This window comes from Aulostomus chinensis, chromosome 19 (genome assembly GCF_037954235.1).
Source record: "Aulostomus chinensis isolate RoL2024-O1b breed Wild chromosome 19, RoL_Achi_v1.0, whole genome shotgun sequence".
Taxonomy (NCBI): domain Eukaryota; kingdom Metazoa; phylum Chordata; class Actinopteri; order Syngnathiformes; family Aulostomidae; genus Aulostomus; species Aulostomus chinensis.
Window position 1 is genome coordinate 10,340,322 of NC_141338.1, and position 124,507 is coordinate 10,464,828.

The following is a 124,507-nucleotide window of genomic DNA, read 5'->3' on the forward strand; positions in this document are numbered from 1 at the left end:
GTATTAAAAAAAAAAAAAAAAAAAAAAAGATCTCTAGGCAGGAAAATGTTTCACCACAGTGTGGACCACACTGTGCCAGGTGAGCACGTTTCTGGCCACGTTGGTCTCGTGACCGGACAGCGGTATCAGGTTGTTAATTACGCAACTGACAGTTGACTGCTACAGGCCTCGTGACTGCTGCGCACATAGATTTATTATCTTCTTGCTCCGGGGTGAAAAGCCAGCTCAACCGAGAGAGAGACTGTTGATGTCGTAGTGTTTTTAATGTAGGTTCTTTCCTGTCGAGTCAGGAATGTGTCCTTTGTACAACCAAGGAACAAGTAAACATACATTTGGGTATTGAGTGAATACTGTGAAAAGGAAATTATCCTCATGGTATGATCATGAATATTCTGTTTTCAGATGTAGTACTGGTAGAATTAGTGCAGTAAATTAATAAACCAATTATGGACATTTCTGATATATTGCGATTTGATGTATAAGCATCGAACTCTATTTTGACTGTTGAGTTTAGCACACAATGTGATTACTGAAGGGGGAACTCACAGAGATGAATAGTTTCACATATTTTATTGACAACCGAATTAGTCATGAAAATAAGTGGCAGACTAACAAGTGAACAGTTGATGCTTTTGTTATGATAAATAGATAGTCACTCGTGATTAGTGGTGCAATTATGATATATTAAATAAATTGAAGCAAGGGTCCACTTATTTATGATCAGAACAAGATGAACTCTTCTCTGCAGCATTTGTGCAGTACTGTTAAAAATTAAAATTTTGGGGGCGTTTTGCAGTTATGTATTTGCACAGGTTGATCCAGTTAATCGTGCAACTGTACACTGCAGCCAAAATTCACAGCTGTTAATTCCTTTTAGTCTGTCATTCGTGACGATACGCGGTGTTTTGTTGTCCTAAATACAACAAAATGGAGGAAAGAAGCAACTAACTGCAAATCTACATATAATTGTATAATTGTGAACATCATTTTAGATGGATTGACCGTGTAAATGACTGAGATGCTGTCCCAGTAGTTTAATCACATCAACATCCATTAACATCTGGGTTTTATTGGTGACAGGAAAGGGTGCATTCAGCATTAAGTCTCTCATCAAATGACTGCAATGTCATTTTTGTGCCGATCCAGTCCTCTTCAACGGACATCATAAACACACCAGTCACCTGCTCAGCATGACGCTGTGAAATCAGCAGCACCCCAGCTTCACCTTCTGTCTGCACAACCAAACATTTGAGTTTAAGAAACGCAGTCTGCTCCTAGCAGCCAATATTCTTGGATGGTTGCCTCCCACCGCATCCTGCTGTGTTGGTACACCACCCTTACAAAATGTCTGTTAACAGCTCTGCAAACACAGGTTCATTATTTTTGGAAACACTCAAACTCTGCAAAAAATATAATGGAACCAAATGTCCTCATAGGGTGGGAGTGCACACCTTTCAGACAGGAAATGAAGCTTGAGTTCACTGCTGCAGCTCAAGTGTATGGAATGGTGTTACACTGCTTCAGGTATTTTTTTATGTTGATTTAAATTTGGATTTAAATTTTTCCCAAGGAAACACTTGGGTTCTCAGTAATTTTATTACAGCAGTAAAAGACAGTAAGTAGTTGGCAGCACCGTGAACAATATACCGTCACAGCTTCACCTCAGAGGACCTGCAGCTGAAATTCTTCACCTTTTTTAGACTATCATAATTAAAAATGAAAAATCCAAGAATATTGCTAAGAAACACAAGGTCTCGAATGTGTTGTGGATGGTGATTGATTTATTTTTTTTTCTCCCCTCTGTCCCCCCAGCCTGTCCCTGCACTGTAGTAGTACCCGCGGCCCGGGGCCTCTGTGGTGCTCCTGATGCCCCTCTCCCACCCCTGAAGATCCCAGGTGGGCGAGGGAATGGCACACGGGATCATACTCCTTCAGCTCGGCCACTCTACTCAGTAAGTCCTCCCGTTTTTGCTGGTCTGCATTTCTATCACATCTGATTCAATTCAATGGGTTTTACAGTTAGTTTAGTATCATTATTTATTTATTTATTTATTTACTTTAAAACTTTCCAGGACCTTAAGTTGACTGTAACTGAGGAGCCAGCAAGCAATGGTCGCCCCGGGATACTCCACTTCCAAAGTCGCCCCACGGTTACCAAGACGATACAGTGGGATGCTGTCCTGAGCAGCAGCGCTCTCTATGTGGAAATACCTCTTGACCCGCTTCCTGAAGGCAGCAAGGAGAGGTGAGTGGCTCTGCCCTTCTGCAGTGTTCCAGGTTGGCTCCGTTCTGAAATCTCTGAATGAGTCAGAGATTTCAGAACGGAGGGGGAAAAAACCCACTATCTCAAGTCTGTAGGATATTTGAGATACTGCTAGCATGTCTGCAAGCTCAATGTTATTTTCCATCTTCTAACCTAATCTGACCTCTGTTCTCTCTCTGTCTCTCTAGTTTTGCGGCGCTCTTGGAATATGCTGAAGAACATCTGAAAGTTGTTAGCGTGTTTGTCTGCTTTTACAAGAACAGAGATGATCGTGGTATGTGCTAATAACCCTTTTTTCCGCCTACACACACACGCGCACACACACACGCTAAAAAATAATCATGTATTTTCTGACATGTTGTCGCTCTCTTCCAGCTAAACTAGTGCGTACATTCAGTTTCCTGGGCTTTGAGATTGTGAAACCGGGCCATGCCCTCGTCCCACCTCGACCCGATGTTCTCTTCATGGCCTACAACTTCGACAGGGACTCTTCTGATGAGGAGTAGCCCTCTGTACAAGCCCCTCCTCCCCCCTGCTTTTCTTCCCGTTGTCTGTTTGTCCAACCCATCCCAGCTTTCTCACATATATCTTTGGTGGTAGTTCTCTGTATGCAAATATTCACTTCCCCATGCCTTTTTTGTGTTAAAGGGAATTCTTAAGATGTGCATCTCCTGTTTTCCACCGTCTATCTTTGTGTGTTTTTATTATACAGATTGTTTGATTACTTGTTTAAAAAAAAAAAAAAGGAGGCAACTTATGTTTATTTTGGACTTGCTGTAATTGTAGTTCTGGTTTGACGTCTTTGTTTCATTTCATGATGGATTACGGTGGAGGATTCTTCATTTCTTGAATGTACAACAAAAAGGTCATCAGGTTTACACTCGGGTACTTCAGCTTTCTTTTGATTGGCCAGGAACTTAAAATTTGTCCTCTATTTCTCTCTGAATTGCAACTACATTTCAGCGGGACCAGTTATTTTGTAGCACTAACATCCTGTTAAAAAGTATTAGATATTTTTTGAAATGTTACTTTGGAGCAACAGCCAGAATAATTGGTACTCGATGGCTTCATTTAGACTAGAGCTGGGCTGGAAAGGGTGTACGCATGAGTGAGCGTATCAGTGCAAAGGAAAAGAGAATTTATGCTTCTTTCTGCCATGTACATCTGAAGTTGTTGTTTTTGGAAGGGGGGGGGGTGTGATGTTATGATTGGAATCATTTTTTGATTAGCATTCCTTTTAAACTTTTTTCCATGATAGTATTGGGTTTGTTCACCTGCATAGTGGTACCTGTTGTGCTTCTGTAATAATAAAATTTAAAAAAAAAAACATCATTCCTTCTGAGTAAACGCACATTTAATTAAATTGTTTTTCATCCTCCGCAGGTGCATTTTAAGGTCAGCCACCGCCTTTTTTAAATGTGATAACTCAGGCTAGTTCTTCTAATTTGGCTCAAACATCTACATGGACTGAAGGACGGAGTGATTAGATTCATAAATCCAGGTCGCCGTGACCTTGTGACTGATCAGTCCTGAGAACACCTGGAGGAATTTATTACATCTGGCCAGCACGTCCACTGTAGACCGGCGGAGGAGCTGATTAGATTCTACTGCTCAAGGTCACTGTGATGTCACTACCGTGTAACTCCAGACTCATTCTGACTGACAACTTCACACGTTGAAAAAGGCCACCTAAAAGAAGAGCGGGAACAATCCATTCGAAAGAATTGTGTCATTTTTGCTGGTTCCAGACTTGCGTATGAGGATACGTTGCTTTTATCATATGATAGAAGACTAACTTCCTGTTGGATGGAATTAAGATTTCTATTTTGGAGCCCCAGCGATGAATTACGAGCATGATGAGATTGATTGATGGTCCAAAAAAATGATAACTTGGTTGCAGCCTTATCTTAAGACAATTATGGTATCAAAGAACAGCCAGAAGGGACGTATTTTATCAAATCCTTTAAGGTCCATATTTGATATTACGTACACAAACCACAACTGGACTGGATGGAGGAGGCATACAACTGCAAGGCAGTAATTTCAGTTTCCTCTTCTCTAATTAAACCTCCTGAGCTGTTAATTGTTTCCAGTTTAAAGCCTGCCTGACCTGAGAGTACATCTATATGCTACTGTGCATCAACCAGAGTGGTGGGCATTTCTTTAACTGACATTTAGGGGTTAAATTTAGGGTTTTCATAAAATATTTCCTTGTTAGCAAACAGTACAGCACAGACTATGTCGTGCTGTCAAATAACTACTATCCTACAGGGTATATATGAGTAGTTTAGTCAGCACAAATGGAAGTAAAATCAGGTCAGTTACAAAAGAGCAGCAGGGGAGACATCCAGTGTCGTTTGTCTTCTTGACCACCAGGGGTCTCCACAAGCAAACGTGCATTCAACAGCTGACTTTATATTAATTTTACAGGATGTCAGGTTAAATGTATTGATCAAACCTCTTGAAAGTTAATGTCTCCATAAATTCTAGTAAAAATGATTGGCTGTACATATATGTAATGTTGGAGGAAGAGCCGTAAATGCTTTGGTACAATTTGTAAAAAAAGAAAAAAAAAGCCATTAAGATTAAAGACTGAGACTAAAGAGAGGGAAAAGCAGTTGATGAGAGTGAAAGCAGTTGAAAGAATGGTTCAGAACAGCTGTAATAGGAATCTAATGTCCACTTTTATGGAGGAAGCAAAATTTAAATTATGAAACTTTTTTTTTTTTTTTTAAACAAGCACATGAACCATATTATGGCCAATAAAAAGAATCATACTGGCTAATAGAGTTGAATTTTTGCATAACGTTTTATCAGCATGATTCTCAAAATTCATTACCTTGCGGGTTCTAACTGAATTTATCCAATAATTTAATGGTGCAGACAATAACATCACATTTTACACTTTGTGAAACAAATTGCGATGTCATGAACAACTGGTATCATGAGTCTTCTTGCTGGTTTCTTCAAAAGACGCCAACAAATTACTGATGGTTCTGAACTTTCTCAACTCAAACATACAACTTGAACAAGCAGGTGTAACTCAGGAGACAAAGAAAGAGAGAGTATTTTCTGGAATCCAAATATTTAATAGGTACATATCAAGTATTATGACATGTATAAAATTTCAGATCACAATATGAAGCAATGGAACTCCTCAGACTGGCTGCAAAAGTTTGAGGTCAGCACATAAAAAATGACTAATGATTAAAATGGAAGAAGGGAAGCAACTAAAACTACAGAAAAAAATGGCATACAGACATAGATAATAGTAAGCATTCTAGTCAAATTAAATGTGACATTTGTCTTTTTCGTCAATAGAGTGCAATATAAAAAAAAAAAACAACAGCACTGAAGCCAAGCGTCCACAAGACGTCTATAAAATTGTTAGTACTGTAGGTTCACGGAGGGCAGACAACAGTGGAGAGAGAGAGAGAGAGAGAGAGAGAGAGAGAGAGAGAGAGGGAGGGAGGAAGCAAACATCACAGCAGAGAAAGAAAGGAGGGCTATTAGCTTGCCAGTCGACGCAGGGAGAAAATCATTGAAGCAACAGCCGAAGTAAAGCACATCACAGTTAGCTTTAAAGACCATTTATAATTGCATGTTGTTGATTCAAAACAAAAAAAAACAAAAAAAACAAGGAAAAAAAAAATCCTGAATGATTGAACAGAAACAAGGACGTCACCACAAACAAACGAACAGCCCGCCAATGAAAGGGGACGAAAGTGGTGGAGACACGGCGGAGGTCAGACAGACGGCTTCATCTCTGATCTGAATGTCAGAGCAGTTAAGAAACCGCGTACATGTGTCTTTGTTTACAGGTGAACCACGGCTACATTTCCTGTGTTAAAACCATTCCCGGATACATCGTCTACGTCCAAGTTGGGATGAGTGAGTCTGCTCTCAGGGTGACCTCTCCCAGGATCAGTGCTGCTAGCTATGTGCTCTCCGTGGGACGTTTTGGTTTTGAGCTCCTGTTAAAACCTGCCAACCTTGCACATTTTTGGGTACCATGCTTGAGCGCTGGAAAGGACGCCAGCTGCTCATCACTACGAAATTAATTTTTACCTCTTGAAAATCTACATGTTTTGGTAGCTTAATATCTGAAATAGTACATGAATGATAGTAGAGCGCCGTGTGTCAGGGCAAACAAATACACGTGGTGAAGATAACCGTGAACAGACCGTGAAAATAAGTGCCATTCTGGAACCACAGCCAAAATTTTGTAGAATGGTGCAGAATTGAGTCCTAAAACCTAGAAACAAGTTTGGATTGTAGACGATGTAGTTGCCTTATCTCTAAGTTAATGGGATTTTGGTATTTTAATGACTTATAAAACTGGTGGCCAACTGAATCTACAGGGGTTGTAATGGACATTAAACATCACAGTAAACCGACGAAGCACAAGACTAGCCGTGCATAATGTTGGCTTTGTGCTGCTAGCGATTGCATTCATGCTTAAAAAATATCCCAAAAGTGGTGCTCATTTATAGAGATTACCTTACTGAACTAAACGTGTCTCGTTTATTTACCACAGTGCTTATTTTTGGAAATAATCCAAAATTACATTAGCTTTAGCTCCAGGGAACCTGTGGTGACGCTAACTTCCAGGATAGCCTACAAAAACAGGTCACCCCTGCAGCAGCCTCTGGGGGAGCAATGTAAAATCAAAGGCTTGTGACATAAATCTGCACACTCCAAACCAACAGGGGGCAGCATTACCAGAATAGATCATAAGAGCCAAGGAAATGCTAAATTCCTTTGCGTGGATCAGAAGGTGAAGCTCTAGGTTTACCATGGATGTATGATGTACCTGGATACAGGAAGAGCGTCGGCCACTGAAGCCAGTTTTACACGGTGCTCATAATTACAGGTACGGCCTCTCCACCCGTACACGATTGCTTACCATGAATTGACCAGTTTGGTCCAATATTAAATTGTTGTATCCCTTGTCGCGTTAAGGGAAGGCTAAACAGAAAGTTAGCAGTGAGCCAACAGAGTTCGCTTGTGCGCTTATTTGCTTTTTTCTCCTGTGTGGTTCTCAAGCATTTTCACTAGTGTTTCCTTCATACCCAGAAACTTCATGGAATCATTTTGTGCTTTATGCGTGATTCAACAGTGTTCCCTGCCTTCAACGCTGTATCCATTTCACCTTCACACATCCACGTGATTTCAAAGTCAGTGTGCATCCCGCCCCTCACCTACACTCACAAGCTGTAGTGACTGGGTGAATGAGATCGCAGATACAAGAGGCCAAAATTAGTTTCATCTGTAGGACCGCGCTACAGTGACTCTTTATCACGCCTTGAGGTACAAAGTGGTATTACAAGATGGGACGGACCGGCCCTAGCTGGTTTTCTGAGTTAAAAATAGCACCTTTAATGTGTCTGTGATGTTCTGATGCCAAACAGACTCAAACGGATTGATTCATCACTCAGCTAACGTGCTAATCCCTGTTCTCGTCTCGCTGCATAAAAACTGGTGTCACTGCATTTTTAAAACTCACTGATTGTGTGTCACATAAAAAAAAAAAAAAAAAAAAAAAACGGAAAAAAACCATCTTACAAGTGCTGCCTGGTTACACAGAAAACAGGTCCTTTAGGACATAATTCAAAAGTTATCTGGTCTAGATTCACAGTTACTGTCGGACACGCTCCCTGCTGAAGCATCCCAGAGTGACGTCCAACGACTGAAATGGCACACGAGCTGTTGAAAACCTCTCACTTTACTTGCAGTGTTCTTCTGTGTCTACACACCAAACTTTTTTAGCTTTGCCAAAAATAAAAGAAGTATATAGAATGATTATACTGAAGAATAAGCAACCCTTCTTACCAGGCATTAAATGCTAAACTTTTGGTAATTTTCTTTAAGTGCTACAGTGCGCTCACATCCTACAGGAGTCGAGACTGGTGACAATAATAAGTGAGTTTCTTCCTTACTTGCTTACAAACTTCCGAGAAGCGTCCCTAAGCTTTCACAGAACCACCATCGTTTCATGGCAAACTCTACTATCTGGATTTAATGAGATCGATATCTCACATCGCCTCACAGTGGAATATTCTGTTCACAGAAACAACTGCAAATCTCTCTGGAGTAGCAGATTAGAGTCCAAAAACTTTTGTTCATCACATGAGGAGCTAGTGGGACATGGGAATGATGGATCTGTTTTTATACTTTTACACTGCTGAGTGCCAAGGCAGTGTTTCTATCTACTTGTAGTGCCCTACTAAAATCTCAGTTTCTATGACTATGTACTGCCTTGTTTAAGTGATTAAAATCATTTGCAGCCTTTCAATCGTACCCGGCGTGCATGTGATGGGAGCCAGAGAACATCTAATAGAAATCACAATAGCAGATGAATATCTGCTGAGCATATGTTGCTAACCCTTCTTTGTGTGAAATCCTGCTTGATTTTGGTTGCCTGGTAACACGGCGACGACCACAGTGTGTCCTTTTCGAGCACCAATGAAAAGTGAGGCAGAGCAACACTGCATTTCAGGGTCGCAGCAAGTAACCCTTTCATTTTCATGATGTTACTAGCAAGTTTTTTTGGGGGGGGGGGGGCAAAGAGAAACAATATGTATTCATCTACAGTGGGATGACACTTGAGTCCTTTAAATCTGGGGGGGGCATTCATGGCTGCATAAATGTCTTAACATTTATGTTTCATAATAACATCCTAATTATAAGTGGAAAAGTGTTTGAGGTTTTCACAGCACCTATGGCACATTCAGTAGCGTCTGCTTCCTTATTAGTTTCTTTCTTGGAAATAGGAACAAAAAAAAAAAAATACCTTGGTAAGGTAACATGGTCCTGTCTGATATTTGACAAGAATATATATTGCATTTTTTATGTAAATTACATGATTTCCTCAGCAGAAATTACTTTTTAAAGCAGATGTCTAAGGATGGTAGCGTCCCTCTGCTCGACAGCCTCATGTCTTTGGTATGTTTATAAGCTTCAAAAATGAATAAATGCCCTTTAGTTTGACTTCACATAAAATCTAAAGAGAGACTTGTGCCTGTTGATGACTGCTGCGTTCACAAAGTATATACAGTTGTTCCTCTGTTGGGGCCCAGAAATCCCCCCCTTTGACGCTCCAAACAAACGGGACACAGAAAAGCCAATTCCTGCTAATGCGCTCCACTCGTGAGACATTTGCTATTCTCATTAGCTGAAGGCATGAACACGGCATTCCTCCAAGCGACACAAGCAGGACGCTAGCGAGTTGTTCCTGATTGACTTTCCAAACGACTCTGCTGCAAATGTCATTGATAAAGTGCTTCAAATGCATGAACGTTGTGTGCTTCTATTTCATCTATAAAGACAAGTTCATTCTTGATTTTACTTTCTGACACTTCTGAGGGAGCCCACATACGAGGTGGGCCATCTGCCAGTCTGCTGAGCCTAAAATGTGTTAACCGAGCACCGGCTGGAGCAGCGAGCAGTTCAACATGGTTCAAAAAATGCATACAGGTTGGCAGGAATCTAACGGTTGATTTTGTGAACCTGTGCTGTGAGTAAATTTATGGAATCTGTGGGTGAAAATCAAAAGGAGTAGCTTGAATCTCGAGATGCGAGTCAGGGCTTCTTCAGGGTGAGACAGGTGTGGGTTTCTATTGTGCATTTGTGTGCATTCAAAGGGAAGTTTGTCGGGGAGTTTAAAAAATAAAATAAAATAATGTCCTTGGTTGAAATTCAGGCTGGTGAGTTTTATGGAGACAGTCCAAGTTCAACAGATGAGGTCAGGCCCTACTGAGGTTGTTTGTGTATGAATGATTGTATACATAAATGGCTGTATATGCAATATACATTTTGCCCGTGGGTAAGTACAGTATATTTTTGTGTGTGTGTGTGTGTGTGTGTGTGTCTGTCTGTCTGTGTGTCTGTGTCTGTGTATGTGTGTGCGCAATGCGTTTTAAAGTGGAGCTTTTTTTTTTTTTTTTTAAGGGAATATGTGGGTGCGCAGTATGGATGCTTATGTGCGTGTATGTGTCATACATAGAAATGGAATTTTGATCTCATCGGCCCTTGCTGTAGCCGGGAAAGAACTGATCAAGCAGCATCTGGAGCGTCTTGTTCTGGGTCATGACGTAGTCCTTGCCCAAGTCGTGACGGCAGGCTGGGCAGGTGTACACCTTGGCTCGAAATGACCGCTGGAGACAAGTCTGCGGAGGGAGGATGTTGGGAGAAGTTCATGCGCATGCAAGAGCAGTGTGGTTTTAATTAGACTCCAAAGGAGAGGGGCAGACCTTGCAAACGTTGTGTGAGCAGACGGTGGTGATGGGTTGGAAGGCCAGCTCCTGGCAGCACACACACATGAAGATCTGCTCCATTTTGCTCAGGAAGTTCTGACAGAAACACACAGGCAATTAAAGCAGAACGCAACTCCTTCGTCATTTCATCACAATTGAATCGTTTAACCTTCAAAAATATGACACAGATGTGCTTTTAACGTAAAATGTAGTCATTGTTGTTTCTCACAGGGTTGTTGGACACGTTTTGAAATCAAGTTTAACCCATTTTGACTCGAGACCGTTCGTCCTTTAGACGTGATGCGATATCCATGTCATTTATGCTGTTAATTGATTTAAAAAAAAAGAAAGTGTTTAATAACCAATAGCGAACAGTAAGTTATTTTACAGTAAAGCTAATAGGTTGAGGCCTTTTCTTTTTGGTTCCGTGCAATTTATCTGCGAGAGGCTGACAAATACAGATTTTCAAGGCTGTTGACAATTCCATCAAGCTTTTTTCAGAAAACTCAGGCTTTAGAAGCTTGTGAACAAAAACTTCCACAGGGTTTTCAGATCTAAATGGGTTAATGCCTTTAAAAAAAGGTTTCAAATCTGAAAATGTAATTTAGGATTTTTTTAAGGACCCACAGGAACCCTATTTTAACTTGTACATGCCAAGAGTATTTTATTTCACAGCTCTGCCAAACAGAAATCTGCAGTTTCACTATTTAATCAACGTTTGATGAGTTTTCCCATAAAGGTTTAATGTGAGAGATTCAATGTAGTTTGGCCTGAGGGTGAACGAGTGAGATGCCTACTGGTCCCTCTCCAAGATGCTCCATGGCTTCATCCCAGAGTTTCTTGTTGACTGTGTCCTCCTGGATCAGCTGCTGCTGCTGCTCTGACAGCTTGAAGGTTTCCTCTATCTTCAGCCGTTTAGATGGAGGCTCTGCTGCTGGTGACGATTCTGGTGAAGAAGCACAAATAAGCAGCTAAATGGAAATGGTAAATGGACTCAATTTATACAGCGCTTTTCTACCTTAGCGGCACTCAAAGTGCTTTACAGTGTCGTCTCATTCACCCATTCACACACACACTCACACACTGATGGTGGAGGCTACCATGCAAGGTGCCAACCTACTCATCAGGAGCAATTATGGGTTCAGTATCTTGCTCAAGGACACTTCGACATGGTCACCGGGATCGGGGATCGAACCAGCAACCCTTCGGTTGCCAGACGGCCACTCTACCCCTGAGCCATGCCGCCCTAGCTGACAGCTAAAATGAGGCTGTTAAATTAGCGTGGAGGGTTGACATGTTGCAGTTTTCAAGCTATCTTACAGGACGGGTCACTGATGTTCCCACCTGTTCTCTTCTCCCAACACCTCTAAAGACTGACCTGCTTTGAGCTGCATTTCTGAAGGCACCCACCACAATCCACGCTTGTCTTCTGATCTCCGTTACTTTGTGGCTCCTCCTCGTCCATGCTGGCCTGAGGCAGCTCATTCTCCTCTTCCTCGCTGTTCTCCTCTTTCTCCTTGATCTTGTGATGTTTCCGCGGCCTCCCCCTACCAGGATGGTGCTTACTCCGCCCGCCGCGACCAGGTCTAGCGATGGCCTCTTTCTTGGTTTTGTTAGCCATGGCTGCTAAGTAACCAGGTGGGTACTGTAGCCAGATGGTGAGAGGAAAATAACTCAGAGTAGCTTGCTTCAAGTACCGATCTACTTGATGCAAACGACGAGGAAATTGCAATGTTTCCACTATGTCACTGTAACTATCTATTCTATTTCAATATAGACATTTCAAGTATAGAGGCTTTAACTAGAATAAAATGCAACAAAAAACATCTGCCACCTTTAGAGGTCTCGTCTAGTCTCACCTGAACGGAAAGGCCCAGTTTCTGTATCCTGTCCAGTCCTTCAGGAGTCCACGGTGCTGGTTCCAGATCGTCTCGTCTCAGCAAGTACCGCCACACCAGATAACCACACTTCCCTATCTCTGGCCAGTATTTGACCACCTAAAATTACCCACAACAACATTCAAAGGAGGAAAAATGTCAAGTAAGAAGTCCTATTAGTCCTGCATATTCTAGGAGGTCAATAAAAGTACTGGTATTTATTCATTTTAAAATAAGAAGGTCTGGCCTAAAATAACGTTGGTCTGTACCTTGTAGATACCGTCGTAGCGGTTGCCCTCCTCTGGAGCATATTTGCTGATGCGTCGACCTTTGGAGCTGCGTACCACTCTTACCGGCTTTCCCGCTCGCCAGTTCCTGGACTCGGCTCCATCTTTGTCATTCAGAGGGGCATCACAGTTTAAGGCCAAAGCTCTGTAGGAGTCCAAGCAAAGAATTCAAGGAAAAAAATGTGGCAAAGAGCTGTAGCATCATTTTTGTGAAAGAAAATCTGTCGCTTTTATTTGGATTCATCACTGAGTTTCCTACCTGTTCATGTGGGTCAGGGTCTGATCAAAAGAGTGCTCTCCAATCCGTTTGTTTCCTGAGAGGTCACGACCCCCACTCCCTGTGTATGTGAACTCATCTCCCCGGTCCTAAAGTAGAGAAAAAAAACATCCTTTTCTCCTGATGAGATTCACTAACCTAAGTAACCTGTGAGAAGAACTCTTAATTTTATAATTCGTAAAAGTCTTGTAAAAAAATACAAATAACCCACCACTTCATCTTCAAATCCTCCAGCCAACACCAGCGAATAGGAGCCGTCGTTACTGCGCCCGTGGATTCCGCCGACATGTGGCCGGTGAACACCAGCCTCGCTCACCTGACGGAATAAAAGAGGAGGGAAACAGAAGAGAAATATTTTAGACAAAATCAAAAGATGAGTCAAATTAATTTGAGCAAACGTTTTGATCAGTAAGAGACACAACTTCTCCCTTTTCAGTTTCTACCAGGGCGCACGTGTGGTGGATACAGCTGACCTGAACTCTGAATTTCCATGTGGTTCCGACAGGAATACCAGGTATTGGTCCATAGTGGTTCGATGGAACAATTGTACACTCCTTGGTGCGCCCCACACAGGCCATACCCTGCAATTACACCAAGGAAGAAACAATAAACTGAGACCAGAGCAAAAAACTAACAAAAAAAAAAAACATCTAAATGTAAAAAAAAAAAAAGAAAATTAAAGGGACACTTCATCCAAAAATGATTTGTTGTTTATCAATTACTCACCGTTAACATCTCTTGAATTCATGTGGATTTTTTTTTCATCCCGCATGACTTCTTGGTGAATTTAGAATGTAGAAAATGTTCGCCACATCACTGTTGCTAAAAGCTAATGGAGACCCAATATTAACAACCGCAAAAGTAGACATAAAAAACTCTAACCTGCATCATTCTTTCTCCAGTCACATGCTAAATACTTCACAAGTACTTTGATTTGAGCTACTACATCATTAAACATTCCCAGAACCTGCAGCTAAAGTGTGCCATCTTAACTTAGTATCTTAACTTAGCTTGAGCATTCAGCTGAAATCCCGCCTCCCAGCGTAGTCACTGGCCAGGCTACACTGTCAGAAGTACGTTGTGCACCAACATTTGGCAGCTAAGCGTGGAGAGTTTGTAAGCGGACATTTGGTCTTGTTTTGCTATAAAAAAATAATGTAAATCTTCAGTCTCCATTAGCCTCCAACAACAAGTATATAGCTAGCATTTTTTATTTTATTTATTTTTGTTTAATTCTGCATCACCACGAAGACATCTAACAGTGGGTAACATCCACAAATGATCATTTTTGGGTGAAGTATCACTTAACTAGGTTGCAGCTGCGTTGTTCAAACATTATTATAGTTTCAGTAAGGATGAACATGAACTTTTAGGATGTGGCGAGGATATCAAAGTTAAAGCAACTTTTTGCAAATTCTTTTATTTTAAAGGTTATAAATAGCGATAAAGTGAGGTATAAAGGCTGTGTGACTCATAGTTGTTAAATGTGCCCCAACACACAAGCCGGGCTGTTTTCAATTAGTCCACAGAGAGAGCGAATGCTCTGCGAGAGAAAGCTATTTTCCATTGACAGTTCCAGGAAAGTGGCTAAATCATGGTAAATAGTATTGTTCACGTTACACCACGGAGCAGAGTGTCAGGGAGACAGTGAGCCCCGGATGGAACTGAGCCACACAGTATCTCAAAAATGTTGCCATTAAGACTCCGAGGAGATTTGGGAGAGAAATGTCCTAACAGTATGATTAAAACAGACGCTTTGTTAGAACAAATGGGAATACATGTCAGCTATCTCATTTTCTGCCTCAGCAGCTAAAAATTAGATAATTCTATTTTTTTACAAAGAAGTCCAAATACAATTTTCTGGTTTGTACTCTGTGAAACCATGTAATAGAAGAAGGTGGGCAAAGTGTTCAGATAGAGGGAAAAAAAGCTCGATAATCAATTATTTTGTGCTTCAGTATTGTTCTAATATAAACTTTTTTGGGGGGGAGGAAAAAAAAAAAAGTTCCATGGCTCAAACCTGCATTTTAATCACCTGTGTGGGTCTATCTCTGAAGTTGATATTAAGTGTTGCTGATGGATCAAAAATATCTGATCTCAAAGTAGAATTTGAGGAAAAAGCTGAAGTGTGTTGCAGCAACACTCCAGAGAATCGCACACAAAAGCTCAGACGGATAATTCACCACTAATATGTGATCCAGAACAAAACACACAATATTGAACACATACTGAAAATGATAAACAGAAGATTGAAGTTATTAGCAGTAAGTATATTAAATGCCTGTGGTACACAGATAACTGTAGGGTATTTTGTGGTTGTTGTTTTTTTTTTTTGCATATTCTATTCGCCCCAAATTATTTGATAAATGGATGGCTTACGAAAACCTTTGGTTTTTGAGGCCCGCGATAAAAAACGCTAACTTTGAAAACTACTGCCCAATTAAGTCATCGAAATCACAACATGGCCAATATTAATAAAAACGTGTCATAACATACCATTTGATACAGAGATGCTCCGGCCTGCAAATCATACTCTCAAGACGCAAGAGAACACGCTTGTTTGGTACAGACCAGATATTTTTTATTTTGTTTTGTTTTTTTCAGTGAAATTAAAATGCAAAAAAATTATCTACCTTTCCCACTAAAATCATGAAATATAATACAATATATCAAAAATAGCCTCAATGTTTAAAAAAAAGAAAAAGAAAAAAGAAAAAGAAGCATTTTTTTTTTTGCTATTTTAAATGGATTCATCCCAAAATCTAATAGATTCTTCCTCAGCCCAGACTATACCCCGACTCAACTTCGGCCTCCTAGTTTATACTAATACTGCTATCAAAGAGACAGACAGACAAACAGACAAACGGCACTGATCACATTACGTCCTTGGTGGAGGTAATACACAGGCAAACTTTGGGTTTCAACTTGAAAATGAAATAACGTTGGACTCTGAGGTATAAATTTTACAAAAATCATGAACACTTTGCACTCAATTAACCACTTGGTGCACTTATATCGTGTTGCAGAAACTGACAAAATTCCCTAGTGGATACATTTGAACATGCAGACCTCAATTTTGACATGAAGTTTGTTTTTTTTTTAAATATCCTGTATGTTAAATATTGTCAGTAATCGGGCTGTCACTTGTGAAAACTGATGGCAGGGAATGGCAGATCGGTCCACCACCTGAGCCTGCATGTGCCCAATTGAAGAGAATAAAACAGAAAACAATCTTGGAAAGGTAAAACACATTTGACACTCAAACTGCTTTTTCACATTCATTCACAAAGCCTTTCTTCCTTCCTTCCTTCCTTCCTTCCTTCCAGGCAATTTGAAAATGAACAACAGTCCTTCCCTCAAGCTTGCCGTTCACACTTACTTTCAAGCAGCTACCAGTCTGCCTGATGTGTGAGTGTATATTTTTGGGTGCCCTTGGCTTTCACCTTTCCCCAGTCTCTTTGACTCTCCGTTGTTGCCGAAGGCATCTTGGCCTTCTTCTTGCTGGCTTTGAGCTTCTCTCCTGCCTTGACAACCTCACTGGTGTCGTTCTTACAGGTGGGACAGTACCTGGCAGAACAAAAGGAAATAATTAGCCACTGAAGCAGAAAGAGTGTTTTCTTTTAACAACATAAATCCAGATATCTGTGAATCGGTGACATTAAAGGAGATCCATTAAAGCCCATATGCATTGCAAGCTTCAATAAAAATACAGCACACTGCTTAAATGAACGGGCCAACTTTTTGGGAAATACGTTCTGGGCCATCATTTTTAGAGCAACATAAGCACCTACACACCCTTCACTCCTGTCTGCATGTGTTTACATCGTCAAGACCCCCTCCCTATTACCGACCGCTGGTTTGCTTTGCAATGAATGCTAGCAGTGAGGCGCACCAGCAAACTGCCTCAAGAGTCACCAGATACACTTTTATCATAACCGGTCTTTGCCTGCTTAACACTCTAAGTGAAAATCCTAGTGAGAAAATACAAAATGTTGTTATTTTAGAGTCAGATATACACCCAGAGCTACTGTTCTGACTGGGCTCAGTGATTTGAAGCCCCATCATAATTTTGCATTTCAAAACAAAAACGTTTGTGGATGAACACCATAGTGTAATTGATGACTTTTTAAGATGGCTTTCTTTATTGCCCCACTGCAAGCATTACAGTTGCTAAGCTAACTAGCAGTCAGTTGTCCGGTGGGGAGTCTGGCACTCCGTAATGCACGCAGAGAGAGGGGAAGGGTCTCTATCTGTTCATCTGCTTGTTTGGCATTTCCCCTTCAAAAATCAACATGTCTGGTTAGCACCCAAAGCCACTGCATTAGATAAAGTCATTAAGTTACATTGATTTCATATCAATCACCACACAATCGCACCACTAATACACTTCAGCTCTGGTAATCCACCCTATTAAATTGATTGTGCCATATCAGATCTGTGGCTACTTGCTGAGCTACAGTCTTTCTCACCAGTCCTCGTCATCAGGGATGGTGGACAGAGGCGGGTTGAGGCAGTAGATGTGGAACGCCATGTTGCACTCGTCACAGAGCAGCTGCATGTGAGCGTCCTGCTTCCCGCCGCACACGCAGCAAGAGCAGAAGCGACATTCAGCGTCTGGGTCGGCCTTACAGTGCTTACACTCAGGCCCACTCTTCCCTGGATCAGAGAACAAGAAGGAAATATTTGCGCGTGCGCACGCACACGCGCACGCGCGCGCGCGCGCGCGCACACACACACACACACACACACACACACGTTAAGATCTTGTGTTTTGGTAGCAGGTTTTGCCGCTATCCTCAGTGTGGCTGTGGGAGTGTTTGTGTATCCTGCTGCATACGTTTAAATTGTCCATCTGCAGCTGAGAGTGCAGGAGCTCCTGGTTTCTCCACCTGGTAGATTTCATCCAAAAACTGAACCTTACAATCTCCAATTATATCTTCAGGACCCCTGAAGGGAGGGCAAGAGAGAAAATGAGGTGATCCCAGGGGGGGGGGAGAGAGCAAAAGATAAATAACAAAAGGAATGTACGGGGGGGATGTTTTCTGTGTTACATCTTGGCAAGCAGAACCTGGCCTCTCACCCAAACCCCCCTCCGTGAAGAAGAACCTCACCCCAGAAGAATCTTGACTCGAAGCTCTTTGTTGGTGCGAGAGGTTTGGTTGAGGGTCTGAATCTCCGCATCAAACCAGAAGCCCCTCTCCTCAGGGGTTTCTAGGTTGTAGTTGACCATCACATGCATGCCCACCAGTAACTGGTCCCAACGCAGCAGGGTCCTGGCGCGGGGCCGCACATCAACCGGCGGGATCTCTACCAAACCATTCTCTGGATAGCTGGGAGGGAGAAAAGGAGAACACTGTCACCACTCTTGCGGACAGATAACGTTGCCTGTTTGAACGATTTGACTAAAACTTAGGAGATGAACCGGATACATCACATCATGTATTTAAAACTATATCTAATACATTCTAGTAAAGCTGAACAACCTGCAAAATGTTACTTATTTGGGTTTTTAAGACAGTCCTAAAGTATAATTCATTTCCACGGATGCATGATAGTATCAGCATTCCATCCGTATCAGCATATATTGGTCATTTTTTTCAAATACATCACGATCAGTCCAATGGATGATATTCTTATCAGTACAAACACATCAAGATTCTTTAGGGCTCATTGTTTTGGTCTATGAAGAGGTAATGGGCTTTTCCAGATGTTTTGGAATTAAAAACAAAACCCTGACTTTTCCAAATTCAGCTTGTTCATGTGTTTTTCCAGTATGAAAACAGTATAGACTTGTAAATATCTGCTGTCAGACAAAATCAGTTGTTAAATATCAGCATATCGGGTATCAGCAATAATTCCAATATTCTGCATCCCTATGAATTTTTGATTGAAACGTAGCCTTTTTCAAAAGTCTTTTAATGTTGACATTTCATTGAAGCCCCAATGCCGGCCAAAGAACAGGCCCAAGTAAAAAAAAAAAAAAAAACATGTATTCCCCCCCCCAAAAAAATCAAGTTTCAAACTTAATGTCTGTTTTCGTCATTACATATCTCCATACACCTTTGAGGTTTTTAGATGGTGGACAGGGGTCCAGTTCTCTATAATGGTGAGTGTTTGTATGGGAAGCCACTGGCACTTTCTGTATTATTCAAAATGTCGCTCCCCTACAAGTGTCTTCTTGTTGGAGTGGATTTACTTAGGTTAATTGTTCTGGTTTCCTGGTTGCCAGTTATTGTTTGGCTGTGAGGATCAAGTCTGACTCCAAAAGAAATTGACAGCTGGCTTGTTTGCCAACAGCTAGATTTAAGCTTACAGTGGAACCATGTGTTGGCACGGAAATTAACCTGCACACCAGCCTGCAGACTCAGGTCCGCTCACACAGTGGGAGGTGAAGGGGAAGTGGAGAGTTGTGTGCATGAGTGAGCAGTGCATGTTTGCATTTTGGGGAGAATGTGTGGGGGTGGGGTTGAGCCTCAACTGGATACTGTCTCAGATCATCTGCACTAATGGAGAACCAGCAACAGCCCATGGGGCTCAGCTTAAATGCTGACTTTAATACCCCACAATTTAAGAAATCCTTGTAGACTTTGCATCCTTATTGAGGCTACGCAACATATTTTAAGCCACAGACGTCACAAAGGTACAAACTGTAATTTCCCATTCTCAGTTCCCAACACGCGCAGGTTATTCAGACCCAAGTAAAAGATGCTAATAAAAGCTGATGGATCCTGTTCCCAATACAAGGAGAAAGGAGGTGCGCCTTCCCATTTGTTTGTTTTTTTTCTTGGTGCATCACGTTCTGAATCATGAATGCAGTCACTGCACCAGAAACAAGTGAGACACAATGTCAAAACAACACCACAGAGTAGGATCTCGGGCTTGTAAACAAGCTTTGGTAGTTTTAGTAAAAGCAGCATGAAGGACAGTGACGGTGTTTCTGTTTTCAAACTCGAATGTAGATGGATTGAATTTTTGGCTGAAATGGGGAAAAAAAGTGGCGGAAGTTGCAAGCGAGTTTTCATTTTCTCCCTGTGTATTGTTAATAGAGGCATTTCGACTACTTTTCGTATGTTGGTCTGAGATCAGCCGTCGTGGAAGCCGGCTGCAAATAACTGTGTTCACCCTGGTTTACCCATGTGTACTGATCTGGGACTGTATGCTAAAAGTGGATGTTAGCAGGGTTTTTTTGGTGTGTGTGTGTGTGTGTGTGTGTGTGTGAATGGGACATATGATTCGTAGAAGAAAAGGCCGGGACCCATTGCATTTCCCACAGATTTTCTTGTTTAGCCCAGGGATTACTACAATTTGGAGGAGGGTGTTGGCTGAATACACAACATATGTACATGTGAACAACAATCATAGGAAGTGAGTATCACCCTTGGAGCTGGAGGTGTATAAACATTGTTATATCACCCAAGAATGAACATGGCAATCAATATTACTGTGGAATTCTATGCTCTGGAAAATGTAAAAAAAAGAAAGAAGAAGACAGAACTCATAATCTCTCTACAGCCCCATGTTAGGGGGGTTGTGTGTGTGTGTGTGTGTGTGTGTGTGTGTGTGTGTGTGTGTGTGTGTGTGTGTGTGTGTGTGTGTGTGTGTAAGTGTGTGTGTGTGTCAGTGGTGGTGGTGGCGTAGCCAAATACTCAGAAACCAACCTGTACACTCAACTCTGGAAGACTTTAGCTATTAACTTCAGTCTGGCTGTATTTTAGCACGATTTCAAAATGTGGTACTCACAGATAACTATCATGCTAATTGAAAATGTAACTGTATTACTAAGCGTCTGGGAATCCTGCAGTGGTTATCGTTAAAACTTGTAATCATCCTTCAAGCACGATGGGACACAGCATGAACAGACAGGAAGCAAAAAAGAATGGACCACACAAGCTCTGTACTGTTGACAATGAACCACACACATCAAGTAACAGCTATGGTTACAGAAATGCATGACAAAATGAGTAATAATGCAAGCTTACACAGCCAGATGTGATATAAAACTGTTAATTGCATTCTATAGAGGTGGATATTTAGGAACAGACACTTTGACCTACTAAGAACAGTAGGATAAAAAGTACCGGAAGTCCTTTAATAAGGCAACAGAATCACTTAATGGGTGCACTATCATGTTGATGCTCAAACATGGCAGACCTTATCAGTTTAATTGGTGCTATGCTTTGTAATGTAATATGTTCATTATGAGGAAACTTCAAGATTGTTTTTCCTGCATCTACAAATCCTACTTTATAAAATAGTTACTTGTATTCCTTAGCTGTCATTCATTCGGGTGCACAATTTGCAGAGGACCGCAAACTTAAAAGAGTTAAATCCTAGCTAGTCTAGGGGTGACCAGCCGAGAACATTTCTTTGAATAACTCCTAAAAAACACCCCAACGCATATCTGCTCAGATCAGCGAACAACTACAAGAACAGAAAGCAGCTCTAGTCTGTATTTGTTGGATCATTTTGCCCATCAACCCCCACTGCCAAACCCGCCAAGTGGTGCAGCCTGTGGTTGATGGGTGGAGGCTGGATGCTGCTTACAAGTTCATTCATTCAGTTCATTCAAGGTTGTGGTGTATCAATGCCAGATCCTTCTTCTTGCTTGACCTGACTAAGCTAAGTTTTGCAGGTCTGAATAGAAAAATATCAGCAACATTGTTAAATCTCCACACTGCACCACATCCACCTATGCAGTGGCCAGGCCCAAAGCCGTCTATTAGGAGTAAAATGAAACTTTCCCTGGAGGTTTGGGTAGAAGGAAGGGCTGAAGTCATGTCAACAACTGCGTGCAATTCGGAGACATGATGAATTTTCAGTAGAAAGTCTCTCCTCTGTTTTGACACCATCATAAAAGCTGTGTGCTGCCGGAGAAAAATGTCCTCAATTTGCTGATAAGCTGCTGAGTTAGAAATACTCTTTCAGACTAAATAGGTTATCTGAATAGTGCTCGACAGCTACAGGCAAAGAGCTGGAAGTCTCGATTAATGTTGTGTTTAACTGAGGACAAAATGTGATGCTGCAATTCAATTAAAAGTGTGTATGACTTAAATGCTAAGTGTGTAGACAGTATCCTGTCAGTCTCATCCAGCAGCAGCACATCTTGATTAGGGACGCATGATATTACATTTTTTTTGCAGATATATTTTTCCAATTGATCTGGCCAACAGTCGATATTTACCTTTGTCAATATTAACTGTATAAAAACAAGATTACATCTCACTAACATGCTGAAAAACACATTTACACAATATGAAAGTTGAAAAAAAAAAAGTTGTTTTGATTTCTCAGACATTTGGTAAAGCCCATAAATTATATATTTACTGCATTGTTTCTTCATCATAAACAATTCATGAGAAAAAAGAAGGAGATATGAGAAAAACTGGACGAATATAAATATCAGCTTCCATACAGTACTGATACATATAACAAAAATGACTGATACCGAGCCAATATTGCTTGTGCATTCCCAATATTGATCAAAAGGGATGTAATTTGCAATTCCTTTATGATAAAATAATGTATTAATTCTATGAAGAACAAAACAGTATTAAAAAAGCCAAAGTCTGAAAAAAACAATGTTGAGTGAATTTGATTCAGGGATCTGCAGGTGGTTAGAGACAGTAAATACTCATACAAGAATGAACTACCATCATCCACTGAGTTCTGAAGAACCAGAGAATGACATCATGGAAATGAAATGAAACACGATGCACTCATTCATCAAAACAAAAGTGCAACTGAGATGCTCCATGGCATGTACTGATGTATTGATCAGATTTTGCGGTGATTACGATATCTTTGGTCAGCAAACTGATATATTGATACACGTCTATTGATCAAGCTCTGAGGTAGCACCTTGAATTCTCCAAAATCCGGAACAGCTTGCAAAACTCACACACCTGCTTATTGTGTTTACAATCACAAAACCTGGAATACTAAAACTCAACTGATGAGAGGTAAAACCATGCACAGAACACATTGTGTAATAGCAGCTCCTACTCATTAGATTTTTATTAATGCAAATCATTATTCACGGTTATATTTATGCCGGTCCCTTAAATTTGTTATTTTAAATATGTAGAATTTCAATTCCGGCATCCCTGGTTGTAATTTGAATGAGTGCATTATCCAAACAACAACAGATGTTAGTGACTTTAAAGGCGTATTTACTGTGGCAGGATCTTGCACACTTGACAGCACACACCAACTTGCCACGTAGTAGCAGTAGTGGTGGCACTAGTGGTATTCACAGCATGTGGACACACCGGTATGCAACCAGGCACAAATTGCAGGTTTACATGCTTTTCAATGTGTTGCAGTGTAGCATAGCAGCTAAGTAGCGACGTATCCTGCAAACTAATAGTTCTAAGTTCTAACTAGAAAGTGTTGTTGTTGCGATACACGTTGGTACCTTTAAATAAGAAACAGACAAAATAGACAAATGGAATTCAGCCATCATTGATTTCATGAATTAGACCTCTGCTTCTGCAATCGTGCCATGTCAAGATGTGAAAAGGGTCAATAAACTAAAGTGTGAAACCTTACAGTCACAGTCAGCGTGACCCCAAAATGCACTAAGAAAAACCAATATAAGTGCACAAAGCAAACAAAAGCCATCTCGTATTCTGCTTAGAAACATAATACTTCTGAGCAATCAAACAATGAGAGCTCTGTGCAAAAAGGAGATAGGGAGCGGGGGAGTGAGAAACCCAACCTGAAACTAAACTTTGTTTTGCCTTTATTTCATTGTCACATACTTCATTAAACTGGAAGAGAGAAAATTCTCTCAGCGGCACTCAAATAGCAGGCATGCAAAGGGTTGCAGCTTCAGGCACGAGTAAGCAAGCTTCCCTGTATGCTGTAGGTTAGATCGCTGCTAATTAGAGGATAGAAACCATTAAGGATGTCGTCTACACAAAAACTTTCCTAAAACCTTCAATTTTAATGGCTATAAAACAAACAAAAAAAACTACACAGACTTCTCACAAGGTGCATCGCTGTGGACAGATGTGTGCACTGAGATAAAAGTCATGCAGTATAATACAACAGCCCTCCGACAATGCTCAGCTTTTACTGAATCTTTTTGAGAAAGGCACCGATTTATTTTTTAAAGATATTGTAGAAGCTGAACTGGGTTATACTGAGAGGTGTCCCTGATATTTTGTCCATCCAATTTGTATGAATTAGGGTGAATGACAGCAAATTATTAGCGATTCCTCTTGGTTCAACCTCAAAAAATGTCAATTACAATAAATCAAACCTCCCTCAAACAGATTCACTAAAACCTGAACGTTATAATCCTCATGGAGGGAGGATTTATTGCAGGCCTGATGGATTAAACTGCATTAGTGTTATAATGGGGTATCTAATAAATTGGAAAGGGATTTTATTGTGTATAAAATAGTACATAAGGTATCTATATGAGAAACATTCAAAAAGCTTATTTATTTGAGTGATTTGAAAAAAACATATTAAACAACCAAGGAATCCAGCATTACCATAGAAAATTATTTTTGACCAAATGTGGAAAAAAAGTTCTTTTGGGTTTCTTTTTGGTCAGACTTATGTAATTTCAACGCCTGATGTCAAGGCCTTATGACAAATTAATGTCAAATCTACCTGTATATAATAAACATAATAGTTAACTTGAAAACTACATGAAGATAAATATATTTGCCTGTTTTATCATCTATATTTGTGACTCTGAACAGACAACCTCAAACATAAGCTGAGCTTAGCTGAGAGTAAACCATGAAATCATATTTGCTTGCTATGGCGCAGACACTACACACACACACAGACAGACACACACACACACACACACACACAGACACACACACACACTTGGCGCGGATGCACACACACACACACATACACACCACCTCATTTCCTGGGAGCAGCACAGAAGAGATACTCCCAACATATCACTTTGATTTTGTGGCTCATTACATTCTGTGGAAAAGCCATCTTGAATGGCTTCATGCAAAAACATGGCGGTTGATTTTGTAGGGTTGGTTGTCTAAGGTGTTTGTTTATGGATGTGTGTGTGTGTGTGTGTGTGTGTGTGTCTGTCTGTCTGTGTGTGTGTGTACACATGTGGGAAGGCAGAGCAATCTTAGCCACCCTACACTTTTCTCTGGCAAACAAGATGATGGCAGAAACCTGGAATGGTGCTGAGGACAAAGAGGGGCACTACGCATTTAACAGAAGGAGGGAAAAAAAAAAAGCGAGTATGGAGAGAAAAAAATATCTACCACCATGGTGCAGTTGGTGAGGACACCAATCATATATGACTGTAGGGTTTCAAACTAACCTTTGTTGCCTTTTATCTCTCCCTTTCTATCCTTTCGCTGCCTCGCTTGGCTGTCACTGAATAACTGTCAAATAAACCAAATAAGGACATGAGACTAAAACAATTACATGAATAAACAGACAAATGGATAATGAATTAAAGCCATTACATTTAAATAGGATTGCCCCTGCAGGAACATTTCATGTCTAGTTGCAAATGATGAAACAACAAATAAAAGCAGAATAGATCATATGAGAGGAGTGACGAATGATTCCTGCTTTCAAAAAAAAATTATACATTTACATCTCGCGCACACACACACACACACACACACACACACACACACACACACACACACACACACACGGGGTGTGACAGGCAGAGCGAGGAGGATGTGTCTCACCAGTGGCATGTTCACAGCAATTACAGACAAAGCTGAAGGAGGCAAGCAAAGTAGTAATGCTCCTGAGAACTCGTGGGTTGCCATGGAAACGTCAGCTTCTGAGTGAATTTGCTGGAAAAGGGGTGCGCAAGAGATAGAGTCCAAATTGTAGCATCAACTCGACAAACCCCCTCTTCCCTATCCCCTCAACTGCCAGCGGAAAGCTGCAATTCCCAACACACTGAAACCGCTGTGACTGATGCTTGCAGCCACATGCACCAAGCACACACACACATACACAGGATATTTAAAGCTGGTGGACACTCATCTAGAATGCCACACACCAGCAGCACAAGTGAATATGTTTTTGTTTTGCTTTTAACATGGAACTAGCAGGAGTGAAACCCCATTTCCTGCTGTGCTGGAACACAGGAAAATCATATAATATGCTATGAAGAGAGAACACATGCTCGCTATCCTATTTTGAGGTGCCGCATTGAAAATTCCAATCCTACGCTGCATTTTTAAGTCTCAAATTGCACCTTTAGCAAATGCTACTGCAGTGTCAATGCAGATGCTAAGATGCAAAATCTGCTCTGCGCACTTTCAATAGAGCCAATGATGATGTGTTTGGTATCGCGTCAGGATTATTCACCAGGAGAATAAACCGATACTTACTCCTCATATCTAATGTGGTAAATGACGTCCTCTTCTCTGTCCTTGGTCTCTGTAGCTGCTGTAGAGTCTGTCTTAGACGTGGAGGCTCCATTACTCTCAGAGTTTAATGCAACGTTATTCCTGTTACTGTCTGTGGTTTGGCCCTGGCCATGGGCCTGCTCGGCCTCCAGCTTTCCATTAGTCCTTTTTGGGGGACGCCCCACCTTGCCCTTGGTGGGCGTTATCTGTCCTTTGGGAGCACGTGTCACATTTTCGATGCAGGCCTCAAACCAGGCGCCGATGCTCACATCTCTGCAGTCCACCAGCTCGTTAATCTGAGGGGAGAGAGACTAAATTAACCCCTGGATTTTTATTCTGTTAAAACAAACACACTCGTACTTCAGCGTTGTTTGCTACACGTAACCATGTACTATCATGAAAGCTTCACACAGACTACTGTTACTTCTTCAATGTTTTTCCTACCTTAGGGAGACAGATCTTGTAGTCGTCAACATTCTCAGACTAATAGAAAATCCTGCACACTCGACATTCTGTCAAATTGCGGCTTTTCTGGATCTGTGAGTTTCTTAATCATTATGTAACTTTTTTTTTTTGCTTTTTACCCCCACTTTAGCCTTCACAATTGTATGTTGCCATTATACATTACTCTACCCCTCCACTGCTTCATAAAACTATTTCCCCTCCACTGGAAAAGGAACCCCCAGTCAACCAGAGGAGGGGATGGTGTGGCAGCAAGGGCAGATCCACGCAGGTAATCGCATCTGGAGGGACACACAACCAATCTGGGGGGAGACACGGGGAACCAAGCCAGTAGCCTCCATGTTGGCAGACAACACAATAAACAGCTGCACAATCTGAATGCCTGAATCTGTAATTATATTGTGTGATTTTACATGAATATCACCATCAAGTGTACTTCCTATCTGAAGCAAATCTTTTAGATTTATTTGTCAGACCACACACACACACACAGGAGCGACACTAATAACTGAAACCTGGCATTTAAATGAGCTCATTAAAATTGGAGAGTAACATGAGCAGACTGTTGTAAAAAGATCGAGACGGGACGAAATGTTTTACCAGTATTCCTTCTCTGCATGAACATTCTTGGGCATTAAAAGTTCTGATGACTTCAATTTCAAATCTTCCAAGTCCTCAAATTCTCAAGTGTGCAAATGCTTGAGATACATTCTCAAAATGAATGCCATGTGACCCTGATATTCAGTGAAAGTTCTTTCTAGATATTGATCGTAATGGATGCCTGTCTGAATGTTTGGCATAAATTTTTTTTTTTTTTTTTTAAAGACCGGTGAGACCCACACAATTTTCAGACATGAGGGTCGGCCAGCCAGAAAAGCACAGTAGAACACCATAGAGCTTACTCTCTCTCTCTCTCTCTCTCTCTCTCATACACACACCAATTTGTCTGCAATTCTACTTAGGCAAGTTGGTGCATGACTGGTTTGTAATGGCATGTTTCCTACATGTGGTTTGATATGTGCCTTTTTGATATGACGAGACATACGGTATGCCTGGCATGCACAATACTACTTCTTGTGAATAAAAGCTTTATCAGAATGTAAAAACAGCTAAAAATAGTGAGGTTTTTTTTCTTCCAAATATCATGGCAGAGCTCTGAAATCAAGCACCTCCCCAGTACCCATGCATAACTCATAATAATTTTAAAAATTCTTTGAGGAGAGGAGCATGGCCTCTTTGCTTTCTATCATTTGTTTCTCATTGTTTGTTCACCATAAGCAACAACAGGAGGATGCTTGCCCTTATTCTTTGTATGAATGAGTTTTAATAATGCTGATATCCCACCGTAGGGGTCGAAGAGGGTGCATATGAACGGATGCGCAAAACTCACCACTGCTCCCGCAATTTGGGGTTTCTCTCTCTATTATGATGGTTTCTGTCAGACATACATTATTCAGAATAAAAAAATATAGTAACAAGGATTCTCCCCCGTTTTGTCGGTTGCCGAGGCGACGAGTCCCGACCCATTTTCAAACAAAAAGAAAAAGAAGGGACAAAGACAACACCAGCGCCTCTCTGAAAAGTGTGGAGGTTTTCCACTAGAAGTGCTCGGAACGGGCGCATAAATACAGCTGAGCTCTCAGAGAAATGCTTCCTGTTGCCCAGCATTTGCCTGGTCCTTATTCGGAACAAGAAGCTATGGGGGGTTTAATGCAGGCAGGCTCGGGTCATTGAAATCTGCTGTGTTGTATCAATACAATCCTTGATTACCTCTTGCTTCATTTATGATAACATGCATGCCAACAAATAGTGACTGACATTTTGTGGAGGCTATTCACGTTGACAAGGTGGGAGTTTTGAAAAGCCGTGGAGCGCAAAATACATTTGGCTGCTGCCTTGATTAAAGTGTGCCCTGCCCAAAAACCTCTGCAGTGATGCAGCTGGTAGGGTACTGAATGGTCTGTAATTTAGCTGAGGGACAGGCCAACCCCTTTCTTGCTAAATTTTGCCAAAAGTTTCCAAATATTTAATCTCTAATCCATTCTTACTTTGTACATTCCGATTCCCGGGTCGACTAGTGTGTTTTTGCTGGATGTTGGTGGCTGTGGGTCCCTCGCCGGACTGGAGGACTTGAACCCATTTTTGGTACTGGATGAGTTACTGGTTGTAACTGTGTCCGGCTTGGTCTCGTTAATGGCGCTGGAAGTGTCGCTGCTGTCATTGTTTATATTGGTGGATGTTTCCATAGCAACGGGTGACACAGGAGCTGAGGAGTTGTGGCTTTCAGACTTGGAATCAGCAGGGGGAGCAGAACTGCAGGGATCACTTGAGGAGTCCTTGGTGACGGGGCTGTCTGGAGGGTCCGTGTGAGAGCGGATCAGCAGTTGGACGATGTCATTGAGGCCCACGTTGTAGTCAAACAGTGTCTGACCATCTTCCATCTGAAAAAAGATTAAATAAAACAGATAATGTAAAGGATTAGCACAGATACAGTAAAGAGGGCTGCTGATAACTGTGCTAACCAGAAAATTCCCTGAACATTTTACAGGACAGAGAGTTTTGTGGCATCAATCCCACACTGCTGGGAGGTTGGACAAGAGGCTTAAAAAGGCCAAACTGGCTACTTACTTAACCCTCTGCTAGCTTGGGTGTGGATAAATGATTCAATCACACTGCCCTTCCAGACTTTCCAAAGGTTGTAAGATACAATTGTGATAGTAAAACAAGTCATTTCACATTTGTGTGACACTTAAAACAATTTATCCACAGTAATGACAGAGTGAGCTAACGACAGAGTTTATGACATAAGCACAGTTGTATTTAAAAACTCTCACTGCCAGAAGATGGTGATAAAGTTTCCACACTACAACTTTGACAGGCTGATCATATTTAGTCAATAAAAATACATAAAAAATAAAGTTTTAACATGTTTTTCCCCCCTGACAATCTTATATCATTGCAAAGGTATTAAGGATAGATTGAAATTAAAAATATAAGCCAAAGAAATAATAGTTTAAATATTGGATTGACAAAGGTATATATTTCTGAAAAGTCTCTAAACAGGTTTTCTGTCGTCAAGTTACAAATGAGTTAATATCAACCACATCTTATTCTTTTCGCAGGTATCAACATGCCCAAAGAATAAAGTAACATTTAAAAAAAAACAACAACAAAATACACTGGTCCCTTATAGACATGCCTGTGAGATCAAATGCGCCGTGGATTGCCCTCAGACCAATACACTAGACTGCTTGTCAAGGGCAAACAAAGAACGTGTTAGACAGAGAAGACATCGAGCAGAGTGAAAACAGCGACTGCACGCAACGACAGCATACAGAGGACAAAATACGCGCAGAGCACTTCATTAAATCTTCCCATCTTTAAATGCATCTCTGGCATTTGAGGATGCAACATCGTGCTCTCTGTTCTCAAATGATCCACGTGCAGCTTGTGATTAAATGCATTTAACTGCGCATCAAAGTGGATCCCTGAATCCCTCGAGTCTGTTCGGACAAAACATTTGGAACATCAGCACCCCTGAGAGATGACCAGCTACTGCTGATTTGATTTGTTGACATATCCGATGCGATAGAAATGAATGCGTACACACAGGTTTTCCGCATGAAATATAACAAATAAAAGGAAATGAATGCATGAATTTAAGTGATAAAGGATGTAGCTGGGGGAGAGAAATGACTAGGTTGCTATGACAACCAAAAGAGAGCACCCCCCCAATCACCAGCACCACGACCCTTTGGCAGTGTATCGGCATCAGAGAATTGTTTGGAGAAAAACAAAAAACAGAAAAAAGGCGACGAAGGCCACATTTACTCGTCTACCACAACTGATCTACTATTAAGAACAGCTATTGCCTTAGGAGTGGAGCTTATGGTGCACACGCCAACTCATTACAGACATCAGCTATTCATTTCAGCCCTCAACCCCACAAGCATATTGTGCTGGAGAGACGAGCATGGCCGCCACTCTCGCTTCCCTTTCTCTTCGTTATTTGACAGCGAGGAGCAGAGCAGTTGGGAGGCGTAGCAGGAGAACAGTAGAGCACAATTTCTCCATCCTTCCCTGTTTTTAATGGTCTCATGAAATTTAGATCAGAGGAGCAGTGGTGCAAACAGTCGCTCTCTGCTCACCTGTCTGTCTTTCTCAGGCAGTTTATCACATCGTTTCATTGTCTTGTCTTCTTGCCTGAGCTCGGCCTTTGATTTTTGTCTCCATAATCGGTTCTCCTGCGCTGCAACTTGGTATTGCATTTAGAAATAATGACAGCATCTACAGCAGACAATAAATCTGATGCAGACAGTTTCCCTCAATGTTGACAAGTATGGGGTTGGTTGGACCAAGAATCACACTGAAGACAAAAACAATAGAATTTCAAGCACCACCTTAAACTACGCAAATGACATCTAGGCTGTCCTCGCCTTCCACAGTGACTTCATTATCAGGAGAGTGGTAAGGCTCTCGCTACAACATGTCACTCTCCTGATTTCACTCAGGACCAGCTCAATAATCCTCAAAACAAATACCGACCATAAAAGAAAAATAGCTCTTATATTTAAGGTCTACATTCACTGATTGGCATCGCTACTGTGATGGACAAATAACATAAACATCAACATGGAATTTCTTCATCATAAATAATGCAATATAATAAAAACACACTAATCATTCAAGAGGGAAACATCAGTCTGCGGCACACACAGTAACAAAGCTTCAGATAAACCGGAGACAATTGACCAGGAGAATTCTCAAAAGGCTCAAACAAAACCAGAGTTTAAAAATCCTTGGCAAGGGAAAGAGGGATGTGTGTGTGTGTGTGTGTGTGTGTGTGTGTGTGTGTGTGTGTGTGTGCGCACGCCTGCGCATGCAGGCGCGCGTGCATGCATGTTTCTGCATGTGCAAGTGAGTATCAAATAGTTGAGTGGAATAAAATTAACACCTCTCTGCAGGGCTAATTTCTCTGTTCCATTTCGACAGGCAGTCTTTCAAAGAGTAAATTCTTCTTGTTACGTGCGCCAAAGAACAATGTCAGACAGAACCTCAAACAAAGACAAGAGAAAGACCTGTGGCTGTTGTAAAAACACACCGCCGAGAACATCCAGGCCAAGACAAATCTTGTCAGAATTTAACTCGCACTGCCTTTTCTTTATCTGATCAAATCTGTCATAAAAAGAAAACAATTGCAGAGCGGAGACTAAGGGGAGAGATTTGGCTGCTGTAGTACCGCCTTACGTTTTATTATTCTGCCAACATGCTGCCACGAAGTATGTTACTGCACAGAAACCGTTACAACCTCTGAGCAACACCTGCTTCGTGTCTATTTCTACATGATTAAAACACATTAAGTAAAGCTGAGTAGACTAAGAGCTAATGAAGGCCCTTTTATTAACATCAGTGCCTTGCTTTAAAAAAGAGGTTTAATGGTGTGAAACCTAAGACAACCCACACTGCTGGTGGGGAAGAAATTTCCCTCTTTGGCCATCCAAACCCCCCTATTCAAACATTTCGTCTTCACGCTTGTCTCCACCCACAGTCTTTCTTAGCAAAGAGCTGAGCAAAATAGGTCATACTTCCAAAAACAATGACATGGGGTGTGTCTGCCATCGTGCAAGCTTCACTCCGTGGTATTTTATGCTACATTTTATCCGAGGATATTTGATTATTCTTCCAAAAAAAAAAAATTACTAATTAGTAATTACGATTAAATATTTCCAAGGGTGGCCATGGTTATGAGTTTAGGTAGTGGGTTTCAACCACTGTGAAAATAAGATTTCGGAGATTTGCAAATAATTTCTCAAGCTATGTCTTAGAAAATATATCCAATGTCTCTTCAGATCTAAAAACGCTAACAAAGTGCTGTGTGTGTGTGCACGTGCATATGTGCATGTGTGTGCACGTGCATATGTGCATGTGTGCACGTGCATATGTGTTATTACTACTAATATATTTTACTAGACCAGAATAAGTAAAACTAAATATGAAGCATATTCAATGTGAACACGCGTGTTAGCAGACTTAATGTCTACATCATATATTTTAGGAATAAATGTAATCATGACTTTACAAGCATAAACATGCTTAATATCATGCTGCAGGTTTTTAGTTTTCGCAATGTGTAGGTGATAAGAGGTTGGGCTATTTGTAAATTTTGTTTTGAGGCAACCCTTATGTGTAAATTTAAATCACAGATTGTGCTTTTAATTATAATGCATTTATTGTGTCCCTCCCGACCCAATAAAACGCTACTATTACTCCCATTGCCTTTACCTATATAAAATTGGAGACCTTTCTATTTACAATGCAGGTGTAGTGGCTGACACCGCGGAGGTAGGACATTTAGCAAGCTAAAGCTAAAACAAGAGGAAGTGACCAAACTGGGAGAACATGCGCTCCATAGTCCAGGTTTCGTGCCTCTCTTTGTCTTTGCTCTTTGTCCAGCCTATCTGTTTAAGAAGGGTGTGACTGTGTAACCGCATGGCTGCAGCCACCTCCGCTTCCCTTCAAATTCTCTCGTCTACACTCTGCAACACCGAAAAATATAAATAAATAAATCATTGGACGAGCCACGACATCAATGCATGGATAATGGTATTGCAAATATATCTAGGTCACAGCAACCGCCTGTGTGTAAATAAAGCTTTTATTAAGCCCACAACAGGCTAAAAGTGGAAGACAGCCCAACTGTTAAAACGTGAAACATGTTGCTGCCACGGAAGAACGAGGGAGAGAGAGAGAGAGAGAGAGAGAGACAGAGGGAGAAAGGGAAGAGAGAGAGAGAGAAGGAAAAACACAAGTGATCCACTTAATAAACAATCCTTTTTAAAAAAAAAATAAAATAAAAGAGGGAAGCCTACAGTAGGAGTGTGGGTGTTGAGCAGAAAGGCCTCATGGCCAGTGGAAGGTGTCTGTGAGCCTGCTCGTGAATGAGTGACACACGAGTGAAACACAGACACCACAAGGAGGCAATAAAAAAAAAACAACAAAAAACAAAACAAAACCAAAAAACACTGAGGCAAAGTTGTGCGTGTGCTGGCTTGAGACCCTCCCGACTCAAGGGCAAGCGAGGCTTTGAACTGGTGAGGCAGCGTGCACGGTGAGCTGGAGGGAAAAACAAGACGCCATTTTGAAAAAGGAATTAGACTGAGCTACTCCGCTACGGGTCTAAATCCTAACACAGCGCAGGCACCATTGCATGCATGTAAGGGCACTAGCTAGTATACGGCTGGGTGTCACTGGCTCATTCCATGCATTACTTAACACATGGAAATCCCCCGAATCAACCCTCCCCACTTATTTTCCAGGCAGATGAAGGAAGCACAGGATTTACTACACAAGCCTCGCCATTGCCACCCCAGCACCAACTAACTGTCTGAGACAATTCCAGCTAGCATAACAGCAAATTAATACAGCAAATGTAATTTAACTCCATATAATCTACTACTCTTTATGGAATTCCTGAACTGAAAAGAGTAATAAAGAAGGAGTGAAAGTGATTTTTAACTGCACAGGTTGATTTTAGCATAATCACCCACAACAGTGATGTTGGTCAATGAATGCAAATATCCGGGAATACCTCAGGTGAAATAAAGACTCAGGGTGATTATCTCTTCTTTGAAGAACATAGCTTTTCAAAATGTTTCTGAGGGAAAAAACATGCTCTATCATTCCAGAGAACAGAAGAGAATTCTGGGCACTGAAATCTTGTAAGCAGTATTTTCTTTCCTTCAGTGCATCAATATAAACATCACACAAAGAGAATCGACTGACTGCGTCTTGCACAATACGTCATCTGTTGTCATTTAACTAGAGAGCAGGAAGTATGTTAGACCACTTTAAGAAGAAAACCATTCATAAAAGGGTTTTTAGTTTTTTGGGGCTGGTGACGCACATGAAGCAAATACAGGAAAGTGTGACTAAATGTAAACAACAGCGGATCAACACATTGTGTAGCGTGTTTGATCCCTGAGGGCCGATCAGCCTAGAGGAGTCGGACTGTGTTAATATCAGATTTGATATGTTATGCTAGAATGCTAAAGGAATCGTGGCGCCAGTGTCCTGCTAGTCATCAGACATTGCTGCTTGTAGCTGATAAAATAAGAGCCAGCACAAAGGTTGACAGTCACCTTTTTCACATTATATCTTTAAACATACACACAAGGTGTTGTTAATCTTTAGGTACAGAATGTTTTATTCACAGAACAAGCTTTGAGCTGTGTACCACATGCGACCATCCACCATAACACACACACAGACACACACACAGACACACACACACACACACACACACACACACGATCGTCTCGAGGCAGCAGCTTACAGTCTTCACACTATCGTCTTCCCTAACTGCTGTGATTTAGTGGCATTAAACCTGCTTCAATTACCGTGTGGGAGGGATAAAAACTACATTAACAACCATATTTAACTCTAACACAACCTTACTTAACAGTAAGGGGAGGCCAGAGACCAAATATTACAGCATGATATTCAAAAAGGCAAGACCGAGACAGAGAGGAATGAAAACCTGTCTTCACACGCCGTAAAGGGACATATTGTTCAGCTGTGATGTGCCCAAATACATTTGCTAACAGCTAACACTGGACTAGCGTTGGGTAAGGCCAGAAATACAGTCGTTGCAGTCAATAGTCACTGGAATCAATTAAAGCAGCTAAGCTGACCACGATGCATGAGAAAAGTGCATAGCCACCCAACCAATTGTTTTTTTGTTGTTGTTGTTTTTGCATTTTTTTCCCTTGTCAGATAACAACACTGACCTCCAGGCATTTGTAGTGACAGAAACTCCAGAGAACCATTTATTGTTTGTTTCACCTGTCCAGCAGCACAAACTGAGCTGGTGAAACAAGTAAAACAAACACACAAACAAACAAACAAAAAAACTCTGCCCTGATGACATTATGCATCACAGAGGGTGCAAGAGTATTTCAGATGTTTACTGCTTTTACAAGAGAAGTCATATGAACATTCTAACATTCATGACCTCCGAAGAACAAATCTGAGGGAAACTCGACGTGTACACGACTTCCCATAGTTTACGAGTTCCTACCGAAGTGTACCATCACCATAATGTTTTAACTTTTAGTTTGAGCTTAAAATGTGTCTTTAAGATAGAAACACCCAGCTGAAAGATTCAAAGATCAAGTTACAATACATCGCAGCACTCGTTTGAGGAGATTTCGCTTTGCTCTGTAGCTGTTTTTCAACTAATTTGTATATAGCCATTTCGTAGATTTACAGCGTTCATTTAAACAATATACGGGATGTCAGTGTCCACAAGTACTGACACACTGACTGAAACAATATTTCGTCTGACTGATCAGTCGTTTGTGAGGGTAATGTGAAACGATGTATGTTTCGTGGTCAAAATCATAGTTGTGGCGAGCTTTAATGTCAACAGTTATAGGTATGCTATTACTATATTTAGAAGCGGATCTACATCCACAAGTGTTAGTTACCTTTGAATTACTGAAATAAAATCAATGTTTTTGGTATTTCTACAATAGTGGCATTTATTCATATTTGACATCCATCACAGAGAATTCAGACTCATTCATAAAAATATGATGAAAAATGATCAAAATATGGGCCAGTGTACAAATTTGTCATCATATGTAACAGTATACAAAGGAAGTTTAAATCCAAAAAGGATAAATCAGGCTGCATTGTTGCATTCAGGAGTTATTAAACAAACACAATGACATAATTAGACATGAAGTTATGTAGAATATCTAGGAATGTTAACAAAGCCCACTTGTTTGGGTTTTTTTTGGTTAATTAATTGCAGTACAATTTAATACACTCACTTGCCAATTACTTGGGTGCACCAAGAAAGATCTCGATGCTTTTATTAATGTTCATTCTTATTTAATCTGAGATTTCTTTTAATCTAATTTGATGTAATATTGGAAGCTGTAGGTTGTAGTGCTGTTCTGGGTTATAGTGTGAGGTGCTCCTAGTATTTTGACAAAGTGTGTATGAATTAGGTTTGAAACACAGGTACACCCCTCAGTATAGAACAGCACTGGAATGCAGATTTGCAGAGGTACCGAACTGGTGAGGCTAATCATCCAGGCCCATCACGAATATATCAGTACTTGTATACACATTGTCTCATATCTGGGAAGCGTGACATCTAACTACATGGTAAATAAATTAAAATTCATAAAGGACAGGCGATCACGTGATAGCTCGTGAGAAGATGTGCAAGAGTAAAAATCACATTGTTAGGATTATGACTCATGTATTTTTGGTGAGAATCTTTTTATGTATTTTATTTACTGAAAAAGATGTCAAAAATAAAGTTATTTTTGTTGGGAGTCTTTATCACACACACAAAAAAAACAAGTTCCCTTTTGTCAGAAGAATCTTATTTGCATGCTGGGGCATCTCTGCATTAAAATAACACATTTCCTAATTAACATTTCGTAACACGTTCAAATCATCGCAGCTCCAACGATTTGGATTTAATTCGATGTTATTCTTAAGAGTCGTGGCAGCTCCAACAGGTAGGTGTTTTCACAGCTAACAACATCTCTTTAACACCAAACGTTCGAGCCTTGTGACTACCTGGTGGCCTCTGGAAAGTCTGGTGCTACAACGCACAAATGTGTATTTGAATGGATAACCGGGTACCCCGAATGCTTAAGGAGGGCAGTGGTGAGTTGAGTTGAAGAGGCAGAACATGGGTGTTAGTTTGAGCTACATGTGGAAACAGAGGGTGACGTTCTCCTTTCTCTCGCGCGACAATGTAAACAAACATGTCTACGGTGGCGAGGCATTTGTTGCACGCTAGGTTACAATGCAGCAACACAAACAATGTGACATGGACCAATGATCTGTCCACACATTCGAAAGATATCGGCGTTTTCCCAGGGACTTGCACACCATGTATTCCAGGCCCCTTGTGCACGAACTATTGGCGAATTCCTATGAAAACAGGAAGCTCGCATGGGTCCGACTACAACAACCAGAGGACCACTCACTCACTCACTCACTCCCTCTCCACCAGCACCAAACCCTGCAAAAGCATCAAAAACCGACTGTTGCTTGACGGAGGGATACAAAAACTGCATTTACCTGCTTCCCTCGGTAAAAGAGGCGCTGCTGTTGCGGGCTTACATTGAAGATGTCCTGTATTTTCAGCCGTAAAGTCTCAATTTTAGTCAATCTAGAAAGATCCTCAACGGTTCGCGTCTCCTTCCCGTCTATGGTGCGAATCTGGATCCACATCGTTGTACCGCCCTGTTGCGCCTCAAATAAATAGCAGATATTGCGATATTTTTGTATGCTACTATTGTTTCTTTTTCTGGGGTCAATTGGGATATAAATGAAAAATGTTCAGGTCTCCATTGCGTTTTCCACTGCAGGGGTAACGTCGGACTGGCTCGCGCAGATGGTGTTTCACATGAGGTCGCGGCGCCAAGCAGCAAATCTCGCGATATTTGATTCAAGCGAGCACTTTGTGCAGTTAAAGGCACAGCTCTCCTGGATGTCCAGCTCAAAAACAGTTTAGATTACCAATAACTCCAAAGGAAAATATTATTTTTACGCGTACATTGTAAAATATGAGATGTAGCTCAGTTTTTAGACGAAAATTGGTAGTGGTGGTCTGCGTACAGTTCATTTACTAAAGTACTGTATGTCATTTTAGGTAGTACACATGTACTTCACTTCAGTTTTCTTTCTTTAATGCCACTTTCTAACTCTACTCTACTCCATAAATATTGTTCTTTTCTTCAGAATTTTTTTTCAGAGAGGATTTTTTCATACAGAGCCAACAATTAAAAAAATAGTGTTTCATTTTGAAATAACCTACTCGACCATTTATACAAGACGGTTATTGACAGAAAGTGAATTAGCCTGTGATTTTTCATGCACAACCATTTCAACAGATTTCATATGGCGGAAAATTAATGCAATGTGAAAATGCCTATTTCCAGGACTGGAAAAATTATTTAAAAAATAAATACAGTTAAAAAATTTTAAGAAAGTCATTGATTTTATTTTTTTGGTCCTGCAAATACCAAAATATTCGTGTATTAAGAGGTATAGCTAAGATCAGTAGAGGAAAAATCTCTTTTGGTTAATAGTAATTGCCTTTAATAGGTGTTGTCATTGTCATTATCTGCAGTTGAATATATGTTGGTAGATTTTTGACTTTAACTTTGGTTTATTTTTCATTTCACAGTAAGTTGGCATGCTAAAACTTTACTCAAAGTCATGTAAAAATAATGCAAAAGTAGTGAAAATGTATCTGTACTGATGTGGAAAACAAATGTTAAGATTTGCTATTTCCTTTTCCTTTTAAAAAAATGTGCTGTGCAGACAAATGCATCTCATATGGACAGATAAACTGAAATGATAACATTTTAGTTGAGGACCCCTTTATAACTCATAAAAGGTTCATAGGAGAGAGAATATGTCTTTTTTTTCATCATTCAGTCTTCATTTGATATGATATGTCTGTATAATTTGAGATAAGCTTAATACATATCACTGTTGCCACAGTGTATAATGATGGAAAATAGCCTTTATTGTGGGGGACTCTGGGTTTTTCAAAATAAAAGGATACTTAAAGCCCTCTATCCTGGGCCTGTGCACACCACTGCAGTCACCACCAGTGAAATCGTGGGATGTTGAATCATTTAAAATAAATATACATCAGAAATATTGGCACGTAGTTGATCTGCACTCACTCGTTTCTCAACAAAACCTGTAAGTTTAGTTAAAAAAAAGCACTGGCCTCTTGTGGTATCATCGTTAAATTAACGTTTTCCCAGTTGGAGATCTTGATCTGCCACTGGCACATTTTTATTTTTACTCTGTATAATTCACTTAGTTACTCTTCTAATGCATCACATTCTCTCAGTTTGGACATCAGTTCATAAAACAATGGCTGGTGCTAAATATATACTCCCTGGTATCAGTTTGGAAGTGAACAACTCCTACCTACACAGAGGGTCAATAGCAGACTAGTGGAGGTTGTTTGTCTTGCTAAGCCCATCACAGACACTTCAGTCCTCCAGTCTATTAACAAATCCTGCCTCCTACACCAGGATTAGCAGATGGAAGCTGATTGAGTGACTTTTGTATCTTTATTGTTCCATTAAACAAAACAGGTTTACGCTTTTTATGGAGTTGATTTGAGAGCAAAACTATCAATACTGCAATCAAAAAATATGTATTCATGCGAATCAAAAACCTTTTGCAAATCTGAAAGATTTAAATCTCATGGGTGGGAAAAGAGTTAAACAGATACATCTCTATTGGACATGCACAGAAACATTAAAGGATTTGCAAAAGATAAGTTTGGAAATGACATTCCACTTTATTCATTTTACCACAGCAATTTGTAATCAAACACCTTTTGATTGTATTGATGAAAAAGACAAACTCACATCAGGAATATCTACAGGTTAATTTCAGCTAGCAAGCTAACCACAGATAAAACAAGATTGATGAGATATTGATACTCAGAGTCCAGGAAATTTAAAGTGTAATCATATTGTTTATGTTACATGTCATTCATCATATTTTGATGTTCATGTTCCCCATGTTCAATGTCATACAGGCCCAGCAATGTCACCCAATTTTATACTTAAAAGTTGAAATTATGATATTATTATCATAACTTGGGAAATTCTTTTGTTAGCATGGCTTGCATGGTTACCATTTTATTGTAGTCCTGAAAATACCCAAGATGCAATTTTGTAACACTAAAATTCCCAAATGTAATCTTAAACATACAGAGGGTGCATTTATAATCATGAATTATTACTGAAACAAATACAAGACAAAAAAATTATGAATAACAATAAATAACAAAAAGGAAAAAAAAGAAAATGTTAAATTAAATATTTTTTAATTGAACATGCGTTAAAAGAGCAAAAAACAAACATTCATCTTGACATAATTTTAAAGATATTTTGCTGAAGTGAATCTTCTTATATGATACACAAATAACTCAGAATAATCAGTGACCCATAAAAGGGAGTTTTTTAAATTTCTCTTCTACTACAAAAAATATGACATGTGAATATTTATGAAAAGAAAATTGGCTATGAAAAGTGTGAAGTTTGGAAAAGAAAGAATTTCTGACTCAGGAAATTTCAGTAAGTGAGGCCCTGGGACACTAAAATGGTACATTCCTCAAAAACAAGGCACAGCCCTCAACATCATTTTCGGCAAAAACAAAAACAAAATTAAAAAAATAAAATACAGAGAGCAAAAAACAACAACAACTCATTGATATTGATTTTTGCCAAAAATGCGCACAACCTAACAATTACAAATGTATAAAAAGAATCAGAACGATGGATAACGTCAGAGAACTGAGCTGATTGGCTGATGTTGATACATGTGACCTAAGCTCGCGGAAAACCGGTGAAGCGGGAATCTCCTCGAGAAGAACATCTCTGAAGACGTTATAGGGTCGTACACGAGGGACTCGCGCCATCTTGTGGTGAAATCTTAGATACGTGTGGCTCAAGTTCACAGTGCAGCATCTTATATAACTCACTGAAAGCTACTTGAACACTGAAGTTATGGATGAGGAATCCAAAATACCAAGATAGCTGCATGTTTGTCGTCCACAGCAGCTTGGTCAGTTATTTGAAACGGACTTGCAACCCTCTAATTCGAGAACTCTCAGCGAAATACTTTGATATAATTACAGTAAGGCTATTAATATTGTGTAAAGCGAATGACAGAATCAACTAGAAAATCAAAATAACAGTTTCGTGCGGCGCGGAATATGCTCTCTACGTCAGGTTACGCTCATTTGCATTGAGCGCACGCAGGGTGGAAGTCAAGTGGGCTGTTTTTTCTTCACGCAAGCCAGAGAAATCGGTTACCAGCGTTTAGCACACCCTACAAGGTTCAAACGATATTTGGCAATCGCCGCAAATTTGTCTCTAAAGTGAACCTAGTACTGTTTACTTGTCACAAGTCAACTTGCAAACCGAGCTGGTTAGCTGGATGGCTAGTGAAAATGAACTGTTATGCATTGTCGGACAATCAGTTAGTGTTCCTCCGGGTCTTTTAGGCATCTCTGACATCACTCCGTGCGCTGACGACATGGCATGTCTGCATAACTTTTTACCTAATTAACATTTGATCGCTAAAAATGTAACTATGGACAGCGAACGCAGCAATTGCAGGCCCCAGATTGGAGACAATAGCAAGCTAGCAAGCTGTGGTGGTTGCTAAGCTTGCTAAAGCTGGTGCGTGTCTGGAGCCGCACTGAAAACGTCGAGGTATGTGGTTAAACCTACTTGGCTCTCCCTCTGGTAGGTTTGCTGTGGTCTTATTTTGGCACCTGTCATTATAAGGGAGAGCAAAAACAAAGGTAGCGGAACAAACTTTAAATACTTTTAAGCTAGCTCGCTAAATGCTAACATAGCTAGCCAATGGTGCATGGAAAACGAAAAGTTTGCAAAGATCAGCCGGTTTGATAGGTAAAGTTTAGCCGCTGGTGATGTTGGCAAAATCACACGAAATAAAAGTATAAATAATTAAGGATGTGAGAACTTGTTGTGTGAGTACGACAGGAATTAAAATGTAAGTTAATATAAATTAGCAATGTTTGGTATGGGCACCTAATCTCTGCTCTCTTTGGCAACATGTTAAGCAATAAGGTTGTTTTTTTTTCTTTCTTGCTGCAGGTTTCCCTCAAGCCAAAATTATGGTGGACTGTTTTTTGCAACATCAAAGTTCACCCTAGGTGACACCTGTTACCTACTTCAGATTCCTGCATCATGGATCAGGTGGATAAGTCAAACCAAATCAGAGCAGCTTGTAGCCACCCGTTACCCAACCGCCCAGAATCAGCACCCCAGCAGTCCAGCTCCAGAACCATGGCTTCAGATTCCAGGTGGCTGAGCAGCAGCACTGACAAGGTCCTGGCTAGGACTGAGGACGGACTCAGTAATGGTGCCTGTGAAGTAGAGACTGTGGTAGCTTTACACTGTCTCGGTGACCCTGGAGAGTTTTCTGCTCAGGATGACCACCTTTCAATGAGCAATGATGGCATGTCAGAGTTCTCAAACAGTGACCTCTCACTGCCTGAAGTCTGCATCTCAACCAACAGCAATAGTTTTGAGGAGAATATGAACTATGAGGTGCAGCAAGCTTACAGGATATTCACTGGGTTTCTCTTGGACAAGCACAAAGGGGTCACCAGCACATTTCTCCAACCCATAGGACATCAGGACGTCCAACACGGCATTGGAGGGGTCTGTGGTCAGGGTCAGGCTCAGCTGAAACGGTCCATGTGTTTGCGGAGGATGGAGGAGAAGTTTATCTGCCAGCAGTATGAGACCATAACAGAGTTTGTTGCAGACTTCAGGCTGATGTTGGAGAACTGCTATCGCTACCACGGGGTGGACCACTGGATCTCCAAACAGGCTCAGAAGCTGGAAATAATGCTGGAGCAGAAACTCACATTACTATCCAGGTAAAAAAAAAATGTAATTACACTGTTAGGAATTTCTGTCTAAAATCCTACAGAATTGGGTGTTTTTAATGTCATGCATTATTTAATGTTGGTGAAAAAGAGAGTAAATGCAGTCTGTGAAAGGAATAAGTTCAAGTATTTTTATTGCAAGCTCCTATTGTACGAATGTAAACTGATAATGAGACTGCTGTGACACTATTCTGCAACTACCATCTTAATTGATTGCTATTATTGGTGTCACATCTCTGGGCTTTTCTCATGTGAGAATTTGCTGCTTTGCTGAGTTCAATGTTAAGTCAAGTGTGGACTGTTGAAAATTAACTATCCACTCAACAAAAGAAAACAATTTGAAGTTGCGTACTTGAGCTTTGAAAAGTAATGAATGTAGCACGTTAAGCTTTTTTTGTGATACCATATGATTATGAAAGTTTTCAGGAAAATAATCAACGGATAAATTGACATAGTTATGGAGAGGGAAAATATAACGCTTGATGTTTTATGTATGCATTGATCAAAACATGCTACAAATTAATGTAAGTGTATGACATTAACAGTATGCCAAAAAAAATGACAATTGGGTTATTAGCAACCCCCCCCCCCCCTTTAAACTGAGTAGGTCATCACAAGACTGATCAAATCATTCAGATCTTGAAAAATAACCAAAGTGTTTCCACCACTGAAATTCATCTGGTATCAAACAAGCATTATTGGTGCAGCCTCACCTACATAATGCCTCTAGCCAACAGGAGACAGTCACCTGACTCCAGTACAAGAGAATACTGGTGAATGTAATGGAAAAATAAGTGACTGGAAAGTACAGTAAATATAAATAATAAGAGACAAAAACAACAAGTTTACATTAAGAGAATGACAGTAAAATGTAACATAGTATAGAATCTAATGTGATATAGTCTTCCTATGCTTGACCCAGTCAGGTTGTGACCTCTGTGGGGACTACTGGCATGTAAGCAGCTTCTCTCAGGTGAACTGTCTGTGACCGGAGCTTTAGCTGTGAGTCTCTGGTCTTAGGTGGTCACAGCAGATGAATGATCCTAAACTGGTGTTGTGATTTACTGTAGTGCCAAACTGCTGAAACGGATTTCCAGTGTTGAAAATTCAACGCAGCAGAATCAATTTGCTGACCTCACATGCCAGCTTGCACTTTTCCCTATTGCCTTCTCGCTGTTGATTTGTGGCATTGTGACATTTGTGATGTGTGACAAATCTGGAGGATTTTGGGCAGCCTTTTATTGACTCCATCATAAGGAACACCGGTGCTTTTAGTAAGCACTTTGATTCTCAGCAGCTGTACAAGAAAGAGCTTGGTGCAGACGAAATGCTCGCTATCAGTGACATAGACAAATTTGGATTAGAATTTAAAAGACAGAGGTTCTGTAAACTGTCAGAAAAAAAAGTTCTTGAGGTAATCACATCTAGAATGGCTGCAGAATAAAAGTGTTTATACTTTTGTTAAGTGTCTCAGTTGGAGCCCTTTTTCTGAGAAAATGTTCAGCTTCAATTTATGATGCCAGAGTTATCTGATTATTGATTTATTGATCAAAGTTTTCTCAGATACACCACAATTATATAAAACGAAATTGGTCTGACCGTGGTTAGTGTTGAAATCCAGATGTTATTTCCTGCTACTCCACTGTCAGGAATGTGTGTCAACAGCTGTGGTTAATCATCTTTTATCACATTATAACATCAATATTTTTCTCTCTTAATATATTAAATTAGGACTCTTCGAGAAAAGACAACTTTGGCTGTGACTTCTAAAGGACGTTTTGGCGCAGAGGAGGATCGAGGCTCGGGGGGCACTTCGACAAGGAGGAGATTGGCCCCTCGTAGCCTAGCTACCATCACTGTTGGTGGGCATGAGTCCATCATGGTCCAGACCCTTCGGCTGGAAGAACAACAGAGGGCCAAAGAAGAGAAGAGGTAAATAAGTATTTTAAAGAAAAGATTAAAGTTCGTTGTCGTAAGTTTATTTTTAATTAGGCAAAAGATTGCATGACATTTGTTATAGTTGTGTGTGAAAGGAATTCAGTTTTATTGTTTGTTTGTTTGCTTTTTTTCAGGCAACGTGAGCTAGAGAAAAAAGAAGCAGAGGAAATGTCAGCAAAGGAGGTGGAAGAGTGGGAGCAGAGCTTGTTGTCACAGGCATCCCCCCACACTGTGGACACTCTTTGGGAGCTCCCTGCTATAGGTCACTTCCTCTGCCTGGCTCAAACGGCACTTAACCTCCCAGAGATTGTATTTTTTGAGCTGGAACGCTGCTTGTTGATGCCCCGCTGCAGCATCCTCCTTTCCAAAATCATGTCTTCCCTCCTGTCCCAGTCACAAAAGAGAGCCACTCTGCAACGCCGGCCTGCCCTTCCTTATCGCCGCTGGGAATCGGAGCTCAGGCAGCGGGTTATGGGCTGGTATCGAGCCGTTGGTAGTGCCCGTGATCAGCCAGGTCGGGCCGAGCAGCTGGGACTGTGTCACCAGTTTTTCAGCAACCTGGGTGAGGTCAGCCCTTTGGAGGAGAAACCCTTTCATTTGCTGCCATTCTACCAGCGTGTGTGGCTTCTCAAAGGACTCTGTGATCACGTTTATGAGACACAGAAGGATGTGCAGGATGCTGTACTGGCCCAGCCCATCCATGAATGTAGGGAGTCCATTTTGGGCTATGACAGCAAGGAGAATGCTTATATACATTTCCCACATTTCTGTGGTGCTGACCTGAGGATCTATTGCCAGAGCCCCAGCACACCCCCAGCTTTTCCTTTCCCTTCTCTTTGGGTGAGAAGTGTTGAAGTAGAGCCAGGAACAGAGGAGGAGGAGTCAGATGGAATGAAGGATGAGGGGGATAAAAGTGATCGGGGATGTCATGGAGGCTCCATGGACACGGGAGAGTCTGATGACCTTGGGAAGGGGAAAACAGACACATTTATGTTTTTTAAAAGGGAAAATGGGGATGGAGAGGAAGATGATGAAAGTTTTAGATTGTGGTCAGTGAAGAAGAAGATGGGGTTTGAATCAGGGTCCTCTGATGGAGAATCTTCTGAAGACTCTAAATTGGACCTCATGCTTCATACTAATTCATTGTCCCTTTCACATACAAGTCCTGTTAGGGGAAGAACAGTTTTTAAGCAAGAGACCATAGAGTTGGGGCATCAATCCAAAATACTAAAGCAGGAGCAGGGATTTTCGTTGGGCTCAGTTCGCATCATTAAGGCAGAAACACAAGAGCCTTGTCTGAGTGTGGGGGAGCATAGCTACACTGGACGGTCTCCTGCTCGCTCTATGAATGTGGCCTCCCCACCCAAACCATTGGGGATCAAAATGGAAGGAGAAGGTCCCAGCCAGGGACACCACAGGTCTTCCTGTTTGGAATGTTGTAGAAGCCAAACTAGTAAAGTTAAATCAGTACAGCATGGCTGCTCCTGCAGCACACCGGGGTTAGCTGCACAGTCTTCTGATAGCACTCGAAACTCAAGTGAAGAGAGGGTCATTGACAGAATCTGGACTAAAAAAAAAAAGTGGAAGAAAAAGCGAGGGAGGGAACAGCTGCGGGGGGTGAAAAGAGAGAACAAGCAGCTGCAGCACACAGACAGGATGAGGCTGTACCCAGCTGAGGGTGCCAAGTCAGCAGTGCAGAGAGTGACCACAACGATCAAGAGGAAAGACAAGAAGAAAAAACGTAAAACAGGTGAGGAAAGGACTCATGTTGATGTTTGGCCCTGATCAAATCTGGCATTAACAAGCATCTTGGCTTATCCAACCAAATGTGTTTATCTCTGCCCACTGGGAATGGATTGGATCACCTGAGACGCATGCCAGTGCGAAACGGAATAATTCTTGTGTGTTGTTTTTTTTTTGTGGCACTGTATAAGTAAAAGTGGATTAATGCAGTTGTCATGTATTTTATTGTCTACAGAAAAAAAAACTGAATCTACCAAGAAAATTAAAGATGAACCTCCAGTTGAGCCATCATTTAAGGTAGTCACACTAATTTTGAAGTTCACTCGTGTTTTAAATTGTATTAACATAGTACTCAGTCTAGCCATATGCGAGTATTTTACAGTCTAAAAGACCCCCTCCTCAAACACAAAAAACCTCAGTAGATACTGTAATGTGTGTCTTACAATGTTTGTGCAGAAAATCTATATAATTAGACTATATGATAATTAATTACCACATTCAAATGCCTCCTATTCTTTCCCCTCATAAAAAAATCCAGATTACATGAATGTACAAAAAAATGTTCTTTCACATTGAACGCTGGACACAAAATGACTCCTACCTCTCCCACCAACATCAGTTTTGACTGTTTCTTTCTTACTTGATTCATCCTCTGCAGTTGGTGTGCACCAGTCTTGAAGAGTTGCGAGAGCTGATCAGCAAGACAGAGGATGAGCTTGATGACCTGGAGAGCACCAAAAAGAGATTGGTAGGTGACAATCAAATTCTCCAAATGAGAAAACAATATTCTCAATTGTTTGGTCACATTAAAGTGTTTGTTATTTGATCTTTCACCTCACTGAATTGGCAGGGCCGTTGGTACTACAGAAGAGAAGCAGTAAAAGACCTCCACAGCACTCTTATCAGATTACTGAATGAGCTTTCACCCTGGGAACCCAAACTTCTTAAGGCTTATCATAGGAACAGGTATGATTGTATCAAACTTTCTTTATGTTTTTTTTCTTATCAAAGACATGTTCTATTATTACTTGTGGGCTCAGATGACCAGTGCAAAGCAGAATGACTGAAACTTTGATTTTCAAGCTTTCATATCATGATTATTGGAATAGAAATTCCTGCTCCTGTATTTCCACCCTTGCTTCCATACCAGGCTTCGATTGAAGAAAGAATTTGATGATTTCAAGAAACATCCAGAGTTCAATAACTTTGTGCGTGAGGAGTGTGTGTCATCGTCGTCATCATCAGATGATGATGAAGAGAGTGGTTTAGGGAAGGAGGTGTGTTCATTGGATCAATATAGAAGATCAGAAGAGGAAGATGTAGTTCCCAGAGGTCTTTGGAGTGGAGGTAATCTAATTAGCATAGAATCTAAAGTGTAATATATTGATAAAGCGTAAGATGGTGTATTCCTGCTCCTGAAGTCTGCAGTGCTATTAAATGATACAACTGAAAGCTGATGTCATAATGAAATGTATGTACAGATGACTAATTGATTTGCGCATCCCTAATAGACAACTCTGATTTGTTCTCAGCAAGCACCAGGGAGTTTGTTGCAGAGTCTGCTGGAGAGAGAACAGTGACCTGTGTTGCTCCCAACCACCAAAAACACCATTTGGACAGTACAGAGAAAGTCACCAGGCTTCTTCCAGGATTTCAAACTGGCAGCAGTAACATTTCTACCCCAGAGTCTGGGCCACCGTTAAGCTCTGACCTGATCTCATCAAATCCATCCAGAGATGCAAACTCATCATGGGCAGCAAGGATACCAGCCCAGGCTTCCCTATCACCCAGACTCCCCATTCTTCACCCCACCACTGGACTACCTAAGGGCTACACGCCCATCCCCACCCTGCTGGCTAAGAGTGTGGGAAACAAAGTGACCTTAATGAAACGGCCTGTTGATATCTCAGGGGTGAACAACAAAGAGAGACGGAGCAAGGGGTCATCTTTGGGTCTTCTGCCTACCTCTGCAATGGCTACCACAAAACTTTCAAAAGCACAAAGTACTCTTTGCAGTTCCCAACAGAACTCTCAACAATTGCAGGTACATGGACAACAACAAACACAAGTACTTAGACAGCCGGGAATGGCCCCAGTGACCACAGCTCTTCTTAAATCACTGCCGGCTAAAACAACAGAGTCTATACCAAAAAGTCCTGTCCAAGTGGTGTACAAGGTTCCAGAGGGGTTGGGTCAACTTGTAAGGAAAGATAGCAGCAGCCCAGTCAAGATTTCGGTGCATCCTGTCCTGGACCAGAGCAGTGGAGAGAAAATCAAGCAACAAGTGGTGATTCTGCCCTCTAACCTTCTCATTCACAAATCTGAGGAAAGGGTATCTTCTTTACATCAACAGTCAAAGGGTATTCAGGTCCCAGTCTCTAAAGTGGCAAGCCCTGTGTGTATGTCCACCAATGTGCCTGGGTTCTCCATTCCTGAAAATAGAATCCCTGTTCAGCAAGTAGCTCCTCTGAAAGACACAACCGTGAGGACCCCCTCTCCTTCTGTTTCTCCTTGTCTCCATGGGACTCTGAACAGCGCAGGTTTAAAGGGAGCACAAGTTTGTAGTCCCCAAGCTAACACACCACAGGGCGTCACGCCTAATCCCTCATCCATCGTAATGCCTAACACTTCAGCTTCAACGATATCTGTAAAGTCTACAGACCCCAAACAGGAGCTAAAGACTGTGTGCATTCGTGACTCTCAGTCCATTTTAGTAACAACAAGAGGAGGCAACACCGGCATCGTCAAAGTTCAGACATCCTCAGACCAGAATGCACTTGGTTGTCTGCCTACTAGTCCTGTCATCACCATCTCACCTCAGTTTAAAGCCTTCCTCGTATCCAAATCATCACCGACTACTTCTGCACCCTCTCGTACCCCCCCTTGCACCATCCCAGCCGTGGCAAGTATGTCAGTAGCCCAACCTCAGAAGCATGTTACTGCAGTATTAAAGCCCCCCTCCACAGTTACAGCTCCTGTGGTCACTGCATTCACTGGTAGCATTCCTGTTACTGTGCCAGGTAGCCAGACTACAGGGACTAGTGTGGCTTTAAGTCAAGGCTTGAAAAACTCACTAGGTTCTACAGTTACAACGAAGATTGGCCAGCTACCACAGACAGCAGCTGCTGCTTCATTAGTAAAAAGCACTTTTGTCCCATCAGTAAGTACTTCAAGTGTTCCTCAAGTTCTCACACAAGCTGAGTTCATTAGTAAGTCTGGTGTGAAACGGGCCTGTACAGATGAGGGACCCCAAGTTACTAAATTCATCCTGGTTACCCCCTCTTCTTCCTCAGCCTCAAATGTAGCGGTATCAAAAGACGCACTCTCTCCCACAAAGTCGTCACCTCTTAATCCAAGAGTCATGTTCATCAACCAGCCTGCTGCAACATCATCTACCACATTTGTAGGAAGTGTTACAAAGCAGCCCGTAACAACCGGTGCTGGCGGACAGCTGCTGACCACGTCATTATCAAGTCAAACTCTGAAAACAGGATTAAGCCTTAGCCAGCCTGCTGGTAATGTCAACTCACAGGCATTGTCCAAGAGCAAGAACATCACCTTGCCTACAGGTGGGTTTGATTGGTGCAATATTTCATTGGAATTCTCATAAATCTGCTGTACGTCAAGTTTGATGTATTCGTTTTACACCAGAGCAGTATTAATTAATACATGTAAACCCTTACTTAAGTTTACTTAGTATGGGGTTTTTATTAATTATAAGAAAATACCATGTTTTCATGTGAAAGTGAATTCATAAAGCTTTGCATGAATGGATGCATGAAGCATAATCATGATAAACTTAACCTTATGAATAAATTAGTGTATTTGTGTGAGCATCTTCCGTACAGGTTACCTTTAATGCAACCCATTCTTACCTGGGTTCAGCACATTAAATTCTTGTAGAAAAAACAAACTAAAAAGCCACAGCCAAAACAATGCACTTCCGAAGATAAGGAAACTGTAATTTTTAGTGAACGGAAAGCTTCAAATGATACATTAAGTCATTAATAATCATATATCACATATGGTCCTGTTATTGATTGAAATGATTTTTCATGCAGATATTCTATACAGACAATGATGCACAAATAAATATCTTTATCTTGTGTCTGCAGGGGTTCAAATCCAGTTAGGGAAGACAACAACCATTGGGCAGACTGTTGGTACCCTGTCACATACCCCTTCCAAAGGCAAACCAATGTCTGCCTCATATACTGGATGTTCACCAGCAACCACTACACAACTGGTCCCGTTCACAAGTTCAAACACCATCACAAGCTGTCCATCCCAGCTTGCCTCACAAGCTACGCTTACCAGCAACTCTCAACTCCAGGGTATCCTTTCCTTTACCGTTGTCTCCCAAAAAGGCTCTTCCACATGTACTGCTGCCACTTTGCCTGCTGCAAACATGATAAAGAAGGACCCAGGTCTTCCCACAGGTGTACTGCTCAGCAGCTCTCCTGCTCAGGTAACCACTACCGTGCAGAGTAGTCCAGCCAAAATCCCCGCAACTACCTGGCAGCCCCCAAATATCCAGAGCAGCTTCAATAAGGAAACCACCTCCATTGTATCTTCCTTGCAATCTTCTCTCAATAAAAATCAAACCCCTATCTCCTTAGCAGCAACCACCTTAACCCCGTTCACCACCTCTGCAACTGGCACAGTCCAACAGAGGATAGTCATCAACACCTCTACGCCCCTTGCTGCTGGCACACAGATCTTTCTTAATAATACAAGATTTGTAGTCCCTCCCCATGGTTTAGGTCCAGGCAGTCATGTGCTTATCATCTCGAGTCCTGCACCGCAAAAAGTGCCTAGTGTCAGTGCTACAGGTATTGGATCAACAGTACCTGTCCAAGGGGTAAGCCATGCCTCTGTAGCCCCTCGAGCACCGGTATTACCCCAGTGCCCAGCCAGGCTACCAGGTGTGCCACCTATTAATTCCCCTGTTGTAGCATGCAAACCTGCTATGGGTCCTTCATTGCTAGCAACAACTCCCAGTGTTATGCCAGTCCAGCTAACAGGAACAACTTGCCTGGGTTCAGCATTGTTACCCAGTAACACAAGTGTAGTCTCTGCTCTGCCCAGATTGCCAACTTCACTGGTTGGCAACTTTGTATCCCCTACTGTAAGTATCCCCACACTCGTCACATCTCCATGTCTGTCAAACAGCCTACCTGCCCAAGTTTCTCCAATGATAACCAGTTCCCCTGGTTTTGGTTCAGACGTGACGGCAACTGGATTAGCTGCTGGTACTCGAGCGGAATGTTCACCCCTCCTTTCATCTGCAATAGCACCCCCTTTACCTAGATTGTCAGCACTTACATCCTCCTCACCTGTTCTACCCACCCCTTTAGTGACTACCCTGCCCACCCCAGTTACACTATGTGCACCACATTTACATTCTCTTCCTGACCAGCAGGGCAACCCTGGATCCAGCCTGGATCCAGCTGTACAGCCACAACCAACAGGCAGGACTGTAGCACCCTCTACTGCTCCATCACAGTCTTTTGTACCGATCGGTCTTGGCATCACATCAGTCAAAAAACAGGTGCCCACAGTCATGCAACCAGTGGTTTCTGGTACTCGGACACAAGTATTGCCAACAGTGGCTGTCTCACCTATTATAAGCACAGTGTCTAGGATGCAGAAACTGCCGATTGCAACTGTTCAGCCCATTGGAAGCACTGTCAATGTATTTGAAACGGCACCCGTGGTGACCACACCTCCATCCAGCAGCTCCGTGTTACCGGCTCAACCAGTCACATCCCTAAAGACAAACAACACCATCCACCAACCTGCACTTCTAGCTAATCAAGCACTGGGAAAGCAATCTCTGCAGACATCAGCTTCAGGTTTGCATAACAATGTAGCATCCAAGCTACTAATTAGTCCTGATGGTGCTGTTTTGAGTACAGTCCGGTGTCAGGTCAGCCCAGCAGAGTTAACCGCCTGTCCCAAACCACTGGCTGCACTTATGGTTTCCCCCAACAGTTCCACTGGAGCACTAGAAACACATGATTCCTCTTTGCATCCTTCGCAAGCAGACACAAAGTGAAGCAGAAAGCCATGAGCAAGATATGTGAGGATTCAGACTCCATTTTTCAGCTGCTTAGTTTTGCCAGTGCCCATATTCATTGCTTGTGCTAATCCTAGGTTTCTGAAAACAGCTCTCCAACTGTAGTTTGACTCATAGATTTGATGTAGGTTAATACCGGTTAGGTAATCTTATTGATAAAACTTTATGCTTAATCGGACTGACTGGAAATGTAAACTGTGAGGGTTTTCTTAATTGAAAACTATTGAGGTTGCCTTGTGATGAATGTTATAGACTCCTTACTTCATGGTTTTTAACTTCATGGCCAGTAATGATAACTCTTAATGAATGAATACTGATGAATAGGTACTACTATTAGATACTGATTCAAGAGGTAAATATTGGGGTACTGTTCATTAGTACACTTTGCTCTACTTTAACTGTGATAGTACAATACAACTGTCTTTATTCAGATTCTGTCACTGTCCTTTTTTTTTCCCTGGTAAGTAACAGTTTGACAACTACATTTTATTTTTTAGAAATGTAAATAACTAGATAAATTTATACTACATGTTTGAGCCCATATAAAATGTTTTGCAGTCACATTTATTTATTTTTACCATATAGATTTTTCAAGAAAAATTTACTAGGTACATTTTCATTGAATAAATGTGGACATTACAGCATGGAAATAAACAATGCATCTGTCCCCAGCAATGTGTTTGAGTTTCTTATATACAGGCTTCTTGTGAAATTATTTTTATTATTGAAACAACTTATGTACATCGTTTTCATGCATGTAAATAATTTTACTAAGAGAAAAATAGTTTCATTTGTTGGTATAGTTAATTATGAAGGAATAGGAATCATGACAGTACCATTAGATTAAATAACAGACTACAAACAAAGTTGTGAGGGTTTTGTCCCAGATTCTCCTGTCTTCTTTGGCCATCTGTGTGTCCTCTGAAGAAGTCCTTCAAGGGGAGTAGGGAGGCGGCAGTGGCCCGGAGGAGATCTTTTCATAGGCTGGAGGAGCATTAGGAACCTGGAGAAGATGGAAAATATAAATGTAAAACAGCAACTCCTAAACTCATTGTTCCTGGAATGTGAGATATCTAATAATCCTGGGATCTCTATCAGTGCACTCAGTACTGATTACAGCATTGGTGAATAACTCTTTAAATCCTGGTCCTCATTTCAACTTTCTGTATTAGTGGATGGAATTTTTGTCGGAATTGTGCAAACAAAAGTTTAATTTGAAAATATAACAGTGCTATAGTGATAAGTGGCAAAAATGCATCAATGCGAGTACAAAAGTTTTGTTTTGGTTGCTGCTGTTGAGCTGAGTCATGGATGGGTACTGTCTGTATCGGCTGGTCTCAAGCCAATAGTGCAAGCCCCGCCCACCAGAGTCACACTAACAGCAAGGAAACATTTGGATTTTGAACAAAGCATTAAGAATTCTCAAAGGAAAGTTATGGATCATAACCACAAATATATTTTACTTGCAATAAGAATTTGGAATGTAATTCTGATCTCAAAACTTAAAAAAAAAAAAAACAACCTTTTCTGTGAGATTGCACTGCAGGGATACACTTGTGAACTCACGGTAACTCTTCACTTTGCTTTCACACATCATTAGGAATCAAACATTTCAAATACACCCCAGTCTGCTGACATAATAATCTCTGCTTTCAGACAGCCATCGCATTAGTTTCACGTGCTCTACACTATTCAGAGCCACCTTGAGGCTTTTGTCCTCAATAAGAACCCTGTTACAGACTTCAGATTGTACAGACTTTGAGTCTGCACTCTTGTCATTAACTGCTTGTGCAATGATCACTCTCTCTTTGCAAGATAAATATCTCTTGAATTTGGGGCACAGAAAGCAGCCTAAACCAGTTCAGTACTTCTAGTTTACTTCCTATGAGCTCACCACAGATTGGAAGCTGCCAAAATCAGTGAGAGCCATCTTGTTTTCTGCTGAAGGCCCAGCCTCTGAGTACTGGCCTCCTGTAAAACCTGGTGACCCTGACCTGGGGCTCTGCAGGAGACACAGAAGGATGAGAAAAACAGTGGAAAGTGAGGACAGAGTGACATGTAGGGGCACAAGAGGAAACCAGGGTGAAAATAATGACACCTCTGATGTTTTACATAAACACTCAGTGAAGTAATTGTAGATAAAACATCAATTCAATGTGATCCAGAAGATATACCATTGCCTCACCCTGATTATTTTGTAGCCACTTCTTTTCTTGAAATACCAGCAGCCCAGGATTAGGAGAGCTGCCAGGATGACCACAAGCAGAACTATGCCTACTGCTCTGGAGTACACAACACAATTCACAACAACAAAAATCACTTAGCGACAAATTTAGTGAAATACATCAAATCAGCAAAAGGAGAAACAGACATTAATTTTTTGGATCCAAAAAAAGCTGATTGGGACGGTGAAGGTCTACCTTTACATTTGTGAATTGTGAATATGAATAAAACAGATACACATACTCCTCAGCTCTGACGTATCCCCGTCTGCTGGTTGCAAAATAAATGTTGAAATCTCCTCGAGGCATCCCGTCTGTATGATTGCAACGCATCAAGCTGAAAGCAAACACAGTGTCCTTTCATCGGATTTAGTGCTGAAACATAATGACTATTTTTAATACTCACACAGTGTCCAACTCACTCTCCCTATCCCCTTTGATTGTGCAAGTGAACTTCAAAAATAGATGCAAAGTTCAGATATTGAGCTCTAAAATCAACCTTAAATCTGACAGTTCCAAGGCAATACATGGGCAGGAGTTTTATGGTACAATAAACACATATTTGTTTGAATAAATCTGTATTTGTTCCTCAGGACTTGCCCTGATTTATTGTAGACTAATGAGAAATCACAGGTTTCACTCCTTGATCAAGCCTTCTCTTCATTTTCTACAATTCTAGAATTTCATTTGGCTGACGCTTTTGACTCCAAAGCAACGTACAAGGCAAGCAAGAACGTAGACTGGAGGGACAACCTGAGTACGAAAAAAAAAAAAAAAAAAGCATTATTCAGTATTTTGTAAGTTATTGCTCAAATGCAATGCTTTGCATAGAAACGTCTTGGTAGTCTAAGAATTAACAGGTTTTTGATACAGGCTTTAAAACGGTCATTGTAGCCAAATATGATCCTAATTGGTGACATCGTCACTTGTTGCTGTAGCAGTAAATGTCTAAAATGTCACCTAACGCCAGTCAGGCAGCTTCAATTCTTGCCATCTAATGAGAATACAACTTGCGAGTGTGACTTCAGTTGACTTCAATTAAAACGGCCAACTCCGCTGCTCTACACTGTCTACCATTATAAGCGAACATCTCTGCCAGAATAAAGGGATTAACAGTAAATTATCTTACCAAATTGGATAATTGAATTGGAGACAGCAGCTCCTCTAGCTAATGTCTTCTCTCCAACTCCGGCTGGACTTTTGTGTTATTTCACAGCTCAAATATCTGGAAAGGAGAGAGGGGCAGAAAAGAAACCCTCATGACCGTCACGGGTTAGAGGCTCATGGTTAAACCCATTGAAGCGGAGTAATTACCGTGAAACCCCGCGGCCGTAAACGCAACATTATTATCCACTCGTGAAACTACAGGAGTCAGCTGCTGCCTTTTCATATGAATGTGGACGGTATTGTTATTAACAAATCCCTTTATCTGATAGCTTAGGCCTGTAGTAACAACTTCAACTATGTTAAAATAATCACCTATTCACGCTGATCTAAAGAAGTTTAGGTTTCTTATAAAAAAAAATGACCCTTGCTCAGTTTAAGAATCAAGACGTTCTCTGCTGATCGTAAGCGCAGCATTTTTTTTTAAAGGCCGAATAATAACTTGCATTCACAAGATGAAAGCTTGATTATGCATGAATGGCCCTCAACAGTAGTGCCAATTCATGAGGAGACATTTTAATTTTGCTACCATGTGTAGTAGATTTAAAACAGATTACCAGTAAAATAGTAATCAGTTTCAAAGCAATGCCAGCCCAAATGGAAATGTATCTCAGCGCAATTTTTTTCCCCAGTGTATTCATTTTTTTGTTCATAAGTTGCAGTGTAAACATTTTATATAAAAATAATAGGAAATCCTCTCATAATGCATGAAAAGTTTGAATGTGGAGAAATTGTTCACCATCTGTTTTGATGAAGGAATTCCTGAAGTTGTCCTTTCGGGTGACATTTTTCCTCAGAACAATATAGTTTTTCAGGATTAGAATAATGTCTTACATTAACACATCCTCAATTCTAGATATATTTTGCGTTGTTTTTTTTTTTTTTTAAGAAATCATTATTTCATCACTGACCCTACGCCTTTACATCAGGTATTTTCCTCAAATGAAGCAAGAATGCTACCTAATGAAAAAGGTTAGCTGGGTTAGGAGGCTGGAAAAGAGGAAGTCATTTCCTGTTCCACTAGAGGGAGACTGCAACCTCTTTATAAAAAAAGGTCTTTTTGTTAGAAGTGATGCTTTTTTGCGAGAAAATCAGCTGATTGGTTTATTCGGAGTTCATAGGTCATGAAAACTGCAAAAGTCATGGAATTCTTAAATAATTATTTCATAAACTTTTTTTTGGTTGTTCATATAGCTTTTCATGAATTCTTTGTAAATGTTTACTTATAATTTTGACATGAACCTTTATGTTTATCTTTCATGTGTCAACAGACATCTCAGAGAATGTATGTTCATGAAAATCTTAAAGTTGTAGAAAAGGTTTGGAAGTGTGTTGGATGAAAATGTGCTTTAACCCCGTCTCATCGTTCCCTTATCTGTTATGACATCACTACTTGGCCTCTCAGTTGAATAAACAACGAAATGACACAGTAAAACTAAAAGTAAAACCATTTAACATTGAATTATGTAAATGAATCAAGTGGTTCCTCTGCATACCCACAGAAAGAGAGGCTATTTGTATACACATATCTGGAAGCTGTGGGATTAACTGAATACATTTTCTGAAAGATTTTGAAAGCAACTTCTTGGAAATTGTTATAGAAACTCAGCCAAGGCCATGTTCCACTACACCTTCTACCTTCCAAAGTTGTAAGAAGTAGAGGGGGTATAGTGAAACTAGTGAAAGTGAAATTTTAGGGGGTTATGGGTTATTTATCATAGTATTATTATATGATATATGATATGATATAAACCTATTTTTTATGTTAACAACAAGGAAGCACAAAACTATTGACATACCATGAATACTGGGAGATGTTGGCCATGTTTTAAGCAAATATTGGTCCGAAGAGCAAAAGTCTTCCTCTTCTCATCATCTGTTGAGGAAAGATTGTATTAAATATTATTTGGAGCTTTTGCATTCAATATTTGGAAAAGACAAAAAAAAAACATTTCAAATTCACACTTATAACGTGATTTTTGTTTTTGAATGTACAAATTGTGAGAGTCATAGAACTTGTATACCGATAAATTAACAACGGTATCTCGGCCAATTAAGATATCCGCACAGATATCGGTTAAAAAAAAAAGAAAAAAAAGAAGAAGCAATATCGCGCATACCAAGTTCACAAGCGGAGTTCTCTCTTGTGCTCTAAAAATATACAACAAACATCAAGATTATTTTTTGAAGCGCATGACATTTATGACCAGGAAACAGCATCTGGATTTCATGAAGTTAGTAAAGCATCGACATGGAAGGCTTGGTGAAGATGTGACAGACCCCTCGTGCCTTGTCTTATCTAGACGTTAGGACCATGATTTGGCTCCTCACCGGTTGAGGGAGTTAGTTCTTTTACCGATTCTTCCGGTCGGCATTTTGAGCGAGAGAGAGGGTTAGACTGCCCCCCCCCCCTTTCCCCGTTTCTCTGATTCTACTCTACTTAAATATAACTGCTAACATTATAGCATGGTAGCGTCTATATGTGGGGGAAACCGTAGGATAAGGCCGGTTTGATGGGGATGCTGCCCGCCGTCTCCCAGTGGATACATTCGCCGTGAGAAAGATGACGAGCCCCCAGCCTCCCCGACGGGGATCACTGCCGTTGTGATCGCTATTTCTCGGAGGAGCTGTTTGAACGGTGGGACGGAGAGGGAGCTCTTCTCCAGCTCCAGCTGCCATCCTGCTCCTCCCCCTCCTCCTCCTCCACTTCTTTCTCATCACATCCTGAGGTAAATAAGCCACACTCAACAGAAAACAACCGCGTCTAAGACCATTTATTCACTCAACCCCTGGCTTTCTGTTTCATCAGGTAACACCAGGCAGCATTTGAGATCAGCCAAGGGGAGAAATATGATTTGTGATGGGGTCTGTGCTTTGTACCCCTGCCTCCCTGGCGTCGGGTCGGGGTTACGCTTCCTAATGCAAGTCCGTGGTCCACTTTGTGAGCTAGAGATGCGTCGGTGAAGGCCATTGCGAGTGTGGGGTGAAAATCCACACCGATACATGACCTGTGTGATACCAGGAGCGTTTCAGAGCTCCAGTAAACACACGGCTTACTGATTTTGATACACTACCGGTGATGCTAGCTCAGGCAACTAGCGTTAAACCTAGCCAGCTAGCATAGCTTCATCTCCAGTTGTTGCTAGCCGGCTAACCCCGACTTGATTTTATTCACTCTCACTCACGTCGTTATACTGCTCATTCTCTCAGTCTACAACACCGAACATAATATAGAACGCTGTAATAATACAGTCACATCTGGTGTCAAGGTGAGCTAATGTCGCTATTATGGGTCTGGACAGCCCCGGAAATCTTAAGTGTCGGTTTAACAAAAGACAGAATCTGAGTTGGGTTTTTGTAAATTACAGCCTTTGTGTTTTTGTTTTTGTTGTTAATTTCACCCGGAACGAAAATAGATAAGGCAGCCAAGCTAAATGCACTGACATTCACATAGAAACACGAATAACTTTTCATCATCTAAGCTAAGGAAACAGATGTGCACTTATTCTAGGTTAATGTTACTCATTACACAATGTATAAATGGTAACTGAGATAGCTGGATTTTTGCGGGTCAGTTTACAGTACATGTTTAACAAGAGCAGGTTGGAATAGCACAGCAAAAAAAAAGAGCATTTATAAAAGGAAAATAATGGACCACAATGGTATGGAAACACCAAAAACTATTACCACTGAATAACATTAAAGACATGTCCATGCTGCCTGCTTGTTATAAGACCTTTACGCACTATCCACATCAGAATAATTCTGTAATCCTGCACACTCATATGACACAGCACTGAACCCCCATTCCAGAAGCATACTGGCAAATACTTGACAATTTCCTTATCATAACAATATTAAGAATAATGCCTTTAACGGTACTAACCTTGCTAAAAGTCCTGTAAGAGTGTCTGATGTTGTTTTTTTTGTCTCTGCAGCATGTTGGAGATGTGAGGAACAAGGAGCGATTGGTAATATCGAGCAGCCTGTGCATTGACTCGACCTCTTGACCTCATGTTCAGCATGAATGGTGATATGCCTCATGTTCCCATCACTACTCTTGCTGGAATTGCTAGCCTGACTGACTGTAAGTGCAACACCATCTCTCTGATGCTGTTCACACATCATAAACACAGATATTCGATCCAAAATGTGGTACCACTAAGGAATACACAACCCTGATTCTTTAACTTGTACTGCGGATCATTATACTGCTTCTTACCAGTCGTGATTTCAGGGCTGGTAGAGCTGAAGTGGTTTGTGCTTAAAAAGTTTCAAGTCGTGGGTGTAGTGACCCCAAATTAGCTTCAATGAAAGAAAAACTTTGTTAACGCAGAAAAGATTATAACACAGTTAAGCATGAGATGATTTTTGACAGGCGTGCTTACTTATGTTGCCTGGGACGGGGTAACTTTACTAATTTGACCTTTCTTCACTCTTCTATCACTGAAATTTCAGGCCTTGTAACAGCATGTTTATAGTATTTTTTCAACATCTTTCTTCATAAAATATGACGTTGACATGTTTTTCAATGTGTGAATTGTGATTACAAAATGAATAGTGCAAAAAAAAAAAAAAAGACCTGAAGAAAAGAGCATTTATTCTGTATTTTGAGCCCTTTTTTCCTTAGAAATAGTGCTTTGTTCAACAAGGGCCGACGATATTGGCAAAATTAAATACCACAATATTTAATACCTTAATGGCAATATTATGGCAATGCTGTAGGGATCACTTGATTTTTTGATGAAATTTTACCACAATGATATTTAATTTCTTTAAAATCCTCATCAATGGTGTTATTTTGTCCACGTCTGTTAAGGCAAGTAGTAAGTGTATGAAAAATGTTTGAACAGTCTCACAACTGAAAAAACACACACTATTTTACTGTTATGCAGCCTTCATAACCTGGGAATGATGCTATGTCCAAATATATGTTGATATACAGTATTGCGCAGCCCTGTTATCAGGCAAAGGATGGTAATTTCAGATGTAAAAGATGTATGTTGACAGAAAAATATATGTAATTAGTGACATTTGAACCATTTTGAAAGCATAACAGATTTATTATGTTGCCCCCTGATTTTCCACCCCACATACCATGTTTTTTCTTCGCCCTTCATCTGTCCAGTGTTGAACCAGCTGCCCCTGCCTTCTCCTCTTCCTGCCACCACTGCAAAGAGTCTGCTCTACAATGGAAGGATCTCTGAAGAGGTCAGCAGCCTCCTGGTGTGTCGAGACGAGAATTTGGTGACTCAACTGGCACACAGCCTTAACCAGGTGTCCACAGAACACATGTAAGTAGCATAGCCGGTGTCGTCATTTACTATTTGTCAGCTGGTGTCTACATGATGTTCTTCTGTTCTTCTCTGTGCTTCCCAGAGAGTTGAAGGACAATTTGGGGAATGATGAACCTGAGGGTGACATGCCAGTGCTTCTACAAACATTGCTATCCAGAAACCCCAAAATCTTCAGGGACAGGAGTATGACAATTCATTTCATGTTTCAGGTTGCCTAGGCGGTCTCATACAGTGGACCAGTGGGGGGGGGATAACACAAAGTATCTTGGTCTAGCTTGGTATCTATGGTAGTATTTTGTGTCTTTACAAGGACTGAAAACATTTGAGACACCAGATCCGTTCATCTATTTCAGTTTTGAGTAGTTAAACCTGAGCTACCTTATTTCAAGAAGTGCAGGTGCTAACAGGCATGAAATTGTGTATCACTGAGTTTCAATTACTGGTGCTGCAGAATTATGTATGTGCAGCTCTTTTATTTGTTTGATTTTCTCTTAGGTGTAATACAGCAGCCAATGATTCAACAGTATAAGATGTCTCAGAGTCAGGTGCATGGGAGTCCAGCTTCCAACTATCAGCAAACCACTGTCTCTCAAAGCCCCTCTGGGTAAGGCTGTGACATCATGTTCTCAGATATTGGAGAATGCATCTGCACCTTATACTAAAATGACCTCTTGTACCCTTTACAGATGCTTTACATCCCCACAGTCTGGGTCAGGAACTCGCTTCATACCGCAACAACAGCATTCCAACAGCCCCATCCCCAGTCCATATACTCCTCAGAGTCCAGCAGACTACATGCAGTACAGTCCACCCAGTTATTCACAACACCAGCAGACTCAGCAAGGTGAGTCCAAAGTCAAGTTAGGATAAATGTGTGAATGCTGCCTGCGACACCACCTAACACTAATGGTAAACAGCAAAATGTGCGCATTTCTACTGTTGTTGGTTTTAAAACAAGTCAAGGAAGACGATGTTACACAAGGTTAGTCAAATTATTGCTCAGTGCTTTTCCATCTGTAGCCTTGTGTCTACATAGCATTTCTGAATGGCTGAAAAGTGTTTTTGGGCTGTTGGAGCTCTCATTCAGTTCACATTCAGTGTTGGTTTGCGCCCACAAATTGACCGGGTTTTTTTTTCTATTCTGGGATTTTTTTTTTATCAATTTGGATACTTAGATATGGAAATAACAAGCTCCATGAACAAGAACCAGTCCCAACTCAAAAGAGAGAGCGAGACAGATGACACAGGCGCCTTTCTGAGAAGTTCAACTATTTTTGAGATTTTAGAGGCACTTGGAGCACAGAAATGGTGAACTGTTCTGAAAAAGAAGACGTCAGCCTCTCCTTGGCTCTAAAAGAAGAGACCTCTAATTAAACTGCTCTAAAACCCACACTTTAACAATTGGCTCTGAAAGTCCTCACTGAATGATTGTTACATTATCCCAGGGGTCCCAAGTCTCAGGTACAGTAGTTTTGCAAGAAAAACCCCTGGTTTAGCATGCACACAGAATGGGATTTTAAAAAGTAGCCATTTGTTTTACTGGCTTGTAGCAAATCAGTGTGGAAAAGAAATGTAGCATTGCAACTCTCCAACTACTTAGACAATCATGTGGCATCAACACAAATAACAAGATTTTATTTGTTTCTCTCCCAGTTTCTGGCAGTCTTCGAAATATCCATGACAACAAGGTCTCTGGGCAGCTATCAAGTAACTCATCTAATCATAATGTGAAACCAGGCTCTGATGAAGATTATGTGAACATGGCTCACAGACTTGGAAATGAGGTAGTTTGGAGTGAGAATATATCCTGACATGAACCTTGGCTGGCACTGCCTGTTCAAAATGCTGATTAACGTCTTGTGTTCAATAGGAAAATGACCCCTCCATGATGGCCGCCTTGTTTCCTGTTAAATCACCACAGTCTGCATGTTCCCCTGCTGGGAGTGAAGAAGCTGCGAAATGTATGCTGCTTTAGCAATAAGTCCATTTCCCTTAATATTCTGAAATGAAAATATTAATACCATTCATTGCCTTTTTCTTTGGTACCAATTTTTCTTGATTTTACGTGTACCTCTGCAGGGTCAAGACCTCTACTCATCATGCAGTCACCTCCCTCCGATGTGCCAGCGGGTGCAGCCCCTAACATGCTCCTTTCATCTGCTGAGCGCAAAAAGAAGCAGAAAGAAAGGCGCAAAGAAGAGAATGAGCACATCGGGAAAAATGCCTTGTATGACATTGTGAGTTCTCCGCTGAAAGACTCTGCCAGGCTGACTTTAAAACTGTCCAGAGTGAAGACGTCACATGTGGAACAATACGGAGAGCTTTCTCCAAGGGCACACGTGCAGTCAGAACATGATTTGGTGAATAGTAATAATGATATGTCAAGAACCAACCAAGACTTGTCGTGCAAGTTAAGTGCTGAGGAGCAGTTGCACTGCCAGCAGCTCTCGTTTCAGCCAAATACCAAGGAGGCTGTAGCCGTCACTGGGACTGGGGGTGTGCTCGATGATGCTGAGATCGACACGCTGGCAGAGAGTGAAAGAACAGAACGCGAGTCAATCAGTGAGAGGGAACGATGGTCTAAAGAAGTCCAGGATAAAGGTATAGTTCCATCTTCTTTTTTATGACTTAGGACTGTTCATGTTCCCAGAAAGGCTAAGCTACAGTGTTCTTTATTGCAGACAAACCTCTGAAGAAACGGAAGCAAGACTCGTACCCTCAGGAACCTGGAACCGAGGCTAGTGACGGTCTTCTTGTACAAGGAGGCAACACAGGCAGCAAGATGACACCCAAGAAGATGAATGCCGCAAGTAACGGTGCCAGTCGTCCAGCTTTGATGGTCAGTATTGATCTGCAGCAAGCCGGCAGAATAAAAAAACAGCCTGTTGTGGTCCTGGAGGCAAAGCAATTGTGTGAGGACCACATTCGACGTCTTAATTCAAAGACAGATGACAAGGTGGATAAAGGCATTGATAACAGATCTGGCCTGAACAAACAGCCAGCTGACAACTCCAGGAAGTCTGGATCAGAAATCCGACCAATAACGGAGACGCAGGAAAGCCGGCGGGAATCGAAGCACAGACCTGATGGCAAAATGGACAGCAGCAAAGGACACACTGATGGAGGACGACCGGACACACCACGGCAGAAACATAACAGAAGTTCGGACTCACGACACAAAGAGGAAAAGAATCACAACTGTCACCAAACCCACATCAGCCAGCCTGAGTCTCTAAAAACCATGAGCAAGGCAGAGCGTAACTCCAGTCATGTTGAAGACAAAGGCAGGGATAGAGTCATGGATAAGGAGAGAAATAAGCTCATGGACAAGGATGGAGATAAGGATAGAGAGAGAGAGAGGGACAGACATGGAGAACGGGATAAGGACAGAGGTAAGGACAAAGGTAGACTCAAAGAAAAGGATAGAGATCGGATTAAGGAGAAGGAAAGAGAGAAGGAAAAAGATCAGGATAAAGACAGAGACAGGGTCAAAAACAAAGATAGAGTTAGAGAAAAGGACAGACATAGAGGAGTGGACAAAGAAAGAGAAAGGGACAAGGACCGAGATCGGGACTTGGACACAGAAAGAGATAAGAATAAGGAAAGAGATAGGGACTTAGACAAAGAAAAAGATAGGGTTAGGGAGAAAGACAGGGTTAAGGACAGAGATGGGGATAAAGATAGAGGTAGAGATAAGATCAAAGATGGAGATCGAATTAGAGATAAAACCAGAGATAGGGCTGAGGGCAGGGACGGCGAGGCAGTCAGAGAAAAAGAAAGGAAACACAAAAGTTTGTCAAAAGAAAACTGCAGCAGACACAAACAGTCTCCTGACCAAAGTATGAAACCTGATAGTGCAAGAGTGAAACAAGATGGAAGCAGAAAATCCACTGACCACAGTGGTCAAGAAAGGACAGAAAGCTCCAGCTTTCAACACCTCCAAAATCAGAAAGAGAGGAAAAGTGGGCACGACGGCACTAGTGGCCAAGCCGTAAATAAACAGCAGTCCGAGAATAAAATGAGTGAATTCCCCTCTTACCTGCTGGGTGGAAATTCAGGAAGTCTGAAGAACTTTGTGATTCCTAAACTGAAACGGGACGACAGAGAAAAAGAGGCCCAGGTTCCGGGCAAACCGGTGGACGGCTGGCGGGAACCTCGGGTCAGACTGGAGAGAGTTTCACTGGTGGAAAACTTAAACAAAGGAGCTAAACCTGTTGTGGTGCTCCAGAAACTAAACATCGATGAGATCAAAAGCATCATAAGGGAGAGCAGGAATGCTCACAAGTCCAGGAACTGGTCATCCTTTGGCAAGTCAGGGAGAGGTACGTTCTACAGTATTCCATTCATGTTCTTTGAATATGTGATACAAGTAAATATGTGGGAAGTGGGTGACACAACAGCCTCTGGATTTGTGGAAATCACCATCATTAATCCGAATAAAAGGTTGTGCTGTTAGCTTTATTTTGAAGCTCACTCACTTCCTGTGCTTACAGAGATGTCGTTTGGCGAGAAGCCAAACAAACGCAGACACAGTCTGATCAGTAAGACCCCCAAGTATGCTGAGATGGACTCTGATGAAGAGGAGGAGGAGGAGGAGGAGGAGGACTCTGGTGATGAGGGTGAGCCTCAAAACAACTCAGCGATCACCAGTACACACCAGAGTAATATAATTGAACGTTAGGGCTAGGCAGTATTTCACTATCTATTCAGTATGGTTGAGCTGTGTGAAATGTGGTTTTTCTATCAAAACATTTTGATGAACTATTCTGCTTTCGAAATCAGCGCCAAGAAGGAAATAGTCAGATTTCTCACCAAAAAATAGTGGCTTAAATGATGGTATCACACTTCCAATGCAGGACCAATATGATGAACGTCAACTGCATTATCTGACGTGTTATTTTCCAATATTAAAGCAAATACTGAGTTATCTGAATTTTGGAATACTCACTTTTTTATGATTTCAGGCTTCCTGATTTGATGTAGTCCTATTATACATATATCAAAGTATATAATTAAGATGTATTAAAGAAGAGTACGATAAGAACTCCGTTTTTTCTGTTTTTGTATCAGCTCCTAGGAAAAGGCGCAAGAAAGATCAAGACAAATCATGGAAGCGTGAAGAGAAGAAAGGTCGTCACCGTCAGCGCCACTGGAGCTCAGATGAACGTGAAGGCAGTCCACCGCCAAGCTTAGGGGATGGTGAGTATTTAGTGCAAGGGCCCGGTCCAAGGCCCACCTATTCATACTCATACCAGGACCCATTTAAAAAGAAGCTCCCAAGTTTTTTTGGGCTAATCTGTTTATCGATTAAATCTCAAATCACCAATTGCTGGGCCGATGGAAGCCCCGGAATACAATTAAAACGAATAGGTTCTTTAAACTTTTACGTATCCAAATGTTACGGGTTCTGTTGCCAAAACGTTGTTTGTTTTCTGTGAAGGCAAAGTGATTTCGTGGGAAAGTCTGACGCTTCTGTCAAAGATCTGACAAAGATATTGTGTGTTCCTTTATTTCAGTTGCCAAAAAAATGAAGAAAAAACAGAAAAACCGAAAAGCATACGAAAAGATGAGACCAGAGGGTAAATCTTCAAATTCGATGTATAATGTATTTCACGATAACATAAAAACACTATTCTTATCAAGCGATCTCCTAATATTTATTCAACAGAACTGCTGGACTCCTCCACATTTAAGAGATTCACAGCCAGTGTAGACAACATCCTTGAGAATCTGGAGGACGTGGACCTCACTGCTGCAGGTAAACACGCTCTGTGTATTTCCCAAGGATCCTGAAAGTTTGACAAAGTGGTAATATAAATATCTATGTGCACTCGCTCAGACGACGATGATGAGATACCTCAAGAGCTCCTGCTTGGGAAGCACCAGTTGAGCGAGCTGTGCAGTGATTCTGCAAAGATTAAAGATATGGGCATCTTCAACAAGGTAAGAGGAGCGTGTGTGTGCGTGTGTGTGCGCGCGCGCACCGTCACGCAGATTTTTTTATCCATCTGGCCATAGTTACATAATTCTGAAAGTGACCAATCATCTGTTTAATCCACAGTTTCCATCAGATAAATTGGTTAAAATGATGAATATTCTGGAAAAGAACATTCAGGACAGCGTCAAACTTTCCACACTCATGAATCATGTAAGTAATCAGATTACTTTTATTCTTTTACTTCTTTGCATCTGTTCTTTTTTGCCTTTTCAGCAAACTTTGGTTTTGTTTTTTTTAAACGGAAAAACTAGTGAATTTATTTCAGTGGATATCAACATACTAATTGACCTTAATGAAGATCCGTGTGATTGACTTCTGCTTCCCTAAATGCTGCAGGTCTTTTGTCTTCTGGCTCAGCTTTCCTATTTTGATGTTCATCCCGTTTGTTCTGGGCCCAATAACTAGAATCAATGTTTATGACACAATTACATGCATTTCTAATGAAAAAAAACTTCACATTTAATATCCAAAAGGCCAAAACTCAGTTTCATTCTCATATTGTAAAAGTCTCGTTTTCGCCATCCTTGAAAATTATGGAGACTGAGCACCAACAACATCCGTTTACAAACTCTGAAACAAATCTTCCAGTAGAATTCACTTGTGACCAGGTCGCATGGTAAATTTAACTTATTTACACTTGTTTTAGATGAAGTATTACTTTAATCCCCAAAAATATGTCGCTGCCTTCATACAGTTGACCGACATACTACTGTAGCTGGGGTAGGCACACAACTGAAAGCTCATTATTCTCATTTCCCTGATGTTTTTTTTGGGGGGGGGTTTTATAGGGTAATGATTCTATGGATGAGGAGCGGCTGTGGCGTGATCTCATCATGGAGCGGGTGACCAAGTCCGCTGACGCCTGTCTGACTGCGCTCAACATCATGACGTCTCCACACATGCCCAAGGCTGTTTATATAGAGGATGTGATTGAGAGGATGCTGCAGTACACCAAGTTCCATCTGCAAAACTCTCTGTACCCCCAGTATGACCCGGCTTACAGAGCCGATCCCCATGGAGGTTAGTCTGTCTAAATTGTAGATCAGTCCTGCAGTAATCCAGATTGTGATTCACTAATTAACAGTATTACTAAGATGTTGCATGTGTGCTTACATTTGCATTCACTAAAAAGTAGAGGGCATCTTCATTTTGACATCCGGCTGCTGTTCAGGTTCACTCAACTTTTTCTTCCTTTTTTTAAAAATTCTCTTGTCTTTCTCTTCAAGGTGGCATGCATAATTCAAAGAGCAAGAGAGCAAAGTGTTCTGCCCATAAGCAGAAGGTGGTCATTGTGCTGTACAACAAAGTGTGTGATATTGTCAACAACATCTCAGAACTCCTGGAGATCCAGCTGCTAACTGACACCACAATTCTTCAGGTGAGACTCTCAGTCTGTCCCAGTGTCAGTCCAGTTCTTGACTACATCTGATCTTTGACTCTTGGCCTCCCTCAATAAGGTATCCACGCTTGGTATTACACCCTTCTTTGTGGAGAATGTCAGTGAGCTTCAGCTGTGTGCCATCACAATAGTAACAGCAGTAAGTTTGACCCGGCGTATTGTTACTTTGTTGTTCTTAATAAATGTTTTCCTGCGTACATCATCACATCACCCCTTTTGATTTGGTACTTTGAATTTTACTCCTCCGTAGGTGTTCACGCGTTACAAGAAGCACAGGCAGCTCATTCTTGAAGAGATCTTCACGTCCATGGCGAGACTGCCCACGAGCAAACGCAGTCTTAGAAACTTCAGGTGGGGGCCAGGATGAAAAACCCTCACCTGACTTATTTATATTTTTCATTGAGTCACCTAAATGAGTCTTCGGTGTTGCTAATGGAACCATGTCTGACTCATACTCAGGTTAAACAGTGATTCGGATAGAGAACCTGTGTATATCCAGATGGTAACAGCCCTGGTACTTCAGCTCATCCAGTGTGTGGTACACCTCCCCTCTCACAAGGACGGAGAAGAGGAACATAGCAAGAAGGTGGGAACCAGGCACTTCACTGATGTTTTAACTGCATTTATCCAAAATGTCTTCTGAATATTTGGAGGTGTACTCCATATTCTTCCACATATATTCCATACCTTTCTTCAAGGTGGACAAAGACATCATTATCACAAATTCTTATGAAACTGCCATGAGGACCGCTCAAAACTTCCTGTCAGTGTTTCTAAAGAAGTAAGTCACTTTTCCTGTTCTCACTTCTCAACACATTCCAGTTTCACCAACTTGTTATTGTCATCAATTGCTTTCTCCAACTGTGTAATGCAATTGGAGAAATTGAGAAAGTATTGTGCATATAATGTCAATGTCACACTGTTTGACACCTTTCAAACAATTTGACTGGCGTGTTTTGCCTGGAATGTGTCTCCCAAATATGTTTTTGATTGCAAATCCATGTGATGCAACTCCATGGAAGCCTGTCAGCATTCAATATTCTCCTGTCATCACTGATGTTGTTAGTCTGTTGAGCAGAGTCAGAAAATGGAGGACAAGTTGATCATTGCTGGCACCTAGTGCTGACCTTGAGAATGAAAATACAGTCAAGACAAACACAGTGTATCGAATGTTAAACCAGTGCTGGTTTGTCTGAGCTGACAGCATTTTTGGGACGATTTGATGACTTGAGGCTGCTGTTGGAAGATGGCTGTGTCCACTAGCAAGCTAATGCTAACTTGGTGGAATTTTCTCACTCTCTTATATCAGAATTGGCAAGGGCTCAAACTTCCTGTACCCTTAAGGCCCTACTTTTAACCTGGTTCTGCCATAGACTTTTCAAAATGCACTATTGTAAAAGATGACTATTACTTGTGTGGCAGGTGTGGCAGTAAGCAGGGAGAGGAGGACTACCGGCCTCTCTTTGAGAACTTTGTTCATGACCTCCTGTCTACAGTCAACAAACCAGAGTGGCCTGCAGCTGAGCTGCTGCTCAGTTTACTGGGTCGATTGTTGGTGAGTAACATCATTCAGTCCAGCCCCACACCTAGTTACTATCTCTGTAACGTTTACAGCTACTCATGCTTCTTGCTGACATGTTTTCCCTCCGCTCTGTGCTCCAGGTGCACCAGTTCAGCAACAAGCAGACAGAAATGGCGCTCAGGGTGGCGTCACTCGACTACCTCGGCACTGTTGCTTCTCGCCTGCGTAAAAATGACGTCACTGGCAAGATGGACCAAAAGGCCATTGACCGCATCCTCAGAGAGGTAATAAAAACAAAAAGGGAATAGTTTAAACATCTATAAGTTTCTGTCACTATTGGACTGGTTTTGAGATGTTCCTGGCTAACTGATTTTGATACAGACTCCAGGTAATGATGAGACCCAACAACTCCAGAAGGCCTTGCTAGTCTACATAGATGAGAACATGGAGACAGACCCATCTCTAGAGGTGGGTGGTACACTTTTGCTGTACAGCACTAGTTTGTGTCATATTTGTGAAGCTCAGCGTTGGCGTGTTGTTTCTTTTATACACATGTTGCATGAAGCTCCAAAATGACTTGGTGTTCATTTTTCATGACCCACTGTCTGCATGCATCTGTCTCACCCAGTTTGCCAGGAAATTTTACATTGCCCAGTGGTACCGGGACGTTACAAGTGAGGCAGAAAAGGCGATGAAGTCTCAAAACGATAACGACGAGGACCGGGAAGGTCAATGTCATTTCAAGGATGTCGACTCCACCGGGGAGATCATGCAGAGGGTCGAAGCCCAAAAGAAATTCTTGCGGAAGGTGATCCGGATTTCATCATCACATTTCAGGTAAATACCACTTCAGCCTGGACAGCTGTACCTGTTCTTACTTGCTCTCCAACACCTATCATGGTATTAATCTGTCTTCTTAACTTTCCTTTTAGGATGAACTCTGACTCAATAGACTATGACGACTCCTGTCTGATTGTCCGATATCTGGCCTCTATGAGGCCATTTGCACAGAGCTTTGATATTTATTTATCACAGGTAATAGGATACATTTTACAAATAAAAGAGAGTTTACATTAAGTTCCTTACTCACTCTCTCTGTGATTCTCCCACATAGATTCTGAGAGTGCTGGGTGAAAGTGCTATTGCTGTCAGAACGAAAGCCATGAAGTGTCTCTCCGAAGTAGTGGCTGTGGATCCAAGTATTCTGGCGAGGGTTGGTCACGCAGATAATTTTCATTTTTACATCTGTAATCGCTGTGACTGAGTTGTTCTCTGAGCAATTCCAAAACTCAGGCAGCCTTCATGCATCCTTTGTAGACACTGACGGAGGACTGAGCTGCTGCTGTTATTGCTGCTGCTGCTCTACGTCTGTGCTGCTTTGAGTGTGGTGTCTTAGAAAGATTATTTTCTCAATTATTTGTTGAATATGTTCCCAACTCACTGATTATTCATTGGTCTAATGACATCCACAAATTTATGAAGGATGTCTGTTTCCATTTTCTGAATGTGATAGCTTGGTTGTGAAGCCAAAAATTCACTAATATTCCATTTGCCTTCACATATACTGCAGAAAGCCTTCAAATTTATTGATCGATTCTCATGCGTTATTTATTTCACAACCTGACCATCAAGACTGTGTTGTAACTAGCAGCCATAAAGTTTACAAGCCAAAGCTGTGCTTCATCAAACTTCCCATTTTGTTTTCCAGTTGGATATGCAGCGCGGGGTTCACTGCCGCCTCATGGACAACTCTACCAGTGTGCGAGAGGCAGCTGTAGAGCTTCTCGGTCGTTTTGTGCTAAGTCGACCTCAACTCATCGAGCAATACTATGACATGCTCATTGAAAGAATATTGGTAATTTTATGATCTAATTCTATATCATGTATATCTATAACCATCTACTCTTTTTCAGCTAATGTGGTCACATCATGTGGCCCTTTTTTATGTGTTTCAAAAAGGTATAAGCAATGTTTGCTTTTGTTTTTGTCGGTAACGCTGGCCTAACAGTTCATTTGAAGTGCAAAAGTTCAACTGAGGTTAAATCTTCACAGTGCCACCTAAAGATCAAATGGTGAATTGCAGCCATTTTGCTTTCGGAGGTTTATTTCAAAAATGCCCATAACCATGCAACAATCCGAAAAATGTATTTTGACTTCACACCTTCACGTTTAATTGTTTGTATATATTTTTCACATTTTCCTCAGGATAATTGGTATTTTGTTATCTTTTATATAATTGTTGTCCTTTATATAATGAAAGGGTACTTATAGTTTGTATTGATCCTTCCCTTGTCTCTAATAGGACACTGGTATTAGTGTGAGGAAGAGAGTCATTAAGATCCTGAGGGATATTTGCTTGGAGCAGCCAGACTTCCACAAGATCACTGAGATGTGTGTCAAGATGATCCGAAGGGTCAACGATGAGGAGGGGATCAAGGTTTGTATTCATGTGAAAGCCTTTTGCAAACCGCTGCTTCTCGTTTTCAATTATTGAACATTTATTTTACCCCAAATCTTTGATGACGCAGAAACTGGTGAACGAGACCTTCCAGAAACTCTGGTTCACCCCGACACCAAATCATGACAATGACGCCATGACCAGAAAAATCCTGAACATCACAGATGTGGTGCGCACTATATACACTGTCAATATACTGTTGTGCTATTGTTTAAAAAAAAATTCAGCGTTTGATATCGTTGTTTTTCGAATTCACTCCAGGTGTTGGCATGTAAAGATTCAGGCTATGACTGGTTTGAACAGCTTCTCCAAAATGTAAGCAGAACCTGAACATTTAGAGGTTTGCCTTTCTTTGCGATAGATGCTGTGGTCATATTTATGTTACGTGTACTGCATATTTTCAGCTTCTAAAATCAGAGCAGGACGCTTCATACAAGCCTACCAAGAAGGCCTGCGGCCAGTTGGTGGACAATCTAGTGGAACACATATTGAAATATGAGGAGTCTCTTGCAGGTAGATGCTTTTTGGCAATTTTTTTTTTTGGATGTGCAACGTATTGTTTATGTGAAGCATTTCAGTACAGTGACAAACTGTCTCTGTTTTTCAGACTGCGAGGACAAAGGTGTCAGCTCAGGTCGCGTGTTAGCATGCATCACCACTCTGTACCTGTTCAGCAAGATCAGACCGCAGTTAATGGTCAAACATGCCATGACTATGCAGCCTTACCTGAGCACCAAATGTAATGTAAGAACCTCATCATCGGAATGATTTCTTTAAGTTGGTTACCAAAGGACTGAAATGAATGCCATTTTATGTGGCGCAATAGTGCCACTTAGTGGTGGATACATGAAAACTTATCAGCTAAGTATTATTTCCTTCTTAGCTTTTGACTCCTCTTATATTATCACTACAGACTCAGAACGACTTCATGTTGATTTGTAACGTCGCCAAGATCCTAGAGCTGGTTGTGCCTCTGATGGAGCACCCTAGTGAGAATTTCCTCACCACCATAGAAGAAGACCTGATGAAACTCATCATCAAATATGGCATGACGGTCTGTCTCTTTCAGATAGTTCTGGAAAAAAACCTGCACAGCACGGATGTTAAGCTACTGAACTGTACTGTTCTCAGTATCATGACATCATTTATTGGGTTTCCCCCTCAGGTTGTGCAACACTGTGTAAGCTGCCTGGGTGCTGTTGTGAACAAGGTCACGCACAACTACAAGTTTGTTTGGGCTTGTTTCAATCGTTATTATGGTATGACAAATGAATGTTTACTCTTACATTCTTATCTATTTTAACATTGAGATGAATAAATAAGATGAACAAAAGCATTGAACACATCATGAGTGTATGAACTACAAGAACAAAAGTTCTTATGATGTCACATATGGGTGTCGTTTTGCAGGAGCTTTGGCAAAACTCAAGACGCAGCACCAAGAAGACCCTAATAGTTCCACGCTGGCAGCTAACAAACCAACACTCCTGCGCTCGCTGTTTACCGTCGGAGCTTTGTGTCGACACTTTGATTTTGACCAAGAAGAGTTCAAGGGTGCTAACAAGGTAGACAACTGCTCTTAGTTCAAATGTTAAAGTGATTCTTCACCCAATAAGTGTTTTTCTCTTTTCAAGTACTGACAAATAGATGTCACAAGTTCACATTGAGAACTGCATTACTTCTTTGTGAGGAGCCAGACATGCATATTTACTGGATAAAGAAGAAGATGTTGGGTTTACCTGCTGCTATTAGCTCCAAGTTAAATATACATATACATATACACACACACACACACACATATATATATATGTGTATGTATGTATGTATATATATATATATATGTATGTGTGTATATATATATATATATATGTATGTATGTATGTATGTATGTATGTATATGTACATATATATATGTGTGTATATGTATGTATATATATGTATGTATACATTTCTGCAGTAGTGCAGTGGGGATGGCAGCGGGGGGGGGGTCTTCATGAGCTCAAGAAACCTATTTTTGTGAGCACTTGAAAAGAACCCTCTTTCAGTGAAGTTTGGCTGATATTGCAGAACTGCTGTCAAACCCATCTTGATAAAAATGTGTGTCTTAGATAATCATAAAGGACAAAGTGCTGGAGCTTCTGCTGTACTTCACTACTCATGAAGAGGAGGAGGTCCAGATCAAGGCTCTCATAGGTCTAGGTAGATAACCTTATCTCTTTGTAACATTGCTATGTTCTGTCATGAATTATCAAACTTGTTCTTGCTATGTACCTAATTCTGTTTTCATCTCAAGGCTTCCAGTTCATCATGCACCCGGAGCTCATGTTTGTGCAGGATGTGAAGGTTCTGTATAACAACACGCTGTCAGATGAAAACAGTTCAGTCAGTCTGAAGATCCAGGTCCTAAAAAACCTGCAGACGTACCTGCAGGAAGAGGACTCTCGAATGCAGGAGGCTGACCGCGAATGTGAGTTGAACAAATCAACTTGTGCCACTCTTGTTTATGTATGATCATCCTCCGACCGATCAAGCTGATGGTTTTGTTTATTTAGGGAAGAAACAAGCAAAGCAGGAGGACCTTAAGGAGATGGGGGACATCTCATCAGGAATGAGTAGCTCCATCATTCAGATTTACCTGAAGCATGTGCTGGAGTCCTTCCTCCACACACAGTCAACTGTTCGGCACTTTGCTCTGAATGTCATTACGCTGACTCTCAGCCAGGGCCTCATCCACCCTGTGCAGGTATGTTTACATCCTCACTCTAGCATATGCTGATCAGGACCACCCAAAACTTGAAATGCCATGTTGAATCAAGATGATCATTTTCCCCTTTTTAAATTTTTTTTTTTAATTTTAGTGTGTGCCATACTTGATTGCCATGGGAACAGACCCTGAGCCAACCATGAAGAACAAGGCGGATCAGCAGCTGGTGGAGATTGATAAGAAATATTCAGGCTTTATCCATGTGAGTGGTTCAAAATCACCAGGGGAGCGACACCTTGCGCACTTAAGTTAAATCAGAAAATATTATGTTGTTCTTTATTTAGATTTGTTTTTTTATGACGTCAATGAAAATCAGCCGCATATCTGCTGTATTCTAAGTGAACTTGTAAGCCCGAGTGCTAGTAAAAATAACATAAAGGCATTTAACTAAGTTTTCACCATTGAATCCACAGATGAAGGCCGTTGCCGGGTTGAAGTTGTCTTATCAGGTACAACGGGCCATCGCTGGATCCAAAGATGCAGTGATCCGAGGTTTTCGTCACAATGACACCGACGCGGCTCTCTGCTCTCATCTTTACACCATGGTCCGTGGGAACCGGCAACACAGACGAGCCTTCCTCATTTCCCTGCTGAACCTGTTTGACGACAGCTCTGTAAGTTCCCCTTTCATTCCCTCGTGTTTATACTGGAAAAATGACTTTCTTCCATGATTCTCCGAGACCTGTCTCAAATCCATCTTTTCCTCCATGTACGTCTATAACAGATATATGATTCTCATGAACAGGACTTTTGAACAATGTTTTTTTTTTTTTTTTTTTACTGTGTTGCAGAAAACAGAGGTGAACATGCTGCTATTCATAGCAGACAACTTGGCCTGCTTCCCTTACCAGACCCAAGAGGAACCTCTCTTCATCATGCATCATGTAGATATTACTCTGTCTGTGTCCGGCAGCAACCTGCTCCAGTCTTTCAAGGAGGTGAGAAACTTTAATGGCCTGTTTGTTTGCTGATCCTGTGATGTTTTGGGGCAGGTCCATTTAACATAGTGAAGATTTCATTTTTTTTTCCAGTTATGTGGGCTGCAGTCACGATGGTGGATGCTCTCCAAGTGCCCTCTAGTTCATTTTCTTTACCATGTCATAAATATTCTAACTTGTGGAATGTTTCTTTTGTATATTTTTGAGTTTGAGTGAAATTTTCCTCCATTCAGTCTTTACGAAAGGGACCTGTACAACAGCGAAAAAAGATGATCAAAAAGAAGAAGAAGAAGAAGAAGAAGAAGAAGAGGAAGCAGCAGCATCGGAGGAGAAAACACAGCTCTGATGACACTGATGAGGAGAGCAGCAGCAGTGAATCCAGCAGCAGCAGTAGCAGCAGCAGCAGCAGCAGCAGCAGCAGCAGCAGCAGCAGCGATGAGGAAGAGGTTCACAAGCCAAAAAAAAAAGATTCAGACTCTGACATGGACGATGAAGACACAGTTATGGACCGTCTACCTGAAAACCCCACACCTCTGCTGGACTTCGCCATGGCTTCACAGGGAATCTTGCTACTGCTTGTTCTCAAGCAGCATCTGAAGAATCTCTATGGCTTCTCAGACAGGTAGGCTACTCCCGGGATCGGTCATTAAGCCTTCATTACGAGTGTTCACATGACTTAAAGTCAACGGAACATTTTACTTGTGCCGCAGCAAAATCCAGAAGTACTCGCCAACCGAGTCTGCCAAAGTGTACGACAAGGCGGTGAACAGGAAACCTAAGGTGCACTTCAACCCTCGTCAGACACTGGACTTCCTGAAAGGGGATCGAGCCAAAGCTGATCTCAGCTACCAGATGAAGAGGGACATTGTGAAACAGTATTTGGATGTAAGTTGTAATTCAGACCCGGTTCTCCACTGATGACCGGTGGACCAGTTGTTACTTATCTTACCATAAATTAGGTGAGTGCCAACTCATTTAAATGTTTACCTCCTTTTATCTCTCAGTTCAAGGTCCTGATGGAGCACTTGGATCGTGAGGAGGAGGATGAGGAAGGGGGCGAAGCAAGTGCCAACGCCAGAAACAAAGCAATTACTTCGCTGCTAAGGGGCCCCAAACCCCGCAACCACAACCACAACGATCACGCTGCGCCAGTGGAGTCTGACGATGAAGAAAGCGAGGATGAAGATCCCCCAGCGGTTAACACTTCTAACTTTCTTTAAGCATGGAGCTGTGATTATTGAAAGGATTCATATGTCATCTTCTTTTAATCACACTAAATAAGAGATAAATGGGTTCCCCCCAAATAGCATATGCACTTATCCAAAACTCGAAATGTGTAATTTCCCTACAGCAGTGTTCAAAAGTCTACCTGCTCAGCCCCAGTTCAGGGGCCTCCTGTACATCCAGTAGGCCCAGCCTTCCTGTTATGGCCTTTAGAAGTGTGGTTGCCCACTAAAAGCACACACTGTGCTCTCTGTCCTGCTGCTGTCCCACAACCCCAGTTGAACTTCGCTCTGAAGTCCAGTTGATCCTAAAACCCTGCAGCAGATTTACAAACAGGCATTAGTTGGATGAACCCATCAGGAGTTCAGCAGAAAGTTACATATGACTGTAAAAATTAAGTCAGTTTAGTCTGGCTCTACATCTCTAAAGATGTAGGATGGTGCATGATGGGAGGCTGATGATCAAACACAGGCAACGTACAACGGTTAGGCAGCACCATTTGCCGTGCAGCAGTCAAACAGTCACCCGGGATTCAGTGCAGCTGAATATTTACTTAATGATCCAAAAAAAGAGCACATACAGAGACATATGGGGAGAGTGCAGTGTGTGGAAATTCTGCCACTTCTAAATTTGAATGTCTTCCACAGCGAAAACCGAGGAGAGGCGAGGACTCTGCAGATGATTGCGGTCACATGAACGAAACAGTGGAGGCCATGGATGTTGTCGCCATCTGCTGCCCCAAGTATAAAGACAGACCACAGATCGCCAGGGTCATCCAGAAGACCAAAACTGGCTACAGTATACACTGGATGTCTGGTACTTACTCTGGGCCCTGGGCTGAGGCCAAGAAACGGGACGGTCGCAAAAAGGTGCCTTGGGTCGACACGATCAAGGAGTCGGACATTATTTACAAGAAGATTTCATTGACAAGCGGACAAAAGCTTACAAACAAAGTGGCACAGACGTTACGGGCGCTATACGCTGCCAAGGAGGGGTCTAGGCGTTAATCACCTGATTTTACTCACACAGAATCCCTTGACAGTCCAAATCTATGAGGACCCAATATGTTACAAAAAGAGAGACATGAAAACCTCTTTATATTTAAGGACCTGATAGAGAGGACGTCTTGTGAACACGGACGTGATGAATTGAAACAAAAGAAAAAAACACCAGAAGGAAATGTTTGGGGAAACATTGTGTGGGAGTTCCTTCGCTGTTGTGCAGCAACTTGGTTGTTTGATTTTTACTCCCACTGTATTATAGTTTAACTAAACATGTTTATATCTGAACATAATTCTGTAAAAATAACAAAGTGAATGTTGGAAATTAGTGTATTGATGATGTTCTTAATAAAGTGTTTTTGGAGTTTAAAGTAGCACCAGATTAATTGATGTACTCTGATTCTAACAGGTTTTGTATACATATCTTACATGTTTTGGTATTTGACAAACTTGAAGCACTGAAGTATCTATGCTTATATGCACAGGAAGAAGTGATATTTTCATATGGATTTTGATGATTTTGATCAGAGAGGAAGAAAAGAGACACCCACTTCAACCGTAAAACTTTTGTTCTTGTAGTGGCTTGACGCTTAAATGTTAGGGAATCATAGTCGAGGCCTTCACCATATTCATGCTTTAGCAAATTTTTAATTTAGGCCATTTTTATTGCCTTTCTTCTTACTTGATCATTTTTGCTTTATTTCAGGCTATGCAGTGCCCTATTGGGGAAAAAAAGGCATTTTGAGGAGTAACTCTACAGTATATAATATGCACTGTAAGGGGAAATGCACAATTCTTTTTAATTATTAAATTTTCAATTAATTTTTTCCTCTGAAATAATGCCATCCATCTCACATATATGGTTGAAAGGGGATAGTGCACCCACAAATGAGTAGAAGACGATTTGTAAGACGTATGTATTCGACTGATAGAGGCAGCAGAAAACTTAACCCAGTGTAGTCTGCGAAAAATTTGAGAGGCGAAGAAGAAGAACCGGAAGAAAACCTCTCACCTCCTCAGCGGTTGTATGTGCATGAGGTTGGCGGGCTGGGAGTTTTGTATGTGTTGGATGTGATTGTTTTAAATTTGAAAGTGGACAAAACGATTTATTTATAAAGTCAAGACCAGGCGGGATACTTCCGGTCGGGTAAAACCACCAGTTCACTTTAAAACACCATTTAAGGCTTAGCTTATTTAGCATTTTATGCAAAGAGTTTAATGCTAGCAGACAGCTAACAGCCGGTTTCTCATCAATTTGCTAGCCGTAAGTCAGCTAGCACCGCAGGACTCATGATTAAGGAATGGTATCTCGGCTGTTTTTGCTAATATTATTGCTGGTGTGACTGGCTTTCTCCATAGGAAAGTTCGCGGTGGTAGCCCAGTCATGCCGTCCAGCGCCGGACCCAGCAGCCCCGCCGCTGCTCTCGCTGAAGCGCTTGATAATTCTGCCCGGCTGATTGACAGACACCTGCAGGATGACCGCTGTTTTCCGGACCTGTCCGAGCTGCTGAGCGTCCCCTCTCACAGTAAGTAACGGGGAGGTGGGAGGGGTGGAGGGGAACCAAGGAGAGAACTCGACTTAACTTTGTTTACATTGGAGTTGCCGTGGTGTTGGAAGGTAAATATCCAAATACAGTTTGAGCCGAAGATTTGACTTGTATACATGAAATTTGTGTTTTCAAAGGTACAAGGTACATGCACTTAGTAGATATTAGTACTTATTAAATAAGTCATTCCTAGCTTGGTTGTCACTATCATACTTTTCTTTACTAAAGAAAACTTTTTAATTTCCCCTATACAAAATGTTGTGTAGTGTACAGAATTGCAACTCATACTTAAATAGTTTGAAGGAAATTCTACATACTTTTTTTAATGTTGCAATAGAATATATACAATCTTTATCCGATGACACCAAACATTTTGTCTTATGGTAAAAAGTGTGTTCTACTTTAAACCTCTTTTTGGTTCTTCCTGTTAGGATGTCTGGAAAAGAAATCCTCATTTGAAACATGATTCATATAGATTTTTTGTGTTATTTATAGTTTATGGTTCTGCAACTTAATAGCATGTAATTACAGTATAAAAGTTCAAATGGCTCCTGTTGCGCTAAAAATGATCTTGGTGATTTCTATATATTTTAAATAGCGATTGATATGAGATCCAGGACACTGGAGGGTTAATGGCCATCAAAGCATGTTTCTGTCTGGAGGTATTAGTTTTCTAGCACAAAGGTGAAGAGGTCGCACACTCTTTTGAACACAGATCATAGTTATGTTTACACGTGCAGGCTGCAGAAACATTTGTGTTGCTAAATAAATTCCCTCTATCAAGGACTGACATTAGCACAAGCAAGTCTTAAAAGTTATAAAGTGGCAACTTTGTGTGTGCAATCATTTGATACGACAAACTGTGAATGAAATATGTTTGGCGCTTAATGGCTGAGTCTTAGCTTAGCTCGTAGTGATACTTGTGTTTTTGTTGATTTTGTTTTTAGATATGCCCTCCCTCTCTGGAGTGTCAGATATGGACTATCCCCTCCAGGGCCCGGGTTTACTCAGTGTTCCAAACCTCCCGGAGCTCAGTGCAGTCCGCCGAGTCCCTCTACCGCCGGAACTGGTGGAGCAGTTCAGCCGTATCCTTTTATGTTATCAGGAGTTATTCGTGTTATTTAGTTATTGATCTTCTGGAAAAAGGATTTCAACTTAACTCTTTTCTAGATATGCAATGTAACTGTTTGATGGGAGTGTTTCCTGAGATTTGTCGAGCGTGGCTCACTGTCGACAATGACATATTCATGTGGAATTATGAAGACGGGTGAGTGTGATTAGTATCTGCACTCTTAAGTGACCAGTGAAATGCATTTAACATGGTGATGGCGAGCCTGGAATAAACACACCTTCACAATTATTGTTTTGCTGTGTGTTTGCAGAGGAGATGTGGCCTATTTTGACGGCCTTATTGAAACTATTCTGGCTGTGGGGCTTGTAAAACCCAAACAAGGTACATAGGTGTCAACACTTAAGCTTGTGCTTCATTTTACGAACCGTCTTTGACTGGAACTTCATTTGTGTTTACCTTGTCAGGAATTTTACAGCCGCACATTCACTACCTCTTAGTACTGGCCACTCCTGTGGATGTAGTCATCTTGGGTTTGAGCTTCCCCAACAGCCAAGCTGGTGAGTCTGTCACTGCACTCGCGGGATTCGGTCAGCGTGGGACAGAAGCTGTGTGTTAAATCAGAAGAATTGCATTCGTTCATCTCGGTCGTCTTTTTTGTCTCTTGTTTTATCACAGGATTGAATGATAGCATGTCTGGTGGGATGCAGCTGCTTCCAGACCCCCTCTTCTCAATCCCCACAGACAACACCTACATCCTCTCCATCACCTCCACAGACCTGGGTCGTATATTTATGGCAGGGAAGGACGGCTGTCTCTATGAGATAGCATACCAGGCGGAGGCAGGCTGGCTGAGTCAGCGCTGCAGGAAAATCAACCACTCCAAGAGCTCTCTGTCCTTCCTCATCCCTTCTGTGCTCCAGTTTTCATTCTCTGAAGATGGTAAGAAGGAGAGCAATGTCCCAAAATGAACGTGTCAGTTCACCAGCCAAATGTCTGGTAAATTAAACACTCTACCAGCCAAAAAATTGATACACGAGGGCTAAAAACTGTCGTGAAAGATGAAAAGTAGGCAAATAAATTGTGTTTAGACATATAGATAGACAACCATTCACACTCACAGCTACGGTCAATAGAGTGTCAATTAGCCTAGTCCCCTCTTGATGTAGAATTGACCAATGTATCTATTTCAGCATAGGACATTTTTAAGAAGATGTCATATTTTTCAAATTAAACAACCATTCCCCTTCCCTTCAAAGAGATTTCATCACTTACAAGGTGCACGTGAATGCATCATGAAGTTGTCTTGCAGGCTGAATGACATATACAAAGCTATGAGATGAGCGCTAGTGGCGGTGCAGGGGTACCCACTCCCATATGGTTGCGCACCAGAGAGGGAGCAGGGCTCCAGAAATAGAACCCATATAGGAGTCTGGAGGTGGTTTGTGGCTGGAGCTTCCTCGTCTGATCAGACTGTCTTGATCACCTCAGTGTTTTTTTTTGCATGACTGTTTTTGGTCATAATATTTACCCACCACTTGTCAGATTGTCCTTCGTTGTTTTTTAGAAGACGATGCACTTCATCTACTTCAACCTTTCTCCCATCTTTACAGATCCAGTTTTGCAGATTGCTGTCGACAACTCCCGCAACACACTCTTCACACGCTCTGAGAAAGGCGTCTTGCAGGTATGACGTTTCTGGCTCACATCAACAACTTAACTGCCATCAGTGAGCTGAAATAGTTGTGTTTCTCAGGTTTATGACCTTGGCGCCGATGGGCAGGGGATGAGTCGTGTCGCGACCATGTCCCAGAGCACTATTGTGGCAGCTGCTGGAAACATTGCCAGGTATCTCTGAGAGCTTCCTTCTCATTTGTAATCACACTGTCACAAAATGAAGAAAGAAAGGGTTTTAGTTTTGTCATTTTGAACCTCTCCTCCCCCGTTTGCAGGACAATTGATCGCTCGGTCTTCAAACCAATCGTCCAGATTTCTGTAATTGACAGATCCGAGTCCTCAGACTGTCACCTGCTCGCTGTAACTCACGCAGGTAAAGACGACCAACGCTGTTGATAATGCTCAGAATGATGAAGAGTCACATGCTCATACATCCTGTAAATACTTCACCAGGTGTGCGTCTCTACTTCAGTACAACTCCCTTCGCCCCTCCACACCAGAAGCACGCAGCAGTTCGACCAACCCTGCTAGCTTTAGTCCATGTCCGTCTGCCACCAGGGTTTTCTGCCTCGTCTACCCTGCAGAAACCCGCCAAAGTCCATAAGGCACTACACAGCAAAGGTAAAACTGTTTACACTTGGAATTCCTTTCTCGCCCAGTGTTTCCATTCACAGGACAATGAGCAGGAATGCAAATGTATGAAATTATTTGTCTGTTCTGTGTTTAAATGTGGCAGGGGTTCTGTTGATGGCTGCTTCAGAGACAGAGGACAATGACCTCCTGTGGTGCATCAACCACGACTCATTTCCCTTCAAGAAACCTTTGATGGAGACTCAGGTGGGTAGAGGAGCAGCGTGGTGCAAAAGGATTTCCACCTTGATAGCGGGGTTTGTTTATCAGAGGCAAAGAAGGAAGGAAGAGTAGATAAGTGATATAAAGCATTCTGTTTTTTTGAATGTCCGTGAATGTATTTTAAATGTAGCTGTTGTTGTTAAAGCATCATGTCTCTCTATTATGTTTCATTGCAGATGATGTCGACTGTTGACGGACACACTTGGGCTGTTTGTGCCATTAATGAGGAGAGGCCAACCAAGATTTTCTCTCCTCTGAACAAGGACCTGATCCCCATCCCTGATTCACCCGTTGTAGTCCAGCAGCACAATATCCCTCCACAGAAATTTGTTCTTCTTTCAGCAAAGGTTAAAGCTGTCTTTGTGGTGCTGCTGATTATAAAGCTCTGTATTTTCGGTATTTGCTGAATGCTAACCCTCATGCTCTCCTACAGGGGAGTCACATCTTCCAAAAACTACGGCCGGTCGACCAGCTGCGTCACCTGCTGGTGAGCTGCGCTGGTGGAGAAAGTGAAGAGATTGAACGCTTCTTCAAACTGCACAGGGTACGGATAATATGTTCTGAAGTGACAGCCTTTTTTACACTGTTGGACACACATCTGATTGGCTTCTCTACTGCAGGAGGAGCAGGCGTGTGCAACAGCATTGATTCTGGCTTGTTCCAGAGCTGCGTGTGACAGCGAGGTTTCACAGTGGGCCACGAGAGCTTTCTTGAGGTCTGATAACGTGATTTTAAAAGATTGAATGAATTCATTAACATACAGCTGTACATCTATTCAGCATATGAGCTACAAACGCTGTCTTCTATTAATGTGATTAGATATGGAGGAGAGGCACAGATGAGATTCCCTGCAGCCATGACCTCTCCTAGTACTGTAGGACCCATGATGAGCTCCCCAGCACCAGGTAAATGATCCAAGAAAATTAGTTGGGGGGGGGGGGGGGTGTTACCTTGTCAGAACCAGACAATCAGGCAGATACCCACCTCTCTTCTGTGGCTGCATTAGAAGCCCACAGAGATGCTATTTAGCTTAGCACAATGAGTGGGAGTGGAGGGGAACTGTGAGCGTACCTCTGCCAAATGTCACCAAATCCACTTCTCTCGTTCTGTCTTTGCCTGCAGAATGAGAACCTGGGTTTTGTGTAAAACTGCAACTGCTAATCATGGTTACAGCAAAAGGAAAAATAACTGGTATCACGGTCATAAAATACTTAAAAGCCCAAAGTCTGAAATTATAATAAAACAAAGCAAGATCTTGAAATGTCTAATATTTCCTGTGAAGTCTTAAAATAATATTAAAAGGGTATTGATATATTTTTTTTTAATGTTTTTTGAACTCTGTTAATTTCTTATTTGAAATGTCATCGTATCTGTTCTAATCCCTCAAGGCATTTTGCCGCCAGCTTTCACCACACCGTTTACACCGATGCCGTCTGGTGCCGCCCCCATCACACCCTTGTCTGCTGGTCCGGAGGTGATTTTCTCAGGGAAACACAATGGCATCTGTATCTACTATGCTCGCATTCTTGGGTCAGTAATTCCTGCTATGATTCTTCACTTTGATGTGTTTTGCGGATATGAGCCTAAATATGTGTGCTCTTCTCTGTCCTGAATTATTGTGAAGATGTCCATCAGTCTATCATTATTTTGTTTTTTAATGGAAATGTAAAATTTAGAAAAAGAGGTCACATTCCAGTATCGAAATATTAAGATTTAAAATGCTTTTAGTTAGGATGTTCTTGCATTCGGGGCGGCACGGTGGTGCAGTGGTCAGCACTGTGGCCTCACAGCAAGAAGGTTCCAGGTTCGAGTCCCAGCTCAGGCACGGGATCTTTCTGTGTGGAGTCTGCATGTTCTCCCTGTTCCTGTGTGGGTTCTCTCTGGTACTCCAGCTTCCTCCCACAGTCCAAAGACATCAAGAGAGGACGAGGCTGATTGATACTCTAAATTGACCGCAGGTGTGACTGTGAGTGTGAATGGTTGTCTGTCTCTATGTGTTGGTCCTGAGATGGACTGGTGACCTGTCCAGGGTGAACCCCGCCTCTCACCCGAAGGCTGCTGGGATAGCCCCCCCCCCCCCAAGCATAAAATGTTTTTTCCAATAATTTATGACAGTGTTCTGCAAAACAGACCTAACTACTTTGTCTGAGCAGTGGCTGCTGATGCTTGATGACCTTTTTTGATTTTTTCTGACCAAACAGAAACATTTGGGACGCGAGCATCGCCGTAGAGAAAATCATGTGCAATGGAAGTCAGACTGTCAGTATTGTAAGTGTTACATTAACAGCAGTTAAACTCCGATGCTACGTGAATAGAGTCGTGGTCGGTGGTCTCACCTGCTCGTTGTGCCCACAGTTAGAAAGCAGCGTCGGCTCAGGCGATCTGGAGTCGGTCCTCCTGGAGCTCCGGGGTTTGCGGGAGTTTCTGGATAAAAACTCTCAGTTCAGTCCATCTTCTCTGGGTGGTGCAAGGTGAGTTCTGGTTATAGGTTCACTTTGAATCTTACAGTGAAACAATTTGTGTGTTTATAGCTGAATTGGTTACTTCGACACATTCACCTCCATTCACCGGATAACCAGTCTAAAACAGTCTTGCCGAGTATGATTGGCTGATTCACTTGCAACTTTCTAATTTAAAACACACACACACACACATACACTCACACATACCCACATACATACATACACAAGCTCTTGGAACTTCTGTTCCTCAACATGGAGGAAGCCAGCAGGCTCACCCCTTCTCCGCTTATCAAAGAGAATAAAAAAAAATCTGATGGGATAACTCCATTTTAATGGTTTCAAGGCCTTAACCCTTTGATTTCTCTGCAAATTTGATAGAAAATGAAGCTTAACTCTGACAGAAGAGAGAAATGTTAGTAAGTTCAAGATTTGAAATTTAACATTTAAAATGCTAATATGTTTGGCATTCTGAAGTCCAGCTGGTCCCTGAGGTATCCCCTCTTCATTTTCACCGCTTTAACATTAATAGCAGTGCATATGCGACCACACGTGGCCTGCCTGTCGTTCTTTCATTACTGTGACTTCTTCTTATGGTACTGTAACATACCCTCTGAATATCAGCCATTCTGCTCTTTTACAGCTTCAGTTCCCCTGCCAACCTGCAACAAAGGCTGCTGGGATTTATGCGTCCTGATGGTTCCAGCTCTCAGCAGGTTCAGCAGGAGCTCCAGAGGAAATATTACAGTGAGTGAATGAATGCAGGATGTCACATTTTCTCTCATCAGTCGTGGAATCTTTAAACGGGACGGCTTCTATCAAACACTGAATCTACATCTCGACTGACTTCATTTGCTGGCAGATAAACTACAAGTCCACGTGTTAAAGGACAGAGAAGGATTGTACTTATTTTTCAGCTTGATTCCATCTTACGTAACTCCATATCTTTTTGTCTCCAGCCGAGGCCCAGTTTTACGAGAAAGGGTCCCTGCAGGCCATCCAGCAGTTGGTTCATCGCTCCTATCAGACTCTGGCCCTCTGGAAGCTGCTCTGTGACCATCAGTTCAGTGTCATATTGTCTGACCTGCCAAAGGTACAACTTCACACCGACACTTCTCCTGCATTACAAGCGGGCGCTCATACATCATCACCTCAGTGTTCATCCACACCCTGCACCTCCAGGTCTGAGCCTTATGCTTTGTTTCCACAAACTCATAGTAGTTTTGTAAGGCGATAGAAATGGCCACTGATTAGCCTGTGGTGAGAGGTGACACACCAGTGTAAACTCATGTGAACGTTATGTCCCAGCAAGAGTAAGTTTGGAAAATATTGCATTTCTGTCTCACTGCAGTCGAGGAGAGATTTTTCATTTTTATAAATGAATCACTTTCGATGACTTTGCATCATGCAGGCGCTCCTTTGATTTCCCTCCCTGACTCTTCCTCTCTTCTTTGTAGGAGTTTCAAGAGCAGCTGAAGGGAGCAAGTTTTAAGGACGTAGTAATCCGGGGCAAGGAGCTGACCGGAGCGCTGATCACAGCACTCATTAATGTCTACATCAAAGATAACGCCTCAGTGGTTGCCATCAGCAATCACCTGCGGGACACCTGTCCGCTGCTGTACAGCACCGAAGACAGTATTTGCTCAAAGGTTGGTGCATCACAAACATGTCACAAATGACGCAAATGTGGTTCTCTGCAGCATGAACCCTTCAAATGGATCGAAATGTCACTGTTCCATGTGGTAAACAGAGCCCAGTGAAGCAGAAACACAGCAGCATGTGACCTCAGAATCATGAATCGTGTGTGTCTGTACTGAATGATGCGTTTGTTTCCCACTCAGGCTAATGAGTTGCTGCAGAGTTCCAAGCAGATCCAGAATAAAGCTGATAAAGAGAGAACGCTGAGAGAATCTCTACGGCTCTACCAGCAGATCAGCCAGAACACAGACCTGCCGCTCGTCTGCTCCCAGTACCGACAAGGTAGAGATTCACCTCACTGTCCCTGCTCCCTCAGCTGCTTTGCAGATTATTAACGCTGTTCACCTGCCTCAGTGCGTTTCTATGAGGGAATCCTCGAGTTGTGCCTCACAGCAGCAGACAAGAAGGATCCACAGAGACTTGGGCCCCACTTCTACAAGAATGGAGAACCAGAGGAGGACCGCGCGGGACAGCAGGCCTTCCAGGAGAGGTAACTGGAGGGGCAGCACTAGTATTGGCAACGAGTTGGCTTTTCCTGATTGTGACCAATATTCCATCCCTCCTCTTTCCACTCCAGACTTCTTTGTTATAAATGCATCACAGACACCATGCAGGAGCTGGTGAACCAAAGCAAAGCTGCCCCTCAGTCCCCCAGTATCCCGAAGCAGCCTGGACCCCCTGTCATGACCTTAGATCCTAACATGCTCAGTAACGAAGAAGCAGCAGCCCATGTGAGTAAGAACTAAGACGAAGCATTTACAACCAAAGACGTTTGTTGTTTTAAAGATGATACACATTTTGTTTGGGGTTTTTTTTCTTGCCAATTTGATGCCAGTGATGGTTGCAAAATGCCATCTTTTCTCTTGCAGTATGAGCTGATGCTGGGTCTGGCCCAGAGATCCCAGGATGAGCTGTTTCACATCGCTCTTTACAACTGGCTGATCCAGGCTGACCTGACCGACAAGCTCCTTGAGGTTCGTCGCTGCTGTGTTTAGATGTTTTTTTGTTGTTGTTGATGTTGCTAAAATTGAGTTTTTTGGAGGATTATCAGAAATAGTGGAGGAACGTGCTGTTTTTGTTTTTCTGACACAGAAACAAATTGCTATTGCTGAATTTTATGCCCACACAGGGATTCAGAACAGGAACGTCCTTTCAAATCCAGATCATTTTGTTTAGTTAATGTCTCACTCAGCTTGTATTCATCATTTGCCTCAAGGGGTTATCAAGCAAAGATCTTCAAAAATGTGGCAGGTTTCATATTCTTTAATACGAGGTCTTTCCCTGTGATTGGACTTCCTTTGTCTTGGTTGTCCAGGTGAACTCTCCGTACCTGGAGGACCATCTGATGCACATGATCAAACACGACCAGAGTAAAGTGCACAATCTGGACCTTTTGTGGCGATACTACGAGAAGAACCGTAACTTCGGCAAAGCAGCTCAAGTCCTGGCTCGCCTCGCGGACATGCACAGGTCGGGATACACAACAGCTGGACCATAAATCACTCTGGTAGAATATAAGTCATTTACAGTTGTTTCTCTGTCAGCACTGAGATCTCTCTGAAGCAGCGTTTGGAGTATTTGGCCCGAGCCATCCTGTCTGCTAAGAGCTCCTCCTGCATCTCAGCTCAGGCATCAGATGGAGAGTTCCTTCACGAACTGGAAGAAAAGATGGAGGTGTGCGCGCGTGCGTGCATCTTACATAAACCCAGGAGTGCTAAACATGGATTTGAATTGTCTGACCACTCAGTTTCTCTTGTTTTCTGGTTCCCTCCTCCAGCTGGTGCGCATCCAAGTACAGATTCAGGAGACCCTGATCAGACAGTACTCCCATCATCCCTCAGTGAAAAATGTCATCTCTCAGTTGGATTCAGAGCTCATGGACATCACCAAGGTAACAGACAATATCACAAAAGAAATTGTACATATATTTATATATATATATATATAGTGAGTGTGCATAGTTTGTGAACACATTTTCTCTTGCTCAGCTCTACGGGGAGTTTGCTGACCATTTCAAATTGTCTGAGTGCAAGCTGGCCATCATTCACTGTGCAGGACACTCAGATCCCATCCTGGTGCACTCCCTGTGGCAGGAAATCATGGAGAAAGGCAAGCAAAACGTTACTGCAAGCATTCGGAAATGAACTTAATTTTAGGGGTGACAATTGTCTTGAATGTGGTCTTTCAGAACTTGGAGACACCGTTGCCATGGGTCCAGTTGACAGGATGAAATCCCTGAGTGTGAAACTGGTATCACTGGGAAAGATCTACGCTGGAACACCGAGATATTTCCCCCTGGGTCAGCGTTAAATACCTTCCTCTAATTACCTTCACTTCTCTCTTCACTGTTTATATATATATAGTGTGTGTGTGTGTGTATATATATGTGTGTGTGTGTGTGTGTATGTATATATATATATATATATATATATATATATATATATATATATATATATATATATATATATATATATATATATATATATATATATATATATATATATATATATATATATATATATATGTATACATATATGTGTGTGTGTGTATAAAAATGTAATTTCCAAGACCAACAGTTTAGTTTGGCATATTTAAGGCTTCATCTACATGAAGCAACCACAGAATGAATGTTGAAACGCCTGCGTCCTTGCAAAGATGTTGTAGTACAACACCAACAACAGCAGTATTCCTCTCCTCTCCCCCAGACAAAAATACACAAACACAAATTCTGTAGGGAATCTCAAGTGAGTAATGCACTAGCAGCAAGGTTAAATGTCTGTGTGTGTGTGTGTGTGTGTGTAGAGTGTGAAAATACCTAAGGAAGTTCTGATGTGCTTCTGTGGTTTACAGAGTTCCTGGTGAAGTTTCTGGAGCAGGAGGTGTGTCAGTTGAACTGGGACGTGGGCTTTGTCACCTCCACCATGCAGGAGATCGGAGTACAGCTGCCACGTCTTCTGGAAGTCTATGACCAGCTTTTCAAAACACGAGTAAAAGCTTTGATCAGATTTTTGCTATTGTGTTAAATCTTTTTTTTAGAATAATTAATTAATTAATCCATCAATCTGTGTTGTTCTGTTTTTTTGTTTGTTTTTTTGTTTTTTCCCCCACCTGCAGGATCCTTGTTGGCAGCGGCTGAAGAAACCTCTACACTTGGTGGAGTGTATCCACATGCTTCTGTCAGGTTTCGTGGAGGATCCCAGCAGAGTGCCAACCTATGACAGGTAATCCCTCTCATGGGAGTGCTGTTCAGCTGCTGGCCTATAGGGGGTGCTGCAGCGCAGTTGAAACACCCCCAGGGTTTCTGACCCCCACTTGTAAATTGTGGATTTTTTATGAAACTTTCCAGTATCTTCACAGGTGGAATAAATGTTAAAGACAGGTCAGGATGAGAGTGGAGGGCCTGTACTATTTTCATGGATGATTTCTATCCAGACAGTTGATAAAGGCTTAGTGATCAACGCCAGTTTTAAAGCATCTCATTGTCATTAATTAAAGGTTTGTGTAGTGTCAGGTTCAAAAAATACCAGACCTTTTTGTAATCAGTTCAAATATTATCCAACCAGATCATCCAAACAAGGGGCTTAAATGTGTGTTTTAAAACCTACACCAATGTGTCACTTGCAAATTACACAAACTGTCATGGGGGATAGGCTGGTTCATAACAGTGCTTTTATGAATAGAAATCTTAAAGACGTGTATTTGCACATAGAACAGAGCAATAATGTCAGATCACAAGTGACCCCTTGAGACGCGCAGAGACTGAATTAGAGTCCTCAGAGCGGTGGACCTGTGATCACATCACTCAGTGTGCTTGTTAAAGGTCTCAGTACCACACAAACCGTCCCATGAACAGGATTCTGTCCTCTTCCGCTCTAGACGGCGATTCACCAACGTGAGCCTGGACAACATCTGTGGGTACCTGGTGGAGCTGCAGTCCCTGAGCCCCAACTCGGCCCTCCAGCAGACCATCGGCAACTTCAAGTCCCTGCAGGCCAAGCTGGAGAAACTCCACTGATGTTGCTCGTCAGTACAAGGGACAAGCCACCAACACTGATGCCTTCGCCGAGCTGGGCAGGTTGACGTGTCACAGTAGGAAAAGTGTAAATACTGAAACGACTGACGTGTTTGTTTCAGGGCTCTGGGGAGGTGCACCGTCGTGGCGTACAGGGACGGCAGTGTAAACTGAGTAGAACAGCGAAGTTCAGCATTACCCGCGGTTATATTTGAAAACACAAGAAATAATGATTTTCAAAGGTTAGTCATTCAAGTGCTGTTTTTGAACAGAATTATTTTAGTCTTACTTATTCCAAGATTCTTCTCTACCTGGACAAAGGGCTGAAGCAACGTGGTTCCTGTATTCTGGACTAACAAACATCCAGAATGTTCAGGGCCGGTCTAGAACCCTGAAACCATTTCCTACTGTGACAAATCAAATTTTCTGCTCTACAGGTGTACAACTGTTTTGGCCTCTTCAGTCCATTGTGGGAGCGTCCGCCATGCACTTGTTACTAAGGGACAGTGAAAGTATATGGCAGTAAAGATGAGGCAGACCGAGGGTTTTATAACTTATTCTATACATTCTGTTGGAATTCTAAACCTTAAATTCACCTTTGAAAAGAACTACACTGATTATTAGGATTTGATTTACATGTGTTTTATAAGAACATTAAAGTTTTCTTATTGAAAATGCTCTGAATGATTGATCTTTTTAATGATTGGGGAGATTTGTTGATATAAATTCAGCGTCCGACCGGAACAGTTTTCCTTGTCTTACATCGCACTCGCCACATGTCTGTGTTGGGATTATACAGAACTGGGTGGTTTCTGCCGAGCTCAGCCGACGGAGCTCCAACGAGAGGCTTTTTGACCATAAATACATGCTTATGTGGGTAATTACATCACCAGAGCTAAAATATCAAGTTGACATCGGGACATATTATGGCATCTTTAACATATATTGCACCTTCTTGCTGTCAGCCATATTCTGAGTTTGATTCAATTCAAATAAATTGTGCAGCCTTCGCCACGACTGCGTCTGTGAGCGCTCCTTATTAGTGACAGTCACCAAGGGTGATTGGCGGAATGGAGTGATGGATGAATGATGGGATGTTATTGCTTCTATGTATAGATGGATGGATGGTTGATTGGAGGGGTGGATGAGTGGACAGGATGTTCTTGAAACGTGTTTATTGCGTGTTTTATTTTATTTTCTTAAAGTCCCCCCTAGGGATAGGCATTGGAAATTAACTAAGGCTATAAATGCGTTGATGCTTTCTGTTGGATTGTGCACAATCCACATGAGTTGTATCTGTCCCGATCAAATAAACCCCAAGTAAGTAACATACAGCATCCAGACAGAGATTCACAAATGACTTTAGTTTTAATTGTGAGCAGTAATTGTTTGTAAGCTGTTTTATCGTCTTGCTGAGCTCTTTGGGGACTTTGTAGGCTGTGTCTAATAGTCTGAGTGCAAGCTGGCCACTGCTCAGTGTGAAACTGGGAAACGTTTACACTGGAACACCAAGATATTTCCCTCTGGCTCAGCATTTATACCTTCCTGCAATTATCCTCTCTTTCTCTCTCTCTCTATCTATCTCGTGGGGACTTTCCAGCTTGATGCTTTTCTACTTTGTTAATAATATAATTAGACTTCCCTTCTGCATTATTTATGTCAGAATGTCTCTGTGGTACAGTGCTGTTGAGACATACTGGTACTCGGGATGATTTGCTAAATTTTCCTCCTATTACTAAGCAGCCTGTTCTAACTCGTCCTCTCTGTGGAGACCGATTCGTTTTAAATACATCCTTAGCGCTGGCACACAACACATTCATTCAATTAGCTTCTGCGCAACGTGTTTTTTCCAGTCAGTGACATCGCTGAATATGCGTTTCTATGAAGTGAAGATGTCATCATGTGGTTTCTGGAGTTCCTGGTGAAGTTTCTGGAGCCGGAGAGGTGTCAGTTGTCACCACCAGCATGCAGGAGTTTAGAGCAAAGCTGCAACTGCAGGAGAAGCTGGACAAACTTGATGGAACCTGTTAGCAGTTGAGGTGTAATGCTGCTGCTGCTGCTGCTGCTGCTGCTGCTGCTGCTGCTGCTGCTGCTGCTGCTGCTGTGCATTTCTGCTCCATCATCAAAATCGGGGCATGAATGAGCATAAAGATGAAGCGCATCAGAGGCTTCGTAACTTATTTAATACATTTTATTGTCAGTTTAAAAAAAAAAACCGAATTGCGCATTGAAAAAGCAAAACACTTTGAAAAGATTAATTTCTTTGAACCCGCTGCTTGACTGAAAAAAAATCATACTTTTAATTTGCTGCAGGTTCATAACAACACTGCAGAGGGAGTCCAACGATGAGTTTGTAATTATCTGTAATTGAAAAAGCACTCAGGGTCTCTTACAGTCAATGCCAACAAGGAACGAATTGTTTTTTCCTACAATTAGCTGCAGCGCTCACAGTTCTGTGTCATTTTTAGCTTTGTGAAAAATAACTTCTTTTTTTGGCTTGACCTTGTAGCATGAGTTCACCAGCATTGCTGCCAAAATTGCATAAAGAAACAAAAAAAATATACAATGGTTAGAATTCTTTTTACACCTTTTGAATGAATCCATTACAATTTATGTTATTATCTGTTATCTTATTTATTTCCTTAAAGCCATTAAATTTCTAGAACATGGTTCCCACAGATGCTGGAATATCACAAAACTGCTTACAATTATAATTGCATTACTCTTGTAACCTTTGTTGTGGTTTTCTTTTTTTTTGGGCTCTCAAACCACCACCATAGAGTTCCACCATAGAGCCATTTTGTCTTGGGGGGGCAAGGGGTCTTTTGGGGACGATAGCTCACCAGTTTGCCACATAGAAGTGATATAAATCACCTGAGAACTGGTTTAGACCTGGAGGTTTCAGATGCAGCTCAGCAGTGTCTGTTTTTCTAGTCGTGACTCTCTGTTAAACGTGTATTTTGGCGTCAGTGCAAATTACGAGAGTGCATAAGTGTTTAGCACGTTATGAGTGAGGTATGGCCACTCCTGCGTACAATTATGGTTCCAAGGTTCATAAATAATAGAATAAAAATGTATATCAATTCATCCCATTTTATTTATAAAGCTCAAAATCCCAAATGGGAATTGACCTCAGGTCTTTCAACATGCTCTATCCGTGGACTGTTGATCGGGCTGAACAAAAACTTCCTTCCAAAAAATCTAAGTGACTGATGAAGTTCCAACTGAAAACCACATCCAGACTCCAAGACAATGAGAAGCACAACAGACCTCTTCAGTTTATCATTTGCTTTACAAAACTTGTAATTTGTAGGTTTTTCTTTCTGCACTGTGCTGGAAAAGCGAACAAATGTACCTCGACAACACTTTACAGGCTAGATTGACTGAAGATGTAGAAGCACATCAATTAACATGATACTTTTTTTCTTGCTGTTTTTGTGAGTTTAGAATCTGCAGCGACGATATTGTCAAACAGTATAACTGAACTTTTCTTAATATGTTTTTTTTCCACAGGGGGCGGCATGGTTCTGAGGTAGATTGGCCATCTCGTAACCGCAGGGCTGCTGGTTCGATCCTCACTTCCCTCCGTGACCATGTTGAAGTATCCTTGAGCAAGATACTGAACCCCCAATTGCTCTTGATGGCCCTGCGACGGACTGGTGACCCGCCCAGGGTGAACCCCACCTCTCGGCCAATGTCAGCTGGGATAGGCTCCATTATTCATAGTGATGTGACAGTCCACATTATAGGAAACTGTGTAGCTTAAAGCTTTTAACTCAATATTTAGAATATAAGACGTGAGCCTGAAATCATGTTCTACAGAGTGCAGTAATTCCCTTGTTACATCTTCTGTCAGCCCATTTCTACTTTTTGCAAGAGCAGTAAAGCTTTTTGACTCCGTGCAGAAATATGTACGGGATGATGCAGGTGTAGGAGGCTGCAATGTAGCTGGCCACCTCCACCACCAGGGATGAAGTGTGAATGTTATTGGTGATGCGTAGAAATAGATGAGTTAGCCAGCAGACCAGGAAGATGCCGGCCACAGCCACCACGCTCTTAGCTGCCCTCACCTGAGTGTTGGAGCTGGACTTCGCCGTTACCTGGCCGGGCTTGGAAAGACTTGTTGAAGTTCCAAGTTTACTGTCTGGATCTTTCTTGGCATTGAGGGGTGAGCTGTGAGCTGCATCTGGACATGAAGAAGGAAGCGGAGGAGGAGGAGGAGAATACACAACAGATGCAGAATCTGCTGTTTCAGAAACACTGACTTCCCTGTCATTTCTATTCCCAAGATCTTTTTCCTTAACCACTTCCTTGGTGGGGTCAGATTTCTGACCCCTTACACGTCGCTGGTTTTGAAGCAGAGTTATTACTATTTGGACACTTGCAAATACAGTCCCAGCCAGCGGGAGAGCATTAGCCAGCGTGAGATAAAAGCTCTCATAAATTTGTCTGACAAACATGCTAGGAAAGACATCTATGCAGTCTTCATGACTTCCGTTGTCCCCCCCTACAGTGACAAAGAAAAAGTGCGGTATACTGAAGACCACCGCCACTGTCCAGCTCCCAGCCAGCAGACAGGCTACCAGGCGCAAGCTGTCCAGCCGCACCGGTGCACCTCCGCATTTCAGGGAGCCAACCAGCTTCTGGTGCCAATAAGCGCTGATGAAGAAGGTGGTGTAGATGCTGCTGGTTTCAGAGAGATCCGCACAGAAGCGAAATACACCACAGTAGGTTTCCCCCAGGAACCAACGTCCAGCGAAGTCTGCCATGGTGTCGGGCAGGTCCACCAGGTAGTTAGTGATGAGGTTGGAGATGGCCAGGTTGATGAAGAGGATCTCATTGGTGCGAATCACAGATTTCTTCTCAGGAATTGAACGAATAGCCAAGCAGTTGTTACCCAGGATCCCTGCGAGGAACATGAACGCTCTAATGATGGATTCTATCAACTCCTCCGCATCCATCGTCTCACGAAGTCAGGCGATGAGCTCAGGTCGTCTGCACCTCTCACTGATGAAGTGATGCAGCCTTTCCTAGTGTCTTTGTGCATTTATAGAGCAGCTGAAGACGTTCAGCCCAATCATGTTGAAGAGCCTCCATCATTTTATCCCACTGGGATGATCCTCTCCTGACTACTCCCGGTAGTTTAAGTGTTTCTCAACATCTGGGGTGGGGCCACAAAATATGGTGAAGTTGAAGCTCTTCTTTTTTACAATGGAAATGACTAAATCATTGGAAAATTTGTTCAAAAGTTCATAAAAGTATTAAGATAATTATTACTTCTATAAAAATTCACCATCAAAAAACACATGAATAATTCCAGAGGCTCAGTTTGGCAAGCTAGCAGTAACTGTGATGGGGCAAATAATGGAAAATCTGACATGCACACCCATAAACTTAAAAAAACCAAAACTCTGCTTGTTTTTGTTGCTAAGAAGTTTGCACTATAAAATTGCTACTTCGTGTACCACAGCGAATGAGAGAGCCAGTGGTAGAGGAGCAGCACATAAAATATTTATATGTTAGATTTAAAATCCTTTACATCGAGCTAAAATTCATATATGTTGTATGTCTGTGCTGCCCTCTAGTGGAATCCTCCAGTAACACAAAATGTACATAGACAAGTACGTGAAGGAAAAAAAACATGGTAAAAAACCCAAGTATATTTCGACTGAAGCCTGCTTCTCACAACTGTGCCCCCTGTTGGTACTTTGAAAGAATGCGATGGCTTCACTTTTCAGTGCCTATTATACAGTCTGTCCTCCTCTAAAGTCAAAAGATTCCGTAAAAAAGAAACATGGAACTCTCAACACATATATCAATATTCAGTCTCTATCAGTACTTGATAGAGAAACCTGATGAAACCTGATTTATTGTGGCCTGCAGGTTTAACTCACTAAAGTGTGATCAGATCACGTTTGTCGGTCTTTAACGTGTGGGAGAATTCTCTCAGTGGGGGTGGCTGAAAAAAAATTGAAGACAGCTCTCCCTGCGTTTCACGTCATTCGTGTGTAAAAGCTCCACCTTTAGGATGAACCGGAGGCGGCACCGTGTACCGCCTGTCTGCAGGGACTGACGGGACGGGATGCGGGAGCGAGCGGGCGGGCTCTAGTTCTAGTCTCTCTTTCCTCTCATCTGTATTTGATCTTCCAACACTTAGGGGTCGATGACGGGTTTTTCAGAAAGGACTCGTATGCTGTGTATGTGTGAACCATCTCTTCCGTTAATATGAGGCACTGGTGAGTCAGTGTGGAGAGGACAGGATGCCCGGCAGCGGCGCAGACTCGCTGAAACCCAGCGCCTTCATCCCGGTGTGCACGGCCGCCTGCCTCCTGGTGGGCTCCTCCTCCCTGTTCTTCGTCTTCACGTAAGTACAAGACATGAAAAGTTGGTGATCATACACCCACGCGTGCATCCATCCCTTCATCCATCCATGCATCTGCAACCACTCATTCAGATATGTCTTTTTTAGTATTGTTTTTAGCACATGAATGTCCTCAATTACTTTTTATTTGCTAACGCCTAAATATCAACCTATGTCTTCATCTCTGACCTGCTTCTCTCTCTCTCTCTCTCTCTCTCTGGGTCTGGGTGTCTGCCCAGTTGCACCCTGAGGACTCAGAAGAGTATAAGCACAGTTGAGTTGATAAGCCACCTACAATCAAGAGGCATCAGCATGTCATAGTGACCCACATGTGTCACACATTTAGATCAAATCTGCACATTTAAAACTGCCTGGGTTTTTTTGTGGGTTTTTTTTTTTTTTTTTACCCACAAGTTTGAACGGCTTGTTTTTGACCTATTTGTGAAAAGGCTCCATTCAAGCGAAAAGATGACATGATGGAGAGAAAATATGATGTCATACAAAACCTAGAGAGTCCAGTGAACTCTACAGTACTCTTGGAAATACATGTATTAATACCTCTAATCTTTAAGTAGTGCAATTTCTGCGTGAAACCCCTCTAATATCTACTATCGACTACATCATCTAGCGACCCTTGACCTCCATAGCCATATCTGTCCTAGTTTCTCCTATATTCTCCAGCCGTGCATCGTTTCCACTGGAATCTGACACCAGATTGGAAGTACGGGATTAGGATCTGGCCTATGCCATGTGATCCCCCATCTGGGAAAACTGAGTCTAGAATCTTTAAATGTTATGATCAGTTGTCAGTACAAATCCTGTCTTCTACTGTGGGAGTGCACGAGTCACGGCTCTTGTCTTGTTTCTCTTAGGATGACTAAGTGAAACTGTGTTCAGTATCTACGTTTAATTTTCTATTCATGCAAACCATTTTAAACTATTTGGTGCTTTATAAATACTGCGATACAAAAATGCATTTCTGGTCGCTGCAGTCATAACTCTCAGGTTTATGCAGCCTCCCAGGCCCGACAAAACAAACAAACCCTGATGAACTCCATCTTCACTGTGAGAGGAGAAAAAATAATCAATATTCTGTTGATGTGATGGATTGAAAAGAAGCTTCTTGATTTGGACTACAATGCTCGAGCAGCAAAACCGGGACACTACAAATGATTGAACGACTGATGAATCTGCTTCTTTCAGCTCAAGTGACCCCAAAATCTTACATAAGACAAAGACATTTATGAAGAGGAATAGAGAGACGCTCCGCCGTCACAGCTCCACCGTGGCTGAGAATCAGTGCAAATACCATAACGTACCAGTTACACTCCCTCCTCTAGCTTCTTCTAGCCTCGTACAGTAAACTGGAATGAAACTGTAGCCTTTAATCATTTCATTTGTGTGTCATCTGTGGCTCCGAGTGAGCATTTAGCAGTGCTAGTTTTCATTTTTATTTCCAAAACATCTTTGTCAGACTTCAACAAAGTGACCTTTAAAATTTAAGATGCCCTTTTTTTTTTGTCTTCCTTTGGCTAACAGAATGAATCAGTTACAGGTTTCCTGCTTTTGTTCGACAGACCTTGAGCTTTTTATAAACTCAAATGGGTCACCTGGGTCCAACCAAAACCAAAACACATTGAAAAGCCCTGGAAAAATGTCCAGCGCTCACAACCTTATCACTCACCTGCTGTGTTTTACTGGTTGATAACCTTTCCAGGAAATATGATGGTTTCACAGTGCTATGCAGTAATACTACTACTACTACTACTACTACTAATAATAATAATAATAATAATGATAATGAAAATCTTTTTTGTTGATCCTTGATTATAATTTAACAAAATGTTAGGTCCTAAAAAACATGAAACTTGTTACAAAGTTGAATTTTTAGAAAATACCATTGATAGGGTAGAATGTAATACTGTAGATATACGGTAAGCACATGAGATACTATGACTACTGCTACTACTACTACTGCTACTGCTACTAGTGCTGCTACTATTACTACTACTAATGGCAGGGTGTGTTCAGAGTATTAGGATGGAACTAGTAAAGGCACAATCGTCTCACGGATTATGTCAATTATTGCAGATACTACCAGCGTACGTGTCTTACAGTGTAAAACCTTTGTATTATTACACGGAATCTCATTTTAGACTGAGAACACGTGGAGTTGTAACGTACCTCGAAGCTGAAGAACTGAAGTTGTTTGAGTTTGAGCCTCAAAAGCAACTAAATGTAATCATTACAGTTTCCTGAATACTCCAATATACAAGAGTAATACTTAAATTCACATTCAGGGATGGATTTTCCTGTCCGTCTGCTTTGATTTGTGGCTTAAATGCAGTCAGTTGTTGTCGGGTGCATCAAAGGTCAAAATTGTTGTTACCTTCAATCACAAATGTCGGTCATTTACTTAAGAGAACGTCTTTGTTTGATACAGAGGCCTCCAAAAACACTCGCCATCATAATTTTGAATGTTTTTAAAACGTGAATAATGGCACAATATTCATATATGTCACAAAGGCATTATCATTCAAAATGGCTAATGAATTTACTCTATGTGTGGTAGAACTGCTTCACCACACATCTGGAAATCTCACAGCAGTGATGTCATTAATGTCACACTGATAGTATTTGACAAAGGGCATCCTGTCTGCCAGCAGCCATGAACTTGCCGCTTGCTTGGCTGACTGACGGCTGACTGACGGCTGCGCGGCGTCGGCTGTGCCACTGACCCACTGCAGGGATGAGGGCAGCGTGCAGATTGCAGAGCAGCTTACTGTTGTGTGTGATTTAATACAGCTCGGCCTGGGCTCTTTCATTAGGTGCGGCTTGTCTTGCCACGCTGCCGCGGTGTAATGAACTGTCTCTCCCGGTGGTCCAGATGGTCTCAGACCAATGATGGAGGCTCGCCGACCATCCGCATTGTAATCTAGTCCACAAGAAATCAGTCAAATGAATCCAGGTTGAGTGTCTTTAGCAGCAGAATCTGTGGTACATAGGAGAATGTAGTGACTATCATTATTTTTCTTACATGTTGTCTTGAGATCATGATATTTTACTGCAAATATTTCACGCGGCAATCTGTCATGATTTCTTGCAGTTATTTGAAACATCTTTTTTTAACCATCTTTACCCACCATTTGGACCCACCTGGTGTGAATAAATGAAATACAATGCAGTTCATCCAAATGCACCCCCCTCAAAACAAAGGAAAAGGTCATACAGATAATAGTATCATAGATATAAATAATGACTGGTAGTTAAGGTAGAAACAACAAACCAATGAAATAACATGATAATTTAAGCCTTTATCTTGAAAAGAATATATTCATGAACTTTGACCTCTGTTCAAAAGCATGTCCAAGCGCAGAATCCGGTTCGTTTATTCTAGCAAATTAAATCAAAATCCATCCACACATTTTGGAGTTCTCCTGCTGACAGTCAGACGAACAAACCGGTGCTGGTGATCCCACGGTCAGCCTCTTGGGCGGAGGTGTTAATTATTGCTCTTATTTTTCATCTATAAACCATAATACACTCAGAGACACAGTTTCATATTTAATGTTAGCCTACCTAAGAGCGTACATGTTGTTAAAGGTTTTTTTTTTCATACGTTTCTATTTCTATTTTTAGTTTTATGACGTGATGAACAGATCAGGAGAGCTAAATATATAAAAAAGACATAAAAGATATAAATAAACTGTGTTTGCACAGAATGACACTTGGCGACGTTGAAAAGTGCCTTATACCAACTTTCAATTGCCAAGAGAAGCAGAGGCCGCACACACACACTCACACACACACACATAAAAACACACACGTACAGTAGAGTCAAAATACACTCTCTTGTGAGAAGGTTTAAAAAAAAAAGTTATAATTAGAAATGTAGTTCGTTACTCAGTTATATAATAATATTATTTATTATTGTTTAAATGCGATGATATGCTAAAGCCTTATCTTGAATATCAATCAAGTTTAAATATGACCCGACACGAATAGGAGGGTTAAAGATCTTATATGGTGTCGAGTTACACGGCTTAACCAAACTGATGAGCTACGACAGTTTAAGCACGCGTCAAGCACGACCACGATGAGTGAGGGGACGTTGGTCACTAATCCTGAATTGAAGCCTGAGGGCCACATCAAATTATATACTCCTTAATCTGTTTGTCACACGTTCACTACCTCTTAAAGTTCCCAAAACTTTAGGGTGCAGAAGTCGGTCCAATGTAAGAATCATTTTTTTGTGCCATTTTGAATGATTCTGCATGTGTGCTCCATAGATGGAGTCCGCAGTAGAAAATCAATTATCACGTGGCGTTTGCAGTATATGATAGTATTTATGTGATATATGTTGAGGTTTGCCGTGTGTGTTTAGTATTTTATGTGAGGATTCCACAATGGACTGGCAGAAATGGTCTGTAATCCAGAGTTCATAATCCAGGGATTAATGGGTTTGCAGCTGGCATGGCATCAGCAGTGGGAACCCCTCCCCCATAGCCTAAAACCAGCCAGGGGGGTTTGAGGATTGGACCTGCACAGGGAAGGATAAAACAATTGAAGCTCTTAATTTTGTTGTGTTTTCACTTTTTGATCAGGAAGTTGTGTCATTTCCCCCTTGAATCTAAAAAACAACAACAACCAAAAAGCCTGTCGTATGATCGGTTGTCTGGTTTTACTGTTTCCACTCCACAATCATCAATGATATGTTTGTAATTACGGTATCTCCTCGGGTAATAATACCGAACACTAAAATATCCAGAAAATTCCCACACGTTTGCTTAAACATGCGATGTTCATTGTTGATGTAATCCAGTGACTCTTTCCTCTCTGTCTGCCACCATGATTACACTGCCCCCTCCCTCTAATCTCAGGCAGTGGAGATATAATCACTCCCATTCAGTAACATTCCCACAATGTCAAGAGTTTAGAGCTCATATAAGATCCTGACAGGCTGCCCAGCTCAACATATGGCTTACGTTCATTTACAAGCACCTAACAGACTGGAACAATTCATTCACGTGGCTACAAACCATTTTGGTGTCTTTTCAAGCTTGTAAATTGCTGCTCATGTAATATTAACTGCTTTGATTATGGCTGTTTGTTTATTTTGGTGACTGTCATCATACCTTGCAAACTACGCCTACGCAATGTTGTTTCCGTTTGAATTAACATGAAGTTTTCAGTATGAATAATAGTATTAATCTGATGTGGGATTATGATTCTTAATCACATGCAATTTTTGTTGGAAAGAGCTATTTTAAGATCTCAGTATGGTCTTGGCTGGTTTGGTTGATCTTTTACTATTTTCAGACGTTTTGTGGACTAAACCTGAGGCCAAGAGGAACGAAACAATTAAAAATGAAAAAAGACATTCTCTCCACAGCTAGTTTTTGGTTACTGTATGCTTATAAATCAGTTTCACTTCCTGCAACCACGAGATGGCGCTAGCGCTGTGACTTGAATTCAGCTGGAAGATGTCTTAAACTGCAACTGTCTTCAAATGTGTGAAGTTTGACAATTTCTGAATGTTTGGAGTCCAGTTAGTGCAGCTTCCTGTTGAATGTTGAAATATGAAAATTGGCCATGTTACCGTAGTAACACCTTTTATAGAAAAGTCACAGGCTTCAAGGTAATTTATGAAGGTGTTTCCTGAAAGTTTGGGGCCATTAGGGTCAACCAATCAGGAGGAGTCCATCAAAGTACAAAAAAAAAACAAAAAAAAAATTATATATACGTGTTTGTGTGTACATATATATGTATGTATATATATATATATATATGTGTGTGTGTGTGTGTGTGTATATGTGTATATATATATATGTGTATAAATATATATATATATATATATATATATATATGTGTGTGTGTGTGTGTGTGTGTGTGTGTGTGTTTTCTATTGCCACCAGGTGGCGCTGTGACTGATCCTCCTCAAAATTTAAACCAACCTCATATTTTCTGCAACATCTTGTTAACAACTGCTACCAAAAACATGATCAGCTCAGTATCCAATTACTAAATCAATCATTCAAATAATCAAACCAATTAATCGCACCGATGTGTGTTTTGCATCCCTCTAAGTGTCCGGCTCTGCCTGCTGGAGAAACTCTGACATTTAATCCGTTGATGTGTGGACATGCGCTAATACACGCTTATCTTTCACTGTCAACAATTACTTTTGAGATCCAGCCCTCCCATCGCAATAAATGGGATGAAGATTATCCCTCAAAGTCTTTGTTGTAGCTGTAATTTGTGTTAACCTCAACCTTGATGGGATGGATACTTGCAAAATCTCTGAAACACTGTCAAACAATCAGCATGAATTCAGATGTGAATGAAGACAGGGAATAGTTTTTCATATATATATATATATATATATATATATATATATATATATATATATATATATATATATATATATTTATTTATTTGTGTGTGTGTGTGTGTGTTCAGATGTCCGTGGCTGGCTGCGACCATCTGCCCTGCCGTGCCACCATGCTGTGCCATCCTTTTCCTTTTCGTGCTGGCCAACTTCACCATGGCAACCTTTATGGATGCTGGTGTTCTCCCGATGGGTTAGTCATTGAAGTGATTCTTTACAATCAGAAAATTAATGTGTTTTTTATAGAAGTGTTATATTCATGCATTGATGTCTCCAGCAAATGAGGATGAGGACAAGGACGATGAATTCCGGGCTCCTCTTTATAAGAACGTGGATGTGAAGGGCGTCCAAGTGCGGATGAAGTGGTGCGCTTCGTGTCATTTCTACAGACCTCCACGCTGCTCCCACTGCAGCGTCTGTGATCACTGTGTGGAGGTCGGTGCATATTTAAATATGTGAAGGGTGAATTTGAATGGGGGGGGGGATAAGAAAATAGAGGGCACGGATGGACGCATGAGAAGTGAGTGAGTGTGGAAATCTGTGTGGGAAAAGAGACAGTAAAGTGGGATTTCTGCTGTGAATGATGGACAGATTGTGATGAAGGCAGAGAGACAAAGAGAGAAAGAGAGAGAGAAATCTCATTAATCAGGTTAATCCTTTTCTAGAAATTCAATTTCTGAGAGAGTTCAGATATTAAAGTGTAGTTAGAAAGCGCAGTGGATATAAAAAGACAAAAATTAATATGTGTTGTGAGATATTTCTTTTTTCTTTCCTAAAATCTGCCTGCAGGACTTTGATCATCACTGTCCTTGGGTGAACAACTGCATCGGGAGGAGAAACTACCGCTACTTCTTTCTGTTTCTGCTGTCACTGACAGGTCACATGATCTGCGTCTTCACCTTCGGCCTCATGTACGTCCTGCATCACATGGATGAATTATGGAAGTTGCACTGCACCATCACGTATCCTTATCCATACTCAAGAGTGTGTATAGTGTGTACTTACACGTGTGAAAGCTTTGTCAGAAGTAGAAAGTACTCCCAGAATGCATCCCTCCACTGAGACAAACTGTCAGCTCCTGTCATGCACGTCGGAGTGTGAGACTGTTCCGTAGAGCGTGAGGAAGGTTAAACCTGCTAATATTTGCACCTAGTATGAGTAGTAGAGTACTTGTGCATCCACTTGATGGTGCTAGAGAAAATATATAATACGTGAACACAAGATATTGCAACTCTGACAGTATTATTTTGAGGCTACAAGATACAACTTGTTCCCACAATTTTGTAATTTTTAGTCTGAGACATAAAACTTGTTTCTTCATTGACTTGTTTTGTGATCACAACTATAACTTGTATAAAAATTAACTATCAAGTTCTGTCTTGGCTTCATAATACCAGTCCATCCATTTTCTATGTTAAGGGTTGTGGGGGGGCTGGAGCCTATCCCAGCTGACATTGGGTGAGAGGCGGGGTTCACCCTGGATGGGTCACAGGTCTGTCACAGGGCCATCAGGAGCAAGTAGGGGTTCGGTATCTTGCTCAAGGAGACTTTGACATGGTCACCGGGGGAAGAGAGGATTGAACTAGCGACCCTTCGTTTGCTTGGCGGCCACTCCACCTCTGAGCCACGCTGCCCCAGCTTCATAATAATGATAGAAAAATCTGTCTATGGTCACTCTTAGTCACCTTCTGTGACCACTAGGTGGCACTATGACTACAATTCAGGTGGTAAATGTCTGCAGGCAGGCATTCATTTAAACATGAATTCAGGGAAAGATCTGACTACGTAGTGTCCAGTTATAATCATCTCCTGTCAAATGAGGACATGTCCTAATTGGCCTCCGTGCCACAGGAACACCATTTAGAAAAAATTCCCAGTCTTCACAGTTATTAGTATGTTTCTGACCAAATATATGGATCTGGTTTACCCACTTTGAAGAGTTAAGTGTAAAAAAAAAAAAGAAAGAAAGAAAGAAAAGAAGTCATGCCCTGTTGCCACGATGTGGCGCTACAACTACACTGCCCCCAAACTGAATGAATTCTTCTTTGGCCTGTTCTATACCCCTCTACCAAATTTGGTGATTATCAGCCTCATATTCCTGCTGACAGACAGACAAAAGGCCTCTGACAAGATGACCTCTGTATGGAACTTTGAGGCAGTTTTCCTTAACCTGGTCTCCAGTTTGGTCGTGATCAGTATATCAGGGCTGTTTCTTCTCCCGGTTCTGGGTCTCACTGGATTCCACCTGTACCTTGTGTCTAGAGGACGCACCACCAACGAGCAAGTCAGTTTTATCTCCCCAATATAAACCTTCTGTCAGGCTGCTGGATTTCTTGTTTTGATCAGTTCATTACTTGTGTCCACACAGGTAACTGGGAAGTTTCAAGGAGGAGTGAATCCGTTTACACGAGGTTGTTGCAGCAACCTGGAGTATCTGGTTTGCAGTCCAATCTCTCCAAAGTGAGAAGAAGTAGTTGTTGTTGTTTTGTTTTTGTTTTTTAAATATAATTGTCATCATTTCTGGTCATTTTTAACCCTTAACTTTCTCTCTTAGGTACACGGCGAGGCCCTGTAGGAAAACCGTCATCCATATTCAGCCTCCGTTCCTGAGACCAGAGAATGACAGGCAGCTGCCAATAAAAGTCAGGGACAATGGCATACAGAGCCACGATGTCCAAAATAAAGTAAGCATTGAAATCTATGTTTCCACACACCATCATCTGAAGATGACGTCCGCTGTCAAGAGATGTGACTGGATCTCTCATGTCTCCTGTCAGCGAACCTCAGCTCGAGCTGTCGAGCTGTCAGATACCAAACAGATGAAAACTCCACCGCCGCTGCCGCCAAAACCAGAACACGGGCTGTTGAAAAGTCACCTAGCTGCCATGGACGGTACTGCAGGATGCTTGATATGCTTTATTTCAATATTTTCTTCATATTATTTTTCATGTATTCTACAATTTCTTATTTTTAAAATCATGTGTTTTCCAGAGATTGGTCATCACACCAAATCCATCATTCCGGTATCCATCCCCACTGTGCCGCAGCTAAGGCCGGTCTTGGAGGCTATATCCCGAGGATCATCACCCATTCCTCCAGAGCAGGTGCTGCTCACTCTGATATTCACTTATTATATTAGATACTGCAGAGATCACATGCTTTTTAGGCAAACCTTAAAGTTAGCATCACTTGACCAAAAACAGCTGGAGCTGACAATGGATTTCACATTATGGCTGAAAATAAGATTCTATTGTAAACTGTAGATTGGCTTGTAAGTAAGTAAGTAAAGTTTATTGATGTAGCACCTTTGACAGATATAGAACCACAAAGTGCTTTACTTAGAGAGGCAAACACACAATTAAAAAAAAGAGGTTAAAAAGAAGAAAAATAATGGTAATAATGTACATATGTATAAATACATCAATAAAACAAACATAATAGGGTCTTCGCCCTGGAGGACCTCCGGGCTCAGGTCCTAATTAACAACAGGAACAAAGCAGCACCGGGGCTGACAAGTTGAAAACATAGCAGCAACGCAGAGACACAGTGAGATCAAGTTTAGCTAAAAGCCTGTCTGAATAAAAACATTTTCTGCTGCTGCATGAAGCTGTCACGGGAGTCAAGAGAACGCAGTCGCAAAGGCAGAGCTTTCCATAAATTAGGTGCAACAGCTTGAAAAGTACAGTCACCTCTGGTTTTGTGATGGATTTGAGGGACAGTAATGATTGGTGTGATGATCTCAGAGTCCAATTTGTTGCGTAAGGAAGGAGGAGGTCAGTAATGGTGGCGTATTCACTTTTCACTTTCATGATCACTGAATTTTAAATACAACTGTTAGAGGAGCAAAGCTAAACTATGTTACAAACAAATCGCACTGCGGGCGTGAGACTCCAAGGTCAAACACCTCTGGATTCAAAAGTGTGTTTTTTATCTGCATATCTTATTTTATCGGAAAAAAAAACCTTAACAACCTTAAAATATTTTAACCTTGGGTTAAAAACAACATTTATTTCCCCTTCAAAAATCCTACTGATATTGCGACAAAGGACGTGGAGGCTCAACAATGCGAACCCTACCTCTAACAGGGTTGTAGGGCTCCTTCCCGCATGGCTCTGTCACAGTGTGATTTGTTCCCTGTCTGACAGACATTTGGTTTGTTCTTTTTAGTTGCTGAAGACATCAGAGCAGCTAGGGAACGCTAAAGGTTTGGACCTCTGCTCCAATGAAAGCCCAGAGAGAGGCAGCCTGCCCCCCCTCCAGGCCAACACCATCTCCAGCTCACTCCAGCTCAACTCACACTCTCTCACCCTCAAACACAGCAACCGCCATGGTGGTAAATCCCAGCTTCCTGCTATGCATGCTGACAGTTTGGGACCCAATCCACCGCCAGGTATCATCTCCTCCAACCTGCTGGCCAACCACAGCAGCAGCCTCTCTCATGATAAACTCATCACCCCTGCAGACCCTCTGTTTCTGTCCCAGAGAGGGGCTCTTCCAGTCAGCTTCCACCCTCATTTCATGTCCCTGGCAGATGGGACTTTGGTTCAGCGACCCCCACCTCACGCCTACAGTCCAGTGTTTATGGGCATCACCAGACAGTCTCCTCAGCCCCGAGACTCCTCACCTTCTTTGCAGGGTTTAACCTCAAGGGATCCTTCACCCTCCTTCTCAGGTTTCATTCAAAGAGACACTTCACCTGCATTTCAAGGGCTGATGCCGAGGGACCTGGGTTCCCAAAGCGTAGCATCAAGAGACCTCACCCCTCCCGGTCTGGCAATACGAGATATGACCGCTCAAAGTCTCCGAGACAGCCGTGATATTCTTCCACAGAGTTTGACACCTCCGAAGTCTGCTGCTGCTCGCTATGACAACTATTCAAAAGCCATCATTTCATCTATCCATGAAAGACGTGAAATGGAAGAGAGGGAGAGGATGTTGCGTCTACAAGCCAGATCACAAGCCCTGTACGGCCCAGATATCGGCATCTACGACATCCCGAGCAGGCGGAGTCTCCCACCAGACAACATGCGACCTCCGGGGTCCCGTGGACCAACTCCACCAGCCTATGGCTCGAGGGAGTTCCTGATGAGCACAGGTATCCTTGGTTACGGCATGAGGACCTCCCCCCTCTCCAGCTCCTCCACATCATCTCTAACTCGAGGCCCTAAAATGTCCAGCTCTCCCCTGCAGAGCAGCAGCAGCAGCAGCCTGCAGGGTAGAGGCAGGTCTTCCTCTCCAGCCTACGGCCCTCCGGACCGACAGACACAACCCCTCCCTTCCTCTACATCCACCCTGCCCCGTTTACCCTCCACTTCCTCCATCCCTCCATACACTTCCTATGGCACTACTAAGCGATCCTCTCTCCCATTCTCCTCTGAGCGGAAGGATTCTGTCACCTTGGGAGCGCTGAAATAAAAACCGATGGTGTGAATGAATCATTGTTACAGCGTTAGTCTCAGTCTCCCAGATACTTTGTACATATGAGGCTGTGTGGGACTTCCCTGTGTGGGAGGATATGTGAGAAACAAATACACATTGAGGAATAAACGTCAAAATATTCTTACACGTGTGACTGTCAATACAAACAAGGCGATTCTCAGGATAGTCGTGCCTCCTCGGAGAGAGCGAGCTCTGAGAGGAGCTATGTGAAGACTACAGATTTATGGTTGTATGTGTTTTGATATTGCTTTTGTGAAACAATGTAATACATTATCTTTGTCTCCCACTGAAAAAAACCCTATTTAATAGAATTTTGTAGTTGTTTATATGAATAAACCTATTTTGTAATTTTCATTTGGTTTTTGTCATTTTCTGGTGCGAGTCGCTGTCAGGGAAGCTGCGTTGAAATATTAATGACATCATTACATTATACCATGCACTCTGAGTAGCAAAAAGGACAGAGTGAAGTGATTTTTGTTGTCACTCACAGTACATTGGTCATGCACAAGTTCAACAAAATGAGTTTGCCATTTCCATAATGTCAACTTAGTACATGCAAATCAACAGATAAATACGAATAAACAGAGTCAAGCAACAACAGCATGAGCCGTATCCTGCAGTAGTAAAATGCAACAAAGCCAATAATGTCGGCTGCGGCGTATAAATTGAAAGTTGCAGCACATATTTAAAAGTTACAGAAAAGAAAAGAAAAAAATGGGATGATATTTACTATAAGTTTGTATGTGGCTTCCTCTAGCGGGCAGATTCAGAAGCTGCAGTGATTATAACCAGCAGATGGCGCTATTGTGTATAAAATGCCACAATGGAGCAGATCTGAAGCTGCAATACCTGAGAGGGATACACGGGCATGTTGTGTAACAGCAGTTAAACACCACTGCAGCTATCTCAAACTGAAAGGAAAACACTTTAGTTTAATCTACAGCACCAGTGTGAGGCTTTTTCCTTGTTTCCTCCGAGCCAGACAAGGAATCTGGTGGCAAATATGAAATTTTCTCCTTCAGTTTAGGAGAGCCGATGATGAAACTCAGCGATAGTTAGCGGTCCAAAAGCAAACAAACCTTGTGTTCTTCCAAATGATGTTAAGAGCCCAAATTTCTGTGAGGTGCCTCTATTATATTTTAAGTCCAATTTTCAAGTGCAAGTATCTATTTGACATCATTTGAACCAGGAGAACACAAATGTACCGGAACATGAAGTAGTGCTTCACTTCAGCCGCTCAGAGAAAAACCGACTGACAAGGAAACTATTAGGTGCAGTATGATCCAATCATGGATTTTTTTCTTTCCGGGATTAAGAGCTTTTTTGTTTTTTTTTACCAAACACCCCCTCCAAAAAAGGTCAGAGGCTAGAGCTTCTCGCGTGCGTTCAGTTGTAGACGTGCAGATATGGAAACAGTAACGCTTGAACAGTCTGATTCATTTAAACTGCTGGCAGGAATTTACAACAGAGCCCAATAACTGACACCAGAATGGTAAATTTAGAGGGATGTAAAAATGGCTCTATTAAAAGGCTTAGCTAGAGGCCTGGCAGCAACAAAAGCTGCGGAACATGAGCAGGGAAAAAAAAAAAAAAAAAGAACCCTCTCAGTTGGAACGCCTAGGAGCTACAAAAAAAAAGAAAAATGTAAACAGCAGTTTTTAGTAGTCACCAGAGCAGTTGCTCTTGCCAAAAATGTCAAACAAGATAGCAGATTATATTACACAGCGTTTTCACCCAAGAGTCTGTGAAGACAACAGTGGAGAATGGATGAGGACAGCGCCAAAGAATCAGAAGAAGCCGAGAGGGATGTGAGGAAGCTGTCGTCTGTGACTCACTGACATTGTCTCCTCCGGTTTGTATAAATCAGTGCTAAAAAAAAAGAAGAAGAACATAATTCATTTTCATTTTTCATTTTTCCACACAAAAAAAAGTAGCACAAACCATGACAAAAAACCATCAGAAACCGAAACCGTAAGGAGACAGTAACAAGACATCTGATCCCCTTTCGAAACATTAGGATTTTGAAAATGTGTCTGTGAATATTCTCAGTTATCCAGGTCATCGTAATCCTCAAAAAAGACCAAACTAGGCAACTGGACTCACCTCCTGTAAGTGAAGACGTTTCGCCTCTCATCCAAGAAGCTTCTTCAGTTCTAAAATTCTGGTGGGAAGTATCAGGTATATAAGCGCCCCAGGGAGGTGGTGGCAAAAACAAGTGGTGGTCAGGCCAGAACATTTAGGCTCGTTAGGTGGTGATGTGAGTCGTTGGCCTCAGTTTCGGGTCGTTACCCCTCCCAGTCCTCTGTGGAGGTTTTTGGTCGTTCAGGTCACCTGAATGAAGGCGTGAAAGCTGGCTGCACCTCCTAAGGAGGGATCTAAGGACAGCATTGTAGGTGGGTGATAAGTGGTGTCTGAGGCCCCCTCCTCTGTTCAAAGATGAACGTTCTAGTTTGACATGAATGGCTTCTTTCACCCTTCTTTCAAACCATCTGTCCTCCCTGGCTAGAACGCGTACCTTGTGGTCTTTAAAGGAGTGCCCCTTCTCCTTGAGGTGGAGGTGGACTGCTGAGTCCTGGCCTGTGGTTGTGGCCCTCCTGTGTTGCGCCATGCGTTTGTGCAGTTGTTGTTTTGTCTCCCCTATGTGCAGGTCAGAGCATTCCTCGTTACACTGGACTGCATAAACAACATTACTCTGTTTATGCTTTGGAACCTTGTCTTTAGGATGGACAAGTTTTTGCCTCAGGGTGTTGCTGGGCTTAAAGTGCACGGGGATCTGATGTATGTTAAAGATCCCTCTGAGTTTCTCTGAAACTCCTGCCACATATGGGATGACAACGCTCCTCTTCTTTTGGGCGTCATTTTTCTCATCCTCCCTGGGCTTCTTGGCAGTTTTAATGAAAGCCCAGTTCAGATAACCACAATTTTGGAGAGCTGAGTGGATGTGGTCGTGTTCCCTTTGTTTCCCATCTGTTTTGGAAGGGATATTTTGTGCTCTGTGTTTGAGAGTTCGGATCACCCCTAGTTTGTGCTCGAGTGGGTGGTGTTATCTGGAGATACTGATCCGTGTGGGTGGGTTTCCTGTAGACCCCAATGTTAGGTTCCCCATTGTTTTCAACGTGTACCGCACAGTCTAGAAAAGCCAAACAGTTGTCTTTGACATCTTCCCTCGTGAATGTGATGTTCCTGTCCAGCGAGTTAAGGTGTTCAGTGAAAGGCTCAGCTTCACTTTTCCTGGTGGTGACCCAGGTGTCGTCTACGTATCTGAACCAATGTCTCGGCAGGTGGTCTCTGAATGTTCCCAAGGCTAGACTCTCCATCTCTTCCATGTACAGGTTTGCTACAATGGGGGATACCGGAGATCCCATGGCACAGCTGTGTTTTTGCCTGTAGAAACCATTGTTGTATTGGAAGTAGGTGGTGTTGAGGCAAAGGTCAAGAAGGTCACACACCTGTTCAGGTGAGAGGTTGGTCCTTTTCGCTAGAGTTTTGTCTCTCTGGAGTTTTGTCTCTTGACTGTCTGTACAGCATCTCCCGTGGGGTTGCATGTGAACAAAGATGTCACATCCCATGAAACCATGGTTTCTTCAGGGTCTAGACTGATTTGTCTGATTTTGTCTGCAAAATCCATGGAATTTATTATGTGGTGGGGGGTGTTACCCACCAGAGGAGAAAGGATGGAGGCAAGAAACGTAGCACTATTGGTGGTTACAGAGTTAATGCTACTCACAATGGGTCTGAGTGGGGCGCCATCTTTATGGATTTTCGGCAGCCCATAGATGCATGGAATAGCATCGCCAGGATAGTTTGTAGTAGAGAGCTCGGTCAACAGCTTGTTCCTTCTCCAGCTTCTGCAGGCAGTTAACCACCTTGGTTTTGAAGGTGTTGGTGGGATCCCGTTTAAGAGTCTCATAGGTTGCTGTGTCAGAGAGGAGGCTGCTCACTCTGGAGTGGTAATCGGCCGTGTTAAGGAAGGTTTTGGAAATGACTCCAGTTCATCGTCAGGCTACTCACATGTACTGTAGCAGGGGAGATGCTAGTAGAAGTAGAGAGGCATACAAACTGCACGGTGATTCCTACCACAAACACGAGGACAACATTTGTACAGGTGTAAGATTAAGACACCAAGATACGTTTGCGTTGCAGAAGCGAGTAGAAGATTGACGTCAAAAAGCAAGAACAGAAGACGTGGAGAGCACAGCTACCGATTTAAACCAAGCCGTCTGGTGAAGTTCTGGATATATTCCCCAAACTTTGAGGGGGCAGTCTTTCATGGAGGGAGTTCTCAGAACATCCTATATATCAGAAGAATGTATCAAGCACGCGCTGTGTGTGACACTTTAATGTTTTACACACTCTGGGAAGATGATCAAGAACCTTTACAGAACCAAGTGTTGGGACTCTCAAGTGTACGGTTATGTCACAATAGCTTCTGCAAACATTCAGGGAACGCAGTGTAGAGATCTAGGGGGAACATCCCACATATGTGCCCCAAAGTTTCCCTCTGAAATCACCCCTGAATATCTGATAAACAAGCCTTAAGCTTTAAAGAACTGTGGGAATGTTTCAAGGTGTTACACCAGCAAGAGAACAATTTCATTGAACAGAATCATACAGAAACATTTCTAGCACATCCTAAAAATCGTCTTTGTAATGTGACCATGAAAAAGACAAAGTGGAATCTTCTGATGAGGTCGGAAAGAACTGTGAACTTTCGAATTGCGGTAAAAGATTTTTTTTTTTTTTTTAAGAACGTCATAAAATCTCCTGCAAAGGTTCAGGACAATCAGTCACTATTTTCAGCTCTGAGAATTTATGATAAAAAAAAAATCATCATAAAAAGCCTTTAAATTGCCTTCTAATGGAACGAGTACAATCACATCTGCACTTTCAAATGTCACATGCATCGATGGAACATAGCCATTCACTTCCTGGTCCTGTGGACTCTTCCGTTGGGAAGTTGAGGTGTTCCAGCGTCATCGCATTGCTTGTTTTACTCTTCTATCAAAAATCCAGCAAAATGAACCTTCTGTAGAAGTTGATTCAATATTTTATTCAGTATTTGAGGCTGCAGCTTCACTTTATCCTTGGTGGGACTAAATATTGTAGAGATGTTCTTGTTCTCCTGATATCTTTTTCCTTATTCACACTTGTTTCTGTTTTCTCACCTCCCTCCCTCCCTCCCTCGCTTCCTCTCACCCATCCTTGTTTCTGTAGCTGGGGGTGAAATAATAATGACAAGCCTGCTGTGCAAAAAACACAGATTGCAAGTTCATAAGCAAGAGGAGGGAATCAAGTGTATTCTGATCACATTTCAGTGTTTCGAGAAGCCTTCGACCTCATGCTATGTTTTTTTTAACAATATGTCTCCATAATGAATTATTGGAGAGACTTAAATTTGTCTCATTCGCTGAATGTGTGCTGCTGTAGCAAAGTTGATTTATGAACCACATCATAATACATTTGCATCAGGAACATTAAAGTGATTTATTTGATCAGGTCACCACTGAAATGTAGTCAAGATTAATAAAATTTTATTCGGTGTGAACAGCATTGGAAAATAATATTCTGATCTGATCAGAAAATAATCTTTTTAGCATCAAATTCCCTCCTCCAGTGTCCAAGGACGGTGTGTCCCAGCTGCCCTTAACAACGGGAGAGAATTTTCTGCCTTGTTAAACTCCAACACAGAACCAGGGGCCCCGTTCATGACATCTTCTGCATAAATTTGTTCTTGCATTAAAAAGTGTTTTAACCCTCAATTCAATCTTCCAGGCAGGAAGCTAAGAGCCTTTACCTGAGCAAGGCTCATCACGACAGATTCAAAAATACAATTTAGGTCTTCATCGGGGGACGAAAGGTGAGTTAATCATCAAGCTGGCACTTTGTAACCTTGTCCGGGGGTGTGGTTTAACTTTAATTGATAAATGAACGCAGCAGGGTGATTACGCGGAGAAGACACCTTCACAAAGACACGCCTCCTAATCACCTTGTGGAGGGGATGCAGGTGGGTGGCTTCAGTAAACTGCTCGAGGAACTTAATTGAACAATAATAGGATGGAGGAGGATACAGCTGGTGCTCCACCTGGCTAAGTCTTTGCTAAGGATGATCAAAGTGTCCAAACTGAGAAGGGAGAGTTCCACACACTTAGGGCCGTGTAGTGTTTGACATTCTAAAGAGCAAAAGAGGAGAAAAAGAAGAGACAATTCTTAAGTCGTCTCTACTGACTTTAAAGGCAGAGACTCAAATGATGGTTTAAAATTTACTATACAGTCTGTCAGAAAAAAAACTGTACGTGAGAACATTTAATGAGCGAGACCCCAAGAGGACTATGGATTTTGTCCTCCATTAAAAATAAATACAGCCTTCACTGCCAGTATGAACAGATTGAATAATTTCAGCAAATAATAAAACCGTCTTATCTCTGGTGATACCTCAATCATCAGAGGTAAGATGTGAATTTTTGTCCTCAGATTGGATGGAAATGACTTTTTAAACCTACCTCATAAAATGGAATCTTTATTATTAAAAGCTAATATGATGTCATATAAAAGCTAATTTGTCAGTGATACGCTGATTTCACTCTAATCATTAAAACGGTTGTGTTCTACTTTCACAAATGGGATTTTTTTTTCTTTTTACCTTGATTCAAAAAAATTCTAGAAAAGTTGGCAGCCAGATCAGCTCACTGTTGAAAACTTAGTCTGCAATGGGAAACTGTGGCACCCTCCAAAAAAAAATTTGAATGCACGACACCCCTGATCCAAGTCACCTCAATCTTTGAAGATGAGGGAGTGAGATTCTGCAGACTGACCTACATTTGTGTGTGTGTGTGTGTGTGTGTGTGTGTGTCTCTCTCTCTCTCTCTGTCTCTCTCTCAGCTCATTGATATGCCTGATCATCAGAGGCATCACTGAACTGGCTGATTGTCATTTTCAGCAGCACTGCCAGCAATGCATCTCCTCTCTGGGAGCTCTTGGTGTGATTAAGCACTTGCTGCAGTGCTACTTGACAAGAGGGAGTTGGATTAAAGCACACTGGCTTGCTGGTTACTCTCTGGATACGGTGTTTAGCTATATTTACATTATTTATCAAATCAGCATCAGCAGGAAGGGGTGTATTGTGTCGTGTTGCTGCATCTATAGGGATGAGCCTGACTGACTGCTCCTATGGAAGGGGGGGGGGGGGTATACGTCAGCATGTCAGGTGGTGCTTTGTCATTTATAGTCTGAGTGCAAACTCTTAATCTGACAGGATACTTTCCAGAAACAGCAGCATTTACACAGCTTTCTGGTCCTGCAATTCTCTTGTAAACGCTTGGATCATTTTTGAATATAAAAATCACAGGTGACCTTTTTTTTCTTTTGAAGGCAAATGGTGACCTTTTCTGGTATTTCCAGAGTTATTATGCACTCTGTGTGACAGTACCTCCTGAAATATGGGCAGTGTTTAACACACTCCTGGTTCTTTGTTCCTATTTTGAAAAAAGAAAAAAAACCTGTATTGTCTCTGGGGTTAAATTGGATTTGCCTCAGCTGTGCATGCCAGCCTGAAGAGAGCCGAGGTGGGCAGCGCGGGGGTTTAATTAGGACAAAAATCGACACTGACTGTGTGTCTCTGTGGCACAGTCCACCACAGGAGCAGGGATGTGAATTACCCTGCTGAGTATCAAAGTCCGTGTGGGAATTTCTTTGCAATTCATACAGAACTACACAAACTGCAAAATAATCTTTTTCTCACTAAGAGTTGCCAGATAGATCTCGACTGTTCGTGCCCTCTCTTTTCATCCCAGCGTGCAAATAATGGGCCACAATAATTACGTTCATCTCTGTCACATTGTGGAGGGCACTTATCATCCAGTGATGACTAAGGGCTTCATCACTGGTAATGTGTGCAGTGGCAACAGTTAAAAAAAACAAAAACAACAGCTTTATTTACACATTAAGCTGAAGTGTGTGGTTGCAGAAAAGCCAGCCTGTCTTGCGTCAATGCACTCAGAAGTGGGTAGTAGCAGGATTTACTATTGCTGTGCTCACAAACAAAACTCTGTGTGTGTGTGTGTGTGTGTGTGTGTGTGTGAGAGTCATGGCAGGCAACAGGAGCAGAGAATAAATCATGACAACAAACAGCAGAATGAAAACACTTCATTATTAATAAAAGGGTAGAGCAGTGTTTCTCAACCTGTGTGAAAAATAATCAAAGAATTATATACATTAAAAGAAATAAAAAGAAATAAAAACAAATAAATCGATGGGCCCAAACAAATAAATAAACAATAGAGTTTTTATATCTTGTATAGTTTAAAAAATATTATGTTTTTATCTGATATAGGATATAAATATTCTACCGCTGTATCAGTGATTCAGCGAATGTTGGTTTTATTGAGTGTGTGAGAGTCAATCAGCTGTGTTCCTGCACTTAAAACTATGACTACACTCCCTGGCCACTTGATTAGGCACACCTGTCCAACTGCTCGTTAACACAAATGACTAATCAGCCAATCACATGGCAGCAACTCGATGCATTTAGGCATGTGGACATGGTTTGAGTATTTCAGAAACTGCTGATCTACTGGGATTTTCACGCGCAACCATCTCTAGGGTTTACAGAGAATGGTCCGAAAAAGAGAAACTATCCAGAGAGCGACAGTTCTGTGGGCGAAAATGCCTTGTTGATGCCAGAGGTCAGAGGAGAATGGCCAGACTGGTTCGAGTTGATAGAAAGGCAACAGTAACTCAAGTAACCACTCGTTACAACCAAGGTATGCAGAAGAGCATCTCTGAACGCACAACACGTCGAACTTTGAGGCAGATGGGCTACAGCAGCAGAAGACCATGCCGGGTGCCACGCCTGTCAGCTAAGAACAGAAAACTGAGGCTACAATTCGCACAGGCTCACCAAAATTGGAAAACAGAAGATTGGAAAACGTTGCCTGGTCTGATGAGTCTGGACATTCGGATGGTAGGGTCAGAATTTGGTGTCAACAACATGAAAGCATGGATTCATCCTGCCTTGTATCAACGGTTCAGGCTGGTGCTGGTGGTGTAATGGTGTGGGGGCTATTTTCTTGGTACACTTTGGGCCCCTTAGTACCAATTGAGCATCGTTGCAGCGCCACAGCCTACCTGAGTATTGTTGCTGACCATGTTCATCCCTTTATGACCACAGTGGACCCATCTTCTGATGGCTACTTCCAGCAGGATAACGCACCATGTCCTAAAGCTCGAATCATCTCAGACTGGTTTCTTGAACATGACGATGGGTTCACTGTATTCAAATGGCCTCCACAGTCACCAGATCTCAATCCAGTAGAGCACCTTTGGGATGTGGTGGAACGGGAGATTCGCATGATGGATGTGCAGCTGACAAATCTGCAGCAACTGCGTGATGCTGTCATGTCAATATGGACCAAACTGTCTGAGGAACATTTCCAGTACCTTGTTGAATCTATGCCACGAAGGATTAAGGCAGCTCTGAAGGCGAAAGGGGGTCCAACCTGGTACTAGCAAGGTGTACCAAGTAAAGTGGCCAGTGAGTGTATAAAGTGTAAACAGGGACTGCAATGGTGCTTATTTTACATAACAGCTATTCTTGGAAAAACATTAGGCCACACTGTTACTATATGGCTTTCTTCTATCTATGTTACCAGGCCCACTTGTCAAGTGCTGTCAGTGCACAAAAATGAATCCAACACTCAAAAGCCAAAATGGAATTTATTACTCTGTCTGTGGGCAAAAAAAGTGCAGGGTGTGGGCGGGAGTGAGGTCAAGAATACCAACTTGATTATTGGAGATCCCAACAGATAGACTGAGTATTTTTGTCAACCCGTGGATGAGCATGTGATCTTAAATGAAAAACAAATAGGGGAAAAAAAAAAATTGTGGTGAGAGGCGATTGTACCCATCACAGAAATGTGCTTGTGGCATCAACAGAGAATGCTTGGTAGTTACTGCTGCTGCTTCCTTTGAGGCATCTTTGTCGCTCTATTCATTAGTTAATGAAGCGACAGTAAACAGGAGAGTGCTGTGTGATGTGGGCAGAGAGACGATGATTACACCACGCAGCATGAATAGAAAATACATAATAATTCTTGCAATTTTTGTTGTTATTGTCGTTGGCTCATTTTAAAAAAAGGACTGGATAAAGTGGAAATTCTTGGCTGACCACAGAGTGTCGTTTTATCCTTCAGTGATTCATTCAGGGACAGATATTCACATACTGAAGCTCTTGTCCTGTTGAACGGGAAAAAAAATATCTTCAACAACCAGACGGAAGATGAGCTTTGTAAGAAACAGTCAGAAACGCGCTGAAAAAAGGTTGGATTCAAGCTGCGTCCACCAATCTCCCTTCAAGTTTTCATCCACTTTCTTTAAATAATACAGAACAACTAGTACCTGCGTTGATTCTTGTATCTGCTTCCTTGAGTTTTTGTCGTAGTCCATTTCTTCTCCCTGCATTCCAGCCTGAACCATCATGATTAAACACCCTAACCTTGACTGTAAAACCAGCACATATGTAGGTTTTCTTTCTTTAAAAAAAAAAAAAAAATCAGGATAAATAAGGGAGCAAATCAACCCATGGTAGAGAGCAGCATGAAGGGCAGTGGCAGTGTTTCTGTTGTTACTGTTTTATGTCTTTTGCTTGAGTCTGTTTCTCAAACTCAGCCCCAGCAGAATGATGTTATAACGCTACTTTAACACGGTCAGGTAGAATCTGTGGCGCAGAAGGAACCAGCAGCAGCAGGCTCCATATTAATGACTAAAGCGATTTCTCCTGGTGGGAAATGGCAATTAAACCATTTGCCATTACGGGCAAAATTGGGATGTTTACTTGAGTCACTTTTGGGAGATTAACATTACCCATTAATTATCTGACTGACCCCCAAAAAATCCTTAATGAACTGGTCTTGAGTCTGATTTCCCCCCCTAAAATCAGCTAGTCGCACCCAGACATTAAACCTGACCCGAAGTTGTGGGGCCTCCAATTTTGACCCCACAAAGTGAGATAAATGAGTACACACACACACACACACACACACACACACACACACACACACACACACACACATACAAAGGTCTGCAGTGTCTGGAGGCTCTGTGAAATGTGTTCCTGGCAGGGTTTTACAGTAATGTCAGGGAGTAAATATAAAACCAGGCTGAATAATCCGCCATCCTATTGTGAGTCTTTTCTTACCCTGTCACCAGTCAAGTTTTGCATCTCAATCCATAAGCCCTGAGTGTGAATTGATGAGTATGGAAATCATGTATTATAGCTGTTATCCACCATATCGAGATGCAGTCAAGCAATTATGTAAGAATGTGGCGTGACGTATGGGTGGTAGGAAGGATGCTAAATGCTTTTATTTGCACAGACTGATGGATCCTGGTGGATGATGGAGTTGATGGAGTAAGTAGGTTTAGTCCTGACTTCATTTAACTTCAGGTTCTGCAATTAAAATCCATCCATTCATCCATCCATTTTTTTTTTACTGCTTATCCTGTTAAGGGTCACGGGGGGCTGGAGCCTATCCCAGCAGCCTTCAGGCGAGAGGCGGGGTTCACCCTGGACAGGTCACCAGTCCATCACAGGACCAACACAGAGACAGACAACCATTCACACTCACAGTCACACCTACGGTCAATTTAGAGTATCAATCAGCCTCGTCCTCTCTTGATGTCTTTGGACTGTGGGAGGAAGCTGGAGTACCAGAGAGAACCCACACAGGAACAGGGAGAACATGGAGACTCACACAGAAAGATCCTGTGATGGAGCTGGGGCTCGAACCCGGAACCTTCTTGCTGTGAGACGACAGTGCTGACCACTGCACCACCATGTGGCCCATGCAATTAACAAAATATATTATTTTTAACTAAACAAACATGTGGTCTGAGTTTCATTAATTATGAAAAAAACACATCTAAATCACAACAAATCCAGCAAAACTTCATAGGGTGACTTGGGTGTCTATAAATCCAGTGAAAATTTAGATGCACTGAATGATATGAGAGGATATGAGGTGTCACAGGGTTTCTAATGATGAAAATGTTTCTTCTTTCCGGCTGTAAAGATGATGCAGAAGAAATGATGGAAAGAAAGTTACATACTGAAAACACTCATGTGTGCAAACTGCAAAAGAGGAGCATATGCATGAGGTATTATGTAAAATTATGAGCTCTGAGGTGGAAAGCAGCTCATAATGAATGAAACATTAATTTTGACTCACAGATATGTACAGGCATCGTCAAAGCGTTTTATTGTCACATGCACAGTTAAAAAGGTCTCTCTGCGCAGTGAAATTGTTCCGTCCACTCCTAATGCTGAGCTTAAAATCCAACATGAGGCATAAACAGTCTGAGATATTCATTAAAAAATAACACAAGGGTATAAAAACAGTAGAATTAAAAATAAATCATCCTTAAATATAAAGTGCAGTATGATACAGATATAGAGTTACAATCTGTACCAGGGTTTTCCACAGTGGGGCCTGGGGGAACCCAATTTGGTCAGTCAGATGTAATAAATAAATATATGAATAAATAAAAAAAAGGTCGGACGTCAAAATAATGAAACAAAAAACTGAAAAAAAATTAACATAAAGGGCAAAAGTAGGTTAAACTATAAAATGCTGTTTATGTTTGTTTGTTTTTTTCCCGAGGCAAAGATGCTCTTTAAATATGAAGGATTTGTGCAAAACATATGAAACTCCCTGCCTCACTGCCTCACCTCATGTTTTGTGGTTGTAAGCAAATGTTAGCGCGCTAATTACTGTACATTACTAATTCCACGCTGATTCTAGGTGCCAAAATGTAAACATGCCGACATTTGCTAGCACTGCTATTGGCATATATTCACATTCAGGTGTTAGTGTTTGAAGGTAACGGCAGGTCACAGGAGTGCAGCCTCGCAGAACTTCCATCTCTGCATTTTTGGTCGGATTAACAAGGTATCAGGCGCCGAACATACTTCTGTCTCGCTCTCTCTTTATTTCTGTTATTTAATCAGAATGTCAGAGTCTAAAAAATACTGAGTGCGATAAAAGCTGTTGTCTGTCAATGAACTAAAACCATTAAGATACATTTTCCATTTGATGGCACTTGTACTTTTCAAGCGTGGAGATGGAGCAGTAGGAGAGCAATCATTTCTGGAACAAATGGATCCCTTTTTTTTGCATTTCAGTGAATTTGTCTAATTTGAAAACATGTTGTTTCAAGGATGAACTCAGAGGATAATTTCTACTTTTTAATTAAAGAAGATGTCTTAAATCTTAGTACGAGGGAGCTTCCAGTTTTTAACTCACTGACTGATGAAATCTATCATTTGTCATTTTTTTTTTGTCTGGGACAAAATGTTATTTTAGATATGTTTCAGTTTCTCCTTCGGGTTGCTTGACTAAACCAATCAAACTTTAAAAGTTTAAGCACCAAGGAGTAGAGCTTTTACACACCTGTGGAGCGACAGGTGCACTGGAAAAGAAAAGAAACATCCTGTCCAACTTTCTGTTGTGTGCTACTGTGCAAGCATCGGCCACTTTAATGAATGAGCACTGAAATGGAAGCCAAGTAGTTAGTTTGGAGTTCAAGTCAAAGTAATTGAGGATTACTGAGAATATGGCTGATAAAAAGGATGTGGATTACACTAAATAACGCGCTTGAGAGTTTGTAAATAAGTTTATCTGGCTGTCATTATCTGTCAGTCACTGTTGGCGTCAAGATACCTGTCTGGCTATTTCTGCTGACAAAATGAAGTCATGCAACTGGAAAAACTCACCTATTGTGAGTACTTGAAAGGCAAAATAAGCTTTTTAAGTACAATTGTTGATCAGTATCGCCCAACTGCAGCGGTGAGGAATTCAAAATCTTGTGGTGATGGTAGCGTAAAGAGTATTTTCATTGTTTCTGTGTCATTCCTGTTTTTTTTTAGCTCCTCTCTTGAAATGAATTGTGCTGGATGAAGAGTTGTAATTGTTGGGTGGTG

At 41.7% G+C, this 124,507-nt stretch overlaps 8 protein-coding genes and 1 pseudogene across 19 annotated transcripts in view; 5 read left to right on the top strand and 4 right to left on the bottom strand.

The window, feature by feature from the left end:
* The window catches only part of oaz1b (ornithine decarboxylase antizyme 1b), a 4,433-nt gene extending 903 nt beyond the window's left edge, over positions 1-3,530 (top strand). The window contains 5 exon segments of the mRNA XM_086187855.1: positions 1,813-1,864; positions 1,866-1,952; positions 2,073-2,245; positions 2,452-2,537; positions 2,639-3,530. Coding sequence (XP_086043981.1) covers positions 1,813-1,864; positions 1,866-1,952; positions 2,073-2,245; positions 2,452-2,537; positions 2,639-2,769 — 529 coding nt within the window. The 3' untranslated portion in view covers positions 2,770-3,530.
* A 6,584-nt stretch (positions 3,531-10,114) lies between these two features.
* uhrf2 (ubiquitin like with PHD and ring finger domains 2) lies at positions 10,115-38,227 on the bottom strand. Its single transcript, XM_086187052.1, has 16 exons — positions 37,901-38,227; positions 28,843-29,235; positions 26,315-26,628; positions 18,071-18,289; positions 17,797-17,906; positions 17,429-17,615; positions 16,403-16,526; positions 13,433-13,540; positions 13,171-13,275; positions 12,942-13,048; positions 12,665-12,827; positions 12,378-12,515; positions 11,929-12,163; positions 11,316-11,464; positions 10,516-10,614; positions 10,115-10,431 (listed from the first exon to the last, which is right to left on the bottom strand). Exons 1-16 carry the CDS (start codon positions 38,051-38,053, stop codon positions 10,285-10,287), a joined length of 2,751 nt encoding a protein of 916 aa, XP_086043178.1. The 5' UTR covers positions 38,054-38,227; the 3' UTR covers positions 10,115-10,284.
* Positions 38,228-41,243: 3,016 nt separating this feature from the next.
* On the top strand, positions 41,244-53,721 carry brd10 (bromodomain containing 10). Of its 6 annotated transcripts, XM_086188308.1 has the most exons (11): positions 41,535-42,078; positions 42,487-43,277; positions 45,018-45,218; positions 45,359-46,974; positions 47,203-47,264; positions 47,626-47,715; positions 47,818-47,933; positions 48,118-48,314; positions 48,500-50,536; positions 51,083-51,435; positions 52,390-53,721. In XM_086188308.1, exons 2-11 carry the CDS (start codon positions 42,580-42,582, stop codon positions 53,023-53,025), a joined length of 6,006 nt encoding a protein of 2,001 aa, XP_086044434.1. In that variant the 5' UTR covers positions 41,535-42,078; positions 42,487-42,579; the 3' UTR covers positions 53,026-53,721. The 6 variants fall into 6 exon arrangements, with proteins under 6 accessions (XP_086044431.1, XP_086044434.1, XP_086044428.1 ...); XM_086188305.1 differs by lacking the exon at positions 41,535-42,078 and adding an exon at positions 41,244-41,425 and having other exon boundaries at positions 51,083-53,721; XM_086188302.1 differs by having other exon boundaries at positions 41,536-42,078; positions 51,083-53,721.
* mlana (melan-A) lies at positions 53,596-58,705 on the bottom strand. Of its 5 annotated transcripts, XM_086188312.1 has the most exons (8): positions 58,553-58,615; positions 58,232-58,308; positions 56,398-56,493; positions 55,989-56,021; positions 55,513-55,605; positions 55,232-55,328; positions 54,941-55,048; positions 53,596-54,049 (listed from the first exon to the last, which is right to left on the bottom strand). In XM_086188312.1, the coding sequence occupies exons 5-8, from the start codon at positions 55,599-55,601 to the stop codon at positions 53,981-53,983; spliced, it is 363 nt and encodes a 120-aa protein (XP_086044438.1). In that variant the 5' UTR covers positions 55,602-55,605; positions 55,989-56,021; positions 56,398-56,493; positions 58,232-58,308; positions 58,553-58,615; the 3' UTR covers positions 53,596-53,980. The 5 variants fall into 5 exon arrangements, with proteins under 5 accessions (XP_086044438.1, XP_086044435.1, XP_086044439.1 ...); XM_086188311.1 differs by lacking the exon at positions 55,989-56,021 and having other exon boundaries at positions 53,597-54,049; positions 58,553-58,609; XM_086188309.1 differs by lacking the exons at positions 55,989-56,021; positions 56,398-56,493 and having other exon boundaries at positions 58,553-58,705.
* On the top strand, positions 58,631-79,403 carry LOC147243976 (nipped-B-like protein B). The gene is made up of 47 exons (XM_086188301.1): positions 58,631-59,161; positions 60,371-60,519; positions 61,561-61,726; positions 61,812-61,912; positions 62,225-62,333; positions 62,416-62,573; positions 63,383-63,513; positions 63,600-63,690; positions 63,809-64,330; positions 64,411-66,051; positions 66,223-66,348; positions 66,800-66,928; positions 67,246-67,308; positions 67,398-67,487; positions 67,569-67,672; positions 67,791-67,877; positions 68,516-68,747; positions 68,954-69,105; positions 69,185-69,265; positions 69,377-69,477; positions 69,586-69,712; positions 69,825-69,907; positions 70,549-70,681; positions 70,789-70,932; positions 71,030-71,116; positions 71,277-71,485; positions 71,581-71,683; positions 71,763-71,861; positions 72,357-72,503; positions 72,951-73,085; positions 73,177-73,275; positions 73,368-73,421; positions 73,511-73,619; positions 73,714-73,850; positions 74,020-74,160; positions 74,272-74,365; positions 74,517-74,671; positions 75,215-75,305; positions 75,400-75,573; positions 75,659-75,849; positions 75,965-76,072; positions 76,284-76,484; positions 76,662-76,808; positions 77,042-77,430; positions 77,519-77,693; positions 77,813-78,004; positions 78,680-79,403. Exons 2-47 carry the CDS (start codon positions 60,447-60,449, stop codon positions 79,037-79,039), a joined length of 8,241 nt encoding a protein of 2,746 aa, XP_086044427.1. The 5' UTR covers positions 58,631-59,161; positions 60,371-60,446; the 3' UTR covers positions 79,040-79,403.
* A 623-nt stretch (positions 79,404-80,026) lies between these two features.
* On the top strand, positions 80,027-93,025 carry nup155 (nucleoporin 155). 3 transcript variants are annotated; one of them, XM_086187811.1, is made up of 34 exons: positions 80,027-80,180; positions 80,393-80,559; positions 81,528-81,665; positions 81,751-81,847; positions 81,963-82,033; positions 82,117-82,209; positions 82,328-82,591; positions 83,263-83,336; positions 83,406-83,497; positions 83,602-83,699; positions 83,780-83,947; positions 84,063-84,163; positions 84,355-84,525; positions 84,612-84,722; positions 84,799-84,893; positions 84,998-85,083; positions 85,567-85,708; positions 86,380-86,446; positions 86,534-86,649; positions 87,281-87,384; positions 87,597-87,730; positions 88,095-88,286; positions 88,479-88,617; positions 88,690-88,825; positions 88,913-89,066; positions 89,205-89,309; positions 89,651-89,805; positions 89,880-90,009; positions 90,113-90,226; positions 90,324-90,444; positions 90,524-90,634; positions 91,186-91,322; positions 91,450-91,556; positions 92,212-93,025. In XM_086187811.1, exons 2-34 carry the CDS (start codon positions 80,418-80,420, stop codon positions 92,348-92,350), a joined length of 4,104 nt encoding a protein of 1,367 aa, XP_086043937.1. In that variant the 5' UTR covers positions 80,027-80,180; positions 80,393-80,417; the 3' UTR covers positions 92,351-93,025. The 3 variants fall into 3 exon arrangements, with proteins under 3 accessions (XP_086043937.1, XP_086043936.1, XP_086043938.1); XM_086187810.1 differs by having other exon boundaries at positions 80,035-80,297; XM_086187812.1 differs by having other exon boundaries at positions 80,048-80,175.
* A 3,185-nt stretch (positions 93,026-96,210) lies between these two features.
* On the bottom strand, positions 96,211-97,308 carry ora5 (olfactory receptor class A related 5). The gene has a single exon (XM_086187315.1). The coding sequence runs from the start codon at positions 97,306-97,308 to the stop codon at positions 96,211-96,213; it is 1,098 nt and encodes a 365-aa protein (XP_086043441.1).
* A 999-nt stretch (positions 97,309-98,307) lies between these two features.
* On the top strand, positions 98,308-110,947 carry zdhhc8a (zDHHC palmitoyltransferase 8a). Its single transcript, XM_086186948.1, has 10 exons — positions 98,308-98,711; positions 105,168-105,289; positions 105,374-105,531; positions 105,886-106,058; positions 107,278-107,380; positions 107,465-107,556; positions 107,651-107,780; positions 107,874-107,988; positions 108,088-108,200; positions 109,264-110,947. Exons 1-10 carry the CDS (start codon positions 98,608-98,610, stop codon positions 110,509-110,511), a joined length of 2,358 nt encoding a protein of 785 aa, XP_086043074.1. The 5' UTR covers positions 98,308-98,607; the 3' UTR covers positions 110,512-110,947.
* A 1,833-nt stretch (positions 110,948-112,780) lies between these two features.
* On the bottom strand, positions 112,781-115,512 carry LOC147243980 (uncharacterized; annotated as a pseudogene).
* Between the last annotated feature and the right edge of the window lie 8,995 nt (positions 115,513-124,507).

What these genes read in the sequence shown, in the direction of transcription:
- uhrf2 (XM_086187052.1), bottom strand. Translation starts at nt 38,053, where the DNA reads ATGTGGATCCAGATTCGCACCATAGACGGGAAGGAGACGCGAACCGTT. An exon ending in ACCCTGACCCACATGAACAG is followed by an intron (nt 12,828 to 12,941) that starts GTAGGAAACTCA and finishes GGACTCCTACAG; the next exon opens with AGCTTTGGCCTTAAACTGTG. An exon ending in GCTACGACGGTATCTACAAG is followed by an intron (nt 12,516 to 12,664) that starts GTACAGACCAAC and finishes GGGTAATTTTAG; the next exon opens with GTGGTCAAATACTGGCCAGA.
- brd10 (XM_086188305.1), top strand. Translation starts at nt 42,580, where the DNA reads ATGGATCAGGTGGATAAGTCAAACCAAATCAGAGCAGCTTGTAGCCAC. An exon ending in AAGGCTTATCATAGGAACAG is followed by an intron (nt 47,934 to 48,117) that starts GTATGATTGTAT and finishes CTTCCATACCAG; the next exon opens with GCTTCGATTGAAGAAAGAAT. An exon ending in GAACATCACCTTGCCTACAG is followed by an intron (nt 50,537 to 51,082) that starts GTGGGTTTGATT and finishes TTGTGTCTGCAG; the next exon opens with GGGTTCAAATCCAGTTAGGG.
- mlana (XM_086188309.1), bottom strand. Translation starts at nt 58,257, where the DNA reads ATGGCCAACATCTCCCAGTATTCATG. An exon ending in AACATCTCCCAGTATTCATG is followed by an intron (nt 55,606 to 58,231) that starts GTATGTCAATAG and finishes GTTTGCTTTCAG; the next exon opens with CTTGATGCGTTGCAATCATA. An exon ending in GGATACGTCAGAGCTGAGGA is followed by an intron (nt 55,329 to 55,512) that starts GTATGTGTATCT and finishes TGTGTACTCCAG; the next exon opens with AGCAGTAGGCATAGTTCTGC.
- LOC147243976 (XM_086188301.1), top strand. Translation starts at nt 60,447, where the DNA reads ATGTTCAGCATGAATGGTGATATGCCTCATGTTCCCATCACTACTCTT. An exon ending in ATCCAAGTATTCTGGCGAGG is followed by an intron (nt 71,862 to 72,356) that starts GTTGGTCACGCA and finishes TTTGTTTTCCAG; the next exon opens with TTGGATATGCAGCGCGGGGT. An exon ending in TCCTGAACATCACAGATGTG is followed by an intron (nt 73,276 to 73,367) that starts GTGCGCACTATA and finishes AATTCACTCCAG; the next exon opens with GTGTTGGCATGTAAAGATTC.
- nup155 (XM_086187811.1), top strand. Translation starts at nt 80,418, where the DNA reads ATGCCGTCCAGCGCCGGACCCAGCAGCCCCGCCGCTGCTCTCGCTGAA. An exon ending in TATTGTCTGACCTGCCAAAG is followed by an intron (nt 87,731 to 88,094) that starts GTACAACTTCAC and finishes TCTTCTTTGTAG; the next exon opens with GAGTTTCAAGAGCAGCTGAA. An exon ending in ACGAAGAAGCAGCAGCCCAT is followed by an intron (nt 89,067 to 89,204) that starts GTGAGTAAGAAC and finishes TTTCTCTTGCAG; the next exon opens with TATGAGCTGATGCTGGGTCT.
- ora5 (XM_086187315.1), bottom strand. Translation starts at nt 97,308, where the DNA reads ATGGATGCGGAGGAGTTGATAGAATCCATCATTAGAGCGTTCATGTTC.
- zdhhc8a (XM_086186948.1), top strand. Translation starts at nt 98,608, where the DNA reads ATGCCCGGCAGCGGCGCAGACTCGCTGAAACCCAGCGCCTTCATCCCG. An exon ending in AAGTTGCACTGCACCATCAC is followed by an intron (nt 106,059 to 107,277) that starts GTATCCTTATCC and finishes CCTGGTCTCCAG; the next exon opens with TTTGGTCGTGATCAGTATAT. An exon ending in TCACCTAGCTGCCATGGACG is followed by an intron (nt 107,989 to 108,087) that starts GTACTGCAGGAT and finishes TGTGTTTTCCAG; the next exon opens with AGATTGGTCATCACACCAAA.